This window comes from Malaclemys terrapin, chromosome 12 (assembly GCF_027887155.1).
Source record: "Malaclemys terrapin pileata isolate rMalTer1 chromosome 12, rMalTer1.hap1, whole genome shotgun sequence".
Lineage (NCBI taxonomy): Eukaryota > Metazoa > Chordata > Testudines > Emydidae > Malaclemys > Malaclemys terrapin.
This window is the reverse complement of record NC_071516.1, coordinates 45,010,161-45,138,561: the sequence shown is the minus strand read 5'-3', so window position 1 is coordinate 45,138,561 and position 128,401 is coordinate 45,010,161. Positions and strand designations below refer to the sequence as shown.

At 48.5% G+C, this 128,401-nt stretch overlaps 4 protein-coding genes and 1 pseudogene across 8 annotated transcripts; 4 read left to right on the top strand and 1 right to left on the bottom strand.

Moving 5' to 3' along the window:
• Positions 1-28,160: 28,160 nt before the first annotated feature.
• LOC128846364 (uncharacterized) lies at positions 28,161-105,326 on the bottom strand. Of its 5 annotated transcripts, none has more exons than XM_054045411.1 (3): positions 104,900-105,326; positions 29,844-29,908; positions 28,161-29,560 (listed from the first exon to the last, which is right to left on the bottom strand). In XM_054045411.1, exons 2-3 carry the CDS (start codon positions 29,868-29,870, stop codon positions 28,514-28,516), a joined length of 1,074 nt encoding a protein of 357 aa, XP_053901386.1. In that variant the 5' UTR covers positions 29,871-29,908; positions 104,900-105,326; the 3' UTR covers positions 28,161-28,513. The 5 variants fall into 5 exon arrangements, with proteins under 5 accessions (XP_053901386.1, XP_053901387.1, XP_053901388.1 ...); XM_054045412.1 differs by having other exon boundaries at positions 104,904-105,326; XM_054045413.1 differs by lacking the exon at positions 104,900-105,326 and adding an exon at positions 91,406-91,427.
• LOC128846129 (major histocompatibility complex class I-related gene protein-like) lies at positions 86,278-89,521 on the top strand (annotated as a pseudogene).
• On the top strand, positions 91,653-97,783 carry LOC128846361 (H-2 class II histocompatibility antigen, E-S beta chain-like). The gene is made up of 6 exons (XM_054045402.1): positions 91,653-91,937; positions 92,152-92,427; positions 92,984-93,253; positions 93,347-93,634; positions 94,079-94,183; positions 94,541-97,783. Exons 1-6 carry the CDS (start codon positions 91,868-91,870, stop codon positions 94,666-94,668), a joined length of 1,137 nt encoding a protein of 378 aa, XP_053901377.1. The 5' UTR covers positions 91,653-91,867; the 3' UTR covers positions 94,669-97,783.
• A 65-nt stretch (positions 105,327-105,391) lies between the features above and the next one.
• Positions 105,392-109,152, top strand: LOC128846362 (DLA class II histocompatibility antigen, DR-1 beta chain-like). The gene is made up of 6 exons (XM_054045403.1): positions 105,392-105,963; positions 106,110-106,385; positions 106,848-107,117; positions 107,211-107,498; positions 107,947-108,051; positions 108,527-109,152. The coding sequence occupies exons 1-6, from the start codon at positions 105,894-105,896 to the stop codon at positions 108,652-108,654; spliced, it is 1,137 nt and encodes a 378-aa protein (XP_053901378.1). The 5' UTR covers positions 105,392-105,893; the 3' UTR covers positions 108,655-109,152.
• Positions 109,153-116,627: 7,475 nt separating this feature from the next.
• On the top strand, positions 116,628-121,257 carry LOC128847093 (HLA class II histocompatibility antigen, DP beta 1 chain-like). Its single transcript, XM_054046428.1, has 6 exons — positions 116,628-117,092; positions 117,242-117,517; positions 117,846-118,115; positions 118,209-118,496; positions 119,049-119,153; positions 119,488-121,257. Exons 1-6 carry the CDS (start codon positions 117,023-117,025, stop codon positions 119,613-119,615), a joined length of 1,137 nt encoding a protein of 378 aa, XP_053902403.1. The 5' UTR covers positions 116,628-117,022; the 3' UTR covers positions 119,616-121,257.
• The last annotated feature ends 7,144 nt before the right edge of the window (positions 121,258-128,401 follow it).

Below are 128,401 nucleotides of genomic sequence, written 5' to 3'. Positions count from 1 at the left end.
GGGGAGGCAAAACGTAGCCTATGAGCCCTGGCCTGACGCAGCCTCTTGTGTCGTGGTTTTGAGGCCAAGTTTTGAGTCTGGGCAGCCTGTTGGGCCCAGAAAGCTCTTAAGGACACTGACACTAGAAGACCCTGAGGTCCCTCAGCACCTGAAGGCCCGTGAAGAGCCAGAGGCCTGTGAAGCCTCTTTGGTCCTCTCCCCAAGTTCATTTCTCATTTTTCACAGAATCAAATTTCTCCCCAGTTTCCATATTTCTTTTTGGCTCCCGTCTCCACAGAGACCCCAACTCCTGGGCCCATCCTGGCTCCCTCCTGCTTTCCTGCATTTGCCTCCATTTTTTACCCATCTAGAGACCCCAAACCAAGGAGAAAACCAAGGAAATTCAACCCCAACAACTTGATGAAGGCTGAAAAATATTGATTCTGAATCAGGCTTGACAAATACTTTGGGTTTTGGCAGCAGAGTCGACCCCAGAATGATCCCAAAGCACAATTCAGGCTGCAGGCTATAATGAGTGACGACACAGAGAAGATGTAATGAAATCATCAGCCTTGGTAATGAGATTTGGAGAGAAGCAGGGGAAATGGGAAGTGGATGGGCCGGGTTTGCAAGCTGGGAGGAGGGCACTGGGACGCGGTAACCACTGTTTGAAGGGATTGATTTAATCCCATTGATTTCCAGGAGGGAGGCCAATCTGAGATTCAACCCAAGAAGCTCTCGCTCCTGTAGACACCCACAATGTTAATAAAAAACCCAATCTGTGCCTTCAGGCACTTAAATATTTTTTAAAATCCGGGCCAGTGTCCACCACATGTAGAGGAACTATACAAGATTGTGTTTATTTTCTTTCAAACTGATTGTTGTCCGCTGGAAGTGAAAGGAATTGTCTGGCACGGGAAGGAAACTGAATTATTGAAAGGCAGAAGCACCCTCCGTCTGTGTGACTTCGAAACTTTAAAATAAATTGCTTAAAAAAATAGAGACACACAATTAATAGGCTGGGTTAATACAGAAGTAGTGTTTGAATGACTAACACATAAAGCGCCTCCTATAAGCAAAGAACGAAATAAAATGTCGATACACCAGTGCCATCTACTGGATAGTGGTGGGAGCAGCAGAGAAGGGAAATCTCAGAGCAGGTGGCAAGGTTCCAACAGGAAAGAAGAGGATTGTCGTCCTCCAGAGAACCCCAAAACAGGGTATATAAACCGGGGCCACCATGGTAGACCTCTGTTAAACGAAGCCACCTATGAAGCTGGATAACCCAGAAGTGCGACCAGACATGCGGACAAGCCATGTGTCCCGCTCTCTCTATCGCAGGATTAGGTGAGAAGAAGAGGTGAGAATGAATTCTGGGGGGACTGTCTGAGGGAAAATTGGATTTTTTTGGAAAAAGGAAAATATTCACAGAAAGTGTTGGCTTCCCTCAAAAAATGTCACTGTTTCGTCAGAAAACCTGAAAACTTTTGGCTAAAAATAAACCATTCACTTTTCAGCAAATATATTTGGGACAGCTTTTTGCCAAGATTTTTCAGCCTTTGACATCTTTTTCACCAACATTTTTCAGTTTACATTTTTCAATGTGACGTCTAAATTTTCTGTGGAAAAATCAAACAGCATTTTCCAACTAGCTATAATAAGAAGGACAGGACAGTTAATTAAATCATCGACGTTGCAAATGAGATCCGGGTAAAGCTGGGAACAGGAAGTACAGAAAACTTTGCTTACAAGTCTCACAAATAGCTAAGGCTTATCGAGGTAATGAGAAGAAATGGAAACTGTCAAAGTGCAGCTGTAAGTCTGAGCCATACTTCCACCAAAGCAGGGTGTTAACAATCCAGGAAACTAAATTGCATAGGAATGGTTAATTAAAATGTTTCAAAAGAACAAAAAAACTTTTACTGACCAGAAAGTACCAACAGCTCAGCTCCCCTCACTGCTCGTAGAGACGGTAACTCGTATCTTGTACTCAGTCAGGCTGACAGTCACGGTGCTTTTAATTTATAATTTCTAAGCCAACAGGAAGCAAGATGTCACTGAATCTTTGACTAGAAGCTAACAGGTTTCTGTAAAAACTGCAGGGGAAATGCTTCTGAGCATTTTGGAGGAAAGAGGAAGTGGACAAAGTGAATTGCTTCTGACAGAATCATATTAAAATTAAAACCCCATAGAACATCTTAATTCCGCATCCTTAATTCCGCATCCCATTCATAGGGCTGTGTCTAATGTCTAATGTCCATGTACAAGGTAAAGCAAACTCTTGCTTACCACCCCCCCAAACCTGTAAGTGGGAGGCAGTAGGAAAAGAGGCGAGGGTAACACCCCCTAGTTGAAATTGAAGTATTAATAGTGTTTTGTTACTTACATATTTGTATTAGCCAAATTGCAGTCACAAAACTCTGGGGTTTAAATCAGTTGCTGTGCATCATTATTCAAAAAAGAGGTATCGCGTTAGTTGTGATTTCAGACATACCCAGCGTGGTAGAGGAAGTCAGCAACGGATAATCTTTCTGCTTTTACACAGGAAGTATCGAAGCAAAATGCAGCAGCCTTTGCTACCCACAACCTAAATCAGTTATTGTTACAAGTCTTAATTCACCAAAAGAAAATCTTTGACTTATCTCTTGCAAATATCCCGTTACATATACTTAACAAATAAACTTAATATTTTAATATATTCATAGATTCATAGATTATAGGACTGGAAGGGACCTCGAGAGGTCATCGAGTCCAGTCCCCTGCCCGCATGGCAGGACCAAATACTGTCTAGACCATCCCTGATAGACATTTATCTAACCTACTCTTAAATATCTCCAGAGACGGAGATTCCACAACCTCCCTAGGCAATTTGTTCCAGTGTTTAACCACCCTGACAGTTAGGAACTTTTTCCTAATGTCCAACCTAGACCTCCCTTGCTGCAGTTTAAACCCATTGTTTCTGGTTCTATCCTTAGAGGCTAAGGTGAACAAGTTCTCTCCCTCCTCCTTATGACACCCTTTTAGATACCTGAAAACTGCTATCATGTCCCCTCTCAGTCTTCTCTTTTCCAAACTAAACAAACCCAGTTCTTTCAGCCTTCCTTCATAGGTCATGTTCTCAAGACCTTTAATCATTCTTGTTGCTCTTCTTTGGACCCTTTCCAATTTCTCCACATCTTTTTTAAAATGCGGCGCCCAGAACTGGACACAATACTCCAGCTGAGGCCTAACCAGAGCAGAGTAGAGCGGAAGAATGACTTCTCGTGTCTTGCTCACAACACACCTGTTAATGCATCCCAGAATCATGTTTGCTTTTTTTGCAACAGCATCACACTGTTGACTCATATTTAACTTGTGGTCCACTATAACCCCTAGATCCCTTTCTGCCGTACTCCTTCCTAGACAGTCTTTTCCCATTCTGTATGTGTGAAATTGATTTTTCCTTCCTAAGTGGAGCACTTTGCATTTGTCTTTGTTAAACTTCATCCTGTTTACCTCAGCCCATTTCTCCAATTTGTCCAGATCATTTTGAATTATGACCCTGTCCTCCAAAGCAGTTGCAATCCCTCTCAGTTTGGTATCATCCGCAAACTTAATAAGCGTACTTTCTATGCCAATATCTAAGTCGTTGATGAAGATATTGAACAGAGCCGGTCCCAAAACAGACCCCTGCGGAACCCCACTCGTTACGCCTTTCCAGCAGGATTGGGAACCATTAATAACAACTCTCTGAGTACGGTTATCCAGCCAGTTATGCACCCACCTTATAGTAGCCCCATCTAATTTGTATTTGCCTAGTTTATCGATAAGAATATCATGCGAGACCGTATCAAATGCCTTACTAAAGTCTAGGTATACCACATCCACCGCTTCACCCTTATCCACAAGGCTCGTTATCCTATCAAAGAAAGCTATCAGATTGGTTTGACATGATTTGTTCTTCACAAATCCATGCTGGCTGTTCCCTATCACCTTACCACCTTCCAAGTGTTTGCAGATGATTTCCTTAATTACTTGCTCCATTATCTTCCCTGGCACAGAAGTTAAACTAACTGGTCTGTAGTTACCTGGGTTGTTTTTATTTCCCTTTTTATAGATGGGCACTATATTTGCCCTTTTCCAGTCTTCTGGAATCTCTCCCGTCTCCCATGACTTTCCAAAGATAATAGCTAGAGGCTCAGATACCTCCTCTATTAGCTCCTTGAGTATTCTAGGATGCATTTCATCAGGCCCGGGTGACTTGCAGGCATCTAACTTTTCTAAGTGATTTTTAACTTGTTCTTTTTTTATTTTATCCGCTAAACCTACCCCCTTCCCATTAGCATTCACTATGTTAGGCATTCCTTCAGACTTCTCGGTGAAGACCGAAACAAAGAAGTCATTAAGCATCTCTGCCATTTCCAAGTTTCCTGTTACTGTTTCTCCCTCTTCACTAAGCAGTGGGCCTACCCTGTCTTTGGTCTTCCTCTTGCTTCTAATGTATTGATAAAAAGTCTTCTTGTTTCCTTTTATTCCCGTAGCTAGTTTGAGCTCATTTTGTGCCTTTGCCTTTCTAATCTTGCCCCTGCATTCCTGTGTTGTTTGCCTATATTCATCCTTTGTAATCTGTCCTAGTTTCCATTTTTTATATGACTCCTTTTTATTTTTTAGATCGTGCAAGATCTCGTGGTTAAGCCAAGGTGGTCTTTTGCCACATTTTCTATCTTTCCTAACCAGCGGAATAGCTTGCTTTTGGGCCCTTAATAGTGTCCCTTTGAAAAACTGCCAACTCTCCTCAGTTGTTTTTCCCCTCAGTCTTGATTCCCATGGGACCTTACCTATCAGCTCTCTGAGCTTCCCAAAATCTGCCTTCCTGAAATCCATTGTCTCTATTTTGCTGTTCTCCCTTCTACCCTTCCTTAGAATTGCAAACTCTATGATTTCATGATCACTTTCACCCAGGCTGCCTTCTACTTTCACATTCTCAACGAGTTCCTCCCTATTTGTTAAAATCAAGTCTAGAACAGCTTCCCCCCTAGTAGCTTTTTCAACCTTCTGAAATAAAAAGTTGTCTCCAATGCAGTCCAAGAATTTGTTGGATAGTCTGTGCCCCGCTGTGTTATTTTCCCAACATATATCCGGATAGTTGAAGTCCCCCATCACCACCAAATCTTGGGCTTTGGATGATTTTGTTAGTTGCTTGAAAAAAGCCTCATCCACCTCTTCCACCTGGTTAGGTGGCCTGTAGTAGACTCCTAGCATGACATCTCCCTTGTTTTTTGCCCCTTTTAGCCTAACCCAGAGACTCTCAACACTTCCGTCTCCTATGTCCATCTCTACCTCAGTCCAAGTGTGTACATTTTTAATATATAAGGCAACACCTCCTCCCTTTTTCCCCTGTCTATCCTTCCTGAGCAAGCTGTACCCATCCACACCAACATTCCAATCATGTGTATTATCCCACCAAGTTTCAGTGATGCCAACAATGTCATAGTTGTATTTAATTATTAGCACTTCCAGTTCTTCCTGCTTATTCCCCATACTTCTCGCATTTGTATATAGGCATCTAAGATACTGGTTTGATCTTTCCTCCCAGTTTTGTCCTGACTCTCCTTTCTCTCTGCCAATATAGCCCACACTCCCTCTCGTTTCCGACCCATCTCCCCGGTCTCCATGTTCCCCACTTACCTGTGGGCTTTGCTCACCTGTCCCCATCGAACCTAGTTTAAAGCCCTCCTCACTAGGTTAGCCAGTCTGTGTCCGAATAGGGTCTTTCCTCTCCTCGAAAGGTGAACGCCATCTCTGCCTAGCAGTCCTTCCTCGAATAGCATCCCGTGGTCTAGGAAGCCAAAGCCCTCCTGGCGACACCATCTTCGCAGCCAGGCATTCACCTCCATGATGCATCTGTCTCTGCCCGGGCCCCTACCTTTGACAGGAAGAATTGAAGAGAATACCACCTGCGCTCCAAACTCCTTCACCCGTACTCCCAGAGCCCTGTAGTCACTCTTGATCCGCTCAGTGTCACACCGCGCAGTATCATTTGTGCCCACATGGATGAGTAGCATGGGGTAGTAGTCAGAGGGCTGGATAATCCTCGACAATGCCTCCGTAACGTCTCGGATACGGGCCCCCGGCAGGCAGCATACCTCCCGAGATGAAATGTCAGGGCGACAGATGGGCGCCTCTGTCCCCCTCAGCAGAGAGTCTCCGACCACCACTACCCTACGTTTCCTATTCGCAGTGGTGGCAGCAGACTTTCCAGCCTAAGGGGTACGAGGCTTCTCCTCCTTTACTGTAGGGAGTGATTCCTTCTTTCCTGTGTCAAGAAGAGCATAACGGTTACCTATAACCACGGCAGGAGGGTTCGGAGCAAGGGTGGAGCACTGCCTGCTGCCAGAAGTAACCAGCTGCCAGTGTCCACCCTGAGCCATCTCCTCCTCCACCAGTGGTGTATCAGCAGTCCTGTGTACTGGGACAGCTACCTCAGCTGTCTCCACATGGACACTGTCGAGGAATTGCTCATGGATACGGATGCTCCTCAACCTAGCCACCTCCTCCTGTAGCTCTCCCACCTGCTGCCTGAGAGATTCCACCAGCAGGCACCTCTCACATTGGATGGTCCCCCCAGTCTGGATATCAGTAAGTGGAAATTGCAAGTTACAGTCTTTGCAAAACCACACCAGGATCTGGGTAGAGGCATCCATGCTCAGGCACTCTGTCTGGCTACAGGCACAGGTGGAGGAGACAGTAGCAGTGCTGGCACAGGTGTTGCGGGTCTTCCTAACCATCGTAAGCCTCCCTCTGTCAAACTCCCGTCTGCAGCCCCCTGTCAGCTGAAAGGGTTGTTTAAGCGAAAAGTTATGAATGTAGTTGCTTTATAGGTATTAAGGGGAATCAAGAGAAAACAGATGGAACTGGCAAGGGACCCTCGCCCCCTTCCTGCTCCCCTTGCGAAACTCCCTGTTAGCAGCCCCTGGTCGCAAAGCTCCCTGGTCGCTTGTGCGCTGCTTTATAAAGCCCTGGCCTGTATGAATGCCCCGCCCACTGATTAAGGCTCAGCCACTTACCAGAGGCTTCTAGCTTTCAAACCTTCCTTTGAAGCTCACAGCTTCCAACTGCCAGCCACAGCACACGGTCCTTCAAACAACCAAAACAAACAAACAGACTGACAAACACAAGCTCAGCTCACAGCAAGTAACCCTCAAACACAAACAAACACACACTACAGACAGTCACTTACCCCAAAAGGTTGCTGTATTGCTCCTCCTTCACCTGGAGAACTCCCTTGCGAAACTCCCTGTTAGCAGCCCCTGTTCGCAAAAAAAAATATGTTACTATTTTTTCTCTCTTACGCGCTTGAGTTTTAATCTAGGGCCTAAAGACGCAAGAAAACATATTTGGCTCCAACATGTTTGTTGGTATGTTGAAATTACTTGTCTGTGAGGTCTATGTTTTGTGTCACATGACTAAATTATGGTTTTGGGGAGTTTTTGTTGCAACAACAACATTTTTGCATACAAGAATGTGCATAATAACAAAAATATTAATAGTAAATCATTTTTTCTTTGTGGTACCACACTATTTATAATTATAATTAGAGTTTAACCCCCAAGGGTGTGTCCTTATAATACATCAGTGATGGCTCTATCTTTGCAAAAGTCAGTCATAAATTTTGTCAATGAACAATTTAATTGCAACTAACGTGTATATATATATATATGTAAAATTTTGATTTGAAATTTGTCAGGCAATGTGGCCAGTTGTTTGGCAGAAGCCAAGTTAAAAAATCAGAAGTTCATTGGGCAAACCACCATAATTAGGGCCCTACCAAATTCGTGGCCATGAGAAATGCATCATGGACCATGAAATCTGGCCTCCCCTTGTGAAATCTGGTCTTTTGTGTGCTTTTACCCTATATTATACAGATTTCCTGGGGAAGACCAGCATTTCTCAAATTGGGGGTCCTGACCCAAAAGGGAGTTGCAGGGGGATTGCAAGGTGGTTTTATGGGGGGCGTGATATTGCCACCCTTCCTTCTGAGCTGCCTTCAGAACTGGGCAGCCGAAGAGCGGCGGCTGTTGACTGAGGGCCCAGATCTGCAGGCAGCAGCGCAGAAGTAAGGGTGGCAATACCATACCCTGCTGTCCTTACTTCTGCGCTGCTGCTGGCGGCGGCTCTGCCTTCAGAGCTGGGCTCCCGGCCCGCAGCCGCCTCTCTCCAGCTCCCGGCTCTGAAGGCAGTGCCACCCGCCAGCAGCAGTGCAGAAGTAAGGGTAGCAGTATCACAACCCCCAGAGCCAGATTAATGCAGGGGCTTTAGGGGCTGCAGCCCAGGGCCTCAGGCTAAGGGGGCCCCTCAAAAATAAATCCATAATTATATACAATTCAGTGGTCACCAACCTGTCGATCGCGATCAACTGGTCTATCCTGGAGCCTCTGCCAGTCGATCGCGATATCCGGGCTGCTAAAAGTCCAGTGGCGCAGCAGGGCACAGGCAGGCTGCCCCACACTGCTCTCGGAAGTGGACGGCTGCTGGCACATTTCTGCAGCCCCTGGCGAGGGGGGGAGATGGCTCCACGCACTGCCCACCCCCCACAGCACCATCCCCGCAGCCCAGGGAATTGTACTCGTCCTGTTTCAAAAAGTCAGCTACCAATAGCTGCTACTATTAGGGCCCCTGGGCTGGAGCCCGGAGTAGAGGGCAGGCCCAAGCTCCCCTCCCCCCCCCTCCCTGATTAATCACTGAGACTGGAAGACAACAGAGACTGTGCGAGGGAGGGTTGCTTCTCCTCACCTCCCTTCAGGGCCAGTGCAAGGAAGTTTCATGCCCTAGGCGAAACTTCCACCTTGCACCACCCCCGCACCCAGCTAACCCCGCCCCCCGCGGCAGCTAACCACGCCCACCCCCACCAGAGAAGTGCCCCCCCCCCCCGCGGCAGCTAACCCAGCCCGCCACCCCACCACCCGGGGACCCCCCCCGCCCCGAAGCAGCTACCCCCCGAAGCAGCTAACCCCCCTGGGGATCCCCCTCCCCCGCGGCAGCTAACCCTGCCCAGGGAGCCCGCCCCAGTTCACCTCTGCTCCACCTCCTCCGCTGAGCATGTCGGTGCCGCTCTAATTCTCCTCCCCTCCCAGGCTTGCGGCGCCGATTGGAGGAGAATTAGAGCGGGGGCTGTGTGCTCAGCAGAGGAGGCAGAGTGGAGGTGATCTGGGGCGGGGAGCAGTTCCCCTGTGCGCCCCCCCCGTTACTGCGAGCGGCCCTCTCTGCGCCCCTCCACCCCAGCTCACCTCCACTCCACCTCCTCACCTGAGTGGGCTTTTAGACGCCCTCAACCACCAGACGCCCTAGGCGGCCGCCTAGTTCACCTAGTGGTTGCACCGGCCCTGCCTCCCTTGCTGGCTTATGATGAAAATGGCTCAGTAGGCTGTGACCCTTGCCTCTAGAGAGAGAAGGGCTACGTGGAGGGTCACAGTGAGCTTCGGAGGCTAGCGAAATCCGCCAGGAAGCGCAGGACTCACTGAGACAAGGTCGGAGCTTTATCACTAACTATCTATCTATCTATACTAAAAATATATGTATCTAAAATGGGTATATTGTAAAGAGCATACCAGGTAAAAGTGCAACCTTCAGCTATGAGCTAGTGCATGTAACCATGTCACCTTTAGTAACCTAGAAAAGGGTCTCTCTTCAAATCAATATGTGCAAAGTGGCTACATCTATACCAGTGGTGTAGCAATGGGTACAGTGTACCCATATAACACCATTGTGATGCTCTGTACCTCGGGGGAACACCCTACACCCCCAGGTTCATCTTTATAAAATGATTGTGTGGTATCCAATGCAAAGCTTGTCATATTGGGTGTCTTCAGAAGGCTCATAATGCGCTGAGCATGGTTGTTATAGTAATTGTTACAGTAATGTTATAGTAAGGTTATAGGTTATAGGTTATAATTTCATGTATATAGTTATGAGGCTGAAAATCTATCCCAAAACCAAGCCCATGCAAAAACTCTCCAAGAACAGAGAGGCAGTTCACACCTCATCAGGGCATGGATGGGACAAACCCAGCCCAGCCTCACAGGAACAATAGACACTGTCTTAGGGCGTGGCTACAGTTGCAGATGTAGAGCGCTGTGAAGTAAACCAGCCCTCGGAGACCGCAGCAGGGAAAGTGCTGCAGTGCGTTCACACTGTCAGCTGCAAGCGCACTGGTGTGGCCACATTAGCAGCTCTTGCAACAGCCACAGAGAGCCGTGCATTGCGGTAGCTATGCCAGCGGGCAAGTGGCTGCAACGTGCTTCTCAAATGGTGGGGGGAGGGGTGGAGCGTGACAGAGAGTGTGTTGTGTGTATGTGGGGGGAGAGACAGTGTGTTTTGGGGGGCTGAGAGTGTGTCAGCATGCTGTCTTGTAATTTCAGACAACAGCAGACCCCCCTCATCTCCCTCACACACACTCACAACAGCAACATTTGTCCCGGATCAGATAAGCAGCCGGCTGTCAGAAATGTAGCTTTGAAAGGAAATATCCGCATGATTGCCGCCAAGTTCAAAACAATGGGAAGAGTGGCACTTGACTTCAGGGGATTATGGGACATTTCCGGAGGCCAATCACAGTGCAGTAATGCAACACCTCATCCACACTGTAATGCAACACCTCGTTCACACTGACACATGGGCATTTCAGTCGGGGCGCAGCAAGCTTTATGCTTCTCATAGAGGTGGATTACCAGGAGCTCTCCAGCTGCAGAGCCCAGGTGCTCTACGTGCCTTGCCAGTGTGGACACCTCAGGAGTTAGGGCACCCAGGGCTGCTTTAATGCACTCTTACTTGCAAGTGTAGCCAAACCCGTAGGCAGCAACAAAAGAATCTGTTTGACCCTCGAGTGAGTCACCCCCTTCCTTTGGGCAGTTTGGGACTGTGATGAGGTAATGCTCACCTGACTTGGAAGCGGGGGTGCAAAGCCAAGAGGAAAGAAAGAACATGATAAAAGGGAGAGACATTTTGCCAGGCTCTTCCTTGCTATCTTCCACCTACATCTACAGACACCACCACCTCCAAGCAACTGAACCACTGATCAAAGGGGAGAGCCTGGCTGAAGAGCCAGCCTGTGGTGAGAAGCATCTACGGGTATGTCTACACTACAAAATTAGGTCTATTTTATATGTCGATTTTTAGAAATCGATTTTATATAGTCGATTGCGTATGTCCACACTAAGCGCATTAAGTCGGCGGCGTGCGTCCTCACTACCATGGCTAGCATCGACTTACGGAGTGGTGCACTGTGGGTAGCTATCCCACAGTTCCCGTAGTCTCCACCGCCCATTGGAATTCTGGGTTGAGCTCCCAATGCCTGATGGGGCAAAAACATTGTCACGGGTGGTTCTGGGTACATGTCCTCAGTCGCCCCTCCCTCCGTGAAAGCAATGGCAGATAATCATTTTGCGCCAGACACCAGGGCGATTAGACGAGCATAGCAAGGCGCGCTGCGCATCAGAGAGGCTTTGAAAACCAGTTTCATGACTGGCCAGGCTTTGGTGTGACGGTTGTGTGTGTTTCTCCTTGATGCAAACCCACCCCCTTTGTTCATTTTAATTCCCTGTAAACCAATTACCCTCCCCCCTTCAAAATAAAGTAACTATTGTTTTGAAACCATGCGTTCTTTCTTTATTAATTAAAAAAAAAAAGAGAGATAATGGACAAGGTAGCCCGGGTAGGGTGAGGGAGGAGGGAAGGACAAGGCCACATTGCTTATTGTAGCCACACTAAAAATAAAACTGTTTGAATGACAGCCTTCTGTTGCTTGGGCCATCCTCTGGAGTGGCTGGGTGCCCAGAGCCTCATCCCCCCCCCACCGTGTTCTTGGGCGTCTGGGTGAGGAGGCTATGGAACATGGGGAGGAGGGTCGGCGGTTATACAGTGGATGCAGCGGGGGTCTGTGCTCTTGTTGGCTTTCCTGTAGCTCCAACAGATGCTTTATCATGTTCGTTTGCTCCCCCAGCAGACACTTCATCATGTCCGTTTGCTCCCCCATTAGCCTCAGCATCACACCCAGCCTCCGCTCTTCACTCTCACTTAATTCTTTCCTGGCCTCTGCCACTGAATGCCTCCATGCATTACGCTGTGCCCTATCAGTGTGGGAGGACTGCATGAGCTTGGAAAACATGTCATCACGAGTGCATTTTTTTCGCCTTCTAATCTGCGATAACCTCAGGGACAGAGATGATAGGGAGAGCGTAAAAACATTCTACGCTCTACGATTCTGGGGGGACTGCATGGTCACCTGTGCTGCTGAGTTCGCCACGCTGACCAAACAGGAAATTAAATTCAAAAGTTCCCAGGGCTTTTCCTGTGTACCTGGCTAGTGCATCAGAGTTCAAAGTGCTGTCCAGAGCGGTCACAATGGAGCACTCTGGGATAGCTCCCAGAGGCCAATACCGTCGATTTGCATCTGCGCTACCCCAAATTTGACCCAGCAAAGTCAATTTTAGCGCTACTCCCCTCGCTGGGGAGAAGTACAGAAGTCGATTTTAAGAGCCCTTTAGGTTGATGGAATGGGGTTGGTTGTGTGGACGCATTCATTTTTAAATCAACCTAACACAGCTAAATTTGACCTAACCTGGTAGTGTAGACCAGGCCTAAGTTTGCAAGGACTCTGAAAGTGTTAAGATCAGCTCAGAATGTGTTTTGCTTTTATTTCATTTGACCAAATCTGACTTGTTATGCTTTGACTTATAATTGCTTAAACCTATCTTTATAGTTAATAAATCTGTTTGTGTATTCTACCTGAAGCAGTGCGTTTGGTTTGAAGTGTGTCAAGAGATTCCCCTTGGGAGAACAAGCCTGGTACATATCAATTTCTTTGTTAAATTGATGAACTCATATAAGCTTGCAGCGTCCAGTGGGCATAACCCCCAGGAGCGGGGGTTCCCATAGCAGAGCAGGGTAAGGCTGGCTCCCAGAGTCAAGGATTGGAGTGACCTGACAGATCACCGGTCCAGATAATACCAGAGGGGAACGTCACAAGCATCCTATAACTTTTGAATTGGAAAAGGTCCCACCTTTCATCAAGGATTAGCAACAGCTAAATTGTATTGCTAATTGCTGTTTTAAAACAGGAAAAGCCACTTGTCAAAAGTGCCACTGGAGGTAACTAATTAAGACTCTTATTTAACTAAGATTATCGTGGCAAAACCTTGTGTGTCCTGTTCACAGCCTCTTTGCCTGTGTTCAATCAAGGGGACAATGTATTCAGTCACTTGACAGTTATCCACTCAGTAGGTCACTTTGAAGACAACGTCTACAATAAACGCAGCAGTGTAGCTCCTCTGGTAAATTTATCACCCAAAAAGGAAAATTCCACCGATAACCTGTTGGTCTGATAAGGGGAATCAGTACATTGGCAGATACAATATGTCTGAAGTGTGGCCAGAAGGGAAGGTACCGACACAATCCGTCGTCATCACTGTTGGTAGCCTGTCAGGCGAACCAAGCAAAAGGCTTGTATGAATAGGGTGACATGCAGTGGAGTTGGTCAGTATTCTAGTATTGTAATATATTTATATCTCAAAATTACTTTTATTGGCGTGCAGGGTCACAGGGTCAGATTTTTGGATTTTTTTGGCAAAAGGAAATATTCACAGAAAGCGTTGGTTTCCCTTAAAAACCGTAGCTGTTTCATCAGAAAACTTGAAAAGTTTTGACTAAAAATAAAACCTTATTCACTTTTCAGCAACGTCAAGTAAAGGTGTTCTGGTGGGACTACTGGAGACTAATAAAGTACTGGCTTTAAGTGAAAGCACGTGGTTTTGATTTGTTTGTGCCCCTCATATGGATGTGGTACGTCTCTCTTGGTCTGTCCTGATACCGACTCGCAGAGTAAAGTTACCGCAATCTTGGGGTTCAGTGGAACCTCAGGTAACAAGGGTTACCAAACCTTTGGGTTCAAGGGGAAGCCCGAGTAACAACTGGATCAGAGAAGCATACGCATGTGAACAATAGCATCATGGTGCTGGTGTTCTCCATCCTCATGGACCGTTAGGGGTGTGGAAGCAGAGAAAAGAACTGACAGAAGGGAACTGCAATGCATGATGGTTGTTAGCAAGAGTCAGGCTTCGTTAGCAAGAGACAGTCTTTGTTAGCAAGAGTCAAGCTAGCTGTGACCCTGATAACCCTGATAACGCGAGATTTGTAGAAGCGAGGATTGTGTGAGGATTGTGTGAGGATTGTGTGAGACGGGTGAGAAAGAGCTGTGTAAGAAGTCATTGTGACCTCAGTATAGATAAAGTGTAGAAGACCTTGTGTAGATAAGGTATAGAAACTAATTGTATGTAGGCAAGAGTCAAAACAAGTAAGAAAATAAGATATCAAGATGGCCTATGTATAAACAAAATGCAGCTGTCCCTCATTATTTCTGTAATGAAAGGTATAAATGCTTGCTGTAATTAGTTACCAGAGAGAGACCTACTTGCTCTCTCCTCTGCACATGTGAGAGTTAATAATAAAGCCTCTGACTTGCTGTACCTAAACAAAATAGTGAGAACTCAGTTTTTCTCCGACAGGGGACTGGAGGCAGCAGGATGCACTCGGGTGGATTGTTTTCTTTGGTGAACTGGATGTCCCTGAAGAACAAGACAAGCTTGTGGCCTTTGCCTAGGCTGTTCTGCTGATGGAGAGGTTCTCTTTGGGCTCCAGGGTCACCTGGATTGACTCTTCTTCTCACACTTTGTTCCAATCCTCCTGCTCTGTCCCCGCCATACTCGGCCTCAAAGGAGAACTGGGACTGGTTGATGGGGGGAGGGATAGCTCAGTGGTTTGAGCATTGGCCTGCTAAACCCAGGGTTGTGAGTTCAATCCTTGAGGGGGCCACTTGGGGATCTGGGGCAAAATCAGTACTTGGTCCTGCTAGTGAAGGCAGGGGGCTGGACTCGATGACCTTTCAAGGTCCCTTCCAGTTCTAGGAGATGGGATATCTCCATTAATTTATTATTATTAATTTATTATTATTTATTTATTATTATTATGAGTTTGGTGAGCTCTCCGGCCCTGAGGGACATCTCAGTGGAGATTCTCCAGTTGTGCTCAATGCTGGACATCTGGTGCTTGGCACAGTCCACCTTGCAGGTGACCTTGTTGGACCAGCTGATGGAGGAGTTGGAGTCATTGTGCAGGGTCTTGATACACTTCCAGCTTCCATGGCTGTCAGGAGAGTAAGTGTCTTAAAAATTGTGAATTGTTCAGCTATTGCAGTGATGGGGGCCAGATAAGCCAGAGAGTCCAGGGCCAGACGGGACCACCAGCTTATTTAGCCTGGTCTCCTGCATGTCATAAGTCATCAGCAACTGAAATTAGACCAGGTGTTACAGCCAAAGCTACAGAAGGAAGTTACAAGATTGCACAGTGCACTGCAAAAAACAGAAAGCCATTCACAGATGGAACCCCAGGCTGGCAGCAGAGTGCCACTGAAAATCAGCTCGCATGCCACCTTTGGCACACGTGCCATAGCTTGCTGATCTCTGCTTTAGAGCAAGCCCTAGGTGAAGAGGGTAAGGGCAGAATTTCTGTGAGGGATGAATTGTTGCTTAGAGAAGCTACTAGGGAAAGGAATTGTCATGGTAATTTGTGCAAGCAGTTTGCTGTAACTGAAGGGCCTGGAAGTAGTTTAATCAAAAACAATGAGGAGTCTGGTGGCACCTTAAAGGCTAACAGATTTAGTGGTTTTTTTTACCCACGAAAGCTTATGCCCAAATAAAGCTGTTTGTCTTTAAGGTGCCACCAGACTAGGGTGACCAGATGCCCCAATTTTATAAGGACAGTCCTGATTTTGGGGTCTTTTTCTTATGTAAACTCCTATTACTCCCCACCCCCGTCCCCGTTTTTCACATTTGCTGTCTGGTCACCCTACACCGGACTCCTTGTTGTTTTTGTGGATAGAGACTAACACAGCTATCCCCTGACAGTTTAATCAAGGAAGTTTCAGCTCCTAACTGCCAGAAATTTTCTGTTGTGAATGGATCCACTGACTTTCCTTTTGAAAGATCTAGTGTGGATAGCTTTGCGAAAGTCAGTTGGAGTAAAAGCTGTTAAGAAAGTTAAGCAGCCCTATAACCAAAATCACTTCAAAAGTTTTTTTTCTCTTACTTAATTGGCCTCTCAGAGTTGGTAAGACAACTCCCACCTGTTTATGCTCTCTGTATGTGTGTATATATATCTCCTCAATATTTATTCCTCTCTATATGCATCCGAAGAAGTGGGCTGTAGTCCACGAAAGTTTATGCTCTAATAAATTTGTTAGTCTCTAAGGTGCCACAAGTACTCCTGTTCTTTTTGCCTATAACCAAGTGGCTGTGCTTAACCAGTTTGTTGGGAAGCCAAGATTGTTGAGAGAGAAATGTCTTCAGGCTAATTCTTTAAGTGAGCAGCCTGTGCTTCAGTGTCTGCAGTTGGTAAAACATCTAGCCGGCAAAGGAATTCCTGTGAGCAGGAAGTTTCAGTTTTCAACCTTTTAGGAAAAAGGTGTGGGGAGAAAGAACCCAATCCTGCTGAAGGGAAGAATGATTGTCCAGCCTTGAAATTGGTAGCAGCTGAGAATCTAAAAACTAGTGTCTGTGTTGATGCAAATTACCTGGCTGGCAGGGAGAAGAAAGACAGCCATGCTGAACACAACGCCATCTACAGCTTCAGAAACAACTCTGACATCATAATCAAAAAGGCTGACAAAGGAGGTGCTGTCGTCATCATGAATAAATTGGAATATGACCAAGAGGCTGCTAGACAGCTCTCTAAAACCACATTCTACAGGCCATTATCCTCTGATCCCACTGAGGATTACCTAAAGAAACTACACCATCTGCTAAAAAAACTCCCTGACAAAGCACAGGAACAAATCTGTACAGACACATGCCTAGAACCCCGACCAGGGGTATTCTATTTGCTACCCAAGATCCATAAACCTGGAAATCCTGGACGCCCCATCATCTCAGGCATTGGCACCCTAACATCAGGCTTGTCTGGTTATGTGGACTCTCTCCTCAGACCCTACGCTACCAGCACTCCTAGCTATCTTCGAGACACCACTGACTTCCTGAGGAAACTACAATCCATCAGTGATCTTCCAGAAAACACCATCCTGGCCACTATGGACGTAGAAGCCCTCTACACCAATATTCCACACAAAGATGGACTACAAGCTATCAGGAACAGTATCCCCGATAATGTCACAGCTAACCTGGTGGCTGAACTTTGTGACTTTGTCCTCACCCACAACTATTTCACATTTGGGGACAATATATACCTTCAAGTCAGCGGCACTGCTATGGGTACCCGCATGGCCCCACAATATGCCAACATTTTTATGGCTGACTTAGGAGACGAGAGCTAAGGAAGCGTTGTTCTAATGCCCCTACTCTACTTGCACTACATTGATGACATCTTCATCATCTGGACCCATGGAAAAGAAGCCCCTGAGGAATTTCACCATGATTTCAATAATTTCCATCCCACCATCAACCTCAGCCTAGATCAATCCACACAAGCGGTCCATTTCCTGGACACTACTGTGCTAAAAAGCGATGGTCACATAAATACCACCCTATACCGGAAACCTACTGACCGCAACACTTACCTACATGCCTCCAGCTTCCATCCAGGACACCACACGATCGATTGTCCACAGCCAAGCTCTAAGATATAACCGCATTTGCTCCAATCCCTCAGATAGAGACAAGCACCTACAAGATCTCTATCAAGCATTCTTAAAACTACAATACCCACCTGCTGAAGTGAAAAAACAGATTGACAGAGCCAGACGAGTACACAGAAGTCACCTCCTACAAGACAGGCCCAACAAAGAAAATAACAGAACACCACTAGCTGTCACCTTCAGCCCCCAACTAAAACCTCTCCAGCGCATCATCAGAGATCTACAACCTATCCTGAAAGATGATCCTTTACTCTCACAGATCTTGGGAGACAGACCTGTCCTCGCTTACAGACAACCCCCCAACCTAAAGCAAATACTCACCAGCAACCACACATCACTAAACAAAACCACTGACCCAGGAACCTATCCTTGTAACAAAGCCCGATGCCAACTCTGTCCACATATCTATTCAAGTGACATCATCATAGGACCTAATCACATCAGTCATACCATCAGGGGCTCGTTCACCTGCACATCTACCAATGTGATATATGCCATCATGTGCCAGCAATGCCCCTCTGCCTTGTACATTGGCCAAACCGGACAGTCTCTACACAAAAGAATTAATGGACACAAATCTGACATCAGGAATCATAATACTCAAAAACCAGTGGGAGAACACTTTAACCTGTCTGGTCATTCAATGTCAGACCTGCGGGTGGCTATCTTACAACAGAAAAACTTCAAAAACAGACTCCAACGAGAGACTGCTGAGCTGGAATTGATATGCAAACTAGACACAATCAACTCAGGATTGAATAAGGACGGGGAATGGCTGAGCCATTACAAACATTGAATCTATCTTCCCTTGTAAGTATTCTCACACTTCTTATCAAACTGTCTGTACTGGGCTAGCTTGATTATCACTTCAGAAGTTTTTTTTCTCTTACTTAATTGGCCTCTCAGAGTTGGTAAGACATCTCCCACCTGTTTATGCTCTCTGTATGTGTGTATATATATCTCCTCAATATTTATTCCACTCTATATGCATCCGAAGAAGTGGGCTGTAGTCCACGAAAGCTTATGCTCTAATAAATTTGTTAGTCTCTAAGGTGCCACAAGTACTCCTGTTCTTTTTGCTAATAGCTGTTAGCACAGTGAGCCCACCCCATCAGCCAGTGAATTTTGTTAAGCAAAAGCAATCAGGGTTTGATCCTTCAGGACAAGAAGGAAAAAGAGACCTTTGCAAAGGGAAGCCACAGGGTAACCCTAAAAAGCCCAAACCCCAATGGTATTGGGCCAAAGGTGGGGCATGACAAACATGATAGTAGATGGACACTTGCAATGAATTTGTTGTTATTGCTAATGGTAATTTTTGAAACTAATGTGTTGCTATTGCCAAGAACTGTAAAGATGTACAATGTGCCAAATCTTTTGAAAAAAAGCCTTGAACATGTTAAGAGGAATACATGAGAACACACTGTGTTAAAAGGCCTTGTTATACTGACGTTGCACAGTTAGTGCCTGTAAACAGTATTGGAACTTTTCACTGGGGAAAAGACATTCCAGACCTAATGTGCTGTATGAAAAGGGAAACTGAGGCACACTACCCTATTGCTTTCACAGCTAAATGCCAAGATTCCTATACTATGAACAACATTAATATCTACAGTAACTTGATGTTAATTGGGTTCCAAACATTTGCCAGAGCCTGTATGGATGAAATAACTATGTTCTTTAGCTCTTGGCAAGATCACATGAGACATACACGAACCATGCTGCAAAAGCAGATACAATCCACTATTGTTCTAACCTTGAGTTTGTAAAGAGATTCAGTCATGTTATTGAACATGACTTTGATAAACCATTTCTGTTATACACTGATACGGCTTCTAAACCAAGACTAGCTGTAGTAAGACAGAACCAAGGATGCGGAGCTCTTGGGATGCAGTCAGCTATGTTTGTGTCATCCCTTCTTGCATCAATTTTGCGTAGGGGGTGTAATGTTATTGACATGAACTGGGACCGTATAGATCATTGGTGCAACCAAGGTCTTGTAGAGGCACCAAATCTTGTATAAAGGGGGTCAAATAAGGTGTCTAAGACAAGGTTATGGTTTGCTGGTTATGATTATGCTATCTGTGTGCATGTATCATTTTTGTATTTAAAGTTGTAGGTATTGGCTCTATACTGTCTGTAGTTCAAACTTGTGCTATGCTTCTGGGTGACACCCCAGACAATTTGGTATCAGCTCTGCCTAGCCTGCTTGATGGCCCATTAAGGACCATCAGCTATACAACTGACCCATTGAGAGAAGGCAGATACACCTTGTGACTCAGCAAGGCCTGCAGGGACCTGCCTATGGACAGAACTCTAAGGGTCTGGCTACACTTGCAGCTCTACAGTGCTGTGAGGTAAAGCTGCCTTCATACAGCTGAGTAGGGAATGCGCTGCAGTCTGTCCACACTGACAGCTGCCAGCGCACTGTCGTGGCCACGCCTGCAACATTTGCGGCGGCATTGGGAGTGGTGCATTATGGGCAGCTATTCCACAGAGCACCTCTTCCCATTCTGGCACCGTGGGTTGTGGGAAGGTGTGCCCCGTGATGCATTGCAAAGCAATGCCCCATGATGCATTGCTTCGCATCCCAGCAATCCCTGTGTTTCCGTCCACATTTGATGCCATCTTTCAACGGTTTCTGTGCAGCGCACGGTCTGTGGGAAATGGAGCCCGAACTGGTGAGGAGTAGGCTGACGAGTCTTGCCAGCACGTCACGTTTGGCAGTTGAGCTATTCCTTCAGATCCAAAGTGACAGTGAGGAGTCCAACGATGATATCGAGTCGCATAACGTGTTCGATACGAAATTGCTTGTGGCATTCATGGACATGCTCAGCACCGTGGAACGCTGCTTTTGGGCTCGGGAAACAAGCACTGAGTGGTGGGATCACATCGTCCTGCAAGTCTGGGATGACGAGCAGTGGCTGCAGAACTTTTGTATGAAAAAAAGCCACTTTCATGGGACTGAATGAGGAGCTCGCCCCAATGCTGCGGTGCAAGGACATGAGATTGAAAGCTGCCCTGCCGGTGGACAAGTGGGTGGCTATTGCAATCTGGAAGCTATCAACTCCAGACAGCTACCGATCGGTCGCAAACCAGTTTGGAGTGGGAAAGTCGACCATTGGAATCGTGTTGATGCAAGTTTGCAAGGCCATTAATTGCATCCTGCTCAGAAGAACCGTGACTCTGGGTAACGTGCAGGACATTGTGGATGGCTTTGCACAAATGGGGTTCCCTAACTGTGGAGGGGCGATAGATGGGACACACATTCCTATTCTGGCACCACCTAGGATCCGAGTACATTAATCAGAAGGGGTATTTCTCTATGGTTCTCCAGACGCTTGCAGATCACCATGGGTGTTTCAATGACATTAACGCAGGCTGGCTGGGAAAGGTGCATGACGCACGCCTCTTTTGAAACACCAGCCTGTTCAGGAAACTGCAGGCTGGGACTTTTTTCCCAGAGCAGAAGATCACAGTAGGGGAAGTCGAAATGCCCATTGTGATCCTTGGAGATCCCGCTTACCCGTTTATGCCGTGGCTCATGAAACCCTACACAGGGAGCCTTGACAGCAGCAAGGAACGGTTCAACTACAGGCTGAGCCGGTGCCGAATGACTGTGGAGTGTGCCTTTGGCGTTTAAAGGGCCGCTGGCGATCTCTGTATGGGAAGCTGGACTTGGCACAACACATCGTCATCGCGGTTATATCCGCGTGCTGTGCCCTCCATAATATTTGTGAAGGGAAGGGTGAAAGCTTCACTCAGGCATGGTCCTCCAATGTTCAACACTTGGTGGCTGAATTTGCACAGCCAGAGAGCAGGGCTATTAGAGGGGCCCAGCGTGGGGCTGCAAGGATTAGGGATGCCTTGAGGGAGCACTTTGAGGCTGAAAGCAACCAATAAAGTCTGGTGCCCTCCACGGGAGTGAAGTGCAGTGGTTCCAATCTTATAAGTAGGAATCTGCTTTCAGTGCCCGTTTCTTTCCTGGGCTAAGGTATCTTTCACTTTATGCAATAATAAAGAATGTTTTCAAAGCCAAAAAATCTATTTATTGAAAAGAAAATGTATGTATTGAAAAGAAACACAACTGCTTGGGAATCAGAAAGGGCAAGGGGATGGAGGGGGAACGGTACAATCACAGATTTGCGTATGTCCTGTCCTGTGTGCTGTGCGATGAGTGCCGCATTTCAGGATGGCTATACTGCACGGTGATGGGGGTTGAGTGCAGAGGGTAAGAGTCGTAGTTCTCAGCGCTGCTTGGTGAAGATACAGGTGTTGGAGGCAGCTGGTGGCAGTAAGAACCCGGATGTTGGGGAAAGTGGGTTGGAGGTGACATTGGGAAAGAGTTTTGGGACAAGGGCTGTGGGGGGGGGGGCACGGTAGTGCTTCGCCTGCATGGCTACGAGCCCCTGGATAGAGTCCGCTTGACGCTTCAGGATGCTTATGAGCCGATCCGTGCTTTGCTGCCGGTGCTCCGTGCTTTGCCGCCGGTGCGCTGCGTTTTCCTGGCGGATCCTGCTTTCACTCTCCCTCCACTCCTGCACTTTCTGATTCTCTTTAAGAGATTGCTGCATCACTTCTTGCACATGTCTTCTTTGCTTTTTCGCGGTCTCTTCCTCAGTCTTTGCAGTCTCTCAGCAGGTGATAAGAGGGACGGCTGAGGTCTCAAGATTGCATCTGTATAGGCAAAATGCAACATTTAACCGAGGCAGCATTGTTTACACCAGACAGAGCAATGATTCCCCCACACTTAAGGATGGCACACACAACAATCTACACAACAGCATCATTTTCCCGTCCCAAAGAGCGCACATAACCCACGGGAGCCCCAAAATGGTGAGTAAGGGGGACTGATTGTTTCGCGGCTGTTGTGTCTTGAGGAGAGCCAACAGCTGCAGGGGCACCTACACTGAACACTGTCCCAACATTTTCCACAGGAGTTCGTCCTGGACGATATCTCGCTGCTGAGGGGGACCTGGGAAGCAAGGGAGGGTCTTCTACTGCAATGTGGCTTCCGCCCTGGCCCATATGCAGCTTGCTTGTGTGCAGCAAGGGTCCTCCCGCCCCTCACGGCACTGTGGTGCGGACACGTTAGCCTGGCTGGGACAAGGATCACGGTGTCTCTCCCGATAAACCTGCGCAAGCACATTGACCACGTTCTGGATGAGACTTTCGAAGAGATTACCGAGGCCGATTACCGCGATGTGATAGACCACATCAATGCACTATTCCGCATCTAGGCATGCATGCAGCCCTAACCCTCCTCTCCCGAAGAGCCCGCACCGAAAAAATTCCTTCCCAAAAAACAAGCCGCTTACCGGGAACCTGCTCTTCTGTTTGTTCTCCACCAAGTACCGTCTGCAGCGACTGGCTACCTTCCTCCTGGCTCGAGAAGAGCTCCTGGCTGCATGCTTCCAGGGATTCCGGGGTGTCTCCCCCCACCCCACCACCCTCACTCCCGTTTTCCTCCTCCTCCTCCCCCCGCTCTGAAGTGTCCATATTGGTGCTCAGAGTGGAGGTGGGGTAGGGTGACCAGATCACCTAAGTCAAATATCGGGACGCGGGGAGGGGTGGGTGGCATGACGGGGGGGCGGGGCCAAAACAAACAAACAAACAAAAAAACACCCTTCCTCCACAAGCGCTGGAGGGAGGCCCGGGAGACGCAGGGGAAGCGCGGGGACAGAGTGAGTGAGAGTCCGGCCTGGCCCTGAGCAGGCAGGGCTCAGTCGGGTGGTAGGGAGAGGAGGGGGGCTGCCTGCGGGGCCAGACGGTGGCTATTCCTCCCCCCCGGGCAGCGGGACTCGGGAGCAGCCAGTGCTGCAGCTCCCACTGCCGCGGGGGAGGAAGCGGCCGATGGCCAAGCTCGGCAGCTGCGGCTCTGGCACCCGTGAACCCCCCAAGCCTGGGCCTGCTGTGGGGACCCAGCACCGTGCACGCTGCGCCCAGCCCCTGGCCAGTCGCGTCTGGGCTGCTGCCGAGCTGGTGCTATCCCGCAGCGGCCTCAGAGTGGGGACAGCAGGCCCCAGGCCCCCCGTCCCGCTTGGGTCCCGCAGGGGAACAGGCTCGGGGGGGTTGGGCCCAGGCGCCAGAGCCGCAGCCGCCGAGCTTGGCCATCGGCCGCTTCCTCCCCCGCGGCAGTGGGAGCTGCAGCAGCGGCTGCTCCCGAGTCCCGCTGCCCGGGGGGGAGAACAGCCGCCGCCTGGCCCCGCGGGCCGCCCCCCTACTCTCCCTACCGCCCGACTGAGTCCTGCCTGCACTCGGGGCCAGGCCAGACTCTTACTCACCCCAGCCCCGCACTTCCCCTGCGTCTCCCGGGCCTCCCTCCAGCGCTTGTGGAGGGAGGAGGAATGGTGAGCCTGGGGAAGACGCGGGGATTCGGGGAGGGAGCTAATGAGGGGAGGAGGGGGCAGAGGCGGGGCGGGCGGGGGGTTGCGCGCACTTCCGGGCTCCAGGCTCCGGAGCATTTCCTTGTTTGTCCAGTGTCCCGACGCACATCGGTCGGGACGAGGGACAAACAAGGAAATATCGGGACAGTCCTGATAAAATCGGGACGTCTGGTCACCCTAAGGTGGGGTGACCCCCGATTATCACGTCCAGCTCTTTGTAGAATCGGCAGGTCGCAGGGGGAGCGCCCGAGCGGCCATTTTCATCGCGGGCTTTGTGGTAGGCACTCCACAGCTCCTTCACTTTAATCCTGCACTGCAGGGCGTCCCGGTCATGGTCCCTTTCCAGCATGTCCTTTGATATCTTCCCAAAGGTATCGTAATTCCTATGGCTGGAGCGCAGCTGGGACTGGACAGCTTCCTCCTCCCAAACACTGATGAGGTCCAGCAACTTGCCATTGCTCCATACTGGGGCTCGCTTGGCACGTGGAGACATGGTCACCTGGAAAGATTCGCTGAGAGCACTCCACACCACGCCGGGCTGAGCAAACAGGAAGGGGATTTTCAAAATTCCCAGGGAATGTCAAGGGCGGGTCACATGGTTGGTTACCGGAGGCCAGGGCAGTAGAGTTCTGACTGATGACCAGAGTGGCTAGAACAGGCATTGTGGGATACTGCCGAATACTTGTGGAGGGGAGTCAGAGCGCATTGGGTGGCCACACTGTCGCCGCAGCACTGCAGTGGCCGCACAATACACCTTATTCCTCTCGGGGAGGTGGAGTATGTGCAGCGCTGTACCCAGGGAGATACAGCGCTGTACGTGCCGTGCCAGTGTAGCCGGTGAGTGAGTTACAGAGCTGTGGGCGGCTTTATTGCGCTGTAACTCGCAAGTGTAGCAAGCCCAAAGGTTTTTTCTTGCCATGTGCTGGAGAGCTTGTCTTGGGAACAAAGAAAGCAGAGACCACACGAAAAGAGACTATAAAAGGCTGCTGCAGCTCCCCCATCTTGTCTTCAATCCTGCTTCTTGCCTCTGGAGGGACTTGGCTGCAGACTGAAGCTCTGAACAAAGGACTGAATGACCCATCCCGGCTGGGGATGTTCCAGTGACTTGATTTGAACCTGCAGTTTCTTCCACCACTGCTACAAGCCTGAACCAAGAACTTTGCCATTACTGGATGTAATTGATTCCATTTAACCAATTCTAGCTCTCATCTCTATCTTTTTCCTTTTATGAATAAACCTTCAGATTTTGGATTCTAAAGGATTGGCAACTGCGTGATTTGTGGGTAAGATCTGATTTGTCTATTGGTCTGGGGCTTGGTCCTTTGGGATCAGGAGAACCTTTTTTCTTTTACTGGGGTGTTGGTTTTCATAACCATTCATCCCCATAACGAGTGGCACTGGTGGTGATACTGGGAAACTGGAGTGTCTAAGGGAATTGCTTGTGTGCTTTATGGTTAGCAAGTGGGGTAAAGCCGAAATCTTCTCTGTTTGGCTAGTTTGGTCTGCCTTGGTGTGCAAAGGAACTCCAGCCTTGAGCTGTAATTGCCCTGCTTTAAGCAATTTGTCCTGAATTGGCGCTCTCAGCAGTGTCCCACCAAGGGCAGCATTGTTTCACTCTGTCATGGGGCGTTTCCCCTCCAGGGGGATCTGACTTCGATCCAGTCCCAGTGCAGGGGGATGGGCGGCTCAGGGAGGTGGGAATGAAACAGGAGACCTTTGCCCTCTCAATGAACTGGGGGGATGGAAGGTAAGGAACTAAACCAAAGCACCTCAACCTGGTCCTAACACTTGCAGCCCTGTATGAAGACAATCACTATAATCCAGTCTCATGCTTCAGGGCATCCCCTGAAGAGGTCAGGCAGGAAGAGTTACCATGATGCCCCATTGGCTCCCAGTATTCTGGGATGTCCCTTCACCTTCCTCTGAAGCATCAGTGATCGCACACAGCTGGAGACAGGGTGGGATGGGCCAGGGCTCTGAGATGTCTGGCTGGTGGCTCAGGCTGGCACGATCAGGGTCCAACTGTGCTTCAGAATTGACATGGGGAAGGAATTTGGGTGGGGCTAGAATTGGGGTGGGCTGATGCTGAAACTGGACAGGCCCCAGAAGGGGAGATTGATGGGAGGATCTATGGGGGGGGGGAGAATCACACCAAGAGGGGCCAAGCCCTGGGTGTCTCTGGAGGAGAGGGGCTTGGGCCCCGGGTGGGTCTGTGTGGTATTTGGCTCTAAACTTGGTACTGTGGGTAACCAGCAGCCCAGCAGGGCTGGGATGGAAACAGGATCCTGAAAGCTTTCCAGATCCACCCAGCCCGCCTCCCAGTGGGAAGTCATAGCTAACGGGGAGGGGAAGTGGCTGTCCGGCTCCTTCTCCCAACTGCGTAGCCATTAAAGGGCCAGGGACAGGTTTCTGGTGGGGAGGGGTTGGACACCTGGATTCTCTCCCTGGCTTGGAGATGGGAATGAGTTGTAGTGGTTAGAGCAGGGAAGGCTGGGGGCCAGGACTCCTGGGTTCTGTCCCCAGCTCGGAGAGGGCAGTGGGGTCTAGTGATTAGAATGTGTGTGTGTGTTGTGGGGCTTGGGATCAGGACTCCTGGGTTCTATCCCATACTCAGAGATGGGAGGGAGGGGTTAGTGGTTAAAGGCGGGGGGGAAGGACACCTGGATTCTCTCTCCAGCTCTGGGACAGGAGTTGGGTCTTGTGGTGTGTGTGTGTGTGGGGGGGGGGAAAGGCTTTGGGACCAGGAATCCTGGAATCTTTATCCTGCTCCGAGTTGTGTGTGTGTGTGCGGGAGCTTGGACTCCTGGGTTCTCCCCGGCTCTGGGAGGGGAGTGGGGTCTAGTGGTGAGGGCTGGGAGTTAAGGCTTTTGGGGTTTCATTCCCAGCTCTCCCCATCTGTATATGGATCCCTCCCCCTTGGTGAGTCGCCCGGAGCTGAAATGCAGCTGGGAGGTGACTAGCCCAGATTCTGCCCTGCTTGCCCTACATCTGCACAGTTGCTGAAGGATCCCTAGGGTCCATCAGCCCAGGGAGCCCATCTAGCCTGGCCTTTGAGAGTGGCACCCCCTTGTGGACAATTGTGCCATGACCTGCCCAGGGGAGCCACTCCCTCCTGCCCCCCTTATTGCTGGGTCATGCCCTCAATTGCAGGCTTTCCTCCTGCCCCCCGCACCCCAGTGCGTGGCTCCTCTGCCTTGCTGGGAGTGATCCCCAAGAACCTCTGATTGGCCCTTGAGCATCTGTTAAATTCATGTGGTGATGAGTTCCACAGGCTGTTCCTTTCCCCATGGCTCTCAGGGTCCCGTTACTGCTGCCCCCTCATCCACCAGCTCTGTCCAGGGGTGACATCCTTATAGCTACATGCTGGGTGCTTAAGAGGGAGATGGCAGGGCAGACATGGGGGGAGGGGTATAGGGAAGGTTCACTGGGGACTAGATAGGTTCCCTGCCTGGGCACCTCCCCCTTACCTGTGCCTTGTGTCCCCTGCCTCACCCCCCATTATAGGGTGTGCCAGGCATTTGCTGGGGCCTCTGCCATATGGGGGCACCAGGCTCCAAGAAGCTCTCCTGTCTGGTGGGAAAGAGCAGCAAGTTCTGACCCCCTAGAGAGATCCCCCCTAGGATCAACCCTGGCAGAACCAATAAGAATTGGTCCCACAGTGGCTAGAAGGGCCAGGAGTGGGCAGAAGCCAATCAGGGCTCAGTGGGCAGGATAAAAAGGGCCAGCAGCACCTGCCAGGGGCCAGTTCAGGTGGAGCAGGATGTAATGAACTGCGGCGGAAGATTCAACTGTTTGTCAGAGGGTCAGTGACTGTGTCATGGGGCCTTTCCCCTCTAGGGGGTGCTGTCTCTGATCCAGCCCCAGGGCAGGGGGTTTGGCAGATCAGGCAGGTGGGAATGGGACACCGGGCCTTTCCCCTCTAGATCAATAGGACGGGGGGAATGGAAATTAAGGAACTAACTCAGTGCAGCTCAACATGCTCCTAGCACATACAGTCCTGTACAAAGATAATTACTATCATCGTGTCTCCCTCCTGCTTTCTGTCTTTTGCCTCCATATTTTTCCCCTTCTATAGACCCCACCAAGTAGAAAACCAAGGAAATTCAACCCAAACAACTTGGTGAATGCTGAAAAAAAATCAAACCTTTATTCAGGCTTGATACATTCTTTGTTTTTCAGCAGCAGATTCTACCCCAGAATGATCTGAAAGCTCAGTTCAGGCTGTGGATTATAATGAGAGAGGACCAAGAGAACATGTCATGAAATCATCTACCTTGGTAACAAGATTTGGAGAGAAGGAGGGAAATGGGAAGCAGATGAGCTGGGTTTGCAAGCTGGGAGGAGGGCACTGGGAAGCACTAAGCATGGATTTGAAGGGACTGATTTGATCCCATTGATTTCTAGGAAGCCAATGCTCACACACACACATCAACCATAGCTTCATGGTGCAGGCATTCTCCATCCTCACAGATGCTTAGGGGACTGGAGGCAGCGGGATGCGGTCAGGTGGGTTGTTTTCTTTGGTGAACTGGACATCCCTGCAGAACAAGATGGGCTTGTGGCCTATGCCAAGGCGGTACTGCCAGATGTACAGGTTCTTTTTGGGCTCCAGGGTCACCTGGATTGACTCCTCTTCTTCACGGGCTTCATTCCAGTCCTCTTGGTCAGTGCGGATGCTTCTCCCGCCGTACTCGGTCTTGAAGGAGAACTGGAACTGGGTGATGAGCTTGGTGAGCTCTCCGGCCCCGATGGACATCTCAGCAGAGATGCTCCAGTTGTGCTCAATGCTGGACATCTGCTGCTTGGCATAGCCCACCTTGCAGGTGACCTTGTCGGACCAAGTGATGGAAGAATCGGAGTCATTGTGCAGGGTCTTGATGCACTCCCAGCCACCAGTTGAGGCTCCCTTAACGAGGGCTAGCCCCCCAGGGAAGAAGTTCAGCACATTGGGGTGGATGGAGGAAAAGCGTGGGTGGTTGGAGAAAAACTCTTTGTATAGGTAACACTGAGCCCCCCATTTCTCGTCCAGCTTGATCAGGGTTGGGAGGTTGTCGATGGTGAAGTAAAAGAGCCCCTTGGAGCATTCAGGCTCCAGAGGAGTCCGGCCCCCACTAATAGGTGTGCTCAGGTCACAGACATAGTCCAGGCTACCCTTCTTTTGGGAGATGATGTAGAACCAGGAACCACAGTATGTGTAGTGGTCCCCGCCACGGCAGCTGGAATCCAGCTCACGGACTTCAGCCTCTGCATCTGTGCTCAAGTCCTTCACCACCCGGTAGGAGTCGCCCTTGATGACATAGATGTTGGGGGGGTTCTTATTGTCACTCAGGTAGTGATCCCCACCCTGGCACGCGGGGTGCAGTCTCTGGATCTTAATGCCAGTCCCACTCTTTAGATCCTCTGTCCACAGGTAGCAGCCCAGGTCAGAGCGGACGATGAAGAATCCCCCTTGATTATAGAAGATGTCGGTGCCCGGGGCGTCTTTGTGAGGCACCAATGATCCATTGGCAGGAGTCCAGTCCTGAGGTGGGGACAGAAGAGGGGAGGAGGGAGGGGAGGACCTTAGCTTACCTGATCTTTTGAGAATCTTTGATGCTTGAAGACCCCCCAGTTTCAACAGCAACCAGTCACCTGGGATAGGTATTGGTTCAGCCCTGAGAGGTGTATGCAGTGAAGTCTCCTAGATGTACTGTGGGCCTGCAGCCCTATCCCCAGGGGGGTGACATTGTCCTTGTGGAGGGAGGAAGGGGAAATCCCAGCGTTCTGATCCGGGATTATCCCACCTCACACGGGATCCCACTTACCACTGTTGATCTATCTGACTGGGCCATGTCTCCTCCGTCTCACCCCGTAAGTACGAAGGGCTGCCCTGCGTGGAGAAAAAGAGGGGAGGAAATATTAACAGTATCCTGACCTGTAACTCTGTGCCCAGGCAGGAGTCCAGGAATAGAGCTCACAGGAAAACAAGGCACCAAAGTTCCCTCAATCCCGACCTGTAGCCCCCCAGCTATCCCAGCCGAGGCTCAGCCCTCTGTCCAAGTCTCCTGGTGCTCCTCAGTCCTGACCAGTAGCCCCTTGCTAGCCCAGCCCTGGGGTTCCCCCCACTCTCCCCCGCAGAGCTCCAACTGACACTCCCACCTGGTAGATGCTCTCGGCTGATGACAGCCCCTCTTGGGGACAGGACGAAGCTCCTGGGCCGGATCAACGAGAGTAGTATACAACTCAATAGCATTCATCAGCATGTATTTTTGACAGGTTTCCACGTTGGTGTCAAGGTTTGGCACCGTCGGCCATTTTGAATGTTTCTTTTTGATTATTTTTTATGTTTGAATAGGGGGAATGTTGCGTGCTTGTGCTTTTATACATTTGGTTGATTGTTTAGAGAAAAAGGCTGAAAGAATAGAGTGAGAGCACTTTGTGGTGGAAATAACCACCCAGGCAGTAATTTAATCAGAGACTCAAGCCTGAGGCCCATTTATTGAACACACAACAACGCGCTGGTGGCAGCGATATCAAAATCACTCCCCAGATACAAAGCATTGCCAGTGTATATAAAGTTTAAAACCACAAATACATCACACACTTGAGTAATAATTGCCCTTATTTGGAATTAACACATGACAAGGGTTAGGGTCTTTCTGCATCTTTTTGGTACTTTCCAACCTTGCTGCAAACATACCTTTTATGGGTGTAAATAAGAGTTAGGGTCTTCTCCGGTACTTTCCAGGGTGTTGAAACCATACCATTTATGGGGGACCGTTACACCATGCTCATCACAGGGTGCAGCAGTATCATGGGGTAGTTACACAACAGGGGTAAGGGAGGGCATGGGTTACAATTGCACATGTCTTAGGCCTATGGGTTACCATTACAAAAGCTTCACACCTATTTGATTATAATCTTATCTCACACAAGCAGTCAACACATTTCTTAAGCATTAGGCACATATGGCAGTTATTGTATTTCAAAAGCATATTGCAAACTATTCCCACCTCTGGGGCTTTCCACCCCACACCCCCCGGTCAGGGGACACAGTGAGTTTGGTTCAGGCTTAGGGCCTGTTAGCAACAAAACAGGCCCATGTTAACAAATCAAGGCCTAGACAATTCGGGGGATGGGGTCTTTTCCTCCACAACTTAAAGATTAAAAAAGAAAGCTTTGGTAAGGCTTAGAGGAAAAAAAGAAAGAAAGGTTGGTTAAGTTTAATATGGAGAGATAATTTTAAAGACCTAGTTTTGCATGTTATTAAAGAATAGAAAGAACTTAAAGAAAAATGGAGATATTTGTTTTTAAAGGGTTAGTTTGAAAGAATAGAGACAAGTTATTAAAGAAAAGAGATTTTTGGTGAGGTTGAGTAAGGAGAGATGATTTTAAAGACCTAGTTTGTCATGTTCTTAAAGAAGAGAAAGAACTTAAAGAAAAATAAATATTTTTGTTTTTAAAGGGTTAGTTTGAAGGAATAGATTGAAAACTATAAAACTATAAAAATAGGTTTAAAAAGAACAAACGTCAAAAAAGGACATTTTCTAAAGCAGAGCCTGTTTGGTAAGCACATGATAAAAAATATTAAGGCAGGTTGAGAAAGTTACATTTAAACTGTTAAATATAAGGTTAGGCTAAGAAAAGAGCATTTAAAATATTAAATAATATTAACAACTATAAAAGGTTTAAAAAGAACACGCATGGCAAAAAAAGAAAGGAATTTACTAAGGCACAACACATGGTAAAAAGTATAAAGGTAGGTTAAGAAAAACACATTTAAACTATTAAATATAAGGGTAGGTTAAGAAAATGCATTTAAAAAGAGTTAAATAAAAGAAAAACATTTAGATCAGTTAAACATCTAAACATAGGTTAAAGGAAAGAACAAGGCAAGAGAAGGGAAAATAAAGCCCCTTTGCAAAGGGCAAAGATAGACAGCACGTGGGTGAGTCAGAGAGAGAGAGATCTTACCCTTCCAAGTGTTTCTGTGGAAAGAGGCAACTTTCCAGGTTCACAGCCCCTCAGGCTTGTTATCCCCACCTTTGGATCAGACCAATCAGATGTTGTTCTACAGCAGTGTCATAGAATTCATTTTCCTGAACCAATCCTTTCATCCCCAAATTATTATACAAGAACCATCTCCCTTCACCCCTTTAACTGCCATATTCTTATGTAAAAAAGCAGACCCCAAGTATTTCCCCTGCCATGTAGCCTTTTTACATAGGGGCTTTAATAAAAGTTAAAACCATAAGCTCTTAATAACAAACAATTTTTTATTTTTTTCTCCCTGTTTTAGACTAACATTGGTTATTTTTTAGTGAGGACAAGTTGAAACTGCAGCAAAGCCCCTGTTAGCAAAAACAGATTCTCTGAGTCAGTGGATGAGAGATAAGAAGGCTGCTTCTTCCCCCACTTTTTAACAAATACAATTGAAAGTTATATTAAGGTTTGTAAAGGAATAAACACTTTAAAAGACAAGCCTATATGAAAATATATCCCTTTATTTAACATTTTTACAGGTGTGTTTCAATAAAATAGAGCATGCAGAAACACCTCAGCTTTAAAACCACAGGTCCTTAGTTTATATTCCCTTTATTCTGTAAACCGTGGATCAGAAAGAAGAAGTTTGTTTCTTCCCTCACTTCTTGACAAATACAAGTGACGGTTATATTAAGGTTTGTAAAGGAATAAACACTTTTATTTTACAAGACAAGCCTATATGAAGACAGAGCCCTTTATTTAACATTTTTACATGTCTTTCAATAAAAAAAAACAACAACGAGCATGCAGAAACACGCCAGAGTGAAAACCACAGAACCTTAGTAACAGCTAGTTTATATTCCCCTGTAATCTAGTGGATCAGAGAGAAGTTTATTTTCCTCCCCACTTTTTAACAAATCCCTGCAAAAGCTATAGTAAGCTTTCATTTTCTTAGGATTTCTAGATTTAAGTATGAATTTTTCTGTTGCATTATCAGAATGTCTGTGTTTTTAAATGTTTGCAAACCGTGTGCTGAGACACAGGTACAAGCTCCTGTGTTTGTTTTGGGTCTATAGATTTTATTAAAATAATACAGCACAGGCTGGAGCTGTGGCTTTCTCTACATTTTAAAAACAGATCAGACTAATTCGGCTAGCCAGTGCTCCATGCACTACAGTCTGCCTTAGCACGGCTCTAGGGGTCACCCCTTCAGTTGCTAGTTTTTTCACACAGACTTCTTTCCTAACTTTTTAAACGCTGTTCAAGTTTTAACAAAGGGTGAGATTGCATTGCAAGACACTTCGTGAAAGTTATAACAAGTATTTTATTCCATGTACTGATTGTAAAAGACAAAACCCGTGGCTTTGTGACTGCATGAAGCTCAGAGATAGCCTGTCTGAAGAACACCCCCACCGCTCGACTTTCCCCCCATACTTTTAACACTTGCTAAACATGCAGTGTTTCATTATATAAAGGTTTATTTAACATTCAACATGAAAATACAGCATTGACTGAGATATAATATAACATGACCTTTTTAAAGGTTATTCTGTATGCATTGAGCCCTATTTGAAGCATTCTGTTTGGTTTTTTAAAAGTTTAACATGAAAAAGCAGTATTGATTGAGTTGTAACAAAACAAGGCCACTCTTAGGGATATTTCGTAGAAGTTTAGTGAACTAAAAAGGCTTAGGATACTAGCCTGTCCTTTTAAAAATAGTGTTTTTAAAGTACCAAAACAGCAACTGGGTAAGAATATGAAAGCTGGCAATTGAAGGGAGTTTGCATATGTCTTTTAATTGTCAAAGAAATAAACAAGACTGCTTTTTAAAGTTTGCATTTATACAAAAAAACCACAAGAAAAAAATAGTTTATGTAAAAAAAGTGAGCTGGGGTTTTTTTTGTTACCAAAGATAAGGAGTCTGCCCCCCCCCACACCCACACCTTCCTACTCCCGCCTTCTTCTTTTCTAATATTTTTAAAAATCTAAACCAAGGTGTCATAAACATACAGCTACGGGTAGCATAAAATCCCTCCTTTACCTATAAGGGGTTAAGAAGCTCAAATAACCTCATTGGCACCTGACCAAAAGGACCAATAAGAAAAGAGGATACTTTCAAATCTGGGTGAGGGGGAGAGGTTTTGTTTGTGCTCTCTTTGTTGTGCTGTCTCGGGACAGAGAGGGACCAGGGCAGGAAAAAAAAATCTCCTAAAACCCTACCTGAAATAAGCTTCTAAGATTACAAAAATTTAAGTAAAGGCAAGAAAATGCATTAAATTATCTTTTGTTTCAGCTCGTAAATTTTCTCTATGCTAAGAGAGAGGCTTATTCCTGTTTTTGTAACTTTAAAGTTGAGCCTAGAGGGGAATCCTCTGTGTTTTAAATCTTTTTATTACCCTGTAAAATTACCTTCCATCCTGATTTTACAGAGGTGCTTCATTTACTTTTTTCTTTATAATAAAGTTCTTCTTTTAAGAATCTAATTGATTTTAGAGTCCTAAAGATAAAGGGTCTAGTCTGTACTTTTATTAAAGGCAATTGGTTAGTATATTATTCTCAAGCCTCCCCAGGAAAGGGGGTGAAGGGGCTTGGGGGAATATTTTGGGGAAACAGGGCCTCCAAGTGGCTCTTTTCCCTGGATGTTTGTCTAAATCACTTGGTGGTGGCAGCAATACCGTCCAAGGACAAAGAAAGGATTTGTGCCTTGGGGAAGTTTTAACCTAAGCTGGTAGAATATAAGTTTTTTTTGGGGGGGTCTTTCATGCAGGTCCCCACATCTGTACCCCAAAGTTCAGAGTGGGGAGGGAACCTTAACACAAGGACAAACAATTTTTTAAAAAAGCCATAGCCACAGAGATCAGGCCAAGGGGGTAAGAAAGCTGTCCTGATTTTTAGGGGGAATGTTGATAACTCTTTTAGTGAAACAGTTTTGTAGGCAGCCATTCTGTGTTAGTTATGCTTTAGCATGGGGAAGTGTTTGTCATTTGGAAGCACTTTCCCACTTTATGAGGTATTATCTCCTCCATCCTATGGCCTATCAGAAATATGAACTTAAAGATACTTTATAGCAGGGCCTGCAAATCAACAATTACAATTTTGTTTATCATTATCTTGTCTAAGCCCCTAGAGAATATTTTTTGTTTTGTTTTTATAAAACACTTTTAGGCAAACTGTGATCCCAGATGATGTTCAGCATTAAAAAATATGAAGCAGTAGATGAGAGACCTGAGACATTGTTGAAATCAGAGGGCTCATGATAAGTTCGAATGCAGAGGGCCTGGGAGGAGGGATGAAAAGGTACAGCCAAAGTGGAAGACAGTATGATTTGGGGTTCTGGGGCTGCTTTTCAATGGTCCAGATGCCCCAATAGCCTATATCCTTCATGCACAAGTACCTGGGCTGGGTGGGCCTTTGTTAGAGGAACAGGCCATTCATATACCTCTTGTTGTTGTTGACAAACTGTAACCTAACTGTATGCATACTATGGGGGCACCCTACTTCCCTTTTGATAAACCCCACACCCCCTGAACACCATAAAAACATGCTTTACAGTTATTTTCAACTGACATTTTATTTTACAACATGCCCTGTTTTGTTCCCAAAACACGCTCTGTTAGTGTTTTTTCTTAGCAAGATTTTGTAATTTGCCGAACGAAGAAGACGTTCAACATTTTGCATTAAACATTTATCTGTTGGTTTGATGATTTCATCTAAAATGCTATTTGGGTCCTCGGCCTCTGTCACTTTGTCCACCAATTCTGCCTCTAGAGCTAAATGTGCCTGGGTTAAACAGAGGCACTGCAGCGTGTATCCCAACGTGATGATGATAATTAACACGCTCTCCATATACAAACTACTGCTAATTTCTTTAATTTTACAGTTCACATCTCTAAAGACCAGTACACTTAGTTGTGATGCCTCTGATTGGGTACATCTATGGTGTACCCAGGAACATTTAGCAAGACCTGAGCAGGTGTTCAGTGGCTGTAATTCCACTAGGGTGAGTGAAGAGAAGTTGTTGTTAATGCTAAGTTTTTGTCATGCATATTTTTAGTAAAAGTCACAGACAGGTCACAGGCAAAAAAGAAAAATTCACAGAAGGCCATGACCTATCCGTGACCTTTAATACACTCAGTCTGTGTCTCGAAAAAGGGGAAGTATTGCCTCTATATGCACCCAATGGGTGGTATGTAATAGTCCCAGGTTACTCAGTTTGGGTAAAAGCAATTTTTTTGTTGTAAAGGAACCCCTAGGTATTGAACCTGGCCCTTGTTACTGCTAACTCCAACTGGCAGAAGGGTTACACCATATTCATTTTCACATGAAGTGTAACTGTTTGTTTTGTGCTTATAGTTTTTCCATAAACCTCTATTAAAGTGATATTCTGATCACTTAGAGACACACCTTAAGGCTTCATGCTATTAACATTTCTATTTATGCAGTTCCACTTTGCTCGTACTCCTTACTGGTAGGAAGGTCTTCACTGAAACTTTCCAAAAGAGAACCGTGTCTCATGACATGAGGACTGCTTTAATTACTTTAGTCTTACAGATGAACAAAGATGGTTGCAACTGTGGCGACCTCTGCCCCATACCCCTAATGAATACAGATAGCAAAATAATTGCAAAAATTGTAGCGACATGACTGAATACCATCATACCATCAATTATGCACAGATCAGGTCGGTTTCATTAAAAGAAAATTGGCTGCTGATGATACTAGAAAAATTGCTCACTTGATCCAGCAAATTCAGATGTCACATGTACCCTTCATAACCTCATCTCTAGATACAGAGAAAGCGTTTGATAGGGTTGAGTGGCCTTATCGAATGGCTGTCCTAAAAAATTTGAATTAGGACCAACGTTCCTGAATTAGGTCACAGTATTATAAAACTCTCCCTGCACATCATTATCAACACAATTATTTCTCCCCCCGTTCAGCTAGAAAGAGAGACATGACAGGGCTGTCCCCTCACTCCTTTTTAATCTCACTCTTGAACCACTGACAGTGTACATACCTCAGCTCTCAGCCACTGAAGGTGTGACTATCAACAGGAAAGAATACAAAATCAGTTTATATCCAATAACATTTTTGTACTGTTGAAGAATCCATCCTCATCAATCTGATCATTATTGAATGCAGTTGATATTTTTGGAAAGATCTCTCATTTGTGCATTAACTAGAATAAATCCAAAGCTATGGATATATCCAAAAGACCACATCCTTCTTAGATTCAGCATTTTCCATTGCAAGTATGCAAGGAAATAACTTGCTGATGTGCTAAAAGTTGTCCTATATATTAAAAGACATTTCCAAAGACGTAGAGAGGTGGTATCTCCTCCTTTTATCCTTACTAGGGAGAATAGAAACAGTCAACATGAATATCTGTCCAAGAATGATTTATCTCATTAGCCTATTGCCTTTGAAGGTCTGTCCCTTGCTCTTTGCTCAAAAAAATGGGCCTCTGATGGAATTGATATGGAATAAAAGACAGCCTCGTTTGTCACAGAAGACCTTTTAAAAATACTGGGCAACTGGAGGTATGGGGTTGCCAGATTTGTATCTATATTATCTAGCATTTCTTATGCACCCTATTGTAATATGATTCCCCTCCAGTAAATCTGTAGACACACTGACCAGGTCTGAGGTTGAAAAAAGGTTAACTATGGCATTTGGTTCCCGCTCTTCTTTTATATATAGATCATAACCTAACCACTAGATGCTGCAGGGTGGGCAAAATGTGATGCCAGTGCAGGCTGCCTCTCTCCACCCAGATCAGCTCTATTTGAGCATAAGCTTTCGTGGGCTAAAGCCCACTTCATCAGATGCATGCAGTGGAACACACAGGAGGAAGATCTATGTATATATATATATATGTACAGAGAAGATGAAAAAATGGGGGTTGCCATACCAACTGTTAATGAGACCAATTGATTAAGGTGGGCTATTATCAGCAGGGGAGAAAAACAACTTTTGTAGTGATTATCAATGCCAATGACTAGCCCTGGGTATTTGATTATGGAAGAAACGGACAGGAAAACCAACGCAAATGACAGAGCACAAGTGATAAACTGGTGGTTTCCTTTGCAATCTCTTCTGTATGGCTGTCTGCTGGGATATTTGAGGAGAGACGGCTTCACGGACATATTTCTTTTGATGGGTTACTGTGATGTTGCACCCCATAATGCTTTATGGAAATATGCTTATGAATGTACATATGACATAACTGGAATATGTTTTATGCTACATATGCCACGTAACATATCTCTGCAAAGGTTATGATCTACTGAATCTATTCATCCTATTTGTATGCATGTATCATTTTTGTATTTGAGGTTATCAGTATTGGCTTGGTACTTGTTTGATTTTAAATAGCCTTAGTAAAGCATTTGGTCAGCTTCTTGAGAAAGTAATATGCAAATTAAGTGCCCAATCAAGGAACACTTAACTGACAATAGATCTTTTAAGACTCCAATCCACATAAGAAGTCTTCCTGGAGACATTCAAGATAGCATGTGTGCAATGGCTGCTGCCTGTAAAAAACTGAGTCATTCATGGACATGTGACTTGCCCATGTGACTCCAAATCTCCAGCTTGGAGCTGGATTCTGCATAGAAGAGAGGAGGGGGTCTCCACCCACAAGAGAAAGTCTATTTAAGCACCTGGGAGACCCCTCCATTTTGTCTTCAGCTGGCTCAAGAGATAGCCTCTCCATCTCCAAAGGATACCTGAAAGAAACTGGAACAAAGGACAGTAACCATGGGGGTGTGAGTGACTGCTGGACCCAGACTAGAAGTAGGCTAGTCTGTAAAAGAAGCTTACTGGAACATCTGTGAGGGTGAGATTTAATCTGTAATCACTTTCTTACTGTATTAGGTTTAGCCTTGCGTATTTTATTTTGTTTGGTGATTTACTTTCTTCTGACTGTTATTACTTGGAACCACTTAAATCCTACTTTTTGTATTTAATAAAATCACTTTTCACTTATTAATTAACCCAGAGTATGTATTAATACCGGGGGGGTGGGAGGGGGAACACAAACAGCTGTGCATATCTCTCTATATGGAGAGGGTGAACAATTTATGAGTTTACCCTGTACAAGCTTTATACAGGGTAAAATGGATTTATTTGGGGTTTGGACCCTATTGGGAGCTGGGCATCTGAGTGTTGGAGACAGGAACACTTCTTAAGCTGTTTTCAGTTAAGCCTACAGCTGTTGGGAGACGTGGTTAAGACCCGGGTCTGGGTTAGTAGCAGGCAAGCATGTCTGGCTCAAACCAGGAAGGGTTCTGAAGTCCCAAGCTGGCAGGGGAAATGGCTCAGAGGTAGTCTAAGCACATCAGTTGTTAGTTCCCAAGGGGTTTTCCGTGATCCAACCCATCACAGTTACAACAAAAGTAGTTCCCCAAAATTATAGACAGTCCAAACTTAGCATAGCATCAGTAACTAAACGTGTTTAGAAATAGCCAAACAAATTCTGTTAAAGGACAGGGGCATACAGTTGGTTATCAGGAATAAAAAGCAGTTTCTGATTGGGTGAAGTGAACAATTTGAACTAAACCCTCTGAAATAAAAGAAAACACTTAAAATTAATTAGTGAGAGGAAGACACTGGTGGAGCTGGCTGGAGACAACAAATTACTATTTAAAATATTAGAGAGGTAGCCGTGTTAGTCTGTAGCCACAAAAACAATGATGAGTCTGGTGGCATCTTAAAGACTAACAGATTTATTTGGGCATAAGCTTTCATGGGTAAAAAAAACACTTCTTCAGATGCATGGACTGAAAATTACAGATGCGAGCATAAATATACTGGCCACTATATTTATGTTCGTATCTGTAATTTTCACTCCATGCGTCTGAAGAAGTGTTTTTTTTTACCCACGAAAGCTTATGCCCAAATAAATCTGTTAGTCTTTAAGGTGCCACCAGACTTCTCGTTATTTAAAATATTATATCCAATTGAATATCACTGCTTCTCTGTTAACCAGTGTGCAGCCCCTGTTGGGAAGTATTAGTCCATCAGCTAAATTATGGCTTCACTGGCAACACAGAGATGTGGTGGGATAAATCTCATGACTGCAATATTAGTGTAGAAGGGTATAGTCTGTTGAGCAAGCACAAGCAGGGAAAATAAGGAGAAGCATTATGCATCACAAATATATGCACTTCTTTTGAGGTTCAGAAGGAGGTCAGAGGCAGACAAGTTGAAAGTCTTCAGGTAAAGATAGAAGGGGAAAGAAAAAGGACTGAAATCACAGAAGGGGTCTACTAGAGATCACTACATCAGGAAGAGGAAGTGATTGAGGCATTTCTAGAACATATAACAAAAAGTTACAAAATACACTAAAAATCAAATGCACAATTACAAAATGGGGAATAACTGCCTACATGATATTACTGCTAAAAAGGATCTGGGTGTTAGAGTGGATGACAAATTGAAGACGAGTCAAGGATGTGATGTGGTTCTAAAAAGGCTGCTAACATTTTGGTTGGATTAAGAGAAGTGTCAAATATAAGACCAGGGAGGTAATTGTCCCGATTACACTCGGCACTGGTGAGGCCTCAGAGGGAGTACTGTGTTCACTTCTGGGAATCAGATGTCAACAACCTGGAGAGAGTCCAGAGGAGAGTAACAAAAATGATCCAAGGTTTAGCAGACCTGAACTCTGAGGAAAGGCTAAAAAATCTGGGCATGTTTAGTCTTGAGAGGAAGCTACTGAGAGGGAATCAGGTAAGAGTCTTCCAATATGTTAAGAGGTGTTCTAAAGAGGATGGGGATCCACTCTTCTCCATGTCCACGCAAGGTAGGAGAAGAAGTGATGGGTTTAATCTGCACCAAGGCATATTGAGGTTAGATACTAGGAAAATCTTTCTCACAGCCACAGCTAGTGAAGCTCTGGAATAGGCTTCCCAATCAGGCTGTGGAATCCCCACCAGTGGAGGTTTTCAATACCAGGCTGGAAAAACACCATTCAGGGAGAGTCTAGGTTTCCTTGGTCCTGCCTCAGCAAAGGGGGCTGGACTATGTGACCTTCCTGGTCCCTTAGAGCCCAACATTGCAGATTCTATTCTATTAAATCTCTTTTGAGATGAAATCCTCTGAGCATTCCTCCCCTCCTTTACCCGTTACATGGAGCAAGGTAGGGCAGATGGCCAGGGAGATATAGGACATCACACCCAGCAAATAAAGCCAATCTGGAGAAGTTCTTAGGAATGGGGAGTAAAAGGGAATCAATCAAAAGTGGGTAGGGAGTGGAGAAAGGAAAGATTTAAGGACAAAGGTGTGGACTTTAAACAGCTTTTCTGGAGCCCCTCAAACCCAACCCACAGGCCCCTGCTTTCCCACACTGGACTCCCCCCACAGCTAGGGTTACCAGATAGCAACTGTGAAAAAACGGGACAGGGAGTGGGGAGTAATAGGCGCCTATATAAGAAAAAGTCCCCAAAAACGGGACTGTCCCTTTAAAAATGGGATGAATGGTCACCCTCCCCACAGCTCTGTTGCTGACTCATAATCAGAGTCTGTAGCCCTCTCCTATCCCAGCCCTGGGTGCACACTGCTGCCAGGGCAAACAGCCCTGCGTGTGCACCGGAATGTCTGACTGTGAGGACTATTTCCATTCATGACACGGCTGTGTGTGGGGACGTACCTTTCAATATCATGATGAGCGGCAGATCTCCCTGCTCAGATGCTTGGCTTGTCAATCAGGTTTCAAAACTAACAGCCTGCTACAGCTGAGAGGACTTTACCTTCCAGCCCATGGCCACTGGGTGTTCCCAGCCACCAGCATGTTAGCACGGAGACTCAAAGCCTTTGAGAGCTGAAGCACTTGGCCAATGGGAAGCAAAGTCCCAAGCCCTGGTTTACAAGCAAGCCACTGAGCTACAGAGATACCAGCTCTGTATGATAGACCAGAGCCAGGGTGAGGGGCTGGGCTGAGGAACTTGTCTTGGCACCTCTGAAATGACACGATCCCTGTTACCAGCTTTGCCTGTTACTTTGGGGGTACACTCATTTATTAGGGTAACTCTTCTGTGTGTGTGTGTGTGTGTGCGGGGAGGGGGGGTCTGTACTTCTATCAATGTACTGCTTGTGTCACTTGTGTTCCCATGCGGAGCTCTACTTCTCCCTGCTGCAAGTTCCCTCTCAATGGAGCGATCCTGCAGGACCTAGGTTCCCCAGGGCTGGGTTCTTCCAGCCCCAGACTCAGATGAACACACACGCACACACAAACACACATGCACATTAACAGAGTGCGTCTGAGAGGACTGGGTTAATCAGCACTCCCAAGCTGACCCCTCAAATACCCCTGGACTCAGCAGACTGGGTCGAGCAGCACCTCCAAGCTGTCACCCTCATATGTCATAGGCACCACACCGGAATAGAGCACACCTGAGCCGGCTGGGTCGAGCAGCACTTTCAATCTGCCACGCTCATACATGCCAGGTTCAGCACGTCCCTATCCCCACTTTCACGTTACAGTTGTTCTGGTAGTAACCCACTTGTGAGCAAACCCCACAGGATTTTGGGTGCTGCAGGGATCTTTTAGCTTAGGTACAAGGAGCGTTGCTGCAGAGTGAATGAGGAAACCAAAAAATACCCATGGAGGGGCGAGAGAGAGAAGCAACCATCTTAATCATGAAAGTCATTTATTGCCAGGTAATAACCATAGGGGAGCCAAACAAACAAAACTGTTATAATATAAAATCTAACTTAAAGTTGATTATAATAGTCAGGTTTACAAAATTATAACTGATCACACAAGTCAGGGTAAGAAGGCTATACCGAGAGAGATGGGTTCTCACCACTCCGTGAAGCTTGAATCGATCGAGGGTCCCAGGTGGTGGTGTAGCTGAGGGTCTGGAGTGCTGGAGACAGGCAGAGCCCCCCAGCCCGATCAGTCAGGAGAAGATGAAGTCCCAGTGGAACTGAAGCAGATTTTGGATCCAGGCATCAGAACACTTACTTGAACATAGGTAGGGATTTTTTTTGTAGAGAAACAACAATGGTTCAAGGGAGGACACTAGATTTTTTTATGTGTAAACAAGGGAGAATACCAAAGTTGTCTTGTTCAGGCTAGACCATGGGAGCTGATCATTCCTGGCTTTGGGTGGTGTTCCTTGGAGGCAGCTTCATTATTTTGTATACAATGAAGGATTTATTACAAGAATTGATCTGATAACTACTGAGCTGGGTGTGTGCAGGCGTGGGTTCATTAACATCTGGAGCAGAGATCCCCCATCATGCTTTGCTTCCCTGCTTTTCTGGTCCCAGAGTTCCGTGCAGTTCTTGCCTTGGAATCTCTGTTCTCCATTCTGTAGCTAATGGAGATGTCTCCTTGTCCCATCTTCAATGCAAATGAAGCTAGGGGAGTTTCCTTAGTCCTGTCACCCTTATCCCAGGGGTTTAGGGGTGTCTCCCACGGCCTTTTCATTGAGGGGCTTGTTTTGCCACCTCTGGAATCACCCAATCCCTCCAGACTGTCTGAAGGATTAAGCAGGGATAGGTCTGAGTGTGCTCTGCTCCCCTCCTACGTGTTTCTCTTTTTGGCTTGTCCTCTTCTAAGGAACTCAAAACAGGAAGTTACCCCTGGGCAAAACCAGGGGCACAGCCTCAGAGTGTGATAAAATCAAAATGATTGATACACACCTGCAGAGCAATCAGTTTACACCCAGAGTTTCTCTGGAAAAGAGCATTTCCTTGTGGGTGCAGCAGACAAGGTGGGATCCCAGCCAAGTTCCCTTTGCTCTAGCTGAAACAAATTACTTAACAATCATCTTGTAAGCCCCTGGAGGATAACAGGATTATGAGGAATAGCCAGCATGGATTTGTCAGAGCCTCAGAGCGTGAGATGATCCACGTGCATTTCTGCAAACCTGCAGAACAATCAGTTTACAGCAACAGGTTCCCTGGAAAGGAGCATTTCCTTGTGGGTGCAGCAGACAAGGTGGGATCCCAGCCCAGTTCCCTTTGCTCTACCCCACCCTGTCTGCCTTGGCAAGCCCAGATCCCCCTCCCAACCCTCCTGAAATCAACTGGCCTCTTTCCCCTGGCTGCACATCGGGCCCTACAGTAACAAGGGCAGTATCATTTTAACCCAGTCAGAAGAGGCTGTAACTGAGGCTCAGAGACTGGAGGTGACTTAGCCAAGCTCACACAGGATGTGTCTATACTGCCAAGTTTGTCCAGGCTCTGACACACATTGAAGCCCAAACTGTCCTCATGAAAACCCCCCCGACATGGGCCTGCACCACTTCTGGACACAGGGCAGCTGCCTCACCCAGGGGTGGGTCTGAGCCCACGTCCTGCTACAGCACGTGACCCAACCCACACACTTGGCAGAGAGGAGAAGGCTGAAGATTTTTTGCCAGACTCATTTTTGAATAGTGCCACCAATGCTATGCCATGATCCCCTGGGCATGTGTCCCCCAGATCTTCTGTCTCCCATCTTCTCATTCACCTCCCATGAGCCAGAAATGACCTCCTGGTTCTCACAGGGCCACTCGGTGTTCAGCCCTTCATTTCCACGGGGACTGCTAGACTTCAAAAACTACTGAGCCCAGTGTGCAGGAAAACAAATCCTGTACCCCTCTCACACCAACTGCTCGCTGGCCAGGAACATCAGGATTCTGGCCATCATGTGTGGTAAAGCCAGCAAGGTCCGTGACTGGGAAAGGGCACAAAAAACCCAGCATGTCCATGAAAGCTCAGCAAGTTGTATTGTTTAGGTGGAAAGGGCAGAGCTCAGGAGTGAATCCAGCAAATAAATACACTTCTTCTGAGGTCCAGAAGGAGGTGAGAGGCAGACCAGTTGAAAATCTCTGTGGTAAAGATAAAAGAGGACCCAAACAGGGGCAATGTCATGGTACAGGGTCTATTATAGATGACCAAATCAAGAGGAGAGGTGGATGAGGCATTTCTAAAATAAGTAAGAAGAAGATCCAAAATGCAAAACCTGGTAATCATGGGGGATTTTACCTACCCAGACATCTGTTGGAAAAGTAATATGGCAAAAATCAAATTTTTCAATATGTTCTTGATAGGCATTGGAATGAACTTTTGGTTTCAGAAAGTGGAGGAACTCAGGGGACAGACATTTTAGACTTGATTCTGACCAACAGGGAGGAATTGGTTGCTAATGTGAAGGTGAAAAGAAATTTGAATGAAAGTTGTCATGAAGTAATAAGGTTTTGTGCGTCTGAGGGCAGGTAGACGCGATAAAATTGATCCCCGATCACGCTCCCCTTCGACTCCGGAACTCCAGCTCACGAGAGGCAGAAGCGGAGTCAATGGGGGAGCGGCAGCGGTCGACTCACCGCTGTCCTCACGACCAGGTAAGTCGACCTAAGATACACCAACCTCAGCTACGCCATTCGCGTAGCTGAAGTTATGTATCTTAGGTCGACCTCCCTTCCCCCCAACCCCCTGCTAGTGTAGACCTGGACTCAGGAACAGAAGGAGTGAGAGCAACAGAATAGGGACAGTGGACTTCCAAAGAGTACAGATGAACAAGCTCAGAGAACTGGTAGGTGAGGTTTCATGGAAAGAAAACATATGGAGAAAAAGTAGTTGAGGAGAGCTGGCAGATTCTCAAGGAGACAATATTAAGGGCACAACTACAAAGTAAGTAACCCATCGTGAAGGAAAGATTGGAAGAACAGTAAGAGGCCAATATGGCTCCATCAAAAGCTTTTTAATGGCCTGAATATCAAAAAAGAATCCTACAAAAATTGGAAATGTGGATAAATTGCCAGGGAGAAGTACAAAAGATTAGCACAAGCATGTGGAGACAAAATCAGAATGGCTAATGCACAAAATGACATACGCCTAGCAAGGGACAGAAAAGGCACTAAGGAGAGGTTCTTTAAATACATGATGAGCAAGAGAAAGGCTAAGGAAAGTGTAGGTCCTCTACTTAGCAAGGAAGGAGAGCTAATAACTTGTCACATCAGGAGAGCTGAGGGCTTTAATGCTTCAGCCTTCCCTAAATAGGTTAATGGTGATCAACTTCTCAACACAATTAATATTAACAACCAAGGAAAGGAACACAAGCCAATCTTGGGAAAGAACAGTTAACGAATATAGAGATTAATTACATGTATTGAAGTCAGCAGGGACTGATGAAATTTACACTAAGGTACCTAAGGAACTAGTTGAAGCAACCTCGGAAAGGTTAGCAATTTGTCTTGAGAACTGACATAGGACAAGTGAGGTCCCAGCGGACCGGAGTGGAGCAAACATGCCACCTATCTATAAAAAGGGGAAGAAAGAGGATCCAGGTTAGATGTTCATCTCTGTGTGTGTGTTCTCCCTGTGTGCTACCGCAGCTCTGCACAGACAGCCGGCACAGCAGACCTCGAGCAAACTTGGATACTTATTTTCCGTAATGACTTGGACACTGCAGTGGAGAGTACGCTTATCAAATCTGCAAATGACGCCAAGCTGGGAGGTACAAGCACTTAGGAGGACAGGATAAGGAATTGAAATAACCATTACAAATTAGGAAATTGGAGAGAAATCAACAACATGATATTCAATAAGACAAGTGCAAAGCACTTCATTAGGAAGGGAAAAAAATCAAAGGCACAATTACAAAATGGGGAATAACTGTCTGGGTGACAGTACTGCTGAAAAGGATCTTGGGGTGCCCTGAGGGGTTCTCACACTGCAAGAGCATCCTGTCTGAACTTCATTCTGAGTGGTTCCAGAGCACTGAGCCCCTGTGCTCCATGACAGGTGGAACCAGATAATAGCCTTCCAATATGTGAAGGGCAGTTTTAAAGAGGATGGGGATCGATGGTTCTCCATGTCCACTGAAGTCAGGACAAGAAATAATGGGGTTAATCTACAACAACGGAGACTGTGGTTCGATATTAGGACAAACTTTCTAACTCCACGGGTAGTGAAGCTATGGAATAGGCTTCCCAATAGGCTGTGGAATCCATATGATTGCAGGCTTTGAAGACCAGGCTGGACAAACACCTGTCAGGGAGGTTCTAGGTTTACTTGGTCCTGTCTCAGGTCTAGTCCAAGATGACCTTCCAGGTCCCTTAGAGCCCAACATTTCAGATTCTATTCTATTAAATCTCTTTAGAGATGAAATCCTCTGAGCTGCCTTCCCCTCCTTTGCCCCTAACACGGAGCCAGGTAGTGCTGGAAGTCAGGGAAATATGGGAAATTACACCCAGAAAACAAAGCCACTCTGGAGAAGTTCCTAGGAACTGGGAGTAAAAGGGAATCAATCACGAGGTTGGGTGGGGAAAGAAGAAAGTATAGATTTGCTGAGAAAGGTGTAGACTTTAAATAGCTTTGCCAGTGCCCCTCACTCCCAACCCACAGGCCCCTGCTTCCCCACACTCAAGGCTATCCTTAGGCATACGCGGCATACGCAACTGTATAGGACATCCACAAATTTGGGGCACCACGCTCACTGGCTGCGACGCTGATTCGTTTAATCTCTGGCCCCTCCCCCACGCTGGGCCGGCAGGATTCTCCCTACCCTAGCTCCCTGGCTCATCCCTCCACCCACTCACTCCTCAGCTGGCCGGCTGAGGGCTCTGGCTCGGGTGGGGCGTAATAGGGCCACCAAAGGCCTCATCATTACACTGGGTAAGGCCTGGAGGCAGAGCAGGGGGGATAGCTGGAGGCTGGGAAGAGAGGTGGGGAGCCAAACTTGCGGGGGAGGGGGGGCAGTAGAGCTGGGCATGGGACTTTGGTGTGGAGGGGGAAGGAGGAACTGGGCTGGGGATTGCTGGGGGATTGGGTCTGGGAAGGGAAAAGAGCGGGGGGGGGCAGGAGGTCCTGGGCAGGGGGTGGTGCTGTGGCGGGGCACACTGGCAGCACAGGGCTGGGTTTGGGGGGGCAGGTGGGAGGGAAATGCAGGGGTTGTGGTGAAGAGGTTAGGGCTGTGCTGAGGTTAGGGGTGAAGGCAGCACAATTAAACTGTTTTTAATAAAGTGCATGTGGCAAGTTTTCCAATACTGTGAGCTTATGTTTGTTTTGCTAAGAGCAAGTCGGGCATGGGGCACCAGTTTAATAATACTGCGTAGGGCCCCACAAATCCCAAGGCCTCCCCACACTGGGCTCCCCTGCACAGCTCTGCCACTGACTCTTAATCCCAGTCTGCAGCCCGCTCCTATCCCAGCCCTGGGTTCACCCCCACTTCCAAGGCATAGAGCTCTGCTTGTTCAACTTAATGTCTGACTGGGAAATGGCTTCCATTCCTTACACAGCTGTGTGTGGGGAGGCACCTTTCGCTCTGATGCTCAGCTTGTCAATCAGCCTTCAGAGCTAACAGCCTGCTACAGCCGAGAGGGTTTTACTCTCTAGTCCAGGGGTCTCAAACGCAAATGACCACGAGGGCCACATGAGGACTAGTACATTGGCCCAAGGGCCGCATCACTGACACCCGGCCTTGCTGCCCCCAGCTCCGCCCCCACTCCACCCCTTCCATGAGGCCCCGCCCCTGCCCCGTCTCTTCTCCACCTCCTCCCCTGAGCGCGCGGCTCCCTGCTCTTCCCCGCTCCCTCCGGGAAAGTGCTAAGCGCCACCAACAGTAATGCACCTCACTCAAAGGACAAAACCCGCACTTAGGGGTGGCAGGTTTGTAGAAATTTTGGTGGTGCCCAGAACCTGCCCCCCCCAAACTCCACCCCCACCTGCCTAAGGCTCTGGGAGGGAGTTTGCATGGGGGAGGGGGTCTAGGGTGCAGGCTTTGGGACTGAGTTTGGGTGCTGGGTGCAGGCTCCGGGCTGGGGCAGGGGGTGGGGGTGCAGGCTCCTGGATGGAGTTTGGGGATAGGAGGGGGTGCAGGGGTGATGGCTGTGGGGCTGGGGGGTTTGGGGCATTGGAGAGGCTCAGGACTAGGGCAGAAGGGAAGGCTCAGGACTAGGGCAGACTGGCCATAGTGGAGGGGGACACTAGGACCCTGCAGCAGGAGGTGATACCCAAAGCCGGCAGAGGAGAGTAGAGCAGAGTGGAGCATGAGCTGCAGGCTCCGGGCGGTGAGGGGGCAGCAAGTGAGCCCAGGGGACACTTGGGGGAGACGTGTGGGGGCGGCAGGCGGGGCCAGAGGAGAGACCCGGCCCCAAACATTTGGGAGCAGGGAGCTTAGCTGCCACATAAAGTAACTCGGGGTGTGCCCAGGCCCTGATACATGTTGAAGCTCAAAGCGTCCACACACAAAGCCCTCTGACAAACGCCTGTCCCTCCTCCAGACAGCCAGGGGGTGGGTCCAAGCCCATGTGACCCAACCTGCCCACCTGTCAGCAAGGACATGACTGAAGCTTTCTTGCCAGCATCAGTTTGGATGGTCTACCAGTCCTATACCACAATCCCCTGGGCCTGTGCATCTTGGGCCTACTCTCTCCTATCTTCACACTCACCTCCTGTTTCAAAGACAGCCATTCGTGTTTAGCCCTTGTTTTCAATGGGGACTGCCATGTGGGAAACTGAGCTAGTGCCCCTTACCCACAAGCTGCCCATTGCCCAGACACACCAGGGTTCTGGTCAATGTGTGGGGGAGGCCAGCAAGGTCCCTGACTACAGCAAGAGCACAAGAAACCAACATATTTGTGAAAGCTCAGCAAAGAGTCTGGATCCACTGGACAGTTCTCAGGGCCGGGAGCAGCTCAAGCACCCCAAGACCACCTGCCACAAAAGGGAGGATGGGAATAGTGTGTCCAGGAGTTCCCTGGCTACCTGCCCCTTGCACCAGCAATTACACTGCTGTTGGGAACAGTTAGAGGGCTTATTCCTTCACCCGCTCACTTCCCTGGTCCTTCTCGCATGAACAGAGAGCAACAATACCCAAAGTCCAAAGGTGCAAACAATTTGATGTTTATTGGGGTGAACTTCCAGCAAGCACGATTCCAGTTTCCTTCCTCAGTGTCCCACTTCCCAGCTCTGACACCACAGAGCCGTACCTGCTCCCATTTCCTGTTCCCATTCCCTCCCCCACCAGCAAAACATGATTCCAATTCCCCCACCCCCATTGCCCTTACTTCCTGATTGACTGCAGACTATATAGTAAAACTTGAGTTCTGCTTAGCTATACCTTAACCAATCATTTTACTGAAATTTAACTAATCAGTCCTAACATACTGTAACATGGTTATTTAACCAATTATATCCCACCACCTTAACTGGTTTACACCCAACAAAATTAATTATACAGTAGACAGAAACAATCAAAGAAAACTAGGGTGACCAGATGTCCTGATTTTATAGGGACAGTCCCGATTTTTGGGTCTTTTTCTTATATAGGCTCCTATTACCCCCCACCCCCGTCCCGATTTTTCACACTTGCTGTCTGGTCACCCTAAAAGAGCCAGACAGAGATTATACAGACAAACAATGGGGAAGTGGAGACTACAGTGATAGAACAATACAGAAATGAGGATTTCACATCCCAGCTATTGATAAGTGAGTTCTTGCCAAACAGAATGCTATTAAACTAAGTTTCCTTTAAATCTTTTAGGCTCTTCCCTTTATCTGGAGGTGTCTATGGAAAGGTTGTAATTTGATGGTAATTTGATTATGCTGTCTGCATGTGTTATCATTTTTGTATTTGAAGTTATGAATATTAGCTATGTACTTGTATCTCAATGTGTTTGTTTCTGAGTAGCATCAGTAAAGCATTTGGTTAACTTCTTGAGAAAGGACAATTCTGAGTAAGTGCCCAATCAAGAAACAGTTAACTGACAGTGGACTCTGGGAGATACCAATCCACATCTGAGCTTTTCTGGGAATGTTCAAACTAACATGCAAACAAAGAAGTGGGCTGTAGTCCACGAAACCTTATGCTCTAATAAATTTGTTAGTCTCTAAGGTGCCACAAGTACTCCTGTTCTTCTTTTTGCGGATACAGACTAACACGGCTGCTACTCTGAAACAATGCAAACAATGGGGTCGCCCTGCAAAAAGCTGAATCATTCATGGACATGTGACTTGCCCAGTTGGCTACAAACTCCACCTTGTTGCTGTGATTTTGCACAGAAGAACAAAGGGGTTTCCACGCACAAGAGGGAGAATATAAAAGGCCCTGGAAGCTTCTCCATCTTGTCTTCAGCTGCCAGTGCACTGCAATCCTGACCCAGAGCCCCTTGCTATCCCAACTGTGGGCTCAGCCCTTCCCTCCCACAGCCTCCCCCCCACATCAGCTTTTCGGGTGCCCCTTAGTCCTGACCCGCAGCCCTCTGCTATCCTAGACCTGGACTTCACATCACCACCATCTCTGCCGGTGCACTGCAATCCTGATCTATAGCCCATTCCTATCCCAGCCCTGGGCAACCCCCCGCCAGCTTTGCAAGTGCCCCTCAATCCTGATCCATAGGCCCCTGGTAGCCCAGCCCTAGGCTGGCTGGTCAGGAGGATACTCACCGTTAGGAGTTGAGTTTGAAGTCACTGTCCTTGTCTGGGTGTCTCCCTGTAGGGTGGGTGGAGCTGGGGATTTCTGAGGATCCTCTGCAATATGAGAGGCTCTCAGAGGAACCAGGTTATATCAGGCAGCGCTGGGTATTCCCTCCGCCTTCCCCTGATCTGCCTCTCTGGGCGTCACCAACACACACTGCACTTCCCTGGATTCCTGGAATGCAAATCCCCGTGCCCAATGCCTGCAGGGAGTGGATAACCAGACAGCCTCTCTCCACATTCCCTTTCGCTTCCCCTCCCACCACCTAACCCTAACCCCATTCCCCACTGCCTCTCCCCCCACTCTCCCATTCCCAACTGCCTTTCCCCCCTGTGACGTTCCCCTCTGGTGTTATCTGGACTGGTGATCTGCTAGGTCACTCCAATCCTTGACTCTGGGATCCAGCCTTACCCGCTCTGCTGTGAGAACCCCCACTCCTGGGCTGTTCACACACAGCCTCTGGCATGTAAACTGCTCCCAGCTACTTGCAAGCGAATGGCACTAGCCAATATCTCCGGTTCCAGACACAACCCTGGGAACCTCTGTCTGGCAGTGCCCAGTTATGCGCACTGGACACTGCAAGCTTATGTAAGTTCATCAATTTAACAAAGAAATTGATATACACCAGGCTTGTTATCCCAACGGGAGCCTCTGACACACTGCAAACCAAACGTACTGCTTCGGGTAGGATAAACAAATAGATCTATTAACTATAAAGGTAGATTTAAGTGACTATAAGTCAAAGCATCATAAGTCAGATTTGGTCAAATGAAATAAAAGCAAAACACATTCTAAGCTGATCTTAACACTTCCAATGCCCATACAGACTGAGGCCTGGTCTACACTACGGGTTTAGGTCGACTTTAGCAGCGTTAAACCGAATTAAGCCTGGACACGTCCACACGACGAAGCGCTTTCTTTCGACTTAAAGGGTCCTTTAAACCGGTTTCTTTACACCACCTCCGACGAGGGGATTAGCGATAAAACCGGCCTTTGCGGGTCGGAATTGGGGTAGTGTGGACGGAATTCGACGTTATTGGCCTCCGGGAGCTATCCCACAGTGCTTCATTGTGACCGCTCTGGACAGCACTCTCAACACAGATGCACTGACCAGGTAGACAGGAAAAGACCCGCGAATGTTTGAATTTCATTTCCTGTTTGCCCAGCGTGGAGAGCACAGGTGACCACGCAGAGCTCATCAGCACAGGTAACCGTGATGGAGTCCCAGGATCGCAAAAGAGCTCCAGCATGGACCGAACGGGAGGTACGAGATCTGCTCGCCATATGGGGAGATGAAGCAGTGATAGCTGAACTCCGTAGCAGTAAAAGAAATGGAAAAGTATTAGAAAAGATCTCCAAGGCCATGAAGGACCGAGGCCATAACAGGGACACACAGCAGTGCCGCGTGAAAATTAAGGAGCTAAGGCAAGCTTACCACAAAGCCAGAGAAGCAAACGGAAGGTCCGGGGCAGAGCCGCAAACTTGCCGCTACTACGCGGAGCTGCATGCGATCGTAGGGGGTGCAGCCACCACTACCCCAATCGTGTGCTATGACTCTCTCACTGGAGAAACACACAGGGAAGACGGTTCGGGGAACGAGGAAGATGACGATGGAGGTACTGTAGGTAGCTCACAGCAGCAAGGAAGCAGAGAAACCGGTTTCCCCAACAGCCAGGATATGTTTGTGACCCTGGACCCGGAACCAGTAACCCCCGAACTCACCCAAGACCCTCAGGGCACACAGGAGACCTCTGGTGAGTGTAACTTTGTAAATATTTGTAAACATTACAAAAAAAAAAGCAAGCAAGTCTGTTAACGTGTATGGGGATGGAGCGGAAATCCTCCAGGGACATCTCCAGAAAGCTCTCCTGGTTGAAATGGGGTGATTTTATTAAGGGGACATCAGAGGCGCCCGTTCCTGCTCTTCTGACCAGAAATGTTCCCCGCTGTTAACCACGCGGTGGGGGGGAGGGGTGAAGTGATCATCCCAGAGAATCGTGTGTGTGGGGGGTGGTTTACTTGTGTTTGTGCCGCATGTTAACCGGGAAACCGCAGCCCCTCCTTTTACATTGAAACCCCATTTTAAATGGACAACCCAATTCATCCTTGATATGGGAAATGCGCTCCTGTTTGCAACCTTTCCCGCATGTTAAGAAGGTTAAAAAAGCCAAAACACTGTGGCCTACCATGGCTGCCTGCAAGCCGAAATATGCGACCTTGTAATGAAAGAGTGTACCCATTGTTCTCTAAAATGTCTTTTTTAACCACCTCTCCCTTCTCCTCCACCAGCTGCAAATGTTTCTCCTTCGCAGAGGCTCGTGAACATTAGAAAGAGAAAACGTAGGACGAGGGACGATATGTTCATGGAGCTGCAGATGTCCTCCCATGCTGATAGAGCACAGCAGAATGCATGGAGGCAGTCAATGTCGGAGATGAGAAAAGCCCAATATGAACGAGAGGAGAGGTGGCGGGCTGAATCGCGGGATGAACAGAGCAAGTGGCGGGCTGAAGACGATAGGTGGTGTCAGCTTGCAGACAGACGGCAAGAGGCAATGCTCCGTCTGCTGGAGCATCAAACTGATATGCTCGAGCGTATGGTTGAGTTGCAGGAAAGGCAGCAGGAGCAGAGACCGCCGCTACAGCCCCTGTGTAACCAACAGCTCTCCTCCCCAAGTTCCATAGCCTCCTCACCCAGACGCCCAAGAACACGGTGGGGGGGCCTCCGTCCACCCAGTCACTCCACCCCAGATGATCGCCCAAGCATCAGAAGGCTGGCCTTCAATAAGAGTTAAAGTTTTAAAATGCAGTGTGTCCTTTTCCATCCCTCCTCCCCCACCCATCCCAGGCTACCTTGGCAATTATCCCCCTACTTCTGTGAGGAACTAATAAAGAATGCATGAATGTGAAAAAACAATGACTTTATTGCCTCTGCAAGCGGTGATCGAATTGGGGAGGGGAGGGTGGGGTGGGGTGGTTGGTTTACAGGGAAGTAGAGTGAACTGGGTTGGGGGGGGGGTTGGAGGGTTCATCAAGGAGAAACAAACAGAAGTTTCACACAGTAGCCTGGCCAGTCACAAAACTCGTTTTCAAAGCTTCTCTGATGCGCACCGCGCCCTGCTATGCTCCTCTAACCGCCCTGGTGTCTGGCTGCGCGTAATCAGCGGCCAGGCGAGTTGCCTCAACCTCCCACCCCACCATAGAGGTCTCCCCCTTACTCTCACAGATATTGTGGAGCACACAGCAAGCAGCAATAACAATGGGGATATTCTTTTCGCTGAGGTCTGAGCGAGTCAGTAAGCTGCGCCAGCGCGCTTTTAAACGTCCAAATGCACATTCCACCACCATTCGGCACTTGCTCAGCCTGTAGTTGAACAGGTCCTGACTCCTGTCCAGGCTGCCTGTGTACGGCTTCATGAGCCATGGCATTAAGGGGTAGGCTGGGTCCCCAAGGATCACAATAGGCATTTCAACATCCCCAATGGTCACTTTCTGGTCCAGGAAGAAAGTCCCTTCCTCCAGCTTTCGAAACAGAGCAGAGTTCCTGAAGACGCGAGCATCATGTACCTTTCCCGGCCATCCCACGTTGATGTTGGTGAAACGTCCCTTGTGATCCACCAGGGCTTGCAGCAGCATTGAAAAGTACCCCTTGCAGTTTACGTAGTCGGTGGCTTGGTGCTCCGGTGACAAGATAGGGATATGGGTTCCGTCTATGGCCCCGCCACAGTTTGGGAATCCCATTTCAGCAAAACCATCCACTATTGACTGCACGTTGCCCAGAGTCACTACCCTTGCTATCACCAGGTCTTTCATTGCCCTGGCAAATTGGATCACAGCAGCCCCCACCGTAGATTTGCCCACTCCAAATTGATTCCCGACTGACCGGTAGCTGTCTGGCGTTGCAAGCTTCCACAGGGCTATCGCCACTCGCTTCTCAACTGTGAGGGCTGCTCTCATCTTGGTATCCTGGCGTTTCAGGGCAGGGGAAAGCAAGTCACAAAGTTCCATGAAAGTGCCCTTACGCATGCGAAAGTTTCGCAGCCACTGGGAATCGTCCCATACCTGCAGCACGATGCGGTCCCACCAGTCTGTGCTTGTTTCCCGGGCCCAGAATCGGCGTTCCACGGCATGAACCTGCCCCAGTGACACCATGATTTCCACATTGCTGGGGTCTGTGCCTTGTGAGAGGTCTATGTCCATGTCAATTTCCTCATCACTCTCGTCGCCGCGCTGCATTCGCCTCCTCGGCTGGTCCGGGTTTCGCCTTGGCATGTCCTGGCTCTGCATATACTCCAGGACAATGCACGTGGTGTTCATAGTGCTCATAATTGCCGCGGTGATCTGAGCGGGCTCCATGATCCCAGTGCTAGCTATGGCGCCTGGTCAGAAAAAAGGCGCGAAAATAGTATCTGATGGACCAGGAGAAGGAGGGAGGGCGGGAGGGAGGGAGGGCCGAGTGACGACATGGCGTACAGGTACAGGAACAGGGAGAAACACAAACAACTGTCACACAGAATGGTCCCCCCAAAGATTAAACTGAAAACCCTGGGCTTAGCAGGCCATTGATTTCACGGAGGAAGGGGAAGCAAATGAATACAGAACAAATCTATTTTTTACATCTTAAGCTGGCAGCCGATGGTGCAGCATGAGTGATAGCCTCTCCAGTACGATGATGACAGATACCAATCATAATATACCATCATCTGCCAAAAGGCAAGGGGCTGCTGCTGTGTAGCAATGCAGCCCCACGTCCGCCAGCCCCACGTCCGCCAGCACCCAGCATCGCCCTCGGCCTCTTCTGAGTGCTTAGCAGACAATACTGGGCAATTGGCAGAAAATAGTATATTACGATTGGTAGCCATCATCATCGAAACATGTCTGCCCAGGTGGCCATGATTGACAGCCACTCCAGTATGACGACGATGGGTACCAGTCATAATATACCATCTCCTACCAAAGGGCAAGGGGCTGGTGCAATGCAGCCCTACGGCTGCCAGCCCCACAGCTATCACTCATGCTACACCGTCTACCGTCAAAAGGCAGTTAGCAGCTGCTGCTGTGTAGCAATGCAGTCCCACGTCTGCCGGCACCCAGAGGACATATGGTAACGGTGAGCTCAGCTGAGCTAAGCGGGCTCCATGCTTGCCGTGGTATGTTGTCTGGTAACCCAGGTAAAAAGGCGCGAATCTATTGTCTGCCGTTGCTGTGACGAGGGGGGAGGGGCCTGACGACATGTACCCAGAACCGCCCGCGACACTGTTTTGCATCATCCGGGCATTGGGATCTCAACCCAGAATTCAAAGAAAAGGCGCGAACCGCTTCTCGGCTCGAGCTGTGGCGCAAACGTAGTATCTGACGGCCTAGGGGAAGGAGGGAGGGGGGCCGAGTGACAACATGGCGTACAGGCACAGGGAATTAAAATCAAGAACGGTGGCTGTGCATCAGGGAGAGACACAAACAACTGTCACACAGAATGGTCCCCCCCAAAGATTAAACTGAAAACCCTGGGTTTAGCAGGCCGTTGATTTGACGGAGGGAGGGGGAAGCAAATGAATACAGAGCAAATCTATTTTTTACATCTTAAGACGATGGTGCAGCGTGACTGATAGCCCTCGGCATCTTTCTGGGTGCTTGGCAGCAAATACGGGGCGGTGTATGACGATGGTCTTCAGGCCTATTGCACGATCGGCTGCTCAGGGAAGACTCTGCTAACGTGCGATGACCCGACTTGTAATAGGCCGGCTAACAGTCATAATACACCATTTACTGCCAAAAGGCAAGCCCCACGGCTGCCAGCACCCAGATCGCCGATGAAGGCTACCAGTCTACTGCACCGTCTACCGCCAAAAGGCAGTTAGCAGCTGCTGCTGTGTAGCAATGCAGTCCCACGTCTGCCGGCACCAAGAGGACATATGGTGACGGTGAGCTCAGCTGAGCTGAGCGGGCTCCATGTTGTCTGCACAGGTAACCCAGGTAACCCAGGTAAAAAGGCGCGAATCTATTGTCTGCCATTGCTGTGACGGGGGAGGGAGGGGCCTGATGACATGTACCCAGAACCGCCCGCGACACTGTTTTGCATCATCCGGGCATTGGGATCTCAACCCAGAATTCCAAGGGGCGGCGGAGACTGCGGGAACTGTGGGATAGCTGTGGGATAGCTACCCATAGTGCAATGCTCCGGAAGTCGACGCTAGCCTTGTACTGTGGACACGGTCCGCCGACTAGAGCACCTAGAGCATTTTATGTGTGGACACACACAATCGGCTGTATACAACCGATTTCAATAAAACCGGCTTCTATAAATTCGAACTAATTTCGTAGTGTAGACATACCCTTAGATGCTTCTGACCACAGACTGACTGCTCTTCAGCCAGGTTCTCCCCTTCAGTCGCTTGGTGGTGGCGGTGTCTGTAGATGTAGGTGGAAGAGAGAGAGCCTGGCAAAATGTCTCTCCTTTTTATCATGTTCTTTCTTTCTTCTTGGCTTTGCTCCCGTCCCCTTTCAGAGTCAGGTGAGCATTACCTCATCGCAGTCCCAAACTGACCAAAGGGAGTGGGTGACTCCCTCGAGGGTCTAACATATTCTTTTGTTGCTGCCTAAGCCAGTGTCCATTGTTCCTGTGAGACTAGGCTGAGTTTTTCCCATCCGTGCCCTGACGAGGTGTGATCTACCCCTCTGTTCTTGGAGAGTTTTTGCCTGGGCTTGCTTTAAGCCAGGAGGACACATTTTCAGCCTCATAACTATATACATGAAATTATAATCTATAACCTATAACCTTACTATAACATCACTAACAAGGAGTCCAGTGGCACCTTAAAGACTAACAGATGTATTTGGGCATAAGCTTTCGTGGGTAAAAAAAAACACTTCTTCAGATGCATAGAGTGAAAATTGCAGCTGCAGGCATTATATACTGACACATGAAGAGCAGGGAGCTACCTCACAAGTGGAGAACTAGTGTTGACAGGGCCAATTCAATCAGGGTGGATGTAGTCCACTCCCAATAATAGATGAGGAGGTGTCAATTCCAGGAGAGGAAAAGCTGCTTTTGTATGAGCCAGCCACTCCCAGTCCCTATTCAAGCCCAGATTAATGGTGTTAAATTTGCAAATGAATTTTAATTCTGCAGTTTCTCTTTGAAATCTGTTTCTGAAGCTTTTTTTGTTCAAGTATGTTATAGAATGTCCAAGAAGATTGAAGTGTTTCCTACTGGCTTTTGTATGTTACCATTCCTGATGTCTGATTTGTGTCCATTTATTCTTTTATGTAGAGACTGTCCGGTTTGACAATGTACATGGCAGAGGGGCATTGTTAGCACATGATGGCATATATCACATTAGTAGATATGTAGGTGAATGAGCCCCTGATGGTGTGGTTGGGTCCTCTGATGGTGTCGCTAGAGTAGATATGGGGACAGAGAAGGCAATGGGGTTTGCTACAGGGATTGGTTCCTGGGTTAGAGTTTCTGTTGTGTGGTGTGTAGTTGCTTGTGAGTATTTGCTTCAAGTTGGGGAGCTGTCTGTAAGGGAGGACTGGCCTGACTCCCAAGGCTTGTGAGAGTGGGGGGGGTCATTTTCCAGGATAGGTTGTAGATCATTGATGCGCTGGATTGGTTTTAGCTGGGGTCTGTACGTGATGGCCAGTGGTGTTCTGTTATTTTCCTCGTTGGGCCTGTCCTGTAGTAAGTGATTTATAACATTACTATAACAATTACTATAACATCACTATAACAACCATGCTCAATGCATCATGAGCCTTCTGAAGACACCCAACATGATAAACTTTGCATTGGATACCACACAATCATTTTATAAAGATGAAGATGGGGGTGTAGGGTGTTTCCCCAAGGTACAGAGAGTCACACCTCCCCTCTTAGTTTACTGCAAGAGGGTTAGTCACTGACTATCTCGAAGGCAGTTTATTGTTATCGTTCTCTTGCCATCCAGCCATTAAGGCCATGAGGCAGCATGCCTCAGTTTCCCCTTTCACACACAGCAAACCAGGTTTTTTATGGTTTCTCCGCTGTGATAAGCTTTAAACCTGTTTACAGGTATTAATTGAAAAGTAACATTATAATAAGTTTTAACATCCTTATCAATATTCTTATCCCCAAAACTTTGCATTAATACCAAATTTTTTATCACAGATGGGTGTTTACGAGTATCTTTATGATACCACCCTCTGTTCAGATAGTGTAGTTTGAGGTTAGTTTGTTCATTACCCAGGGTGTCCTTTGACTGTCTCCCATGTAATCAGTCACTGGCTTCTCTTTCCCTCCAGTGTTTCCCTTTGTGTGGGCTCTTAATTTAATCATGTTTCTGGCATTTTGATATCTCGGGGTCTGGCAAGATAAGGATCCAGGGGAATCCTGCACATTGGCTGGCCCTTTGGGGAGTGGTCTCCCAACCCCAGGACTGTACATATGTAGGAAATCCAGCTCCCCTTTTGGGGTTACCCTGTGTTTCCCCCTCCCAGCACTGAGTTCTTCCCTGTCCCCTAGAGGGCTGTGATCTGTGCTCTCTGGGCTAGGCGTGTTTACCCCTGGATCAGATTCACCCTTTCCCAGCAGCTTTCCCAGAACTGCTTTCTATGTCTCACTGCCCCCCGCCCCCTTCTGTGAGTTGGATCCTCTGTATTCTGGCAAACTACTACCTGGCAATTTCCTGGTCTCAACTCCTCTGCTGTTACAGGCGTTGGAGCTGCATCTTGATGTGAAGAGACACCGTTACTTTCCAAAAACTTATCAGGAATAGCATCCTGAAAAACTGGGACCTGGATTGGGGTACCCTCCACCACCCCTTTCTCTGTCCCTGAGAAGTCAGCTGTGTGGCTGCTCCCCTCCAGGAGGTCAGTTACACAGTTCCTTCTCAAAACCTGGGTCACAGGCTGACTGCCTGGGTGCACAGATGCTGACCCAGCCATCCTCCTAGTGTCCTGGGCATCCTGCCCCAAGTGACTGGTGAGGAGACATTCCTGTACCCCCACTATTCCTTCCCCAGTTTCCTCCTCTGGGCCTCCTCCTTCAGCTGCAGAACTCTGCCAGCTAGCAACTGGGACAGTTTCCTTAATCACTGACAACACCTCTCCTGCCTCTGCGCCTGAGAGCATGTTGCCTTCTGCTGGAAAGGAGCTAGTCTCAGCCCCTCCCATACTTGTGTAACCCTTCTGCCCATCTTAGCTGGCAGCAACAAGGGCCAGGTTCAGTATCTAGGGGTTCCGTTTCAATAATGCAATGCAAAACTGGCTCGAGCCCCCTCCCAGTGACCTAGGACAATTACATAACACCCCCCCGGGCGCCTCTAGGAAGTAATACTTCCCCTCTTGCAAGCACAGAGTCTGAGTGTAGCAAAATCCTTTTAATAAAGGAGGGAAACAATGCGGCATTATGTTGGGGAAACACCACAAACAGGATTCATAACACAAACCATGAGCAAAAGGCCCACCCCCAAGTAAGTTTGGCAGTATCCTTTGCCCCTCGGGGTCTTAAGTCCAACAACCCAAAAGATCACCCCAAAGTCCCAAAAGTCCAACACCCCAAAAGTTTATTGAGTCCAGCAACCCAAAAATCACCCAAAAGTCCAACAACCCAAGAGTCTCTGTCCCTGGTCAGTGCAGCCCCAGAGTTCAAAAGTTTATCTGCAGAGTTTTACCCCCCCTAGCCTGGGTGGAAATGGGGGGGGGAGGGGCATGCAGGGTGTTAAGGGGCACCTTACGTGGTCCGAGGCTGACTGTCCCACCTCTCCATGGGGTACTGCTGCAGCCTTCACCATGAGCTGCTCCACTCCACCAGCCATCCTGTGAGCCGCTCCAGCTGTCCCACGAACTGCTCCGCTCTGCCCCACTTCACTCCACTCACCATCCCATGGGCCACTCTAACCGTCCTGCAAACTGTTCAGCTCTGCGCCACTCACCAGCCCATGGGCCACTCCAACCATCCCACAAACTGCTCTGCTTTGCCAGCCACTTAGCAATAGATCTTCAGGCTCCCCCACTAGTTAGCACAGCATTCAGTGATCTCAGCTCTTAGTAATTTTAGTTCTTTAGTGATTTCAACTTATAATAGGGGAGCCCCAGTGCTGGTACACCATTAACCCAAAGCAAATTCAACACAGCAGCCTGTAACTAGACTCTTAACAGAATCAAAACTAGCTCTGCTATTTAACCATGGAGAGAGGAGACAATATAATTGCTGTTTCAGGCCTTCAAATGGGACCTCTCCTATCAGCTGTCCCTCTCTCAATTCACTGGGTTTTGGAACCCATGTCCCTTGTCTAGCGAGTGCTCCGTAGTTGATGGTGAGTCCCTCTGTCGTAAAACAAAAGTTCCATTGGCCTTGATTCACATAATCACAACACTTTATTCTTCCTGCCCCAATAACAGAGAAACTGGGGATCCCACAGCAGCCAAAGTGACCATTTGGGTGGCTGTGGGCTCATGCTAGGCAGGGTGGGTGTGCCTATGCAAACAAGACCAGCCCCTGAAGTTCTTTTCCACAACTCACCACAATTCACCACCAGATGTCAGGGTAGAGCTCATCCTGACTGCTTACACTTGGAAGCACCCAGCTTCCCTGTGCTAGAGAGTCACAGGAATCCTCATCCACGTCAGTGGTTTCTGAGATCCCCTGCCCCTTATCTGGGCTCTCCTCTGGGACACATTGCTCTACACTCCCTAGAGCTGGATTTGCCACTGGTTCAGCTGCGACCTGCTGTTCTCTCTCTGGCAGGAATTACACCCACATCCCTTTCTGATGTGGTGTTGCCTCCAGCTGCAGTGTAGGAGTTGGTCTTAACCACCCTCCCACCTGGAAGCATGTGGCTTCCCCCTGATGCAGGAGAATGAAGGAGACTCTCTCCCATTCTCTCAGCAGTTCCTGAGACCTTACCCTTTCCCTTGGGGGTCCCAGCATAACTCCCTCCTGCTGCAGGCAAATACTTTAACCTGAGCTACACGGAAAAAATCATTAACAAGGAGCAGGTCGACTAGGAGGTGTTCCATTAGCCCCACAGTTAAAACACGTTCCAAACCTTCCCAATCCACATGGATTTTAGCTAGTGGTACAAGGAATCTGCTTTTGCCCACCCCCACAATCTCTGCCATTTAGCCAGGCAACATACTGGCCTTTGGGACCACACTCTGCTTAACCAGAGAGATCTGGGCCCCTGTATCCTTGTGCCCCAAGTATTCCCTGCCATCAATTTGGACAGGCTTAACATGCTCCATATCTGGTTCTGCAGAGGCTAACCTCATAGAACCAATGCAATGGGTTTCGATTGCTTGGTGGGTTTCTGTGTTGAGGACAGCAGAACTAACATGAGCTATTGTTTGCCTGCTTCCTCCCAGAACAGGGCATTTATTCCTCAGGTGATTAGTGAAATTATACTGATAGCACCTTTTGGGCTATTCTACTTTTACAGGAGATTTGGGATAAGAGTTACTGCTAAAGGAATGTTTTTGGGTAAGAGACTGTTTAGGCTCCCAGCCCCCTTCCCTCTTCCCAGGGGCAAAATGGGATCCTCTCTTCCCATCAGTTTTAAACACCTTTCTGTGGCCTGCCCTCAATAAATGTCTGATTCTGTTCAAAGGCATCAGCAAAAAAAGCGATTTCATCCACAGACTTTACGTCTTTGTCCCATAGGCACTGCTCTACATCAGCCTTACACATGCTTAGGAAATGCCCTTGAGCAACAAGATCCAACATTCCCTCAAAACTTGCCACCTCCTTACCCCTCACCCATTTTCCCAACAAATCTTTCATTTTGTTTACATATTCCCCATTACTCATACCAATATCCCTCTTGAGATTCCTAAATTTAACTCTGTATGTTTCAGGGGTAATCTGAAAACTTCAAAAAACAGTATGTTTAAATTTACAATAGTTTAAAGCATCTTCAATAGACATTCCATTGAATACATTTCAAGCTTTACCAGTAAATTTTGCAATCAGGGTAGGAACTCTCTTATCATCATCAGAGATTTCATATGTAAGCAGAGTCAGGATGAGCTCTACCCTGACATCTGGTGGTGAATTATGGCAAGTGTGGAAAAGAACTCCAGGGGCTGATCTTGTTTGCATAGGCACACCCACTCGCCTGGCATGAGACAACAGCAACTCAAAGTGGTTACTTTGGCTGGTGTGGGATCCCCAGTTTTCTCTGTTATTGGGGCAGGAAGAATAAAGTTTTGTTACCCTGATTCTGTGAATCAAGGCCAATGGAATTGTTGTATGACAGAAGGACTGAGTGAGTCCTTCACCATTACCTAAGTAGCACTTGCTTGACAAGGGGCATGGGTTACAAAACCCAGTCAAGGGAGAGAGGGTGGGGGGTGGCAGCGGCAGCAGCAGCAGGTATTTGTACATGATGATATGGGTGCACCTCTGAGGGCTTGATGTACTAATTGCACTACCTTCTCTCTCCACTGTTGAATGTCAGAGCTAATTTTGATTCTATTAGGAGTCTAGTTACAGGCTACTGAGTTGAATTCACTTTGGGCCAATGGTGCACTAGCACTGGGGCTCCCCTACTATGAGCTGAGATTGCTAAGAGCTGAAATTACAAAAGAGCTAAAGTTATTAAGAGCTGAGATCACTGAGTGCTGTGTTAACTAGTGGGGGAGCCTGAAGCTATGTTGCTAAGCAGCTGGTGGAGCAATTTGTGGGGACGACTGGAGGAGCAGCGAGCAGCGCGGAGCCTTGTGGGGCCGGTTGGAGCGGCCCAAGGAAGGGCGAGCGGAGCTGTTTGTGGGGACGGCTGGAGCGGCTCACAGGTCGGTGAGCGGAGCAGTTTGTGGGATGGCAGGAAGTGGACTGTCTCGGGGTGAAGGCTGTGGCGGAACCCCACGGAGAGATGGCTGGCCGGCCTCGGATCACGTAAGGTGTCCCTTAACACCCTGTGTGCCCCCCCTTTTTACTCTGGGGCTGCACTGACCAGGGACAATGACTTGGGGGTCTGTTGGACTTTTGGGACTTTGGGTGGTTGCTGGACCCAAGAGACTTTGGGGGTGTTGGACTTTGGGGACTCTGGGTGATTTTTTGTGTTGCTGGATTCAAGAACCAAAGGGAAAGGACACAGCCCAATTTGCTGGGATGGGTTTTTTGCTCATGGTTTGTGTTAGGAATCCTGTTTGTGGTGTTTTTCCAATTTAATGCTGATGTCGTTTACCTCATGTTATTAAACATTTTCTGCTACACTCAGACTCCGTGCTTGCGAGAGGGGAAGTATTGCCTCTTAGAGGCACCCAGGGGGTGGTATGTAATTGTCCCAGGTCACTGGGTGGGGGCTCGAGCCGGTTTTGCATTGTGTTATTGAAACGGAACCCCTAGATACAGAACCCGGCCCTTGTTGCTGCCAACTTAGATGGGCAGAAGGGTTACAGATATATTACACACAGCCTTTCGAAGATAGTCAGATATTTAGCAATATCATCGTCCTCACTCTATGCAGGACATAAGTGTTCCCATTTGTGGATTTTTGGAGTGATGGGAGTTGTTGGGGTCGGGGTTCTGGTTCTTCTTCTCTAGCAGGTCCAGTTGGTGTTTTCACTCTCTCTCTCTTTCTTCCTGATCTCTTTTTCTTTTCACTCTCTCTCTTTTTCATCCATGGCCTTTCTGTGTACAGCTTCCTCCCTGACTGCCTCTTTTTCTTTTCTTTTTATCTCCAGTTCTTTCAGTTGTAGTAATCTCTGGTGCTCCCTCTCCTTTTCTGCGGATTGAAGCCCTAAAAAGCTCCAACTTTGCAACCGCTTCACTGTTTTCACTCATTTCCCTGCTTTTCTGTTCCTATTTCCCTTTCCCTAAGTAATCAAACAGAAAACAACAAAACGGTGACCTCCTCCTGAGTGTTCTTAGCCACTGCACTTAAGACTCACTTAAAATCACAATTATTAGTGCTTAAAGTGTGAACTTCACTTGGAGTAACAAGCCGTACATACACCCTGCTCGGTACGCCACTGTGACGTCCCCCTCTGGTGTTATCTGGACCAGTGATCTGCTAGGCCACTCCAATCCTTGACTCTGGGAGCCAGCCTGACCCTGCTCTGCTGTGAGAACCCCCACTCCTGGGCTGTTCACACACAGCCTCTGGCATGTAAGCTGCTCCCAGCTACTTGCAAGCAAATAACACTAGCCAATATCTCCGGTCCCAGACACAACCCTAGGAACCTCCATCTTGCAGTGACCAGTTATGCCGGCTGGACACTGCAAGCTTATATGAGTTGATCAATTTAACAAAGAAATTGATATGTGCCAGGTTTGTTATCCCAAGGGGAGTCTCTGACACACTGCAAACCAAATACACTGCTTCAGGTAGAATAAATAAACAAATGTATTAACAATAAAGGTAGATTTTAAGTGATTATAAGTCAGAGCATAACAAGTCAGATTTGATCAAATGAAATAAAAGGAAGACGCTTTCTAAGCTGATCTTAACACTTCCAATGCCCTTACAAACTTAGATGCTTCTCACCACAGGCTGGCTGCTCTTCAGCCAGGCTCTCCCCTTCAGTCGCTTGGTGGTGGCGGTGTCTGTAGATGTAGGCGGAAGAGAGAGACCATGGCAAAATGTCTCTCCCTTTTATTATGTCCTTTCTTCCCTCTTTGCTTTGCCCCCACCTTCAAAGTCAGGTGAGCATTACCTCATCACAGTCCCAAACTGCCCAAAGGAAGGGGTGAGTCCCTGGAGGGTCTAACACAGGGGTTCTTAAACTGGGGGTTGGGACCCTCAGGGGGTCGCGAGGTAATTACATGGGTGGTCAGGAGCTGTCAGCCTCCACCTCAAACCCCGCTTTGCCTCCAGCATTTATAATGGTGGTAAATATATTAAAATGTGTTTTTAATTTATAAGGGGGGTCGCACTCAGAGGCTTGATATGTGAAAGGAGTCACCAGTTAAAAAGTTTGAGAACACTGGTCTAACAGATTCTTTTGTTGCTGCCTAAGCCAGTGTCCATTCTTCCTGTGAGGCTGGGCTGGGTTTGTCCCATCCATGCCTTGATGAAGTGTGAACTGCCTCTCTGTTCTTGAAGAGTTTTTGCATGGGCTTGCGTTAAGCCATGAGGATACATTTTCAGCCTCATAACTATATACATGAAATTATAACCTTACCATAACATTACTGTAAAATTACTATAACAACAATGCTCAGTGCATCATGAGCCTTCTGAAGACACCCAACATGACAAACTTTGCATTGGATACCACAGAATCATTTTATAAAGATGAACATGGGGGTGTAGGGTGTTCTCCCGAGGTACAGAGTGTCACACCCCCACTCTCCCATTCCCTTCCCCAATCCTCCATTCCCCACTGCCTCTCCCCCACTCTCCTATTCCCCTCCCCCAACTCTCTCATTCCCCACTGCCTCTCTCCCATTCCCCTCCCCCAATTCTCCTATTCCCCACTGCCTCTTCCCCTCCACCACAGCCCCAAGTCAATTGTTCCCTTGGCTCCTCGTCCAATGTTTGCACCTTCACCCCAGACAGAATTTTGCTGACTCCAACTCCCGGCAGCAGGGTCTTGTTATGCATTGGCCTGCAAGGTTGAAGGCCCCTCAGCTTTCAGAAAGTCTCCCTGGAGATCGATCCCCTTGGAGTTCTCCCTATCAGCCAGTTGTGACAAGTTCGGTCACAGAGACCCCCTTGAGGCTGTCACCAGACGTGCTGGAATTACCTCTGGGCCCATTTTCTCTGCCAGGTTGGGACTCCAGAACCCTGCCTTGTTGAGCCAGACACACTAGCCTGCTGCAACACCGACCCAGGTCTGGTCAATGGCTCGAGACCTGCAGACTTTAACCAAAAACTGCTCAGCAGGTTTCCTATCTCCAGCACACAGACACCCAGTTCCCAATGGGATCCAAACTCCAAATAAATCCATTTTACTCTGTACAAAGCTTATACAGGGTAAACTCATAAATTGTCCACCGTGTATAACACTGATAGAGAGATATGCACTGCTGTTTGCTCCCCCAGGTATTAATCACATACTCTGGGTTAATTAATACACAAAAGTGATATTATTAAGTATATAAGGTAGGATTTAAGTGGTTCCAAGTAATAACAGACAGAATAAATTAAGTTTCCAAGCAAAATAAAACAAAGCATGCAAGGCTAAGCCTAATACATTAAGAACCTGATTACAGATAAAATCTCACCCTCAGAGATGTTCCAATAAGCTTCTTTCACAGACTGGACTCCTTCCTAGTCTGGACCCAATCCTTTCCCCAGTACAATCCTTGTTAGTTCCAGCAGGCATCTTCAGTGGAAAGCAGGGGTGTTCTCATGACTGCACCCCCTTTGTTCTATTCCACTGCTTTTATAGCTTTGGCACAAGGCAGGAATTTTTTATCTCTCTCCGGGTCCCCAGCCCTCCTTCTAAATAGAAAAGCACCAGGTTTAAGATGAATTCCATTGTGACGTTGTGCAGTCTATATGGTTTTATAAAAACTTGATAATAAGTCAATATAATGTAACTGAGATAGTTTTAGAGAAAATACGGTAATAAGTGAATGTAAGTAACTGGGATATGCCTCATGCAAAAGGTCTCTTGTAAGGTATCATTACAAAGCTTATAATCTACTGAGTGTGATCATCTGATTTGTATAAATGTACCACTCTTGTATCTAAAACTAGAAATATAAAATGTAACTCTGAGGGCCTATTGTAATTGTGTAAAGTGTGGACCATTAATGATGGTTTGGAATCTCGATGACTCCCATTGTCTGCAGATGGCTGTATTTACCTGTGAGTCTTCCTGTATATGTGTGTGCTGGCAAGTGAGTAATGAAGTCTTGCAGTGACATGTGATCATGTCACCTGAACTGGAATCCATCTTTAACCTGGTGCTTTTCCAGTGAGGGGAGGTGGAAACCCAGAGAGACAAAGAGTTCCCGCCTTATGCAAAAGATATATAAAGGGGGGAAGAGAACAGAGAGAGGGAGAAGCCATCATGAAGAATCCCCTAGCTACCACCTAAGCTGGAACAAGAGCTGTACCAGGGGAAAGAATTGTGCCCAGGCCTGGAAGGTGTCCAGTCTGAGAAAAACTTACTGAAACATCTCTGAGGGTGAGATTATCTGTATTCAGTTTGATTAGGCATAGATCTGCGCATTTTATTTTATTTTGCTTGGTGACTTACTTTGTTCTCTCTGTTACTACTTTGAACCACTTAAATCTTACTGTCTGTATTTAATAAAATCACTTTTTATTTAGTAATTTACTCGGAGTATATATTAATACCTGAGGGAGCAAACAACTGTGCATATCTCTCTATCAGTGTTATAGAGGGCGAACAATTTATGAGTTTGCCCTGCATAAGCTTTATGCAGGGTAAAACGGATTTATCTGGGTTTAGACCCCACTGGGAGTTGGGCATCTGAGTGCTAAAGACAAGCACTCTACTGTGAGCTGTTTTCAGGTAAACTTGCAGCTTTGGGACAAGTGATTCAGACCCTGGATCTGTGTCTGGAGCCAGACGGGAGTGTCTGGCTCAGCAAGACAGGGTGCTGGAGTCCTGAGCTGGCAGGGAAAACAGAAGCAGGGGTAGTCTTTGCGCATCGGGTGGCACCTCCCAAGGGGGGTTTCTGTGATCCAACCCGTCACAGTGGCGTAGTCGGCAGGTTGGATAGATAGATTTTGTATATCTTATGGGAGAACAGCCACGAATTTTGGGGTGTGCCTGCCCTATTTCTCAGCAGCTTGTCCTGAATTTGGTATTCTCAGTTGTGACCCACTGAGGCATGGTGACAATGTATCATGGGGCCTTTCCCGTCTAGGGGGTGCTAGCACTGATCCAATCCCACTGTTGGGGGATAGGCAATTCAAAGAGGTGGGGCTACCTTGGGGTGAAAATCAAAGGTCTGTTTGGTATATTTAGGGGAGGCAGAAAGACATTCTGGAATCTTTCATCTGGGAAGTAAACAGACAGTGAATTTGCATCTCAAAAAGGGATCTCAAATGGGCCTGGTCAAAAATGTGGGAGATGACTTTGGGGAAGAGAAGTTTCTCTAGCCTGGAGGAGAACTTGTGAGTTATGTATGGTCTCTAGAAACCATGTGATGATGTTTGCTTTACATGTACCATTTTTCCCTGTCTCTCTCACTGTTTTTTATTTGAATCTCTAGTCTTTCTTGAACAAAGTTCCTTGTGTTTTAGAATTGAACCCAAAAAGGGTGCATGATACAGGGTGGGGGCTCAGGTAAAACAGGTGAAATGTGAGTAGATCGATCCTCTGGGGTGTCCAAAGACTGGGATTTTCATGGGAATCCCATCATCAGGGGTTGGCGGTGGTAGGGAGCCAACAATCACCTGGTATAGACAAGCCCCCCTCTCTCTGGTGGCAGGTGGTAATGGGGTGACACACAGGCCTGGGTTCCCTGAGAACCATCACACCCTACTTGGTTCATGACGCACAGATATTAAGGCCAGAAGGGACCATTATGACCAGTCTGGGTCCTGTTAGCACAAGACCTGAGCTCCTTTATCTCTGTTCTGGTCCTTTGCCACCTGGTAGCAGCTGCCCTTGATGATGTAGATATTGCATTCCTGCCTGCTGCCCACATAGTGCTTCCCGTCCTGGCATGCAGAGTGCAGTCTCTAGATCTTGATGTCGTGCCCCCTCTCAAGGAAATCTTTTGTCTGCAGGTAGAAGTCCAGGTCAGAGCGGACGATGCAGTCTCCACTGTCGTTGTGGAAGATGTCTGTGCCCAGGGAGTCCTTCCAAAGGATCAGTGATCCAGGGACTGGCCTGGAGTGCTGGGGTGGGGACAAAGCAGAGGGAAGAGAGGGGAGCAGTTGGCAGAAGGATCAAGGCAGCTTGAGAAGATCATGTGCACATGGGGTTGGACTGGAACATGTCAGGGGACTTCTCCGTTTCTATGAAGGGAAAAACTTTTCAGTGACACCTGGAGCAAGAATGACCCCTCTTCAGTCACCCCAGTGGAGCTACGGCTGATATACAGCAGCTGGGGGCCGGCCGATTGACACCAATGGAGCTGTGGCCATTTGACATTGGCTCATCTGATCTTATATGAATCTTTGATGTTTGATGACCCCCTGATATCATCAGCGACCAGGCATCTGGGACAGGAATTGGGTGGCCTTAGAAGGTGCCTGCAGTAAAGTATCCTAGATGTGCCCTGCAGCCCTATCTCCAGGGGGGTGACATTGTCCGGAGGGAGGAAGGGGAAAGCCCAAGATCCTGCCCCAGGATGATCCCATCTCACACGGGATCCCACTTACTGCTGTTGATCTATGTGACTGGGTCACCTCTCCTCCGTCTCACCCCGTAAGTACAAAGGGCTGCCCTGCGTGGAGATAAAGAGGGGAGGAAATATCAACAGTAACCCGAGGTCTAACTCTGTGCCCAGCCAGGAGTCCATGAATAGAGCTCACAGGAAAACAAGGCACCAAAGTTTCCTCAATCCCGACCCTCAACTCCCTGCTATCCCAGCCCTGATCTCAGCCCTCACCACCAGCTCTGCCAGTGCCCCTTGATCCTGACCCATAGCCCTTTGGTATCACAGCCCTGAGATCCCCCACCCCCACAGCTCTGCTGATGCCCCTCACTCCTGACCCACAGCCCCCTGCTGTCCGAGTCCTGGGCTCACCCCCCAAAGCTTCAGCTGACACTCCCACCTGTAGATGCTCTTGTCTGATGGCAGCCCCCCTTGGAGACAGGAGTGAGCTCCTGGGCCATACAAAGATGGACGGACCTTAGAGAAGCACAAAACCAGCCCTGCAATATTCTGAGTGTAAACACTGAAGGGGGCCGTTTATTACCTCATCAGTGGCCCCACCCCCTTTCCTTTGACTCCGCCTTCTCCAACAGGCTCCTCCAACCTCCCCCATACAATACCCTGTCTCTTTCCCCAAAGTGTCCCCTCTCCATCCCACCTCCCCTCTCCCACTTCAGCTTCCACCCCCTAACCCTGCCCCTGTGGGTCAATTGAGCCCCTTATCCTTGTTAAACGGTCCCTAGTTCAGTCCACCCCCATGCCCTGCTCTCTGCCAGGGTCACAGATGCTTTCCCAGAGGATGGTATCCCTGCCAGACTCTTATCTGTGTGGTCTGTATTGCAGTCACCTCCTGCTGGCCCATCCCTATCTGCAGCAGTTTGTACATTTCCAGTGGAGGAGCAGGACATAACCAATTGGGACTGAAGATTTGCCAGTTTGTGAGATAGTCAGTGAATGTGTCACAGGGACTTTCCCCTCTAAAGGGCGCTGGCTCCCATCCAGCCCCAGGGCAGGGGGTTGGTGGCTCATGGAGGTGGGAATGGGACATGCGGCCTGGGGGGAAGGAAGTTAAGGAACTAAACCAGTGCAGCTCAACATGCTCATAGCACTTGCAGCCCTGTATAAAGACTATTATTACCATCTAATCTCATGCTTCAGGGCCTTCCTTGCAGGGGTCAGGCAGGACAGGTTACCTTGATACCCCATTGGCTCCCTGGGATATTTTTTCACTTTCCTCTGAAGTGTAGTGATCAGAGATCGTCCACACCTGGAGAAGCACTGGGTGGGTCACAGCTCTGAGATGCCTGGTGGATGCATTGGGCTGGCATGCTCAGGGTCCAACTGATCATCAGAATCGAGGTGGGGAAGGAACCCCCCCCATGTTAGATTGGCAGGGATCTGAGGTAGAGGGTCATCTTTCTCTTCAGTGTGGGGCAGGTGTAGGGTTGCCAGTCCTTCCGGTTTTGCCAGGAGTCTCCTGGGATCAGGCTCTATCTCCCGGAGGCTACTGAAGCCAAACCAAGGGATTTTGGGCCGCTAAAAGTCCAGCAGTGCAGTGGAGCTAAGGCAGCCTCCCTACCTCCTAAGGCACAACCCAGCCCCCTCCTGGAGCCAGCACCCCAAACCTCCTGCTGCACCCTGATGCCCTGAGCCCCCTCCAGCACCCAAACTCCCTCCCAGAACCTGCACCCCACACCCTCTCCTGCATCCCAACCCCCTGCCCCAGGCTCAGCCCAGAGTCCCCTCTCCCACTCCGAAACCCTTGGCCCCAGGCCAGAGCCCGCACCCCTTCCCTCACTCCAACCCCCTGCCAGAGCCTGGTGAAAGTGAGTGAGGGTGGGGGTGAGCGAGCGGCAGAGAGAGGGGAGATGGAGTGAGCAGGGTGGGGGCCTCGGAGAAGGGGCAGGGAAGGGGTGGGGTAAGGCTGTTTGGGTTTGTGTGATTAGACAGTTGGCATACCTTGGCAGGTGTCACCTACTGGGATGATCTGCCACCGAATCAGTCCCCTGCCATTGCAGAGGGCTCAGGCATTGGTGCCCCTGGGTCCCTCCTGTTCTCTGCTGTTGGCCACAAGGGCTTAGCCTGCTGTGGAGTGAAACACTTTGATCTAATTAAAGTCTTTTGAATCCCCCCAACAAATCATGAAAGAGGGCACCAATGAAAGCCTGTGTCCCACTCATCATCATAACCATGGTGAGACGTGCATATGGAAAATAGAGGAAGAGCTCTGTAGATAGTTTGCAGCATATGTCCTGTCGGTCTGTTGTTAAAAACTGGTCAGTCAAAGGGAGCCTGTCTTGAGACGAACTCCTCCAGATGGGAGACAGGTGTATGTGCGTGTGGAAGACACTTATATCTAGTGGAGACCATGTCATATGATCAGAGTCTGCTAGAAATAGAAAACCTGCCTTATAGAGACAGACTCAAGGAGCTCAACCTATTTAACTTAACAGAGAGAAGGTTAAGGGGAGCCTTGATCACAGTCTATAAGCAGCTACCTGGGGAATGAATATTTTATAATGGGCTCTTCCGTAAAGCAGAGAAAGGTCTAAAATGATCTAATGGCTTGAAGTTGAAGCTGCATAAATTCAGACAGGAAATAAGGTGTAAATTTTAAGCAGTCAGAGTAATTAACCATTGGGAAAAATTACCAAGGGTCACAGTGGATTCTCCATCACTGACCATTTTGACATCAAGGTTGGATGTTTTTCTAAATGATCTGCTCAAGGAATTATTTTGGGGACATTCTCTGTCTTGTGAGGTCAGATGAGATGATCACAATGGTCCCTCGGAATCGGTGAATTCACACTGCTAATGAAGAGCTGGCAGAGACTTGAGAAGGAAACTAACAGAAGAGGTTGACAGCGCTGGTGGGGCTACTTTGGGGTGAAGACCAAAGGTCTGTCTGGTATATTGGGGGGGGGGCAAGAGAAACACCCTGGCATCCTTCACCTGGGAAGTAAACAGACAGCGAGTTTGAGTCATAAAGAAGGGATCTCAAAAAGGCCTGGCTGAAAATGCTGGAGATGATGAATGAGATAAGCATCTCTAGCCAGGAAGAGAACTTGTGAGCTACATTTGGTCTCTAGAAAGCGTGTGATGACATTTGTTTTACATGTGGCCCATTTGTCCCCGTCTTTCTCACTGTTTTTTACTTGAATCTCTAGTCTTTCTTGAACAAATTTTCTTGTGTTTTATAATTGAAGCCAAGTGGTGTCGCTGCTATAGGGATGAGGGGCTTAAGGAAAACACAAGAACTGGGAGTTCACCGTTCCTTTGCATGCTCAAAGGCTGGAATTTCTGTTGGGATCCCATCATCTTGGGTTGGCGGTGGTAGGGAGTCAACAACCAGCTGGTAGATGCAAGATCCTCTCTCTCCAGAAGCAGGAGGTAACGTGATGGCCAGGCTACCCAGAGAACCATCACACCCCTTGTCAGGGTTCCCTCCCCACTCTGAACTCTGGGGTACAGATGTGGGGACCCACATGAAAGACCCCCTAAGCTTATTTCTACTAGATTAGGTTAAAACTTCCCCAAGGCACAAATCCTTTCCTTGTCCTTGGATGGTATTGCTGCCTCCACCAAGTGATTTACAGAAAAATTCAGGAAAAGGGTCACCTGGAGTCCTTGTTCCCCCAAAATATTCCCCCAAGCCCCTTCACCCCTTTTCCTGGGGAGGCTCAAGAATAATGTGAGTACCGACCAGACCCTTTGTCTCTAGGACACTGAAAATCAAACAGGTCCTTAAAAGAAGAACTTTATTTAAAGAAAAAGTAAAAGAATCTCACCTGCAAAATCAGGATGGAAGGTAACTTTACAGGGTAATAAAAAGATTTAAGCACAGAGGATTCCCCTCTAGGCTCAGCTTCAAAGTTACAAAAAACAGGAATAAAACTCCCTCTTAGCATAGGGAAAAATACAAGCTAAAACAAAAGATAATCTAATGCATTTCCTTGCCCTTACTTATAATTTCTGTAATTTTAGATGTATCATTTCAGGCATGTTTTCAGGAGATGTTTTACCTGCCTGGTCTCTCTCTCCATCCAGAGAGGGAACAAACACAGAGAGCACAAACAAACCCTCCCCCTACCCCCAGATTTAAAAGTATCTTCTTTCCCCATTGGTTCTTCCAGTCAGGTGCCAACTAGGTTAATTGAACTGATTAACCCCGTACAGGTAAGGCAATTCAGTACAGCTGCCCTGTGTATACTTATGACACCCTCTTGGCTCAAGACACACAGATTTTAAGGCCAGAAGGGAACATTATGACCAGTCTCAGCCCTGCTAGCATAGCCTGGAGAATACTCCCCCCGTCCCCCTCCCAAGATCCCTGTCTCAGCCCAGGAGCTCAATTTCTTCCTGTGGAGCTGTCTAAATGCTTGCAATGAAATCGATTTTCAAAAGGGAAACAACCTCTCCATTGGGTCTTCAGACAATGAGACCATTTTATTCTGTGGGTTAGGAAAAACCCAAACCCACATGGGAGGCAAAACGTAGCCTGTGAGCCCTGCCCTGATGCGCCCTCTTGTGCCTTGGTTTTGATTCCGAGTGCTGGATCTGGGCAGCCTGTTGGGCCCAGAAGTCCCTTGAGGACACTGACACTAGAAGACCCTGAGGTCCCTCAGCACTTGAAGGCCCGTGAAGATCCTGAGGCCTGCAAAGTCTCTTTGTTCCTCTCCACAAGCTCATTTCTCACAGCATCAAATTTCCTCCCAGTTTCCATGTTTCTTTTTGGCTCCTGTCTCCACAGAGACCCCAACTCCTGGCCTGTCCTGGCTTCCTCCTACTTTCCTTCATTTGCCTCGATTTTTTACCCATCTATAGACCCCAAAGATAGGAAAAAAACAAGGAAATTCAACCTCAACAACTTGGTCACTGCTGAAAAAAATCAATTCTTTATTCAGGCTTGACAAATACTTTGTGTTTCAGCAGCAGATTTGACCCCAGAACGATCCCATAGCACAATTCAGGCTGCAGGCTATTGTGACGGGTTGGATCACAGAAACCCCCTTGGGAGCTGCCACCGGATGTGCAAAGACTACCCCTGCTTCTGCTTTCCCTGCCAGCTCAGGACTCCAGCACCCTGTCTTGCTGAGCCAGACACTCCCGTCTGACTCCAGACACAGACCCAGGGTCTGAATCACTTGTCCCAAAGCTGCAAGTTTACCTGAAAACAGCTCGCAGTAGCGTGCTTGTCTTTAGCACTCAGATGCCCAACTCCCAATGGGGTCTAAACCCAGATAAATCCGTTTTACCCTGCATAAAGTTTATGCAGGGCAAACTCATAAATTGTTCGCCCTCTATAACACTGATAGAGAGATATGCACAGTTGTTTGCTCCCCCAGGTATTAATACATACTCTGAGTGAATTACTAAATAGAAAGTGATTTTATTAAATACAGACAGTAGGATTTAAGTGGTTCAAAGTAGTAACAGACAGAACAAAGTAAGTCACCAAGCAAAATAAAATAAAATGCGCAGATCTATGCCTAATCAAACTGAATACAGATAATCTCACCCTCAGAGATGCTTCAGTAAGTTTTTCTCAGACTGGACACCTTCCAGGCCTGGGCACAATTCTTTCCCCTGGTGCAGCTCTTGTTGCAGCTCAGGTGATAGCTAGGGGATTCTTCATGATGGCTTCTCCCTCTCTCTCTTCTCTTCCACCCCTTTGTATATCTTTTGCATAAGGCGGGAACTCTTTGTCTCTCTGGGTTTCCACCCCCCTCACTGGAAAAGCACCAGGTTAAAGATGGATTCCAGTTCAGGTGACATGATCACATGTCACTGCAAGACTTCATTACTCACTTGCCAGCACACACATATACAGGAAGACTCACAGGTAAATACAGCCATCTGCAGACAATGGGAGTCATCAAGATTCCAAACCATCATTAATGGTCCACACTTTACACAATTACAATAGGCCCTCAGAGTTACATTTTATATTTCTAGTTTTAGATACAAGAGTGGTACATTTATACAAATCAGATGATCATACTCAGTAGATTATAAGCTTTGTAATGATACCTTACAAGAGACCTTTTGCATGAAGCATATTCCAGTTACGTTACATTCACTTATTTCCGTATTTTCTCTAAAACCAGCTCAGTTACATTATATTGACTTATTATCAAGTTTTTATAAAACCATATAGACTGCACAACGTCACAGCTATAATGAGTGAAGACAGAGAGAAGATGTAATGAAATCATCAGTCTTCTAATGAGATTTGGAGAGAAGCTGGGAAAGGGGAAGTGGATGAGCCAGGTTTCCAAGCTGGGAGGAGGGCGCTGGGAAGCGCTAAGCACAGATTTGAAGGGACTGATTTAATCCCATTGATTTCCAGGAAGCCAATGCAAGACTCAACCCAAGAAGCTCTCGCTCTTGCAGACACGAATGTTCTTAAAAAGCCAATCTGAGCCTTCAGGCACTTAAGCACTTTTTAAAATCTGGCCCCGTGTCCACTACATTTAGAGGAACTATACACAACTGTGTCTGTTTTCTTTCAAACTGATTAGTGTCTCCTGTAAGTATTAGGAATTGTCTGGCAAGGGAAGGAAACTGAATTATTGATAGGCAGAAGCACCCTCAGTGTGTGTGACTTTGAAAGAAATTACTTTAAAAAAGGCAGGAGCCCAATTAATAGGTCAGATTAATACAGTAATACAGCTGGGACGAGCAGGGAGAAATTTTGGGCAGGCCAGGGAAAGATCTAAAGGAGCCAAACTGAAGCAGAGAATCTCACACACACATGTCAACAATACCATCATGGTGTTGGCATTCTCCATCCTCCTGGACGTTTAGGGGACTGGAGGCAGTGGGATGTGTTTGGGCGGGTTGTTTTCTTTGGTGAACTGGACATTTCTGCAGAAGAAGATGGGCTTGTGGCCTATGCTGAGGCGGTACTTCCAGATGTACAGGTTCCTTTTGGGCTCCAGGGTCACCTGGATTGAATCCTCTTCTTCTCAGGCTTCGTTCCAGTCCTCCTGCTCCATGCGGACGCTTCTCCCACCGTACTTGGGCTTGAGGGAGAACTGGAACTGTGTGTTGAGCTTGAGCCCTGAGGGACATCTCAGCGGAGATCCTTCAATTGTGCTTGATGCTGGATATATGGTGCTTGGCATAGCCCACCTTGCAGGTGACCTTGTCTGACCAGGTGATGGGAGAGTCAGAGTCATTGTGCAGGGTCTTGATGCACTCCCAGCCACTGGTTGAGGCACCCGTTATGAGAGTCATCCCCCTGGACAAGAAGTTCAGCACATCGGGGTGGATGGAGACGGAGACTGAATGGGTGGAGCTCATGTCATTATACTGGTAGCACTGAGTCCCCCCATTTCTTTTTATTGATTCCAGGGAGCGTTAGCTTTCTCATTTTAATGCTAAGCTCTACTCAGGTCTGCTTTTACCCTGAACAGTACTGCTGCAGTCAACAAGGCATATAATCATCAGCTTTATAGATCAAAGATTAGATACAGAAAATGTCCTAGGAATGTTACACATGCAGTCTGGCACTCAATGGATGTAGGTAGACCAGCGTTGAGGCCCAGCACCTGTACCATACGAATCACAGTCAGATTTCTTACTACATTTATTTATAATAATCAGTTCTTCAATATCTCAACTACATTTGTCACACTTCAAGTAATTCTCTGATACACTTTGTCTGAGGTAACCCGGTCCCTGCTCTTTCTAGCATGGGGGTTTGAAAGAGTTTAAACTATCAAAAGCAGTTGCTTAAAGTTATTGTTAGAGGTTCTCTTAGGCCATTGAGTTGGATGGATGAAGGAGAAACACGCATATGACATTGCTTAGTTAAAACGGTTTAGATACAACAAATCCTGCATCTTGCAGGGGGTTAGACTAGATGACCCCTGTGGTCCCTTCTAACGCTCTGGTTCTATGAGTCTATGAAAATCCAAGATGTTTTTCCTTGAGGTCTTGCTAGAAAGTGCAGGTGCAACAGGGGAACTTCCTGTTACTGGGATTAAAGAAACACAGTCTCTGAAAGGAAGTCTCACCACTTTTTCTCAGCCTGGTAAGCCTGGGATAGGTGAGAGCAGAACACATGGTTTGTTCAAGTGTCTGGCAGCACTTCTAAGTTCTCCAGCTTCACTGGTAGGCTCAGCAAAACTCCGAGGTCCCCCATGCTGATGCCAGTTTATAGAACCTGTTTGGGGTTCGTTGGAGGATGGAGTCCAAGGTCCAATAGAAAATAAGAGGATTGCTTGCCAACAGCACTCAGATTTCAGCTATTACTTTCTCTGCTGCTTCCATCTCTATCCAGTAGATGGCGCTGGTTCATGAACATTCTGTCATTCTTTGCTTATCTGAGGCTCTTAATGGGTTGTAATATTACAACAGAAAAACTTCAAAAACAGACTCCAACGAGAGACTGCTGAGCTGGAATTGATATGCAAACTAGACACAATCAACTCCGGTTTGAATAAGGACTGGGAATGGCTGAGCCATTACAAACATTGAATCTATCTCCCCTTGTAAGTATTCTCACACTTCTTATCAAACTGTCTGTACTGGGCTAGCTTGATTATCACTTCAAAAGTTTTTTTTTCTCTTAATTAATTGGCCTCTCAGAGTTGGTAAGACAACTCCCACCTGTTCATGCTCTCTGTATGTGTGTATATATATCTCCTCAATATATGTTCCATTCTATATGCATCCGAAGAAGTGGGCTGTAGTCCAAGAAAGCTTATGCTCTAATAAATCTGTTAGTCTCTAAGGTGCCACAAGTACTCCTGCTCTTCTTTTTGCGGATACAGACTAACACGGCTGCTACTCTGATTAATGGGTTAGTCATTCCAAACACTGTATTTTTGCACTAACCCAGCCTATTAATTGGGTCCTGTCATAAACAGATAATTAAGGGTTAATGCCTCTTTTACCTGTAAAGGGTTAAGAAGTTCACCTAGCCTAGCTGACATCTGACCAGAGGAACCAATGGGAGGACAAGATGGTTCAAAGGGAAGGAGAAAAGTTCCCTTTGTCTGTTGAGTTTCACTTTGGACCAGAGTGGGAAAGCTCCAGAATTCAGCCCCTTATCAAGTAGTGAGTATTAGTGAAGGAAATAAATAGGTTTATGTTTATTTCTTTGTAACCTGTCTTAAGCAATTAGAGGAATAGTCAAATTGGGTATTTGGGTATTTTTTGTGTAAGTTTTTGCCCAGGGGAACATCCTCTGTGTTTGGAATCTGTTGTCTGTGAGAGTAGCTGGTATGCTAATCTCTCCCAGAGGGTTTTCTTTTACCTTTCTTTTCTTTAATTAAAAGCCTTTTTCTTAATACCTGATTGATTTTTCCTTGTTTTTAGATCCAAGGGGGTTGGATCTGGATCCACCAGGAGTTGGTGGGAGAAAGGAGGGGGGATGGTTAATTTCTCCTTGTTTTAAGATTCAAAGGGGTTTGGATTTGTGTTCACCAGGGAATTGGTGAAGTCTCTCAAGGCTACCCAGGGAAGGGAATTAGTGCTTGGGAGTGGTGACAGCCAGACCAGATCTAAGCGATTAATTGAGCTTAGAGCTTCTCATGCAGGTCCCCCACATCTGTACCCTAAAGTTCAGAGTGGGGAAGGAACCTTGACAGGTCCCCTCCTCTTTTAAAATAATTTCTTTTAATATTTCCAAGTCTCTCACATATTCATTTTCCTTCTTCTGCCAGACAAACCCTATCACTTCTGGGGGCAACAATCAGTATCAAAAAACCCAGACAAAATCTTGTATAGTTCCTCTAAATGTAGTTGACATGGGACCAGCTTTTTCAAGGTATTTAGGTGCCTGAAGGTGCAGACTGGGTTTTTCATGAACATCATGGGTGTCTTCAGGAGCGAGAGCTTCTTGGGTTGAGTCTTGCGTTGGCCTCCTGAAAATCAATGGGATCAATTCAGTCCCTTCAAATCTGTGTTTAGCGCTTCCCAGCACCCTCCTCCCAGCTTGAAAAACCGGCTCAGGTGTTTCCCATTCCTCAGCTTCTCTCCAAATCTTGTTACCAAGGCAGATGACTTCATTACATCTTCTCTGAGTCTTCTCTCATTATGACCTGCGGCCTCAGTTCTGCTTTGGGATTTTTGGGGGGGTTGAATCTGCTGCCAAAATGCAGAGAATTTGTCGGGCCTGAATAAAGAATAAAATTTTCACTGTTCACCACGTTGTTGGTATTGAACTTTCTTGGTTTTCTCCTTAATCTGGGATCTACAGATGGGTAAAAATGGAAGGAAAGCAGAAGGGAGCCAGGAAAGGCCCGGGAGTTGGAGTTTCTGTGGAGACGAAGGGGGGAAATATCTGTGCGTCATAAGGCCAGATGATCCTCAGGGTACTCAGGAAGATGTGTCACAGTTACCCTGTTACCCCTTGCCTCCAGAGAGAAGGGCTCTTGCTTATACTAGCTGCTTTATCAGCTGCCTACCACCATCAGTCCCTGATAATGGGATCCCCAGAGAAATCCCAGTCCTTTGGCACTCAAAAGAATGGTGCACCCCAGTTTACCATTTTTACCATAGTGCCTTGCCTGTATATCACAGACAGCTTGAGCTTAATTATAAAACAGAAGGAGATTTGTTCAAGAAAGACGAGAGATTCCTAGAATGGAAGACTTCTACAAAACATTTCCTAATTTCTTAAACGTTTCTTCTATTTGTTCAAAGGTCTTCACTGAAACATTCCAAAAAATAGCGATGTCTCGGGACACGAGAACTGCTTTAATTACTTGAATATTAAAGATGGACAAAGATGGTTGCAACTGGGGCAACTTCTGCCCTCATATCTCTATTGAGCACAGATTGCATAATAATTGTAAAAATTTTAGCGACACAACTGAACGTCATCATCCCATCAGTTATACACACAGATCAGGTTGGTTACATTAAAGGAAGATTGGCTGCTGATAACATGAGAAAAATCACTCACTTGATCCAGTAAACTCAGATGTCAGATGGACCCTCCATATCCTTCTCTCTAGATGGAAAGAAAGCATTAGATAGGGTTGAGTAGCCTGATCTAATGGCTGTCCTAAAAAAATTTGGATTTGGGCCAATATTACTGAATCGGATCAGTGTATTCTACAACTCTGCCTGCACTTCACTATCAACTAATGGAGTTATTTCTCCCACAGTTCAACTTGACAGAGGGACACAACAGGGATGTCCCTTCTCACACCTCCTTTTTAATCTCACTCTTGAACCACTGGCAATGCACATACATCAAAACTCAGCTAGAGAAGGTATGATTAGAATCAGGAAAAATACACAATCAGTTTATATGTTAATGACATTTTTGTACTGAATGTAGTTGATATTTTTGGAAAGATCTCTGATTTTTGCCTTAACTGGAATAAATCTAAAGTTATGGATTTATCCAAAAGACCAGATCCTTCTGAGTTCCAACATTTTCCTTTGCAAGTAAGCAAGGAAATAAATTGTTCAGGTTTTAAAAGTTATCCTATATATTGAAAGAAATTTTCAAGGATGTAGAGAGGTGGGATCTCCTCCATCTATCCTTACTGGGGAGAATAGAAACAGTCAGCATGAATATCTGTCTAAGAATGACTTATCTCATTAGCCTATTTCCTTTCAAGTTCTCTACCTTACTCTTTTCTCAAAGAAAGAGGCTTCTCATGCAATTTATGTGGGATAAAAACCAGCCTTGGTTCTCACAAAAAACCTTTTAAAAAATAGACAAGTTTCAGAGTAACAGCCGTGTTAGTCTGTATCCGCAAAAAGAAGAACAGGAGTACTTGTGGCACCTTAGAGACTAACTAATTTATTAGAGCATAAGCTTTCGTGGACTACAGCCCACTTCTTCGGATGCATATATGAAAGCTTATGCTCTAATAAATTAGTTAGTCTCTAAGGTGCCACAAGTACTCCTGTTCTTCTTCTTTTAAAAAATGCTAGGCAATTGGAGGTATGGGATTGCCAGATTTGTATCTACCCTGTTTCCCCGAAAATAAGACAGTGTCTTATATTAATTTTTGCTCCCAAAGATGCGCTAGGTCTTATTTTCAGGGGATGTCTTATTTTTCAGAAATGAAAAATGCCTTATTATCGGTGGATGCCTTATTATCGGGGAGGTCTTATTATCGGGGGGATGCCTTATATTACAAAGAGAGGCAAAACTGTAAGTAGGCCTTATTTTCGGAGGATGTCTTATTTTCGGGGAAACGGTATATTATCTAGCATTCCAATTGCACCCTATAGTGATTCCCCTCCATTAGCTCTGTGTACAAACCCACCTTGTTCGAGGTTGAAAAACGTTTTGCTATGCCATTTGGGTTCCCTCTCTTCTTTTACATATCATGAGAGACTATCCATCCTGCAGCGTATGAAGAAGACTACAGAATCTGATCTTACTAATTTTCTATGTAAAAGGCTGTGACATCATTCTTCAATTGCCCACATGTGGTATTCGTTCTGGGAATTAGCTAAATGTGTGAATGTCAGCCAGGATCTCAAACCTCCTGGATCTGCTAGTTCCAAGGACAGCGAGAGTGTGGGTTGTGTGTAGTGAGGCATTGCACAAGGAGGATAGAGGGACAGTGGAGCAACCAAACCTGGGGCCTTTCCTGGTTTCCAGAGGTTTGAGTTTTGCTCATCTCACCATTCTGCAAGTCGACAACAATACCACCAAGCAACCTTCATTCGGCATTAACATTTTTGTTTTGTTTTGCCATTGAACATCCTAGTTCTTTTGAACAGGAGAAGAGATCTTGTTGGTAGGAGTTAGCGATCAACTAAACTGTTGTACATATCATGTCCTGCAATTTGCATACTGAGCCGGCCAGACCATCAGCTGGGCCCCACAAGCCCTGTTTCAGCATACCTCCCCAGCCATGCTCCTGATCCTTTCACTGTAACCTGGTCCCCTTGCTACTACTGTACCCATCTCCCCATCTATCAGCTAGGGTTACCATATTTCAACAATCAAAAAAGAGGACGGGAGGAGCCCCGCCCTAGCCCCGCCTCTGTCCTAGCCCCACCCCCGTCCTGTCCTAGCCCCGCCCCTGCCCCTTCCACTTCCTCCCACTTCCTGCCCCCTCAGAACCCCAACCCTCCCCCCCACTCCTTGTCCCCTGACTGCCCCCCAGGACTCCACCCCCTCCCTAAGCCTCCCTGCCTCTTGTCCCCTGACTGCCTCCTCCTGAGACCTTCCCCACATCCTAACTGGCCCCCTAGGACCCTACCCCCTACCTGTCCCCTGACTGCCCCAACCCTTATCCACACCCCCACCCCCTGACAGCCCCCCCCAGAACTCCTGACCCATCTAAACCCCTCTGCTCCCTGTCCCCTGACTGCCCCCTCCTGGGACCCCTGCTCCTAACTGCCCTCCAGAACCCCATCCCCTACCTAAGCCTCCCTGTTCCTTATCCCCTAACTGCCCCTTCCTAAGACCCCCCCAACTGTCCCCCAGGACCCTACCTCCTACCTGTACCCTGACTGCCCAAAACCTTATCCACCCTCCCCCAGAAAGCCTGCCCCGAACTCCCGACCCCCCCGCTCCTTGTCCCCTGACTGCCCCCTCCTGGGATCCCTGCTCCTAACTGCCCTCCAGAACCCCACCCCCTACCTAAGCCTCCCTGTTCCTTGTCCCCTAACTGCCCCCTCCTGAGACCCCCCCACCTGTACCCTGACTGCCCAAAACCTTACACCCCCAACCCCCAGACAGCCCCCCCCCGAACTCCCTGACCCATCCAACCCTCCCCCTGCTCCCTGTCTCTTGACTACCCCCCCCACCCCCGAACCTCCCTGCTGCTTCTCTGGCCCCCGGCCCCCTTACCGTGCTGCAGAGCAGCGCGCTTGGCAGCGGGGGAGGGCAGCAGGGTCGGAGCTCCAGACGAACAGCCGGCGATCTGTGAGTGCAGGGAGGGCGGGGGAGGGAGGGAGAGGAGGCGAGGGGTGTCAAGTTTTAGGAGGGGGGGGGGGAAGTGCAGGAAGGGCTCTGGCTGTGGGAGCCCCGGCTGCTCTGTAAGCCGCGCGCACGCTCTGCATGGGGGCGGGGGAGGAGGGGAAGTCCGGACATTGACAAATTCCCCCCGGACGCTATTTTTAACCCGAAAAAGCCGGACATGTCCGGGGGAATCCAGACGAATGGTAACCCTATATCAGCGCATGCAGGGAATGCTTCTCCCTGAAATCTTCCCCAATCCTATAACCTGACTCACATGCATTGCCTGGAGTGAAGAACAACTGTGTGACCGTGGCCTGGTGTTCCTGGTCATGTGTCACAATGGGTGGAGTTTGTGGCAGGGGTGGCAAGAGAAATCAGAGACCGGGTTTGTTCCAAAACACAGAGAGTTTTATGTTTGGGACAAAGATCCCTGCCCACTAGACATACCCTATCTCCAAGCAACAGGGGTGTGTTAGAGCTTTTTTTTGTTCGGTGCCACAAGTGGTCAGCCACGCACCCTTCGATTTCCCGATTAACGTTCTTCCAACGCTGATTAACAGCTTTTGTGTTGTGATTGCTGCAGTGATTGAGAGGCTCAGCCAAATCAGGGAAAACTATCCCAGCTCCTGGACACCGATCTCTGATGCCGTCCGCATCTGCTCTCACATTCTGTGAGATGAGTACCAGGAATTAGGCCGAGATCACACCAGCGTGGCCAGAATGCGGGGGAGAGGGGCAGGGGCAGGGGGCATAGCCCCATCCATTTTAAAAGAGGTGGTGCAGGAGCAGGGTCTCAGGGGGAAGGGGGGGCAGGACCATGGTTCAGGCACTAGTGGACTCCCCAGTTTAGGAAGCTTCCAGCGCTCCTGGATGACACCACAGTGTCTGATATATCACAACGTCTTAACTCACAGCTTAAGATGCTGCAGGGCAAGCAAAACGTGACGCCAAAGCAGGCCAGCTTGGTCCATGCAGATCAGCCTGTCGTCAGGAATCTCCCTCTCATGGGCCAATCCTCCCTCTCCTGCAAGCTTCTGCTACCTCGGGACCCAGGAATTGGCCACAATGCACATGTTGGCTACCCTGATCAGCGCACACATTTCTTATCCCACAGCAGTCAAGGTGCCTGCGTTCTCAGCGCCAAACCTCCACATTGCATGGCTTTGGAAGCACTGCATTAATGTGCCTCGAGATCAGGACGTAGCTTCTTCCGCCCGGCCAGTAAAATACAGATTTTCACACATAACCGATCCAAGGCTTCCCAACCCCCGTCCTCATTTGTGACCCCCACAACCCTTCTCCCTATATCTGTGCCCTCCAGCCCCACTCTCCTCAACCACCCCCAAAGTCCTGTGTCTCTGGATAGTCCCTACCAAATAGAACAGCAGTTGTGGGGAATGGCTGAGGACCAGTTTTCTGTGCTCACAGAAAACTCCCCCATAAAATAATCACATGTTGTAACAGAGACAAGTGGAACAAGCTACAGGAGTTATTCAGACTTTATTGTGCTGGTGGGGAGCGACGCTTCCTGTGAAGCAGTGAGCAGGACTGGAAAGGGACGGTTGATTTGTCTTTATTGAACTTTGCTAAGCTTGTGTGTCTGGCTGGGTTTCCTCTCAGGTGTCACCTGTCAGAGCAGCAGAGATCTCAGCAGAGGGAGCGGCGGCTATGTCCTCTTCAGCTCTCTGGGTCCTGGCCCCAGACCCAACCCTGTAGAGCTGCCATCCTGTCCCCTCCAGGGAAATGGCTCTTTGGGCCCAACCTGCCTTGGTCTCCTTCTGGCTCCTCTCTCTCTCCCCTGTCACCGTGGCCGGTAAGTGACCCCAGTTCTCCTGGACACCTAGGTCCCATTCCCCATCCCAGTGTCTTTCCCCAGGGCTGGGTGCTGCAGGGCCCCTCAGGTTGCTGTCCCAGATGTCTGGATCTCACTGCCATCACAGGCTCTCTCCTTCCTGCAGGGGTTCACTGTGTCTCCTATCTCCAGCTCATCTCCCCACAAGCGGCCCCCGGTCTTCCCAGACAGCTTCATGTGATGAGGGTGAATGACCTGGTGCTCTCAGCCTATGACAGCAACACCGGCAGGCTGGATCCCTGGACTGGCTAAACCCTGGATGACCAGGGGACCCATCAGTTCTGGAGAGCAGGTAGCTCTGAGTGCCTGGTCTGGGACTACTGTGTGGAGACCGAGTACCAGGGTCTGGTGTGAGAGATGAACACCAGCTCCCCAAAAACAGGTGAAACCACAGACCCCAGCACTCAGCTTGGCTCAGGAAGGCAATGAGCAGGTGACTGGGTAGGAGGGAGCAGTGGGAGGGTACACCAGAGGGGATACATAGCAGTTAAAGTGGGGGGTTGGATTCAGGACTCCTGGGTTCTATCCCTGGCTGTAGGAGGGAAGTGGGATTTGGTGGGATGGAGCAGGGGGGCTGGGAGGCAGAGATCCTCAGTTCTTTCCCCAGCTCAGGGAGAGGAGTGGGGGCTGGTGGGTTCTGGAGGGGGTGGGGCACTGGGAGTCAGGACTCCTGGGATCTATGCATGGGACAGCTTAGCCCCACTCTGCCTGCTGCTCTGTGCTCAGTTGCTCACGCAGCCATTCTGCCCCCAGAGCCCTACTACATGCAGATCCTGAAGACTGCGAATTGGATGATGGCATCTGTGACATCCAAGCTGTCACCAGATATCCCCTCAATGGGGAGGACATGCTACAGCACCAGACCGACCAGAACCGCTGGTTCTCAGTGCACCCGGCAGCCTGGCGAGTGGCAGAGCACTGGAACCATGAACGGGAAACTTTCACTGTCATGAAACTTTCCACACCCCAGGAATGCATCATGGTATGGATCCAGAAAGATCACGGTGCCTTTCACTGCTCAGATGACATGTGACAGCTCTGCTGGTGCCCCTCACTCTGGGTCTGCAGCCCCTGTTTTCCCAGTCTGGGCCTCTCTCCCAACCCAAGAGCTGTGCCGATGCCCGGCCCGTAATCCCAACCCGCAGCCCACTGCAGTCCCAGGCTTGGGCTACCTCCCAGATCTACTGGTGCTTCTCAATCCCAACCCACAGCCCCCTGCTGTCCTATTCCCGGTGACTATTAACCCTTTCTGACCTGGGAGCGAGGAGGCCAAGTGGCCCAGAGGGAGCAATTGACCAGCAGCATCAGGCTGAATGGGGACCCCACCTTGAATATCCAGCTGTCCATGGAGCTGGGGCAGGAGGAGGTCGGTCCCGCAGAGCATGTGTATGTGGTGAGACACATCAACCTGGGGGATGCCCCTCTGAGGGTGACCTGGGGTGAGTACTGGGAGCTCAGAGTAGGGGGAGCAGTGAGGAGATACTGGGAATGGGGTGCCGCACACTGAGGGGAGGGATATGGGGGAGATGGAAACAAGGGTGGGGGGATGAGGGAGGTGGGAAATGTAGAGGGGCAGTTTTGAGGGGCACCAGGGGATTGGTAGATAAAGAGAGGTACTGGGGGTAGGTGGAGGTGGAAATGGGTTTTGGCTGGCTCAGAGGGGAGGGGCAGTCACAGGGGCATTCTGGGGGACTCGGAGAGGGGGAAAGCAGAGAGGAGGGTTCTGGGGTGGAAGGGAAGCAGAGAGGGGTTTGGGGGGGTCAGACAGGGAGAGGGGCAGAGAAGGGGGTGTCTAGCTGCAGGGAAGACACAGGGGCTGGCTGGGAGGGGCTGATCGGCTGGGGAAGGCAGGATGTTAGCCCAGGTTTATTGGGCAGAGAGCAGGTAGGGGGTGGGAGGCCCCAGGAGAGATGAGGGGCGCAGGGGCTTTGGGGGGGCCCATGGTTCAGTCTCTCTCAGGGCACTTCTAGATTCCCAAGCCATGGGCCAGGCTGCTATCCTGGCGATCGTTGCTGGCTGCATCCTCACTGTGCAGGGAGTTGGGGCCCTGGGCTGGTACCTGAGGAGGAGACAAGGTGAGTGATGCCCCCTGCAGTACAGCACCCCCTCCTGAGTCCCCACCTGTCTCCCTGCAGCACAGAGCCCCCTAGCACTGCACTGGATCCCTGGGGACAGCATTAACTGGCAGGGGAGAGTGCCCCCTGGTGAGCCCCGACCCTGCAGCTCTTGGTCTCCCAGCCAAGTACCAAACCAGCCTGGCCCTACTTAGCATGAGATCCCAGGGGCTCCATGCTCAGGCCTGGTGGGATATAGGGGTCATGGCAGTGGGAAGCCACCCACAGATGTGATCCCCATTGGCCCCTGTAGAAGGGTCCTTGGTGGGCTGAGTGGCCCAATGGTTACAATCCACTCACCTGGGGGAGAATTGTGCTAGTCGAGCCCCGACCCACTCAGTCCTCCAGGCTCCAACCCAGGCCCTTAGGACGGTCAGCGGCATTGATAACTTGGGCGGGGGGGTTGTGGACCCTCTGCATTACTCTCCCTGCATCACTTCGCACCACTGCTCTCTTCGCTTCCAGCCCCAGATACGGAGAAAGACAATATAAAAGGGAAACCAAACCTCAGCCCCAACCGCGCTCAGCACACAGTCCCCGGCGTCTCAGCCAGGCTTCTCTGACTCCTGTTGCAGGAGCCTGAAGGGTAGGTCTGCTCCTCCCAAGCTCCCACTTCTGAGCTGGGCTGCTCCCTTTTCAGCCCTGTCTCCAGTTGCAGCCTGCTCTGCTGCGTTTGAGGGGTGGGCCTAGCTGGGCCCGGTTTAGTCTTTTAACCCCTCCATCCCAGTGTGGGGTTTGTATATCAGATCCTCCCTCCCCTGCTCCACCTGCACACACACCCTCACTGCAGGGGACAGGAGTGAGCCAGGTCTCCAGATAAATCAATTCCTGCTTGGGCTTCCCCTGCAGGGGGCCGTACGGGACTGTATCGCCCAGTGCAGACACAGCCATGGACTGTCGACTCCGCTCCACCACGGCTACGCCAGCAGGTGGCACCTCGACCTTTCACGGCACTTTCTCTCCCAGAGGCCGAGTGACCAGATGCAGAGCTGGCTGTGCCAGGGCCATGAGTTTGCGCTGAGGCCACATGGAGCATCCCTGGTGAAGAGAAGATGCTGGGGGGGGATGGGTCATGGATAAGGGCAAAATAACTGAGTTTACAGGGTGGGATGTACCTCTGTTGAACTTCCATCCTGTGCTGTTCACTGCCCTCCAATCACCCCTGTCCCTCAGAGCTCCCAGCCCCCTCTACAACCTCCCCCATTTCCATTCTCTTTCCTCCCACCCCACCAGGCAGCATCTCAATCATTCTGCGTTTGGGAAGTTGTGGCACTTTATGATACTTGACCCATAAATACAATTTTCACCTTCAGGGAAATTGTTCGGGGACCCCCTAGTCCCAGAATTGTGTCTTCAACTCAGGGGGTTGGGGATTGTATTACCTGCTGCTTATTAAACCTGTGCAGGGACTTATCACCTTATCTTACTTGTGAGTCTTTTGGGCTTTACTGAACCCCATCAGCTGGTGCACTTAAGATATCGTGGTCACAGCTCATTAAGGGCCCCTACAAAATATGCATAGGAACGGGACACTAATTTTACATTTGCTATATCAGGTCATGTGATGGGAAATTCATGGGTATTATCAGTGTGGGCTCTGGTGACCCTGAGACTACTGCTTTACCCTGTAATGTTATATTTATCTCTTGTTTAATATAATTACTGTGTTGAATATATTGTGTGTGTTTGTGTTATTTCTGGGGAGTGTCTAACTATCAGGCAAGTAAGAGGGGGTTATCCAGAGCTTAGAATTTTTCTCCCAAGCTGTCCTGCTGATGCTGCCAGGAAGTAGTGAGGGGGGTGGAGGCACCGCCACATAAATTCAAAGGGGAAGAAAATAAAAAAGTTACAACCTGCTGAGTGGGAAGCAGGATCCAGAACAACCAAGGCCTGTCCATCAAAACATGTAAGGAGACTGGTGCTAAAGGAGGTAACTGGGTGGATGGGGGGGGTGGGAGGGGCACTACATACAAAAGTGAAAAGCTCTTTATTAATAGTATTTTGGGCTGTTGCTTTACAAAATAGGATACTTAAGATGCTAATTCTGGCTGAAAGCCTTGCTCAGGTAATGGATCAAGTAGTTCTGCTGCTAGCTTCTGCTGAAATGCTTGGTCATGTTCCCACAGCATCTCTCTGTCAGCTTGCTTTCAGAGCGACACACCAGTCCAAAAATCTGTCACCAAGCCGATTCCTCCAAGCTGCCTTCGGTTTCGTTGCTGCTCCACCGTGGCAGGCTCACACATTTTAAAAGTTTCCTTATTTGTCCATAATGTCTCTCAATAGCTTGGAACCATTTTTGATCAAACCCCATTTACTGGGGCATGTTAATAAACTAAACATTGTGAAACAATCTTTTCAATAGATGTAACTCTACGCTACTTGTTGGATTTGTTTTTAATCGAGGGCATTTCAATCTTTTATACAATTGCTTAGTTTTAATACAATTATTCTTTTTCCATTTTCAAATCACTACCATATAGGTTTTTACTTGCTAACAACATTTACTTGACACCACGGCTAAACAGAACTTTTGGACTGAGTGTTAACGGTGACACTCCATTTATATATTCACTGATCTGTCTTGCTGCCAGGTTGGTTTTTGCATCTAAAGCACACAGCCATGTGAAAAAGAAAACACACACTATTGTGGCTCCTTGTTGGAGCCTCTTTGGGTTTTTAATTAAACAGCATGTCTTATTGACAGTTGTTTTATCCATTGCGATAAACACTCCATGTTTCATGGGAATGCGCCTTCCTTCCATAAAGCAACCCTTACCCTTTATGTGCCATAAACTCACGTTAGCCGATGTAGGTGTGACGTTGTGCAGTCTATATGGTTTTATAAAAACATGACAATAAGTGAATATAATGTAACATCCTCCGCCCCGGCCGCCCCACCACTCACCCAAGCCCCTCCAGACTGCTGCTCAGGGAGGTCCAGCCAAGTCGCTTGCCAGGGGGACGGGGGGGGTGCCATGCGCCTCCTCCCCTTCTCCCCCCGCAGGCGCAGCAGCCGCCTCAGCCTGCCCCCGGCGCCGCTTCCTTGTAGCCGGCAGCAACAGCAGCGGCCGGCCAGAGACCGCAGCGCGGGGGCGGCAGGCGGGGCCGGGGGAGAGACCGGCCTGAACATTGGTGGAGGTCGGAGGCCGGGCACCACGTGTCCATGTAACTTGCTGCCCCGTGACGCAGAGAGGGGAAGGGACAGTTGGTTTCTCTTTCTTGAAATTTGCTCCGTTTGTGGCTCTGGGTTTCCCCTCAGGCATCAGAGCAGCAGAGAGCTCAGCACAGGGAGGGGCGGCTCTACCCTCTCCAGCTCCTGGCTCCCAGTCTCACCCCATAGAGCTGCCGTTCTGACCCCTCCAGGGCGATGGCTCCTTGGGTAAAACCTATTTTGGCATCCTTCTGGCTCCTGTCTCTCTGCTCTGTCGCCTTGGCTGGTAAGTGACCCCTGTTCTCCCGGAGGCCTGGGTCCCATTCCCATCCCAGTCTCTCTCCCCCAGGGCTGGGCGCTGCAGGGCCTTCTCGGGTCGCTGTCCCGGATGCCTGGGTCCCATTCCCATCCCAGTCTCTCTCCCCCAGGGCTGGGCGCTGCAGGGCCCCCTCGGGTCGCTGTCCCGGATCCCATTCCTATTGCAGTCTCTCTCCTTGCAGGGGTTCACCGTGTCTCCCATCTCCAGCTCATCTCCCCGCAGGCAGCCCCCGGTCTGCCCAAGCGGCTGCATGTGATGAAGGTGAACGACCTGGTGGGCTCAGCCTATGACAGCAACACCGGCAGGATGGCTCCTCGCAATGGGTACAGCCCGGGTGACCAGGAGACCCCTCAGTACTGGAGTGCACGCAGTGCTGCATGCATGGTCTGGGACTCCTGGGTAGAGACCAAGTACCAGGCCCTCGTGCAGGAGGTGAACACCAGCTCCCCACAGAGAGGTGAGTCCCTGAGCCCCAGCACTTGTTTTTTTTGTTTTTTTATTAATAGAGATATCCCATCTCCTAGAACTGGAAGGGACCTTGAAAGGTCATCAAGTCCAGCCCCCTGCCTTCACTAGCAGGACCAAGAACTGATTTTGCCCCAGATCCCTAAGTGGCCCCCTCAAGGATTGAACTCACAACCCTGGGTTTAGCAGGCCAATGTTCAAACCACTGAGCTATCCCTCCCCATTCTGGCAAGCTATCCCTCCCCACTTGCTCGGCTTTGGAAGGGGATGTGTGAGCAGCTCAAAGGAAGTAGGAGGGAGCTGGGAGAAGGGTACACCAGAGGAGAGGGACTTCTCTGATATATAGTGTTTAGAGTGGGGGAGGGAGGCTTGGATTCTGGACTCCTGGGTTCTCTCCCTGGGTGTAGGAGGCAGCAGAGTCTAGTGGGTTAGAGCAGGGCATGCTGGGAGTCAGGACTCCTGGGTTCTATGAATGAGAACTTCTCACCCACTCTGGCCCCAGGTGGCAGCTCTGTGCTCAGTTGCTCACTCAGCCATTCTGCCCCCAGAGCCCTACTACATGCAGATCCTGAAGACCTGTGAGCTGGACGATGCCACTGGTGCTGTCCGAGCCATCACCAGATATTCCCTCAATGGGGAGGACGTGCTGCGGTACCAGTCCGACCAGAACCGCTGGTTTTCGGAGAACCCGGCAGCCTGGCGAGTGGCAGAGCGCTGGAACCGTGAAGGGGAGACTTTTGCTGTGTGGAACCTCTTCCTGCCCCAGAAATGCAGGTTCATGATCGAACTCACTCTGCCTTTCATCGCTCAGAAGACAGGTGACAGCTTTGCTGGTGCTCCTCACTCTCAATCCGCAGTCCCCTGCTATTCCATTCCCTGTGATTAATAACCCTTTCTCACTCTCCCTCTAGCCCAGCCCACAGTGCGTGTGGCCCTCGTCCCAGGGACCCTGGACCGGCCGCGCCGCCTCATCTGCCACGTTACAGGGTTCTATCCCCGCGACATCGAGGTGATCTGGGAGCGGGGGGGCCAGGTGGCCCAGGGGGAGCAGCTGACCAGTGGCATCCTGCCCAACGGAGACCTAACCTTCCAGATCCAGGTGTCCATTGAGCTGGGACAAGAGGCGGTTGGCCCTGCAGAGCACGTGTGTGTGGTGAGACACAGCAGCCTGGGGCGTGACTCGCTGAGGATGACCTGGGGTGAGTACTTGGGTGTGGGGGGGAGAGCATGGGGAGCAGGGGGGAGAAGCTAGAAATGGGGCACCTCCTACTGAGGGAAGAGGAATGGCGCAGGTGGACACAAAGGGTAGGGGGGAGAGGTGGGTGGGAAATGCAAAGAGGGAGTTTTGGGGGGGCACAAGGGGATAGGTAGACAGAGAGGTACTAAGGCGAGGTGGAGAGAGGTCTTTTGGGAGACTCAGAGGAAGGGGAAGAAGAGAAGGGGCACTGAGGGGCTCACAGACTGGGATGGGGAGGCAGAAAGAAGGATATTTAGTTGCAGGGCAGACACAAGAGGGGTGGTGACTGGTGGGGCAGACTGGCTGGGGGAGGGGTGATGCTAGCCCAGGGTTATTGGGCAGGGAGTGGGTGGGGCGCACAGGCTTTGGAGGGCCCATGGCTCAGTCCGTCTCGGTGCATTTCCAGATTCCCAGGTCACAGGCCAGGCTGGTGTGCTGGCGATCATTGCTGGCTGCATCCTCGCTATGCTGGGAGTCGGGGCCCTGGGCTGGTACCTGAGGAGGAGGCTAGGTGAGTGATGCCCCCTGCACAGCGCTCCCTGCAGCACAGCACTCCCTTCTGAGCTCCTGTTACTCTCCCTGCAGCAAGGCTCTCCCTTGCACTGCCCTGGGGCCAGCATGAACCAGGAGGGGATGGTGCCCTCTGCTGAGTCCCCAACCTGCACTATGAGCCTGGCCCTGCTTAGCAGGAGATCACAGGGGCTTCATGCTGAGGCCTCGCCGGATATAGGGGTAGTGGCTGTGGGAAGCTGCCCCAGCTGTGATCCCCATTGCCTCCCTCACACACCTTCACTGCAGGGGGTCAGGACCAAGCCCCAGATGGCAGAGTCTCAAGATGAGTCAATTCCTGCTTTGGCTTCCCCTGCAGGGGCCCAGCAGGGGCTGTATCACCCGGCACAGACACAGCCAGGGACTCTCTACTCTGCTCCAGCCACAGCTAAACCAGCAGGAAACTCCTCGTCCACAGCATCTTCTTGCTCAGATGCCACCGAGTGACCAGACTCAGAGCCGGCTGTGCCAGGGCCATCGGATTTGGCTGGAGCTACATGGAGCATCCCTGGAGAAGGGGATGTGCTGGGGGATCAAATATTGCTCATTTAACGGATCAAGTACTTCTACTGCTCGCTTCTGTTCAAATGCTTAGTCATGTTCCCACAGCATCTCTCTGTGAGTTTGCTTTCTGAGCGACACACCAGTCCCGGGCATCTTGGCTCCCCTGCCGATTCCACCAAGCTGCCTTCAGTTTCACTGCTGCTCCACGTTGGCAGGCTCACACATTTTAAAAGTTTCCTTCTTCATCCCCCATAAAGCCTTCGAGTAATTTGTAACCATTTCTGACCAAACCCCACTGACTGCAGACTGGTGAAATTTTACACTTGGCATGTCAATCAACTAAATATTGTGAAACAATATTTTCAGTAGATATAACCCTAAGCTACTTGTTGGATTTGTTTTTAATCAAGGGCATTTTAATCTTTTATACAATTGCTTAGTTTTAATACAATTATTCTTTTTCCATTTACCTATCACTACCATATAGGTTTTTACTTACTAATGATATTTACTTGACACCACGGCTAAACAGAACTTTTGGTTAAAAGTGTTTAAAGGTGAAGCTCCATTTCTTATATTCACTGATGTGTCTTGGTGCCGGGTTGGTTTTTGCATCCAAAGCACACAGCCCTGTGAAAAAGAAAACACAAGCCATTGTGGCTCCTTGTGGGAGTTTCTTTGGGTTTTCAATTAAATAGCATGCCTTGTATACAGTTGTTTTGTCCATTGCGGTAAACACTCCATGTTTCATGGGAATGCACGTACCTTCCATAAAGCAACCCTTAAAAATCATGTTAGCTGATGTAGGGTCTGAATGAGCTCTCCCCTGACATCTAGTGACGAGCTGGGGAAGAAGACTTCAGGAGCCAACCTTGTTTGCATTAACACACCCACGCTGCCTACGTGCTCAGCACGAGGGAGCTGCTTTGCCCAAATGATGACTTTCGGCTGGTGTTGGATCACAAGTCACTTTGTTATTGGGGGCGGGGGTACTAAAGGTTGTTTTCTTTGTTGTGTGAACCAAGGGCAGCAGAACTGTGCATGGCATACCCTGTGTGACACTCTGTACCTCAAAGTAGCACCCTGAAACTCCCATATTCACCACTGTCATATAATTATGATATGTGTCATACAGAGTATGCCGTGTGAGGTATCATTTCAAAAGTCTTGATCTGTTGAACATTAATATCCTGTTGGATTGATTGTGTGGGCTATCATTGTATGTGGAGTTATGAAGCATTGCTCTATCTGTCACTGAAATATGTTGTGAGGTTGTGAACACCCACAGCCAGCCTTTCAGTTACAACAAAGGAGTAGCCATCACCAGCCAGATGGGCTTTAATGGCTCATCAACACCCAATTCACTCTCCCAGAGTCTTCTCAGAGAAGGCATGTATGCCACGGGGGTGGACTAACCAAGTCACAGAAAAGATCTTTCCAGCAAGCTGGAAGAAAGTATAAAAGAGGGAGAATGACATCATCATTTGGCCTCTCTCCCTCCACCCCCATCTTAGCACCTGGAAGCACGCCTGGAAGAGAAAGACTTTGAACTGGGGAAGTTTGGTGCCAGCCTGGAGGTTGTCCTAGCCTGTGTATTGAGGGAATGTAACCTGCTTGTACCATCTGTTAGGGTGCTTGGTTCAAATCTTGCTTAGTCTCTTTCAATTAGAATTAGACTGCACATTTATTTTTGTTTCTTAGGTAACCAACTGTGATCTCGATGCTTGTGACTTATAATAATTTAAAGTCTGTCTTTTTATAGTTAATGAATCTGTATTATATTTTAGCTAAATCAGTGTGTTTTGGTTGAAGTGCTTGGGGAATCCCAGCTCAGATTACAAAGGCTGGTGCATGTCCACTTCTGTTGATGAAGTGGTGAACTAGGTAATGAGCTTACCCTGGCCAGGCTTATGACCAGTGTCAGATGGTACAGTTCTGGGGTGCAAGACTGGGGAGTTGGGGGAAACTGGCTGAAGCCTCTCTATTAATGGTTCATGAGTGGCTGGGAGATCATTCATGTAACTCAGTTGGGTGTGTCCCTGCCTGTGTATGTCTGTGTAAGTGCAGGGCCTGTCAGAGGTTTGTAGCTTGACCTCAGCATCACAGTGTGAGAGGCAGCTCAGGTTGTTGGCTTTGGATACCTCAGCAGTCCCACAATCCAGGCTGTCATACCCTGACTGAAGGACTCCCCCTCAACTAAACTGCATCCGCTAGGCAAGGGGCATGGGTGCCACAGCCCAGTGGAGCTGAAAGTGGGTGGGGACAAGTACTTATACGGGGTGGTGTGGGCCCTCCCTAAGGGTCCTAGACATCATTTGACCCTTCCTCTCCCCACTGTGTAATAACAGAGCTGATTGAGACTCAATGAAGAGTCTTGTTGCAGACCAATAGGGCTGAAATGACTGATAACCAGACCTAAGCATTAGGCCGGCTTTGGGACAGTGACTCTGATGCAAGAGACTTCCCAGTCTGCACTAGCCATGAGACTCCCCCACTAGCAGTTGAAATCACTGAGAGCTGTGTTACGTGGTGGGACATCAATACATCTAGAGGGTGCAAAGCAGAACAAAGAGGTGGGTAGCTGACAGAGCAGCCATCAGGGTGGCAAGGGACCAGCAGGGTAGCTGGTGAGTGGCCATCAGGGTGGCCGGCGGAGTGGAGTGCAGCGGCAAGTGACCGGCAGGGCAACCGGTGGGGTTGAGCAGTGAGCATCGGGCAGAATGGCTAATACTGGAGTGATTCCCTGGACAGAGGAGGAATCAAGGTGCCCCCCCGCCGGGGTAGGAAGTGAACTCTACAGAGGCACCTTTGAACTCTGGGTCTTCACTGACTATGGAGAACAACTGTGAGTGGAGTGCACTGGAGGAATAAGGGAGGGGCATGTTAAAGCAACATTCGGTTGCTGGACGTAAGAACTTGAGGCAAAAGGACGCTGCCCAACGTACTCTAGGGTGGATGTTTTGCTCATGGTTTTATTCTTTCAACTCCTGCTTGTGGCATTTTCCCAAGTTAATGCTGAGTTATCTTCTCCCTTTTTATTAAAAGTTTCTTTTCTACACTCAGACTCTGTTCTTGCAAGAGGGGAAGTATTACCTCTATAGGCACCGAATGGGTGCTGTGTAATAATCCCAGGTTACTTGGTGGGGGTTCAAGACGGTTTTGTGTTGTATTGTTGAAAAGGAACCCCTAGGTATTGAACCTGGCTCTTGTTACTGCTAACTCCAACTGGCAGAAGGGTTACACCATATTCATTTTCACATGAAGTGTAACTGTTTTGTGCTTATAGTTTTTCCATAAACCTCTATCAAAGTGATTTTCTGATCACTTAGAGACACACCTTAAGGCTTCATGCTATTAACATTTCTATTTATGCAATTCCACTTTGCTCTTACTCCTTACTGGGAGGAAGCTCTTCATTGAAACTTTCCAAAAAGGAACCATGTCTCGTGGCATGAGGACTGCTTTAATTACTTTAGTCTTACAGATGAACAAAGATGGTTGCAACTGTGGCGAGCTCCGCCCCATATCCCTATTGAATACAGATAGCAACATAATTACAAAAATGTTAGCGACATGATTGAATATCATCATACCATCAATTATGCACAGATCAGGTCGGTTTCATTAAAAGAAAATTGGCTGCTGATGATACTAGAAAAATTGCTCACTTGATCCAGCAAACTCAGATGTCACATGTACCCTTCATAACCTCATCTCTAGATTCAGAGAAAGCGTTTGATAGGGTTGAGTGGCCTTATCGAATGGCTGTCCTAAAAAATTTGGATTAGGATCAACATTCCTGAATTAGGTCACAGTATTATAAAACTCTCCCTGCACATCATTATCAACACAATTATTTCTCCCCCCGTTCAGCTAGAAAGAGAGACATGACAGGGCTGTCCCCCTCACTCCTTTTTAATCTCACTCTTGAACCACTGACAGTGTACATACCTCAGCTCTCAGCCACTGAAGGTGTGACTATCAACAGGAAAGAATACAAAATCAGTTTATATCCAATAACTTTTTTGTACTGTTGAAGAATCCATCCTCATCAATCTGATCATTATTGAATGCAGTTGATATTTTTGGAAAGATCTCTCATTTGTGCATTAACTAGAATAAATCAGAAGCTATGGATTTAACCAAAAGACCAAATCCTTCTTATTTTCAGCATTTTCCATTGCAAGTATGCAAGGAACTAACTTGCTGATGTGTTAAAAGTTGTCCTATATATTAAAAGAAATGTCCAAAGATGTAGAGAGGTGGTATCTCCTCCTTTTATCCTTACTAGGGAGAATAGAAACAGTCAACATGAATATCTGTCCAAGAATGATTTATCTCATTAGCCTATTGCCTTTGAAGGTCTGTCCCTTGCTCTTTGCTCAAAAAAATGGGCCTCTGATGGAATTGATATGGAATAAAAGACAGCCTCGTTTGTCACAGAAGACCGTTTAAAAATACTGGGTAACTGGAGGTATGGGGTGGCCAGATTTGTATCTATATTATCTAGCATTCCAAATGCACCCTATTGTAATATGATTCCCCTCCAGTAGCTCTGTAAACACACTGGCCAGGTTTGAGGTTGAAAAAAGCTTAGCGATGGCATTTGGTTCCCTCTCTTCTTTTATATATAGATCATAACCTCTAGATGGTGCAGGGTGCGTGAAATGTGATGCGAGCACAGGCCACCTCTCTCCACCCAGCGCAGTTTGTTGTCAGGAATCACCTTCTCATGGCCCACTCCTTCCTTTCCTACAAGCTTATGCTAGCTCGGGATCCAGGTATTGGCCAGAATCCACCTCCTGGCAACCCTGGTAGTGCACGTATTTCTTATCCCACAGTGGTCAGGTTGCCCACGCTGTCAGCTCCAAACCTCCATGCTGCTTGTATTTGAAAGCACCACATTCACTTGCCTTGACATCAGCTAGTAAAATACAGATTTTTCACGAACGACCAATGCATGGCTTGCCAACCACCTGGCCTCATTTGCCACCCACACCTCATCTACAGCCACAACCCCTCTCCCTATACCTGTGCCCCCCATCACCACCCTCCACACCCAACTGTAGCAGGGAGAGAGAGCCTGGAGCATGGGGCCTGGTGCAGGACCTGAGGTGTGAGCCAAAGGCTGTGAACCAGAGTAGCTTGGCTTTGACAAAATAATATACTACAGCATTTTTCAAACTGGGGTCCGCAGACCCATGGTGGTCCCCAAAGGGACTCCAGGGTGTCTGCAGGTCCCACTGAGAAACTCATCCCCCTCCCTCCTAGGCATGCCTCCAGCACACTGGGGAACAGGCTTACCTGTCTTGGCTCCCCACCACTCCTGGAAGCGACAGGCACGTCCCTTCAGCCCCTGGGATGCGGGGGACAGGGGATCTCCACGCGCTGCCCCCGCCCCAAGCGCTGACTCTGCAGCTCCCATTGGCTGGAAACTGTGGCCAATGGGAGCTGCGCGGGCGGTGCCTGTGGACAGGGGTAGCTCGCAGAGACCCCCTGGCCTCCCCACCTAGGAGCTTCTGCCAGTTGCTTTCGGGAGCCACCTGAGGTAAGCGCTGTCCCTCTCACTCCCTCCCGCACCCCAATCCCCTGCCCCAGCCCAGAGCCTGCACCCTCTCCTGCACCCCAACACCCTGCCTCAGCCCACAGCCCTCACCCCTTCCTGTACCCAAACTCCCTCCCAGACCCCGCACCCCTCACCCTCTCCTACACCCAAACCCCCAGCCTCAGCCTGGTGAAAGTGAGTGAGCATGGGGGAGAGTGAGCGATGGAGTGAGGGGGGATGAACTGAGTGGGGGGTAGGGCCTCAGAGAAGGGGTGGGCCAGGGGCATGGCCCCGGGGGAAGAAGTGGGGCAAGGGCTGAGCAGGGGGGCTTGGGGGTTCCCAGAAAGTTTTAAATAAAAATAGGGGTTCACGGGTCTCTAAAGTTTGAGAACCGCCGATTTACTAGATATTTATATAAATACATTTTAGAAGGCTCAATCTAGTACAAGATAAGATGGTTTGATGGAACAATGAATAGGGATGTTTTGTCTAAGATATCAGGAACAAGGGGAAGTAACAAGCAGGTGTCATGCAGCACATAAGGTGGTACGTAAGTTGTTTGTCTCAGTCTATAAATGTTGGGGTACCTCAACTTACCCCTTTGTGTGGCCTAGGGGACAGCAGAGACTGCCACTGATTGAGCCCTTCCTTGCCGCTGGGCACTCATGTATCAGTATACCTGTCAGCACTGAGTTAGGGCGCTAGGACTGTGCCTTGAGGGCAATACACCTGGCCAAATGCCTTTGTCACCAAACCGTGCCTGTGGTCTTTCTTTATGAGCAACATCGAGGTCTGCTAAATTCGCAAGCTGCCTGGTCTGCTAGCATTTGGGGTGACAAGATTGTATTTCAAAAATAAGGGACTGTTTTCTTGTCACCCCTGTCTCACCCCTCCTCCCGATAGCATTATCATAATATGTTGTACTTAAAGTACTGCACAGGATCTTTTCAGGGGGAATAAGACAAAACGCCACATTTATTAGTAATACATGTATTTCTTAACACTGTATTATATGCATATAATATATTACACTTACATTCACACACACACACAAACACACTCCATCTTGTTGTTACCAATTAGCTGCTCCCCTTAACTTCACTGGCCAGGTGAGTTAGATGGGGGAGGGGGTGGAGCCGGGCTTCTGCCGATCCGGATGGATGCTCCCATGTTGACAAGACGAGACCCGGGGTCCTCTGCAAGACACCTTACTTTTATAGCAGCTTTCCTCTTATGCAAATCTATACCAGATTTAAACTCTGTGTCTGTGTCCATTGGTCCTTTGTGCTGCTTTCTTTTGAGTGTTGTCCCAATGCTGCAAAAAGGGTGTTTCAAAAAAAAAGGTGCTTGCTTCTAACCCCCGAGGCCGTCGGTATGTCTGCTTGTCTTTAATGAGCCCACTTGACACGTTTTATTGTCCTTGGGTCTGGCTCCCAGCCCCTCTCCAACAGTTAAGGCTGTCTGGAGGTGCTGCCTTCCATGCCTTGCTCATCCACACCTCATTCATTCAACAGGGCAATTGATTGAGTGGGGGGGAGAGCTCTTGTTCTACTGCTAGCAAAAAGAAATTTTTCTTCTATCTTATTCTATCCTTAGGGGCTATAATATTATACCAAGGGCAATGCAAAGTTTCTAAATGAGGCTTTGATACAAAGTCCCATGAAAACAGAGGTCACACGTGGGTAGACCCACCACAAGGTTATATGAAGAGGCACAATGTAAAGTCATATGAAAATTATCAGAGATTGTTCTACATTGTCCCCCTTTTGACCTCTCAAGAACAATTCTTGAGTGGTCACCATATAAATCTTTTGTATTTGTTGCAAACAAACCAAACAATTATAACCAGGTGAATATAACTAAAACCATTACAATTGACTAAACACCAGATATAACATAAACACAAATGCAAACAATTATAATTATAATAATTGGAACTACAACAAAACCATTACCATTCCAATAATTGGGTACATTGACAAACAAAATGAGGCCCAAGTTTGATGCTGCAATAGCCATCAAACAATAAAAGTCACTGAGGTCAGGACCTTCTTAAGCACACACAACAAATAAGATTTTGTAGGAGTACCACAGTTGTTATGCAAGGTTAAGCTGATTTGGACTTAAACTAACATTCAGTTGCTAAAATGTTGTAGAATTTTCTATTTTTAACAGTTGTTCTCAGAGGTTTCTGGGGACCTGAAAGATGGGGCCATACAATTATGGGCCAAGGTCTTACAGGTTATGGGGGCCCAAGAACTACCCTGTAGGGCTTGGGGAAATAGAACCAGAGTGCATAGAGGAAAGTGTGGAATTAACAATACAAGCAAATGTAACTAACAATACAAATGTTTTAAGAACAAAAATTAACAACAAAATGACTATTAGAGAACCTAACAAAAAATAAACCTGATGCATTGGGGACCAAAGTTTTTTGGACACAAGGGGTGATTGATAAATTGGATGGACATGGGGGAAGTAGAGAGAGGAAAAGACATTTGCCCTGTCTAGTGTAGTATCCCCTCTCTCTCTGGACCCAATGCTAACACAGGACACCACTAGAGACAGACACAGAACATGCAACACAGAACACTGAACACAGACTTTGTTATGACACTATAACCATGGTATTTCATAACTCTTCAGCTGGTACCAGCTCTCCTGATGTTCTGGTCCAGAGCCTGAAAGATAGAAGCTTGGAAACAAATTAGCACAGTGCTTTCACCCTGGCAGAACCTGCTTGGTCTCTGCCACAGTGTGTTTGGTATTTGGGGCTGCACAAATGCTAATTAAATGGTGCATTTTTTGTGAGTGTAAATCCTCCCTTTCTCTCAGTAAAAGGGCGTTAACACTCCATCTAGAAAAAAAAAATTCTGTTTTAAAATTTTCAGCCATTTTGCCATGGCCTGGAGATCTGAGGCAGAAGCAGGCACTGTTGTTAACTGTTTCAATGGCATTTTGTCCCTGGGAGGAGGAATTTACCCAAATATCCCCCTTCCCAATCTCCAGAGGGGTCCCAAAGGTCTGCCCCCTTCTGGGGTCTTAAATGTTTCTTCTCCTGATGTTACTGCTGCTGTAAGATTTGAGAGTGCTGTTTTAACTCTCTGTACCCAACCTGTTTTTCAGTTTCTCTATCTGTTGCTTGCCTGGGCCCGATCCTGCTTTTTTCAATAAACAGTTTCTTTCCATGGGCACAAGCCTTGTTCCACTACCAATTTAGCAAGGAGGGTGGGCTTTCCAACTAGCCCCCACCCTTCCTGGTCCCGTTCCTTAAACATTTTCCCGAAAATTGTGAAATTACCACAATATTACTTACAAAAAACACAAAACAAACAAACATAAACCACACTACACTGCCCAAACTCCTATATCCTTCAGAGTTTGGTTTAACAGAACAAGATCTGTATCTTATGTTTTTAACCCACTCTGGGCCAGAGGGAGAGACGCTAAGCTTCCCTCTGTATTACTCAGTCTGCTACCACCGAGGGTTCATACACTAATTATACAAATCCTTCCCCGGATCAGAGTGAGAAACACTAAGTTCTCCTCTTTAGCTCAGTCTTCCTACGGCAGAGGGTGTATGTACCTCTAGAACACAATTTAAACCTAAACTCCTATATCCTTCAGAGTTTGGTTAATTAACTGAAAGTTTATACTCTTTTTCCTCTAGTGCCAGGCTTGCTAAAGCTGGCGGTGTGCACACCAGTTTTATAATAACTGTGGATTCTATGCTTGCTCCCCCTTTCGCATTCTCCACCAAAATGTTGTACTTAAAGTACTGCACAGGATCTTTTCAGGGGGAATAAGGCAGAACGCCACATTTATTAGTAATACATGTATTCATTAACACTGTATTATATGCATATAATATATTACACTTACACTCACACACACACACAAACACACTCCGTCTTGTTGTTACCAATTAGCTGCTCCCCTTAACTTCACTGGCCAGGTGAGTTAGATGGGGGGAGGGGGTGGAGCCGGGCTTCTGCCGATCCGGATCGATGCTCCCATGTTGACAAGACGAGACCCGGGGTCCTCTGCAAGACACCTCACTTTTATAGCAGCTTTTCTCTTATGCAAATCTAGACCAGATTCAAACTTTGTGTCTGTGGCCATTGGTCCTTTGTGCTGCTTTCTTTTGAGTGTTGTCCCAATGCTGCAAAAAGGGTGTTTCCAAAAGAAGGTGCTTGCTTCTAACCCCCGAGGCCGTCAGTATGTCTGCTTGTCTTTAATGAGCCCACTTGACACGTTTTATTGTCCTTGGGTCTGGCTCCCAGCCCCTCTCCAACAGTTAAGGCTGTCTGGAGGTGCTGCCTTTCATGCCTTGCTCATCCACACCTCATTCATTCAACAGGGCAATTGATTAAGAGTGTGTGGGGGGGAGAGCTCTTGTTCTACTGCTAGCAAAAAGAAATTTTTCTTCTATCTTATTCTGTCCTTAGGGGCTATAATATTATACCAAGGGCAATGCAAAGTTTCTAAATGAGGCTTTGATACAAAGTCCCATGAAAACAGAGGTCACACGTGGGTAGACCCACCACAAGGTTATATGAAGAGGCACAATGTAAAGTCATATGAAAATTATCAGAGATTGATCTACAAATAATACCAAGCAGGACTCACCTACATTTGCCAGGGCTGTTTCTTGCTGCTTTTTGCAGCACTGACGGTGGTCTTGGCTGCCAGAACCAGGCTCCCTGCCCGTCTCGCTCCCCCAGGCTGCAGCTGCAGCAGCCACCAACCAGCAGTTATGCTCCTCTGCTGGGGACGCTGGCAGAGTCTCTGTGCGCGGGGATGCTACACCCTGGGAGTACTGACCCCCCCTGTCAGACAGATCCCCTTCTTGACCCTGGCCCTTCAGTGTAGCTCCAGGGCGCACAGCCCTGTTCACTCGTCCTGCCATACAGAACCTGCTCACAGAAAGCAGACGGGATTGCACTCAAGGGCTTGAGCATGGCCCCATCTGCTTTCCTGGCACAGCACCGAAGGGCCAGGGTCCGGAGATGAATGGAAAGATTGACCCATGTGTAGTGGCTCTCTACTGTTGAAATATAGGATAAAAGGCGTCCCGTACTGATCGAGTATGGGACAGGCAATTTTCTATTTAAATAAGGGACGTCCCTTGTAATACGGGACTGCTGGCAGTGTTGATACCACTGGAGCTTCCGGGATAGAAGAACTGAGCAGCTGGCACAGCTCCAGCAGCCTGAACAGCGTGACATTCCAGCCTTCTACACATAACAACACCACCCACAAGTCTTCTGTCTCTGGATAGTCCCTATTGATTTCAACAGCTGTGGGTTGGGTCACCTGATGACTCTTCTGCTGTGCTCGTAGAAAACTTCCCCATAAAGTAAACACGTGTTATAACAGATTCAACTGGAACAAGCAACAGGAGTTATTCAGTCTCTATTGTGCTGGTGGGGAGCGAGGCTTCCTGTGACGCAGCAAGAAGTGCGGGGAACAGACGGTTGATTTGTCTCTGTTGAATTTTCTCAGCTTGTGGGTCTGAGTTTCCCCTCTGGTGTTTCCTGTCAGAGCAGCAGAGAGCTCAGCACAGAGAGGAGTGGCCCCAGGCCTCAACCTGCAGAGCTGCCGCCCTGTCCCCTCCAGGGTGATGGCGCCTCAGGCCAAACCTGTCTCAGTGTCCTTCTGGCTTATGTGTCTCTGCTCTGTTGCCTGTGCTGGTAAGTGACCTCTGTTCTGCCAACGCCTGGGTTCCATTCCCCATCCCAGTCTCTTTCCCCTGGGGCTGGGTGCTGCAGGGGTCCGTTGGGATTGTGTCCCACATGTCTGGATCCCATTCCCATCGCAGTTGCTCTCCTTACTACAGGGGTTCACCACCTCTCCTATCTCCAGCTCATCTCCCCGCAGGCGGCCCCTGGGCTGCCCAGGCGGCTGAGTGTGGAGAGGATGAATGACCTGGTGCTCTCAGCCTATGACAGCAACACCGGCAAGCTGGCTCCTCGCCATGGCTACACCCCAGGGGACAAGAACAGCCACCAGTTCTGGAGCATGCGCAGTGCTCGGTGCCCAGTGTGGGACTCCTGGGTGGAGACTGAGTACCAGGCCCTGGTGCGTGAAATGAACACCAGCTCCCCCAAAACAGGTGAGTCCTTCAGCCCCAGCGTTCAACTTGACTCAGGAAAGGGAGGGTGGGCGGCTCAAAGGAGGTGGAAGGGAGCTGGGAGAGGACACCAGAGGGGAGTGATTTCCCTTATATGTAGTGGAAGGAGGGATGCTGGGAGCCAGGACTCTGGGGTTGTATTCCTGCTCTCCCAGAGGAATAGTGGTTAGAACAGGGCAAGTTGGGAGCTGGGACTCCTAGGTTCTGTCCCAGCTTTGGGAGGGGAGTGCTCTGGTGGTTAGAGCAGAGTGGTAGGGGGCAGGACTCCTCAGTACCATCCCAAACTCTGGGAGAAGTGTAGAGTCTGGTGGGTTGCATGTTGGGGGGAGGGGGGCGACAGGAAGTCAGAACTCCTGGGTTCCATGCATGAAAGAATTTCAGCCCCACTCTGCCCCCTGGTGGCAGTTCCATGCCCAGTTGCTCACGCAGCCATTCTGCCCCCAGAACCCTACTACATGCAGGTCCTGAAGATCTGTGAACTGGACGATGCCACCGGTGCTGCCCAAGCCATCACCAGATATTCCCTCAATGGGGAGGACGTGCTGCGGTACCAGTCCGACCAGAACCGCTGGTTCTCGGTGCACCCAGCAGCCTGGCGAGTGGCGGAGCGCTGGAACCGCGAAGGGGAGACTTTTGGTGTGATGAAACTGTTCACACCCCAGCGATGCAAGTTCTGGATTGAAAGCTCTGCGCCATTCACTGCTCAGAAGACAGGTGACATCTCTGCTGATGCCCCTCAATTCCTGACCCGCAGCCCCTGCTATCCCATTCCCTGTGATTAATAACCCTTTTTCCCCCTGCCCTCAGCCCAACCCACAGCGCGTGTGGCCCTTGTCCCAGGGACCCAGGACCGGCCGCGACGCCTCATCTGCCACGTGACAGGGTTCTATCCCCGCGACATCGAGGTGACCTGGGAGCGGGGGGGCCAGGTGGCCCAGGGGGAGCAGCTGACCAGTGGGATCCAGCCAAATGGAGACCCCACCTTCCAGATCCAGGTGTCCATCGAGCTGGGGCAGGAGGGGGTCAGCCCCACTGAGCATGTGTGTGTGGTGAGACATATCACCCTGGGGAGTGACCCCCTGAGGGTGACCTGGGGTAAGTACGGGGGGGGGCAGAGTGGCAGAACAGTGGGAAGAGGCTTGGAATGGGGTTCCTCCTACTGTGGGGAGGGCTATGGTGGAGGAGCGGGGGCGATGAGGGAGGTGGGAAATGCAGAGCTGGAGTTTTGGGGGTCACCAGGGGATAGTTAGAGAGAGGTCTTAGGGGGAAGGGGACACATGTTTTGGGGGGCTCAGAGGGGAGGGAAAACCAGAGAGGGGATAAGGGGGGGCTCACAGAGAGCTAGGGGAGACAGTAAATGAGGTTTCTAGCTGCAGGATAGCCACATAGGGGATGGGTGGCTGAGATGGCCAGACTGGCTGGGAAAGGGAGGTTGCTAGTTTAGGATTCTCGGGCATGGAGTCGGTGGGCAGGCTCCAGGGAGGGGAAGGGTGGAAGGGATTTTGGGGGACCCATGGCTCAGTGTGTCTTGGGGCATTTCCAGATTCCCAGGCCATGGGCCAAGCTCGTGTCTCATTGATTGTTACTGGCTGCATCCTCACTGTGCTGGGCATTGGGGCCCTGGGCTGGTACCTGAGAAGGAGGCAAGGTGAGTGATGCCCCCAGTGCCTCTCTGAGCCCCCTCCCCACCCACTGCAGCAGAGTGCTCCCTAGGACTGAGCTCCTACCCCGCAGCACTTGGTCTCCCAGTCAAGTCAAGCCAGCCTAGCCCTGCTTACCATGTGATCCCAGGGGCTCTGTGCTGAGGCCTAGCTGGATATAAGGGTCATGGCTGTGGGAAGCCACCATCAATGTAATTCCCATTGCCCCCATAGTAGGGTCCTTGGTTGGGCTGGGTGGTCTAGTGAATAGTGTCCCTGCCCCCCAGGAGGTATTTCTGACTCCTTTGCAGGAGGCTGCAGGGTAGGTCTGCTCCTTGCAACCAGACCCCTTCGATCCCAGCATGGGTTTTGTATACCAGATCATACCCCTATCCACAAGCACCCTTGCTCCAAGGGGCAGGAGCGAATCCCAGGTGGCAGGGTCTCCAGATGAGTAAACTCCTGGTTGGGCTTCCCCTGCAGGGGCCCGTAAGGGGCCATATCACCCGGCGCAGACACAGCCATGGACCATTGACTCTGCTCAAGCCACGGCTAAGCCAGCAGGAGGCACCTTTTCCACGACATTTTCTCTCCTGGATGCCACCAAGTGACCAGATGCGAAGCTGGCTGCGCCAGGGCTATCAGCTAAATATATGGAGATATACCTATCTCATAGAGCTGGCAGGGACCCCGAAAGGTCATTGAGTGCAGCCCCCTGCCTTCACTAGCAGGACCAAGTACTGATTTTGCCCCAGATCCCTAGGTGGCCCCCTCAAGGATTGAACTCACAACCCTGGGTTTAGCAGGCCAACACTCAAACCACTGAGTTATCCCTCCCCTGCCCTGGAGGGAGCCATATGGACCATCTCTGGCAAAGAGGAGGCACTGGGGGGTCATGGATAAGGCCAATATCCCTGAGGTTATAGAGTGGGATGAGATGTACCTCTACTGAACGTTCGTCCTGTGCTGTTCCCCACCCTCCAATCATCCCTGTACCCCATAGATCCCAGGCCCCCTAAAAGCAACCCCAGTTTCCATTCTTTGTCCTCACCCAGGCGGTCTCTCAGTCATTCTCCTCCTGTTTAATATAATTACTATATTGGATATATTGTATGTGTCTGTGCTATTTCTGGGGAGTCTTCAACTATATAGTAAATAGGGTTTATCCTGTGGTTCGAATTTTCCTCCCAAGCTGCCCTGGTGACCCTGCCAGGAAGGAGCGAGGGGGGTGGAGGCATGGCCATATAAATTCATATGGGAAGAAAATAAGGAAGTTACACCCTGGTGAGTTGGAGGTGGGATCCAGAAGAATCTAGGCCTGTACATCAAAACCCAGGGGATTGTCACTAATGGAGGTAACTGGGTGGATAGGGCATGGTACATATAGTTAAAAGCTCTTTATTAATTTTTTTGCTGCCTTTCATAATGCTAGAAGGCTTTCCCTTCACCCTCTCCCCTGGTTCTTGTCATGCAGACACAAAGCAGAAGACCAGAAGTCCAAAGTGCAGGCAATGTGATGTTTATTGGGGTTAGTCCCAAGCAAGCAGATCCATAGATCTACACGCCAGCAGAGTCTGTTTCCCAGGGTTCTGTTCCCAGCTCTGACACTGCAGAGCCTTACCTGTGTCCCCCTCCCCCATTCCCATTTCCTATTCCCACGTCCTCCTTCTTAGCAGGTCCAAATATACCTGCAGTGCACGCCCCTAGTGACACCCCTTACAACTTATGGTCATGTTTCATTTTGGGGGCTGTGGGTCTGGGGTCTTCATCCCACCTCTTTTGTATCCCATGGGAGGGGTAAAAAGTGAGGCCAGGCTTTGGCTTTTAGTATTTTTATGCCTGACCCCCATCCCCCTTGCCCTCTTAACTTGTTGCTTTACCTTGGCTTAAGAAAAGAGCCAGGCAGCCTTCCAGTGTATGCTCATAATAACACTCCCACCTACCCTGTAACTAAAGTTCCATCTCTTATCTCTTTTCACCCCATCTGCTTGTGGGCAGATGTAACACACAGTGTCTTTGTCTTTTGTTCTTCACACATATTAGTATAAAGTATCAAAGTATCAAAAAGTCAAACCCAAAATTCTATCTCAGGCTATCAAACAGGCCTATATACTAACACATAATTGGGACTTTTGATGTTAATTCTGGCTGAAAGACTGGCTTATGAAATGGATCAAGTAATTCTGCTGCTAGCTTCTGTTGAAATGCTTGGTCATGTTCCCACAGCAGCTCTCTGTCAGTTTGCTTTCAGAGCAACACACCAGTCCCTCTTGAATCCCCTTCCAATTCCACCAAGCTGCCTTTGGTTTCATTGCTGCCTCACCTTGGCAGGCTCATGCATTTAAGTTTCCTTTTTTGTCCATAACGTCTGTCAATGGTTTGTAACCATTTCTGACGAAACGCCACTGACTACAGACTGGTGAAATGTAACACTTCGCATATTAATAAACTAAATATTACTCAACAATAATTTCAATAGATGTAACCCTACGATACTTGTTGGATTTGTTTTTAATCTAGGGCTTTGCAATGTTTTATATAATTGCTTAGGTTTAATGCAATTATTCTTTTTCCATTTACAAAACATTGCCATGTGGGTTTTTACTTACTAATAGCGATTACTTTACATCATGACTAAACAGAACTTTTGGATGAGAGTGTTAATGGTTAAGCTCCATTCTTATATTCACTGATGTGTCTTGGTGCTGGGTAGGTTTTTGCATCCGAAGCACACAGCCATGTGAAAAAGAAAATGAAACCTATTGTGGCTCCTTGTTGGAGCCTCTATGGGATTTTAATTAAATAGCATGTCTTATTGTCAGTTGTTTTGTCCATTTGCAATAAACACTGCGTGTTTCATGGGAATGCATCTTACCTCCATAGTGCAGCCCTTACCCCTTATGTACCATAAAATCATGGTAGCCATATCCATTTCCACACAACATGTAACGGTTTATTATGTGCTTATAGTTTTTCCATGTACCCCCATCAAAGTGATTGCCTGATCACACAGAGCCATCTTAAGGCTTCATGTTCTTAACATTTCTATTTTTGTGCCCCTCACTTTGCTGTTACTCTTTACTGGTAGAAACGTTTTCACTGAAACTTTCCGAAAAGGAACCATGTCTCATGACATGAGAACTGCTTTAATTACGTGAATATTAAAGAGGAACAAAGATGGTTTCAACTGTGGCAACTTCCGCCCCATATTGCTGTTGAACACAGATTGAAATATAATTGCAGAAAATTTAGCAACACAATTAAACATCACCATCCCATCAATTGTACACACATATGAGGCTGCTTTTATTAAAGGAAGATTGGCTGCTGATAATATAAAAAAAATCGCTCACTTGATCCAGCAAGCTCCATAGCCTTGTCTCTAGATGCAGAGAAAACCTCTCCCCCCTCCATTCCCATCTCAACACCAGGAAGCATGTCTGGAACACAAAGTCTTTGAAGTGGGAAGTTTCATCCCAGGGTGGAAGAGTCCTAGTCTATGTACTGAGGAACTGTAACCTGCCCGTACTATCTGTCAGGGTGAAACACTGCTTGATTCAAATCTTGCTTAGTCTGTTTCAATTAGAATTAGACTGCAACTTTATTTTTGTTTCTTAGATTATCAACTTTGATCTCTATGCTTGCTACTTATAATCACTTCAAGTTTATCTTTCTGTAGTTAATAAATCTGTTTTATGTTTTACCTAAACAGTGTGTTTTGGTTGAATTGCCTGGGGAAATTTCAGCTCAGGTTACAACGGCTGGTGCATGTCCACTTCCTTTGATGAAGTGGTGAACTAGGTAATGAACTTACCCTGGCCAGGCTTCTGACCAGTTTCAGATAATACAGCTCTGGGGTGCAAGATTGGTGAGCTGGGGGAAACTGGCTGGAGCCTCTCTATTAATGGTTCATGAGTGGCAGGGAGATCATTCATGTAACTCAGTTGGGCATGTCCCTGCCCATGGATGGCTGTATAAGTGCAGTGCTTGCCAGAGGTTTGTAGCTTGACATCAGCATTACAGTGTGATAGGCAGCCCAGGTGGTTGGATTTGGAGGGCTCAGCAGTCCTACAATCCAGGTTGCACCAGGGGGACTCCATCACAACAAATCTTCACTCACTAGGCAGGGGACATGGATACCAAAGCCCAGGGGAGTTGAGAGAGGGTGGGGACAAGTACTTGTACCTGGTGGTGTGGGCACTCCCTAGGGGTCCTAGACATCATTTGACCCTTCCTGTTTCCACTGTGTAATAACAGAGCTGATTGAGACTCAATGAAGAGTCTTGTTGCAGACCAATAGAGCTGAAATCACTGGTAACCAGACCTAAGCATTAGGCCGGCTTTGGGACAGTGTCTCTGATGCAAAAGACTTCCCAGTGTGCACTAGCCATGAGACTCCCCGACTAACAGCTGAAATAACTGAGAGCTGTGTTACATGGTGGGACATCAATACATCCCAGAGGGTGCAGAGCAGAGTAGTGAGTAGCCGTCAGGGCGGCTGTCAGGGTGGCGAGGGACCAGCAGTGTAGCTGGCGAAGTGGTGAGTGGCCGGCAGGGTGGCTGGCGGAGTAGAGTGCAGCAGTGACAGAGGCGTAACCAGGTTCTAACATCAGGGGGAGCGAACACATAAAAAAAGGCGCCACCCGACATATCAAATTACTAATTACATACTTTTAAATTTGTTGTACATATTTATTTGTACTTAAACAAAAGACATCTCTATGACACAGGTTGGCAGTCTAACATTTTTGAAACACTGAGTATTGAAAGTTAGGGTTTTTAACCAATTTAAGCTGTGCACACACACACCCCCCAACCAACAAAAAACAAACCTCTTCCTGCTTTCCTATCACCAGCTCTGTTACTACAGGAATGAAATCTAGACATCCCGTAAAATAGCTAGTTCCACATTGTTCTTCAAACCTCAGATCAGTGAAATGCAGCTTTGCATGTGAGATACTATATGACTGTACATTTTGCACTGCCTGCATCTCCACTGACATCAGGAGAGGAGAAGAGGACAAGACTGTCCCTAGCATATATGATTTTTTAAAAAAAGGTGAGACACACCCACCCACTATCAATGCAACAAGAAGGGAGAACAGTAGCTGGGGCCAAGAGAAGATGCAATGAAACCCTCCTGTACCCACAACTGATATTCACCAGCCACTTTGCTCCAGTCCATAGCACAAAGCACCATAAATTGTGTAGAATCTGGCCAAGAGACTATTCACCTCAAATTGACATCTGCTACACTCCCCCCTGCCCCGCCCATTCCCAGTCACCACTATTCAGGAGATAGCTAAGTGACAAGGTGACATGGCTGAAGCATTTAGCAGGCAATTGAAAACTAGTATAGAGTACAGTAGCCCTGAGAACACTGCTTAATTCTGAGCACTGGGTCTGCAGCTAGTCAGCAGTGAGACTGAGGAGACATAACTGGCACCTTAAAGCACATTTACCCCTCCTTCCTTCACAAGCTGCACTAAGAACAGTTTCACAGCCCCGGGCGCAGCACTGTGTGTGTGTGGGGGGGTAAGTACAGGAGGGCGCTCAATGTCTCTCAGCACCCTCACTATATAAATTGTTCTAGCACTCTTGTGGCTGCTGTAATAATCTTATAACAACATTTTCCCATTATTAAATACATAGAGGGAATAGCCCTACATTTCTGTGCTAAAAGGCAGTATAGGCCAATGGATAAGATCTAGATCCTGTTCCCAGTTCTGCCACTGACCTACTGTTTGACCATGGGCAAGTAACTTCCCCTCCTTTCCTTTCTTTATCTGACACGTCTATTTAGACTATAAACATGCAGGTCAGAGACTGTATCTTACTGAGGTTTTGTACAATGCCTAGCACAATGGGACACTAATCAAGGCTGGGCCTTCTAGGTGCTATCTTAATAGAAATAATGAATAATAACAAATGCATTGTGACTGAATTTCAAACTGGTCTCTTTATAGCTAAAAGGTTTCCCTTTACTACCCCAATCTTGCCATGAGAAGTATGTGCACCTTGGGATCTAAACGGTTCTCACTGTAGGATTAGGGCCCAGTATTTCCACTCTCTAATTAAGGTTCTATTAAGACTCCTGTTTTTAACCTACTTGTTGAAAGACATATAACTTCATCCTTAAAATACACTCGGATCTAAAACATGTAATAGGCAAAATCTCCAAACCCATAGGTGACTTCTAAATTTCTGTGCTATAAAAATGATGTAGTGAGACAATGTCGGATAATCATTAAATTTTGTCCTCACATCAATTATGCATTATATATAATGATGTATGGTAGAAAAAAATAAATATTTGCTTTCCAAAATCCAGGCATTTTGCTCAAAATGGGCATGACTAACCTAGTACTCTATTTTCACATATCACTTCTTTGCCTCCTGGTTCTGCCGCTCTCTCAGCCCCCTCCGCTGAAGAGAGACCATGAGAAAAAACATCCCCCCCCCTTTTCCTTCCTTCTCTACCAGCACCAGCTGGGCTTCAGAGCCCCCTTCCCTGCCGTGCGGCCGCTTAGCTCTGCATGGGGCTGCCGGGGACCAGGGGCTGCTGCTCCTCAGCCCCCCGCCGTGCTGGGGGGCTGCGCTGCCGCCCCTTCCCCTCCCGGCAGAGGCCACCCCGGCTTAGGGAGCCGGGCAGCTGCGGGTGGGTGGGCGCCGCCTCCTCATCCCCGGGGAGCCAGGCAACCAGCTGCCTGCAGCCCTGGAGCGAGAGAGCAGAGCTGGGGATAGGGGGAGAACGGTGCAGGGCCCAGAGCCAGCCAGCAGCCACATGCAAAACCCAGTTCCGGACTTTGAGTCTGGAGCCTAGAACTGGCTGCCTGGAAAGGCGCAGCTTTTGGAAAATGTGCTCGGGGGGCGCGGCTGCGCCCCCTGCTTCCCCACAGCCAGGGCCGGCTCGAACTTTTTTGCTGCCCCAAGCAGCAATAAAAAGCGCCGCCCCGCCGAGCCCCCCCTGCCGCCGAGCGCCACGCCACCGGAACCCCCCCCAAGCGCCGGGCCCCGCGCCGGCCCCCCGCCAAGCACTGCACCGCCGGAACCCTTATGGTACCTCGAGATCCAGGAATTGGACAGAATCCACCTCCTGGCAGTGCACGTATTTCTTATCCCACAGAGGTCAGCTTCAGACCTCCATGCTGCATGCCTTTGTAAACACTGCATTCGTCTGCCTTGACATCAGCTAATAAAATACAGACTTTTCACAAACAACCAATGGAAGGCTTGCCAGCCACCTGTTCTCATTTGCAACCCACACTCCATCCACAGCCACAACCTTTCTCCCTATACCTGTGCCCCTCATCCACACCCTCCACATCCAAATACAGTAGAGAGAGAGAAAACTTGAAGCATGGGGCCTGGAGCAGGGCCTGAGGCCTGAACCAAAGGCTGTGAACCAGAGTAATATAATATAATTGGCAAAACAATAATACACTAGATATTTATGTAACTACATTTCAGAAGGCTAGTAGAAATACACCCCAAACTAGTAAAAGAGAAGATGGTTTGATGGAACAATGTGTAGGGATGTTTTGTCAAAGATATCAGAAACAAGGGGAAGTAACAAGCAGGTGTCATGCAGCACATAAGGTGGTACGTAAGTTGTTTGTCTCAGTCTATAAAAATAGGGGTACCTCAACTTACCCCTTTGTGTGGCCTTGGGGACAACAGAGATTCCCACTGCTGAATGAACTGCTCCTTGTCACTGGGCACTCGTGTTAGTTTACCTGTCACCACGGAGCCAGGGCGTTAGGACTGTGCCTGGAAGGCAATACACCTGGCTATGTGCCTTTGTCACTGAACTGTGCCTGTGGTCTTTTTTTATGAGCTATTAGGGTTGCCAACATTGTTTTTCAAAAATAAGGGACGGTTTTCTTAATACCCCCACCCCATCCCTCCTCCCAATATCATTATCATTATTATTAATAATAATACCAAGCAGGACTCACCTACATTTGCCAGGGCTGTTTCTTGCTGCTTTTTGCAGCACTGACGGTGGTCTTGGCTGCCAAAACCAGGCTCCCTGCCCGTCTCGCTCCCCCAGGCTGCAGCTGCAGCAGCCATCAACCAGCAGTTATGCTCCTCTGCTGGGGACGTAGGCAGAGACGCTGTGAGCAGGGAGGCTACACTCTGGGAGTTCTGACGCCCCTGCCAGACAGAGCCTCTTCCCGACCCGGCCCTTCAGCGCAGCCCCAGGGCACACAGTTCCGTCCACTTGTGTTGCCAGGCAGAGCTTGCATAGGGAAAACAGATGGGGCTGCGCTCAGGGCTTTAGCATAGTCCAGTCTGCTTTCCCTGTACAGCACTGAAGGGCCAGGGTCCGGAGCAGTGTGGAAAGATGCACCCATGTGTACTGACCCTCTGCTGTTGAAATATAGGAGAAACGGCACCCCCTACTGATTGAGTATGGGACAGGCAATTTTCTATTTAAATAAGGGACGTCCCTTGTAATACGGGACTGCTGGCAGTGTTGATAACACTGGAGCTTCCGGGATAGAAGAACTGAGCAGTTGGCACAGCTCCAGCAGCCTGAACAGCGTGACATTCCAGCCTTTTACACTTAGCCACACCACCCACAAGTCTTTTGTCTCTGGATAGTCCCTACCCATTTCAACTGCTGTGGGTTAGCTCACCTGACCACTCTGTTGCTGTGCTCACAGAAAACCTCCCCATAAAGTAAACACGTTATAACAGAGACAACTACGAACAAACAATAGGAGTTATTCAAGCTTTATGGTCTTGTTGGAGAGCGAGGCTTCCTGTGACGCAGCGAGCAGTGCGGGGAATGGACGGTTGATTTGTCTCTCTTGAAGTTTGCTCATCTTGTGGGTCTGGATTTCTGCTCTCGTGTTTCCTGTCAGAGCAGCAGAGAGCTCAGCATAGGGAGGGGCGGCCGTGCCCTCTCCAGCTCTCTGGGTCCTGGCCCCAGACACCACCCTGTGGAGCTGCAGTCCCATCCCCTCCAGGGTGATGGCTCCTTGGCCCAATCCTGCCTTGGTCTCCTTCTGGCTCCTGTCTCTCTGCTCTATCACCCTGGCTGGTAAGTGAACCCCTGTTCTGCTGGATGCCTCAGTCCTATTTCCCATCCCAGTCATTTTCCCCCCAGGGCTGGGTGCTGTAGGGTCCCCTTGGGTTGGAGTCCTACATGCCTAGGTCCCATTCCCATCCCGGTCTCTCTCTTTCCTACAGGGGTTCACCATATCTCCTATCTCCAGCTCATCTCCCCTCAGGTGGCCTCTGGTCTGCCTAAGCGACTGCAAGTGATGAGGGTGAATGACCTGGTGCTCTCAGTCTATGACAGCAACACGCGCAGGCAAGCTCCCCGCAATGGGTACAGCCCAGGGAACCAGGAAAGCCAGCAGTTCTGGAATGCACGCAGGGCTGGGTGCCTGGCCTGGGACTTCTGGGTGGAGACTGAGTACCAGGGCCTGGTGCGGGAGATGAACGCCAGCGCCCCAAAGGCGGGTGAGTTCCCTTCCCTCAGAACTGAGCTTGGCTCAGAAAGGGAACAGTTGGGCAGCTCAAAGGAGGTGGGAGGGAACTGAGGGAGGGGACACAAGAGGGGAGTGACTTTCCTGATACATAGTGGTTAGAGTCAGGGAGGGAGGCTGGGATCCAGGACTTCTCAGTTCTATTCCCAGCTCTGGGAGACGAGTGGGGTCTGGTGGATTGCAGGGTGGGGAGTGATGGGAATCAGGAATCCTGAATTCTATGCATGGGGAAATTTCTCCCCCACTCTGGCCCCTGGTGGTAGCTGCATACTCAGTTGATCACACACCCATTCTTCACCCAGAGCCCTACTACATGCAGGTCTTGAAGACCTGTGAGCTGGACGATGCCACCGGTGCTGTCCGAGCTGTCACCAGATATTCCCTCAATGGGGAGGACATGCTGCAGCATCAGACCGACCAGAACCGCTGGTTTTCGGTGCACCCGGCAGCCTGGCAAGTGGCGGAGCGCTGGAACCGTGAAGGAGAGACTTCTGCTGTGCTGAACCACCTCCCACTGCAGCAATGCAGGTTCTGGATGGAGAGGTCTGTGCCATTCACCACTCAGAAGACAGGTGATAGCTCTGCCAATGCCCCTCAGTCTCGACCTGCAGCCCCCTGCTATCCCATTCCCTGTGACTAATATCCCTTCCTCGCCTTCCCCCCAGCCCAGCCCTCAGTGCATGTGGCCTTCGTCTCAGGGACCCAGGACCGGCTGCGCCGCCTCATCTGCCACGTGACGGGGTTCTATCCCCGTGACATCGAGGTGACCTGGGAGCGGGGGGGTCAGGTGGCCCTGGGGGAGCAGCTGACCAGCGGGATCCGGCCAAATGGGGACCCCACCTTCCAGATCCAGGTGTCCATCGAGCTGGGGCAGGAGGCGGTCGGCCCTGCAGAGCATGTGTGTGTGGTGAGACACAGCAGCCTGGGGGATACCCCTCTGAGGGTGACCTTGGGTGAGTACTGGGGGGGCAGAACTGGGGGAGCAGTGGGGAGAAGCTAGGAATGGGGCCACTCCTACTGAAGGAGGAGATGGAAACAAGGGATGGGGAGAAGGGAGTTGGGAAGAGCAGAGGGACCATTTTGGGGGGTACCAGGCTATGGGTAGGCAGAGAGAGGTACTAGGGTTAGGGGTAGGTAAAGAAGTGTTTTGAGGGGTTAAAAAGGGAGGGGCAGGCAGAGGAGCACAATGCGGGGCTTAGAGGTGAGGGGAAAGCACAGGGGGGTTTTGGGCAGCTGGCAAATAATGAGGGGTATGCAGAGAAGGGGTTCTAGTGGGGCACAGAGGGGAGGGGAAATGAGAGAGGGGGGCTCACAGACTGGGAGGGGAAGGCAGAGAAGGAGCTGTCTAGATGCAGGGCAGACACAAGGGGGATGGGTGGCTGGGAGGGCCAGTTCAACCAGGTGATGGAGGCACTAGCCCAGAGATATCAGGCAGGTGCAGGGGCAGTGAGAGGCAAAAGGGCTTTGGCCGGCCCATGGCTCAGTTTGTCTCGGGACATTTACAGATTCCCAGGCCACAGGCCAACCTGGTATCCTGGTGATTGTTCCTGTCTGCATCCTTGCGGTGCTGGGAATCGGGGCCCTGGGCTGGTACCTAAGGAGGAGGCCAGGTGAGTGATGACCCCCTTCCCTGCAGCACAGCTCCTGCCCTGCAGCACAGCGTTCCCTAGAGACACACTGGGGTAATGCGGTCAGCACTGACTGGTGCGGGAGAGCGCTCCCTACTGAGCCCCCACCCTGCAGTGCTTGGTCTCCCAGACACACACCAAGCCAGCCTGGCCACGCTTAGCATGAGATCCCAGGGGCTCCATGCTGAGCCCTGGCTGCATAAAGGGGGAGTGGCTGTGGGACGATGCCCCCCAGCTGTGATCCCCATTGTTCCCACACACACATAGGCACCAAGGTCTCCAGATGAGTCAATTGTTGCTTGTGCTTCCCCTGCAGGGGCCCAGAAGGGGCCGTATCATCCGGCACAGACACAGCCAGAGACAGTCAACTCTGCTCCAGCCACCACTAAGCCAGCAGGAGCCTCCTCGTCCACAGCACCTTCTCTCCTGGATGCCACTGAGTGACCAGACATGGAGACAGCTGGGTAATGGCCATCACCACAGACTGGAGCCACATGGACCATCCCTGGCAAAGGGGAGGTGCAGGGGATGGGGGGTAATGGATAAGGCCAAAATCCCTGAGGTACAGGGTGGGGTGTGTGACGTTGCACTCCATATGTTTTATGGAAATATGCTTATGACTGTGAATATGATGTAAATGGAATATGCTTTATGCAAATGGTCCCTTGTATGGTGTCCTTAGGAAGCTTGTAATCTACTAAGTGTGTTCATCATATTTGTTTGCATGTATTATTTCTATATGTGGAGTTAGGAGAATAAGATATAAACTTGTATCACTGTTGTAGTCACACCAGTGAGCGCTGTCAATGGGGCATTAGGAACTTGATGGCTCCCATTGAGTAGGACAATTAGTTGTAAATGGTTTATTTATCTGCAAGCATTCCTGTGTCTGTGTTGGCCAACCCAGGAAGAATGGAAACTAGGGGTCTTACAGTGACATATGACCATGTCACATGATACTGGAATCCAGCTTAGCCCTTGTACTTTTCCACTGTTGAGGCGGGGGTGGGGACCAAGCACAGACAAAAGATTCCCGCCTTGTTCTAAAGCTATAAAAGGGTGTGTGTAGAGGGGTAGTCACCCCACTCCGGCCCTGTAGAGGTTAAACCAGCCCGGGGAAAGGGCTGACACTGCGAGAGGGCTGCTGCTGGGGTAAGCAGCAAGCCTGAGCTGAAAGGGGAAACAGCCACAGCTGGGGCCATGCCCCAGTCAGGGCCCAGCTGGTCCTTATAAGAGTGCAGTGGGCCAGGAGCTCCGACAAAGAGTCTCTCTCTCTCTCAGGCCATAGAGAGAGAAGGACCTGGCTGCTGGGAGCTGAACGGAGTACCTAAAGTGGAGCAGGGCTGGGGGAAGGCTAGAAGAACTGTGGGAGCTCCAGCCTGGAAACCCCCCCCAGGCTGTAGGCCTTGTTAAAGGCAGGAAAGGGTACTGGGGTTGCAGAGGGGCAGCCCAAGGATAGGCAGAGGCAGCAGGTCCAAACCCCCCTTGTGGGTGATGAGTGGCACTTACACTGCAGTTTGCCCCAGGGAACGGGGGCTAGGTGATGACTGGCAGTGGCGATGGACTGAGGCGAGGGATAGAGGGTGGGGTTTCCTGGGGTGGGGAGTCCCAGATTGGGGGGTTGCTGCGGTGGGCAGAACCCCTGAGTAAAGGGCACCGAGGTCTGGGAGGGACATGGAGACCAGCGGCAAGCAGGACATCGGCCAGCAGAGGGCGCTCTGGAGCTGGAAAAGCTAATTTCCTGGACAACCAGCAGGAACCGCTGCACCAGTGAGTCGCCGCATCACTATAGGGTGGAACAGGAGAAAGGGGGCTGCCAGTCAATAGAAAACCCCTGCTTACCACCTGAGATGTGTGCTGGATCTAACAAAGACTCTACCGGGGAAAGGACTAGGCCCAGACTAGGAAGGACTCTAGTCTGTGAAAGAAGCTTATTGGAACATCTCTGAGGGTGAGATATTAACTGTAATCAGTTTCTTAATATAGTGGACTTGCTTTTGCTTTGTGACTCACTTTGTTCTGTTATTACTTGAAACTTAAATCCTACTTTTTATACTTAATAAAATCACTTTAGTTTATCAATAAACCCAGAGTAAATGATTAATAGATGAGGGAGCAAAAAGCTGTGCATTTCTCTCTATCACCGATATAGAGGGCGAAGAGTTTAAGCTTTATACAGATTAAAACGGATTTATTTGGGGTTTGGATCCCATTGAGAACTGCATGTCTGGGTGCTGCAGATAGGTAGCCTGCTGAGCTGTTTTCAGTTAAGTTTGCAGCTTTGGGGGCATTCCCCAGACCCTGGGTCTGTGTTGCAGCAGGCCCCCCTTACCTTATTGCTGGGCCATGCCCTGAACTGCAGGCTTTCTCCCTGGTCCCCCACCCTGGCACGTGGCTCCTCTATTTTTGTGTCTGCCAATTTTCCACTTACCAGTAGAAAGGTCTTCACTGAAACATTCCAAAAAGGAACCATGTCTCATGACATGAGAACTGCTTTCATTAATTACTTGAATATTAAAGAGGAACAAAGATGGTTTCAACTGTGGTGACTTCCACTCCATATTTCTATTGAACACATATTGCAAAATAATTGCAAAAAATGTTAGCGACACAACTGAACACCATTATCCCACAAATTATACACACAGATGAGTTTGGTTTCATTAAAAGAAGATAGGTTACTGATAATATGAGAAAAATCACTCACTTGATCTAACAAACTCACATAGAATTATAGAATCATAGAATATCAGGGTTGGAAGGGACCTCAAGAGGTCATCTAGTCCAACCCCCTGCTCAAAGCAGGACGAATTCCCAACTAAATCATCCCAGCCAGGGCTTTGTCAAGCCGGGCCTTAAAAACCTCCAAGGAAGGAGACTCCACCACCTCCCTAGGTAACGCATTCCAGTGCTTCACCACCCTCCTAGTGAAAAAGTTTTTCCTAATATCCAACCTAAACCTCCCCCACTGCAACTTCAGACCATTGCTCCTTGTTCTGTCATCTGCCACCACTGAGAACAGCTGAGCTCCATCCTCTTTGGAACCCCCCCTCAGGTAGTTGAAAGCAGCTATCAAATCCCCCCTCATTCTTCTCTTCTGGAGACTAAACAATCCCAGTTCCCTCAGCCTCTCCTTATAAGTCATGTGCTCCAGACCCCTAATCATTTTTGTTGCCCTCCTCTGGACTCTTTCCAATTTTTCCACATCCTTCTTGTAGTGTGGGGCCCAAAACTGGACACAGTATTCCAGATGAGGCCTCACCAATGTTGAATAAAGGGGAACGATCACGTTCCTCGATCTGCTGGCAATGCCCCTACTTATACAGCCCAAAATGCCGTTAGCCTTCTTGGCAACAAGAGCACACTGTTGACTCATATCCAGCTTCTCGTCCACTGTGACCCCTAGGTCCTTTTCTGCAGAACTGCTACCCAGCCATTCAGTCCCTAGTCTGTAGCAATGCATGGGATTCTTCCGTCCTAAGTGCAGGACTCTGCACTTGTCTTTGTTGAACCTCATCAGGTTTTTTTTGGCCCAATCCTCTAATTTGTCTAGGTCCCTCTGTATCCGATCCCTACCCTCTAGTGTATCTACCACGCCTCCCAGTTTAGTGTCATCTGCAAACTTGCTGAGAGTGCAGTCCACACCATCCTCCAGATCATTAATGAAGATATTAAACAAAACCAGCCCCAGGACCGACCCTTGGGGCACTCCGCTTGAAACCGGCTGCCAACTAGACATGGAGCCATTGATCACTACCTGTTGAGCCCAACGCTCTAGCCAGCTTTCTGTCCACCTTACAGTCCATTCATCCAGCCCATACTTCTTTAACTTGGCAGCAAGAATACTGTGGGAGACCGTATCAAAAGCTTTGCTAAAGTCAAGGAATAACACATCCACTGCTTTCCCCTCATCCACAGAGCCAGTTATCTCATCATAGAAGGCAATTAGGTTAGTCAGGCATGACTTGCCCTTGGTGAATCATGCTGACTGTTCCTGATCACTTTCCTCTCCTCTAAGTGTTTCATAATTGATTCCTTGAGGACCTGCTCCATGATTTTTCCAGGGACTGAGGTGAGGCTGACTGGCCTGTAGTTCCCCGGATCCTCCTCCTTCCCTTTTTTAAAGATGGGCACTACATTAGCCTTTTTCCAGTCATCTGGGACCTCCCCCGATCGCCATGAGTTTTCAAAAATAATGGCTAATGGCTCTGCAATCTCACCCGCCAACTCCTTTAGCACCCTCGGATGCAGCGCATCCGGCCCCATGGACTTGTGCACGTCCAGTTTTTCTAAATAGTCCCGAACCACTTCTTTCTCCACAGAGGGCTGGTCACCTTCTCCCCATGCTGTACTGCCCAGTGCAGCAATCTGGGAGCTGACCTTGTTCGTGAAGACAGAGGCAAAAAAATCATTGAGTACATTAGCTTTTTCCACATCCTCGGTCACTAGGTTGCCTCCCTCATTCAGTAAGGGGCCCACACTTTCCTTGATTTTCTTCTTGTTGCTAACATACCTGAAGAAACCCTTCTTGTTACTCTTAACATCTCTTGCTAACTGTAACTCCAAGTGTGATTTGGCCTTCCTGATTTCACTCCTGCATGCCTGAGCAATATTTTTATACTCCTCCCTGGTCATTTGTCCAATCTTCCACTTCTTGTAAGCTTCTTTTTTGTGTTTAAGATCAGCAAGGATTTCACTGTTTAGCCAAGTTGGTCGCCTGCCATATTTACTATTCTTTCTACACATCGGGATGGTTTGTTCCTGCAACCGCAATAAGGATTCTTTAAAATACAGCCAGCTCTCCTGGACCCCTTTGCCCTTCATGTTATTCTCCCAGGGGATCCTGCCCATCTGTTCCCTGAGGGAGTCAAAGTCTGCTTTTCTGAAGTCCAGGGTCCGTATTCTGCTGCTCTCCTTTCTTCCTTGTGTCAGGATCCTGAACTCGACCATCTCATGGTCACTGCCTCCCAGGTTCCCATCCACTTTTGCTTCCCCTACTAATTCTTTCCTGTTTGTGAGCAGCATGTACCCTCTATAGTCTTATCTCGCAATGCAGAGAAAGCACTTGATAGGGTTGAGTGGCCTTATCTAATGGAAGTACTTAAAAAATACAGACTTTCAGCATTTTTCATATTCCTGAATTGGGTCAATGACTTACACAACTCTCCCTGCACGTGACTCCAACTAATGGGAATTATTTCTCCCACTTTTCTGCTAGAAAGAGCACCATGACAAGGCTGTCCCCTCTCACTCCTTTTTAATCTCACTCTTGAACCACTGACAAGGTACATACATCAGCACTCAGTCTCAGTTTCAGCATTTTCCATTGCAAATATGCAAGGAAATGTTACTGAGGCCTTAAAATTTCTCCTAATCTTCCCAAAATTGTTTCCATAAGTATGGACTATAAATTCAAAGAAATTTCCAAGGCTGTACAGAGGTGGCATATCCTCCCTCTATCCTTACTGGAGAGTTCTGAAACATTCATACTGAATATCTAGGGAAGAGTGTCTTACATCATCAGACCTTTCAAGGTCTCTCCCTTGCTTTTGCTCAAATAAATAGGCTTATCATCCCATTTATATAGGATAAAAGAGAACCTCGCTTGTCACAGAAGACATTTAAAAAATCCTGGGCAACTGGAGGTATGGGACTGTCAGAATTGTGTCTATATTATCTAGCATTCCAAATGCATCCTACTGTAAGTTGATCCTCCTCCAGTAGCTCTGTGTACACACCAACTTGGTTTGAGAGTGAAAAAATCTCAGCTATGTCATTTGGTTCCCGCTCTTCTTTCATATATCTTAAGATGGTACTCTCACCCTTAAGGAAAAAAAATCCAAACTTGCATCTGCAAGGGGCATCCGGAAGTGTGTTAAGATGATTACAGCATCGTATTTTACTAATTCTCTCCTTGCACCACTATGGAATAATCCATGCCTTAATATCAAGGCCAACACCACACTTAAAATAATTTGTAAATAAAAAGAACTAACAAAAATTAAAGATATAATAAAAGGTGATAGATCAGTGTCCGCCACTCACCTGGGTGTCAAATATCAGCTACCTGTGTCACAGTTCTTTCTTTCAGTGGCTATGCCCCAGGATTCCTGCTCTTACAGAGGTGATGAAGGGCCTGAGCACAGATGAGAGAGCCAACATCTATGAGTTGCCTCTCAGGTGCCATGGTGGGGACCACTATGTGAAGTGTGGTGGGACATTTAGCATCCTCTTCAAAGACAGGTACATAGTCTGCTGCATCATGGCTTTGAGAACAGATGAAGGCACTGTAACTCCCCCTGGCCCAGAACCTGAATGCTGCAAGGAATTCTACTACCTGAGGATCCAGCTATTCCTAACCCTGATCGAGGTGGATGAGAAGTGGGGGTTCAATTCCACCTTAACCAGGATAAGATATACCCCAAACTGATCTCCTTCTACTCCATCCACCTGAGGGCCTGAACTTCTTCCCTGGGGTCCTGATATTCACCAAGGGCACCTCTCCAGAGGCTGCAAGTGTATCAAGACTCTGACTCTGTTACCAGATTTGCCCGTTACTTTGGAGAACATTCATTTATTAGAGTTACTCTTCTGGGAGAGGGGGTGTTCTGTAATTCTACCAATGTTCTGGTTATGTCACTTATGTTCTCATGTGGAGCTCTACTTCTCCCTGCTGCAAGTTCTGTCCCAATGGCGCTATCCTGCAGGACCTAGGTTCCCCAGGGCTGGGTTTTTGCAGCCCCAGAATCAGACAAACACACACACACACTAACAGTATGTGTGAGAGGACTGGCTCAATCAGCACTCCCAAGCGGACCCCTTATTTGTCCCTGGACTTAGTAGGCTGGGTTGAGCAGTATTTCCAAGCTGTCACCCCCATATGCCATGAGCATCACACCAGAGTAGAGCATGCTTGAGCAGGCTGGGTCAAGCAGCACTTCCAGGCTGCCACCCTCATATGCCCCAGGTTCAGCACATCCCTATCCCCACTTTCACAGTACAATCGTTCTAGTAACAGCCCACTTGATGAGCAAACCCCACAGGATTTTTGGGTGCGGCAGGAATCTTTAGTTTAGGTATGAGGAGCGTTGTTGCAGATTGAATGGGGAAGCCGAAAACACGCACAAGGGGGAGGGGAGTGGGGAAGGAACCAGCTTAATCATGCATGTTATTTATTGCCAGGTAATGGGGCAGCCAAACAAACTGCTGCTCCCAGATACTTGCAAGCGAATGACACTAGCCAATATCTCCAGTCCCAGACACAACCCTAGGAACCTCTGTCTTGCAGTTATGCCCGCTGGATGCTGCAAGCTTATATAAGTTCATCAATTTAACAAAGAAATTGATATGTACCAGGCTTGTTATCCCAAGGGGAGTCTCTGACACCCTTCAAACCAAACACACTGCTTCGGGTCGAATAAACAAACAAATTTATTAACCATAAACATAGATTTTAAATGATTGTAAGTCAAAGTATAACAAGTCAGATTTGGTCAAATGAAATAAAAGGAAAATGCTGATCTTAACACTTTCAATGTCCTTACAAATTTAGATGCTTCTCACCACAGGCTCGCTGCTCTTCAGCCAGGCTCTCCCCTTTGATCAGCACTTCAGTTGCTTGGTGGTGGTGGTGTCTGTAGATGTAGGTGGAAGAGAGAGAGAGGGAGAATGGCAAATGTCTCTTCCTTTTATCATGTCCTTTCTTCCCCCCTTCAGAATCAGGTGAGCATTACTGAGTCTCTCCAAGCAAGGTTGAGCAAATCTCTTGGTGTGGCCTCATGCAGGTTAGTCATCACATTGTGGCTCCCTTGCTGGACAATGGCTGTTGATGGGTTGCCTGACTCCCCACCCGGGTGCTGGCTACTTTCCTTGTTGTTGCCTCTGGGGAGCTAATATCTGGCTAATTCCCCAATGCACAGTGTGTTTTAGTGATAGCCATACTACACAATTCTCATAACTTCATATGCATTAATGATATACATATATGGATAGAGAAATGACTTTCAGCAGAACATAACCTTTCCCCTGATACCTTACAAGGCATACTTTATATATAAGATCACAATTATATGAAAATGAGGAATATGGGGGTTACCGTACGCTCCTCCAAGGTATAGAATGTCACGGGGGAGAGGGGGGTGTTCTCACCAGGCCATGAAGCTTGAATCGATTGGGGGTCCCAGGTGTTGGTAGTAGCTGAGAGTCCGGAGTGCTGGAGATGGGCAGAGCCCCCAGCACAATCACTCAGGAGAAGATGAAGTCCCAATGGAACTGATGCAGATTTTGGATCCAGGCATCAGAACACTTACTTGAGCATGGTTAGGGGGTTTTGTAGGGAAAGAAGAATGGTACAAGGGGGAACACTAGATTTGTTTATGGGTAAACTGGTGGCTCAAGTGGTATACCAAAGTGGTTTTGTTCTGGCTGAATAATAGGAATGATCATTCCTGGCTATGGGCGCTGTTCCTTCAAGGGAGTTCCCAATGCAATTAGGCAGTTTTAGTATTTTGGATACCAATAGAGGATTTATTACTAGAACTGGTCCGATAATTACTGAGCTGGATGTGTGCAGGCATGGGTTCATTAACATCTGGAGCAGAGATTTCCCATCATGCAGTGCTTCCCTGTTTTGCTGGTCCCAGAGTTCAGTGCGGTGCTTGCCTTGGAATTTCTGTTCTCCATTCCGTATGCTAATGGAGATGCCTCCTTGTTCCATCTTTGATGCAAATGAGGCTAACAGAGTTTCCTTAATCCTGTCACCCTTTTCCGGAGGGGCTTAGGTGTGTCTCTCACTGCCATTTCATTGCTTTTCATACATCTTCTGAGCAGTTTTGGTTCTAGCAAAGGCAGGTGTGTGTGGGGGTGTCCTTCATGAGTCAGACAGGCTGGATACTGCACTCCAGCTCCCCAAGCATGCAGAGCTGATAGGTAACACCAATTCTGTCCACCCCAAACCCTGCTCTCTGACCGGGGCCACAGTTGTTTCACCAGATAGTGGTATCCCTGCCAGACTCTTATCTGCCTGGTCCATATTGCAGTCACGCCCCCTGTGCCTGCAGCAGTTTGTACATTTCCAGTGAGGAGAACAGGCCATAACCGATTGCGGCTGAAGATTCCCCTGTTTTTGAGAGGGTCAGTGACTGTGTCAAGGGGCCTTTTCCCTGTAGGGGGTGCTGGCTCCAATCCAGCCCCAGGGCTGCGGGATTGGTGACTCAGGGAGTGGGGAATGG

Bases quoted from the DNA above. Each gene is read 5' to 3' on its own strand.
- LOC128846362 (XM_054045403.1), top strand. From the start codon at position 105,894: ATGGCGCCTCAGGCCAAACCTGTCTCAGTGTCCTTCTGGCTTATGTGT. The intron at 106,386-106,847 runs GTGAGTCCTTCA...TTCTGCCCCCAG, and splicing joins CACCAGCTCCCCCAAAACAG to AACCCTACTACATGCAGGTC. The intron at 107,118-107,210 runs GTGACATCTCTG...CCCTGCCCTCAG, and splicing joins ATTCACTGCTCAGAAGACAG to CCCAACCCACAGCGCGTGTG.
- LOC128847093 (XM_054046428.1), top strand. From the start codon at position 117,023: ATGGCTCCTTGGCCCAATCCTGCCTTGGTCTCCTTCTGGCTCCTGTCT. The intron at 117,093-117,241 runs GTAAGTGAACCC...TCTTTCCTACAG, and splicing joins CTGCTCTATCACCCTGGCTG to GGGTTCACCATATCTCCTAT. The intron at 117,518-117,845 runs GTGAGTTCCCTT...TTCTTCACCCAG, and splicing joins CGCCAGCGCCCCAAAGGCGG to AGCCCTACTACATGCAGGTC.
- LOC128846364 (XM_054045411.1), bottom strand. From the start codon at position 29,870: ATGGCCCAGTCAGATAGATCAACAGTG. The intron at 29,561-29,843 runs GTAAGTGGGATC...TCCCCACCTCAG, and splicing joins AGTCAGATAGATCAACAGTG to GACTGGACTCCTGCCAATGG.
- LOC128846361 (XM_054045402.1), top strand. From the start codon at position 91,868: ATGGCTCCTTGGGTAAAACCTATTTTGGCATCCTTCTGGCTCCTGTCT. The intron at 93,635-94,078 runs GTGAGTACTTGG...GTGCATTTCCAG, and splicing joins CTCGCTGAGGATGACCTGGG to ATTCCCAGGTCACAGGCCAG. The intron at 94,184-94,540 runs GTGAGTGATGCC...CTTCCCCTGCAG, and splicing joins GTACCTGAGGAGGAGGCTAG to GGGCCCAGCAGGGGCTGTAT.